Source organism: Pipistrellus kuhlii, unplaced genomic scaffold (genome assembly GCF_014108245.1).
Source record: "Pipistrellus kuhlii isolate mPipKuh1 unplaced genomic scaffold, mPipKuh1.p scaffold_m20_p_18, whole genome shotgun sequence".
NCBI classification, from domain to species: domain Eukaryota; kingdom Metazoa; phylum Chordata; class Mammalia; order Chiroptera; family Vespertilionidae; genus Pipistrellus; species Pipistrellus kuhlii.
In genome coordinates this window covers 11616176-11742178 of record NW_023425493.1, presented here as the reverse complement: position 1 = coordinate 11742178, position 126003 = coordinate 11616176, and the positions used below count along the sequence as shown (strand labels likewise).

At 42.3% G+C, this 126003-nt stretch overlaps 2 protein-coding genes and 1 pseudogene across 5 annotated transcripts; 2 read left to right on the top strand and 1 right to left on the bottom strand.

The window, feature by feature from the left end:
* Positions 1 to 8765: 8765 nt before the first annotated feature.
* On the top strand, positions 8766 to 98517 carry LPGAT1 (lysophosphatidylglycerol acyltransferase 1). 3 transcript variants are annotated; one of them, XM_036442651.2, is made up of 8 exons: positions 8766 to 8876; positions 40507 to 40771; positions 70796 to 70914; positions 72751 to 72846; positions 76323 to 76596; positions 80534 to 80660; positions 92487 to 92593; positions 96858 to 98517. In XM_036442651.2, the coding sequence occupies exons 2-8, from the start codon at positions 40534 to 40536 to the stop codon at positions 97007 to 97009; spliced, it is 1113 nt and encodes a 370-aa protein (XP_036298544.1). In that variant the 5' UTR covers positions 8766 to 8876; positions 40507 to 40533; the 3' UTR covers positions 97010 to 98517. The 3 variants fall into 3 exon arrangements, with proteins under 3 accessions (XP_036298544.1, XP_036298545.1, XP_045439068.1); XM_036442652.2 differs by lacking the exon at positions 8766 to 8876 and adding an exon at positions 39040 to 39158; XM_045583112.1 differs by lacking the exon at positions 8766 to 8876 and adding an exon at positions 39461 to 39568.
* Positions 27483 to 28456, top strand: LOC118721680 (annotated as a pseudogene). Its single transcript, XR_004988793.2, has one exon. The product of XR_004988793.2 is annotated as a proteasome subunit alpha type-4-like (transcript).
* A 22283-nt stretch (positions 98518 to 120800) lies between the features above and the next one.
* Positions 120801 to 121369, bottom strand: LOC118721534 (60S ribosomal protein L24). Its single transcript, XM_036442665.2, has one exon. The coding sequence runs from the start codon at positions 121338 to 121340 to the stop codon at positions 120867 to 120869; it is 474 nt and encodes a 157-aa protein (XP_036298558.1). The 5' UTR covers positions 121341 to 121369; the 3' UTR covers positions 120801 to 120866.
* Between the last annotated feature and the right edge of the window lie 4634 nt (positions 121370 to 126003).

Genomic DNA, 126003 nt, shown 5'->3' with positions numbered 1-126003 from the left:
GGGGTGGGTGGAGGAGGTGACTGATCTAGACATCCTACCCAGATCCTTCCAAACATCAGGGTGACTATAGGCTGATGTTAGAGTGGAAAACACGGTCATTTATTTATAGGAAGCTTAAACCTTATCATGTTAAAAGGCAGTAGCCCGAGATAAATGAGTTCTTGAGATTCCTTTTATGAATCTATAAAAGGACATTGCCCTTGCTGTGGAAACATGATGAGTCAACAAATATTATCAAGTGAACACTAGATAGATGGCAGTGTCCTGGATATTAAGATGCGGTCTTTCAGCCCACGGGTTTAAAGTTTAATAAAGAAGAAAAATGAATAATCACTGTATAAACTTCACACTCCTAATATAGTCATGATAGATGAGTACCTGGGGGTGGCAAAGGCCCAATGAGTAAATGATTGATTTTTTTAAAATATATATTTTATTGATTTTTTTAAAATATATTTTTTATTGATTTTGTACAGAGAGGAAGGGAGAGAGATAGAGAGCCAGAAACATCGATGAGAGAGAGAGTCATCGATCAGCTGCCTCTTGCACACCCCCTACTGGGGATATGCCCGCAACCAAGGTACATGCCTTTGACCGGAATCGAACCCAGTACCCTTCAGTCCCCAAGCCGACGCTCTATCCATTGAGCCAAACCGGTCCCGGCAATGATTGATTTTTAATAGGGAAGCAAGCCTGGGGCAGTGGGAGCTTTACATTGTAATTAAGAGACAGAGAGGTGAGAGGGAAGGAAAGCAATGACTATTGTCTTCAGGGATCAGGGTTCAGAGATGTGAAGAACCATGGTTGACCACCTTTGGGAGGCTTACCTGATTCACAAAAACTGTAGTAACTGCCTCTGGTCCACCCTACTCTCCTGTCTTCTGTTGATCCAGAGCCTCCCCAGGTATCTGGAACTGTGTCCAAAGAGAGATGGGCTGGGAGCTCTAAGATGGAAACAAGGACCCCACGGGAAGCCATATGCTGCTAGGCTGAGACAGAGAGGGACGGGGAGGCAGAGGAACAGAGGAAGCAGGTGGAGATAAGCAGAGACTGGGGGAGCTTCCAGGTGGTTCCTGGTAAGTAGCCACCCACTTCCCTAGCTCTGGTCCTTCTTGGGACCTGGATCACTTCCTGCCCTCTGGTCAAGAACAGCCCCTCTTGCTGAAACCGGTTTGGCTCAGTGGATAGAGTGTCGGCCTGTGGACTGAGAGGTCCCAGGTTCGATTCCGGTCAGGGGCATGTGCATTGGTTGCGGGCACATCCCCATTGGGGGGTGTGCAGGAGGCAGCTGGTCGATGTTCCTCTCTCATCGGTGTTTCTAGCTCTCTATCCCTCTTCCTTCCTCTCTGTAAAAAATTAATAAAATATATATTTTTAAAAAGAACAGCTTCTATATCTTTATGTTAAACGGACCCTTTTCACTTATACTAGCTTACGTGACTATTACTTGCAACCTAGGTTCCACTCAGGTTTGTCTACCTCCAGAGTCCATTCATGGGACCTCCTGGTTCCTTTCTGTCTGCTCCAGAGTGGCAAGTTAGGGTAACATTTCCTAAAAGAAGGGTTGGTGGGACCACTTGATCTTTGCTTCATCAGGGTGGTTCCTGTGCTGATTGGACATCACCAGTCTGATAACCAGCTGCCCGGATGGGGAACCACAGGCCAGTGGTTCCCATAATCACATTCTCCCTAGAATGTACACCTTTCCTTTAAAAGGTGCTGCTTCTCAGGTTTTAAAAGCATGCCACAGAAACAGTTGCTTTAGAGCTTGGGTTTCTAAGATTATACAACCCCTTAGACACTATGCTTGCTCTTTACACCCTGCTGCTCCCTCGCTCATCCGAGCTGTCATCCTTGCCCTCCTTGAAAACCTCCTCCTGGCCTCTCTGGCCACTCATTCTCACCTGGTTGGTATCTGCCTGACCCTTATACCAATGTCCCCAACAGCTCTGATGACATACTGGTGCTTTCATGCACCCAGCTGCCTGCCTCCCACTTCTAACTGTAATGGCCGCAGATGTGTCCTGTTTGTTTTTGTGTCTCTTGCCCTTTTCACAGTGGATGGCACATAGTTCTAGTGAGCGAATGAATGAACGATAATTAAACATATTTCTTTCCCGATTCATTTCGTTCACTGTCTCTTCACTCTGACAGATGATGCTACGTTTTACTTCATTAATCATGTTTCTTTTGTGATGATTTTCTCTTCTCGGTTTCCCCTTGTCTGCCTGAAGAACTGTAACCCAAAGCCCTTACTCCTGCTAACCTTCTCACACCTGGCACAAGTCTTTCCAAACAATATATGTCAATGTGTGGGATTGTGTGTGTGTGTGTGTGTGTGTGTGTGTGTAGTTGTTGTTTTACAGAGCTCAACATCATAATCCTATGCTTGTTCTTTCACAGATAATTTCTAAGATGGCAATTTCTTTACTGTCTTGCCCTTTTCTTTCCTCTCCGTGTGGCTGGCCATCTCTTGACAGTGGGCATAGAGCAACATAGGACTTTAGATTCAACACGAGTGGCCTCTGGCTTAGGCAATCCAGACAGGGATTTACTCAAACATCCAGAAATAGAGGCATCTGTTTGATTGATCTGGTTGAACTTGGGGAAATCTTTCTGAACAGATGCCTAAACAGAACAAACAAGAACCTGAGTGGCCACTGGGAGATCACCACTGTCCTTGCCAGTCAGGTGGCAGAAGCACAGGGAGCAATGGGTGAACTCCCACCAGCCTTGCCCCCACCCCCACCAACACCTGACCATGCACATCGTACCTTTGCCCCCAGCTGCTGCTGTTCTTACCCGCTGTGTTCCTTTCCACTACAGGGCAGGGCTAGTGGAATTGGACCAGACAGTCAACGGGGCTAGAGAGGAGAAGCCTTGTGAGCAGAGCGGCTCTCTGGGTGTTAAACTGGCCGTCACTGCCTCGTGGTGTTCAGGTGACCATTCCCCACTGGGCCACCTGGGATGTTACCTCGGTGCTGTTCTTTGAGTCTGGTCTCTCTGGGCAGCAGCAGCTCCCTCTGCTCTCCTGGACCACATCACGTTCTTTTAGGTGAGCCAGGAAAGCCCCCAGAGAGGAATAAATATGTTGAAAATGAGGAGAACATACTGAAGTGCCAACTTTATGCCAGGAACTATGCTAGATCTCCTCTTCCTTCCTTCCTTCCTTCCTTCCTTCCTTCCTTCCTTCCTTCCTTCCTTCCTTCCTCCTTCCCTTCTTTCCTTCTTTCCTTTTTTCTTACTTTCAATAAAAGAGCATATCTATGAAATTTTAGATATCTTAAATTAGAGCCCTGTATGATTGATTTCCTTTTACTAGGTCTAGCTCACTAGAAATTGTTTAAAATCTCAATGCCCCACTGTTTTAGCCAGATGCTTGTGAAATTGCTTGTTTGTTTTTTTTTCATATAATATACATGAGAAGAGGACTTGCTTTTGTATTTCTGGCCTCATATGTAGCTCTGACTTTTATGGCCAATACCCAGAGTCTCATTCTGTTCTCAGAGCTGCAAAGTATAATAACTTGAAGACTCCAGATTGAAAAAAATTTGGAGTCCTATTGTTGTGGCGAATGACCCAGGAGAACAGCAGCCAGCACCCAGAGGAATCAAGAAAGTAAACCTTTGTTATGCAGCGCTGCTAATCCAGGGGACTCTAATTCAAACCCTGAACTGCCAATGTGGGGAGGTTTTGATATATATATATATATATATATATATATATATATATATATATATATCAAACATTTTCTCAGTTTATGAGACAATTACATTGTCAAAGAAACAATAAGCCTGGCTTAAAAAAAAAAAAGATCTAAGACATAAGGCAATGCTTAGACACCAACATTTACACCAGCAAGAAGCCAGCTATGAAATTTGCACAGCTCTGAAGAGAGCTTAAACTTCAAATGTTGTGAGAGAGGGAAATAGATGAAGGAGAACCTTTCAGAAGGCAAAGCCGTTAGCCATGAAGGTCTATGGACATACCTCTTCCATACTCTTTCACTTCCTGCCAACTTGGACTAACCATGTTGTTGCATGTAGCCATAGGTCATTCATTTTCATCATCCAAGAGTATCCCAGTGTAAAAAGAACATACCAAAAGTATGTAGCCATTCTATTGGTATAGTCATTTAGGCTGTTTCTGTCTTTTTGATGTTATGTTATAAACATTCTTTCACATATTTGTTGGTGCCCATGTGGACAGATTTCTCTGAGGTGCAACTGGTGGGCTATCAGGTACTCAGAAATGCCAAACTCAAAATAATTTTATCAATGATACTCCCTCCTGTAATGTATTTCTATTCCCTTTGTTTTATTTTTATTTTTTATTATTATGGATTTATTGCAGTGACATTGCTTCGTAGCACCATACAGATTTCAAGTGTACAACTCAACAAAACATCATCTGCACACTGCATCAGGTGCCTACCGCCCCAAGAAAGTCTCTTTCCATCTTCATTCTCTCTTCCTCCACCTAACCCGTCTCTTGGCTATCAGAACACTGTTGTCTATGTTTATGTGATATATATATATATATATATATATATATATATATATATATATATATATATATATGTTTGTTGTTGTTTAACCCCTTTACCTTCTTTCATCTAGCCTCACAAATTCCCTCCCCTCTGATGTATCTGTTCCATGTATCCATGCTTCTGTTTCTATTTTTTTCCCCCCATTAGATTCCACATGTAAGTGAGATCATAATGGTATGTGTCTTTCTCTGACTGGCTTATTTCACTTAGCATAATAATCTCCAGGTCCATCCATGCTGTCACAAAAGGTAAGGTTTTTCTTCTTTTTTACAGCCTAGTAGGAGTCCATTGTGCAAATGTACCAGAGCTTTTTTTTTTAACCACTCATCTATTATAATCTTGTCTACATTACTTATTTTCAGATATTTTAATTTTGCCAATCTTGAGGATGTATAAATAGTGTCTTGTTGGAGTTTTAATTAATATTTCCCAATTATTAATGAGGCTGAATATCTTTTCATATGGTTCATTGGCCATTTGGATTTTCCCTTTTGTGCCTATTCAAAAGTTTTGGATAGAGCTAATGTGTCTCCATATTAATTTTTAGTAATTCTTTTATGTAACTATTAGTAATTTACATAATGATGCAAATATTTTCTCCCACATTGTGGGCTTATCTTTTTCCTTTCTAATTGGTCTTTGGATAAATAGAAATATCAAATTTTAATGTTTAGCTTAATTATTTTTTATTCTTCAATCTGTAATTCTCCCTTTCTATAATTCACATTCAAAATCTCTGAGAAATGATCCAGTTAGTAGGACCTTCACCATCAGTACCAACTCTGGCCTTATATGCTGTCCCTAAGATAGGTGAGTGCCATTTAAAACAAACGATGGAGACAAGAGGAAATTAGACAAAGGATAAGATATTCATTCAAGTCAAGAAATATTACTCAGTGACAATAAGCTCTTAATAATCCATATCCAGAAATGAAGAAAATAAACAGGAAACTTCTTAGAATATTTATCATTCTATAGTATGGACTTTGCACCTTAAGTACTTGGTGATTAAGTATTTAATAACAGTCACCCAAATGTGTTCTGTAGACAGATTTTTATTGATTAGATTATGGGGATTCCAAAGTTATCACCAGGAAATAATTCCTTTAAACTTCTTGCCTGGCTGGCACGGCTCAGTGGTTGAGCATCAACCTATGAACCAAAAGGTCAAGATTCTATTCCCCATCAAAGCACATACTCAGGTTTCCGGCTCCATGCCCCGCTGTGGGGCATGCAGGAGGCAGCTGATCAATGATTCTCACTCATCATTGATATTTCTATCTTTCTCTCCCTCTCCCTTCCTCTCTGAAATCAATAAAAATATAAATTCATGAAAGTGTGTTGGAACGTTAAGTACAATTGCGATCCAAAATGTGGCAGTCCAAAATCTAGAAAAAGGCAAGTCTATGAGTTCAGATTTGCCAGGCAGTGAGACTGGATAGACCGGAATGTTCCTGTCAATTCAGGAAGCTCTGTTTCCATTTTAAAAGTTAATCTATTCCTCTGAGAAGCTCAAATGAGGAGGGAAGCTGGTGGGGACTCATGAGGAGAAAATTGCTTCAGAGAACCAGGAGGGAACCATCCTAGAATCATGGGCTCACTCAACCCAACATGCAGTTATTGAACGCCTGCCATGTGGCTGATACCGTGGAGACAAAGTTGAAGATGGAGTCCCTGTAATCAGTTAGGACTCTTCATGTTGCTAGTTACAGAGAACAAGGCTCCCATTTAATAAGCAATGTGGTTTTTTTGTTTGTTTGTTTGTGTTTTCTTTTTTGGCTCATGTCACTGGAAGTTCAGAGGTAGGGCAGGCTTCAGGGTTGGAATAATTCAGTGGTTCCTGGGTCATCTCTTCTGTGTATTGGCCTCATCTTAGGGTTATCTTCTCAGACTGTGGCCAGTGGCATTTCTAGACACTAGGGTTTACAAAAGAGAGGAAAGCTTTTATGGAGATTCAATGAAAGACAAAGACAACTCTTTCCCAGAAGCACCTAGCAGAGTTCACCTCGTTTTTCATTGGTCCACCTCGGTCACACGCTCCTTTCAAAACCAATCTCCATGTGGAAAGAAATATCACACATTGACTATTCAGAAACCCAGGCCTAAGACAATTGCCTTGGAAAGCAGCATGGGAATACCATTAGGCAATAAAAACCCACCTCTTTACCTGGGGGGTGGGGTCATCTCTCCCCAAAGCTAACAGGCTGGAGAGTAAGTAAGTACCTGAGTGAAAATTAGGGTGCTGTAGGAAGTGGCAGACAGGATGCTGTGCTGTCTTCTCATTACAGTCTCAATCTGCAAGGGGCGTATAGTTTAGGTGGGAAAACAGGGTTGACAATTTAGGAGAGAAAACAGAGATACAAGTGCTGTGGGAGACTAGAGGAGGTGGCTGTGTTTATGGCACCTTCCTCTGGACATCATTCTGATTGCGATGTGCATCTGGTTTGCACGTAGTGAATTGTGCATGGAAGAGTTCATAGAAGAGAAGACAAAAAGCGGGAGGGGTGGGGGCAGGAGAGGGGCCTGACAGTCTATTGGCACCCTTCTGAACCCTGCCACTAATTGTAATGGGACTCGCTATGCCCCAGCTCATAATTTTTCAAGCACTAAGAAGATGATGGGCCTTATTAACGGCCTCTCATTGCTCGCTTCTTTTCTACTACAGCTTTCTTATTTCCCTGTCAACCTCCGTTCTGTTCCACGCCAGGTGCACACTTTCTCCCCTGCTCCTGGAGGGAGTCAAGCAGGACAGGGTCCTTTCAGCTCCCCTTGTCTGCAGTTCCCTGGGAAGTCTCAGAAGTGACTTTGGGTGTGGCTACGACAAGGATATTTAAGGAAGGAGGTACCAAAAACAGAGGGACTGGGAGCTGCCAAAAGCAAGAAACAGGTGCTCAGTTTAGTATCTGTTCTGGTACCAGCCACTGTCACCTTACAGACGGCATCTCATCGATTGAAGTGGACAGTTACTATTTTGTCTTCTCAAGTTCAGCTCTCCCCTACCCCACATTTTTATTCTTTGTAACAGCATTTTACAAATACCCACTCCTTACCTCTTCCCTACTCTACCAGAAGATTGAGGTGGGACTGTCAATCACGAAACCCTTCTCCCCTCCCAAGGGTGAGCATGCAACCCAGATATGACCAATCAGAGACTCCCTTGGGCTTGTATACGCAGACACGGAAAAAGAAAGGTCCTTTTTCCCTCTGGGTTACTAAGCAGAAATGAAATAAAACTATTTACAACCATTGCCACCACATCTATGGAGGGACCTCATTTATAATAGGAGGAAATAAGGATAATCACAGAAAAAAGCAGAATTGATTGTGAGTGAGTGTGTGTGTGTGTGTGTGTGTGTGTGTGTGTGTGTGGAGAGAGAGAGAGAGAGAGAGAGAGAGAGAGAGAGAGAGAGAGAGAGAGAGAAATTGAGATACATCTCTCTGTATCTCTATGTACCTATGTATCTACCTACCTACCAACCTTTCCATCCGTCCCTCTATAAGAGGAAGACAGAAGAACAAGATCTGAAATTATTTTAGTCATTATGTAAACAAATAATACTTCTATACACCAATCCTTTTTTTTTTTTTTTATAAGCTTGAGTTCTGTTTTCAATACTTAGAACAAAGAGAGTTCTAATAGACTCCTTTCGCGTTGTCATATCAATCTTCTGAAGTAGTCAGGGCTCAGAGAATTAACTTGTCCAGAAGTCATTTGTTTAGTCAATCATTGCTGAGCCAAAGTTCACTCCAGGGCTCTCTGATCCCCCAGCTCTGCTGCTGGCACTCTGTCAAGCTGCCTGCCTCCCAACAATGGGCAAAACCTGGTCCTGCCTCTGAGAAACAAAGTCTGCAAGGAAATGAGACCGGTATAAACTGCTATAAAGCAAAACAGAACACAATACTATGACATAGATGCAACTAACATTCAGTGGGATGCACAGAGGAGGGATTTGAGACTCCAATTGTGCCTCAAGTCAGACTCAGCTTTGGGGGATTCCTGAATAGTACTTGGGTACCCAAGAAAACCCCAAAGTGACCAGTCTTCCCAAGTTTGGGCTTTCCTGGGCACTGGCTATTTACTGTTGTGCAAACCAGCAGTTCTCAGAACCCTGAACGGGAACTGATTGCCAGGAGCTGTGGCCACTATTTGCAGAGCTTGGCATTGTTTGTGACTCTGTCACTCATCTTTACAGTTGCCTTGGAACCTTTGCTCCGAAGAGCCCCTCCCCACTCCCAGTCCTGATCACTGCTCGGCCTGATCCTTTCTACTCTGTTCCTTCCTGCTACAACCACAGTGAGCTTGCAGCTGAGTGGGGGCTGGAAAAAGGTAAGTGTGGATAATTATTTTCTAGCATCTACCAAGGGAAATGACTTTGCACATGCCATTTACAAGCTATTTGCCAATTTGGCAGCGTATTCAACTGTTTATTCAGCAGTCGTTTTCAACCTCTTCTTCTTTAAGCCAAGCAAAAGGGCCCACAGCCCATCAACACCATCCTTTCTCATGAGCCAATGGAAAAATAACTCAGGGATACTCTTAAGGAGCATTGTAAAGTATATTTTGGAGAATTAAGTGTACATGTGCTTTAGCAATTGCGGCATAAATGTTTCATATTCAAATTGCACTACATAACTGTCTTTACGTATAATTACTGGAAAATTCAAGGCCAAAACATACAGTCACTTTAAGGTTAATCAAACAAATCACTTGTTAATGATGAAAATAAGTTAACAGTCAATTATAATTAAAAACAAGCAATTGAAGACCTTGACCCACATATGGCCACACTGATGGTAGACTAATGAGTGTTTTAGTCCAGAAAATGTCAGTGTGTGGGCAAGGCTCCATCAGAACTTTCCAGGATGCTGGACTTCTTGGGGTGGAATATTAAACTAAAACTTCATAGCACACTGATTTTGATTTATGAATTGCAAATTATATTAACCTTTTAAAAAAAATACATACAATTTGAAAAAGGTTAATCTAGCTGAAACTGGTTTGGCTCAGTGGTAGAGCGTCGGTCTGCAGACTGAAAGGTCCCAGGTTCGATTCCGGTAAAGGGTATGTACCTTGGTTGCGGGCACATCCCCGGTAGGGGGTGTGCAAGAGGCAGCTGGTGGATGTTTCTCTCTCATCGATGTTTCTAGCTCTCTATCTCTCTCCCTTCCTCTCTGTAAAAAATCAATAAAATATATATTTTTTTAAAAGAAAAATAAAGAAAAAGGTTAATCTAATTTAAGGGACTATCTGGGGTTACTCAGAGGTGACTGATCCTGGGATCAAAGGTTAATCTCTCTCCCTTTTATATATATATATATATATATATATATATATATATATATATATATATATCTATGTAATTTTTAAAACAGAGAGAGATAGAAACATGAATGATGAGAATCATTGATCGGCTGCCTCTATATGCCCACACTAGGGATCAAGCCCACAACCTGGACATGTGACCTGACCAGGAATCGAAACATGACCTCCTGGTTCATAGTTCGGTGCTCAACCACTGAGCCACACGGGCTAGGCAGATTAAGCTTTAATAATTCACTTAGCAAGCTATTAGTAAGTCTTAGATGTACAGTAATGTGGGAATGTACAGAGTTGTAAGTAATTTGTCCAAAAAAACTGAAGGGAAGACTTGCTTTGAGGCCTGTCCAGTGAGCCTTGGGTAGCTTTTGAGAATAAGCTACCCAAGGTGTAAGCTTGAGTTCGATTCTCAAGCTTTGTGGGAAGGCTCTGGGACTCAGCTGCATCATTACCTGCAGGAGCCTTAGACCAAGGCAGGAGTGACAGATGAGAACTGAGAGCCAGGGACATGTGTTCCAACTCTCTTGCCTTCTATAATGAGCGTTTGCCTGGACCTCAGGAGAAAGTGCAGCATTCCAACCGGGCACTCCCAGTTAGGCTAGCATGGAGGTCAGCGTGACTGGGACATTTTTCACACTCGCTAATTTAAAAAATCAACCCCCTCAATGCTGCTGACTTCAGAGGAATTATGAAACTTTATTTGTAGCTACAAAACCCATCAGTACCAGTTTCCAAAAGGTACAAGGCCTTCTACCTTAGGAAACTACACTACAATTGTGTAACACTTTTAACCTTTCAAAACACATTTTCATATGTAATGTGTATCTAGCCAGAAGGTGCAATTGCTGAGGTGAACAGAGGTAGTTTGCAGTTCTCTGACTCCCTTTTTTTCCTCTTATTTCCTCAGTACTCTCCTTCCCTCTCCTTCAGCTCACATCCCTCCTAATGTATCCTTTCTCTCTTGTGCTTTCTACTCACTTCCTCAGTTACTGCTTTAATAGTTGGCCCAGGCCTTGATTATTCTTAAAATGAAACCACAGGACTATTCGGGGGGTTACTCAGAGGTGACTAATCCTGGGATCAAAGTCTAATTCAATCTAGATCTTCTGAGTTCTTTGTTAATTTTTTACTTTTAAATATATTTTTACTAGAGACCTGGTGCACAAAATTTGTGCACTCAGGGAGGTCTCTCAGCCCGGCCTGCGCCCTCTCACAGTCCAGGAGCCCTCAGAGGATGTCCGACTGCCACATGTCCTACTACATTGAGCGTCTGCCCCCTCGAGGTTAGTGCACATCATAGAGACCAGTCATTCTGCAGTTTGGTCAATTTGCATATTAGCCCTCTATTATATAGGATTGCTTTCAGAGAGGAAGGAAGAGGGAAAGAGGTAAAAATAGCAATGATGACAGAGAACTATTGATTGGCTGCCTCCTGCATGCCCCAGGTAGGTGCCCTGTTTGACAGTCAAACTGTGACTTCCAGGTCCATCGGTCGACACCTGACCATAGATACACCATGTCTGGGATGGGTTATTTAAAAAACACACCAAGATTTGACTTTTCAGTGAGTCAGGCCTTCATGTAAAGCTCGTTCATTCCTGGATACATTAACCTAGGTAGGTTGGGTCTATGAACTAAGAGCATTTCTAGCCCTACAGAGTCAGCCAGCACCAGCTACACCTGTGTTTTGGTTATGCAACCTAAAACTCAGTGACTCCGGGAGTGTTATGGGTTGAACTGTGGCCCCTACTTCCCCACTTGGCTCAATTCATAAGTGGGAGTCCTAACCCTCACTACCTCAACATGTGGCTTTATTTGGAGATAGGGGCTTTAAAGAGGAAGTCAAGTTAAAATGGGGGTCATTAGGATGGGCCCTAATCCATGTGACTGGTGTCATAAGAAGGGGAAATTTGGACACAGAGACAGACAAGTAGAGAAAAGACCCTGGGTGGAGATGGCCACCTACCAAGCGAAGGAGGGAGGTTTGAAACAGACGCTTCCCTCACTTTCCTCAGGAGGAGCCAACCAGCCTTCCAGCTTCCAGAACTGGGATACCATACAATTCTTTTCTTTAAACAACTAAGTAAGTGGTCTTTTTACTAGCAAACTAATAAATACAGAGAGCAAAGAGCCCAGGAGACTACTTTTCCCCACCTTCTCACGGGATAGTTTTAGGAATTGAACTGATAGATGTAAAGCACTTTGCTCACAGTTAAAGCTACAGCGAAGATTGGTATTAATATTGTAGCAGTTCCTGGCTACCATATTTGAAACTACTGTACTCTAAAAGCCATCCCCTCCCATACAAGCACACTGAACCACTTTCCTTGATTTGTTTTTCCCTACACAGCACTCACCACCTTCTGAAACACTATACACTTTACTTACTCGTTTTGCTTATTGTCTGCTTCTTCCCACTGGAAGTAAAACTTCATGAGGGGGAACTTGCGTTTTTTGTTCCCTGCTGTCTCCCTAGCACCCAGAACTTTCCCCGACATCTCACAAGCCCTCGATACACTTGTTGGATGAATCATAAATGCATATTTGTATCCTCTCATCTTCATCCTGCTATTGTCTACTAATCATTCAAGACCCACAAGAGTCTGTCTTCCTCACTGTGGGTTCTGTAAGGGAGGGACTTCCAAGATGTTTGTGTCCTGTATTCTGTTAACGAAAAAAACCATTGAAACATGTAAAGAATTTTTTAATGAGTTTATTTGAGCCAAAACTGTCGACAATTGCCGGGAAGCAAAACCTCAACGGATTGAGATAATGCTCCGAAGAATGGCGAGTTACATTTCTCTATTTATACACTGAAATCAAAGGAGGGGACATAGGTGGGTTACATGAAATCCATTGGTGATGGAGTAAGGAGGCGGGAGAAAGAAAAGTGGTGGGAAACTCCTGGGATTGGATAAAAAGTAAAATGATGGATGTGTACTCAGGTGAGCGCAGGAACAATTAACATGATAAAAAAGGAATTTGAGGCATCTGTCCTGGCGCCCACCACATTTGGTTGTTCCCCAAAGGCTCCGGAAAAAGGGAAGTTACAAGTTACCCAGACATCTCACAGATATGTTATCTTAGAGGCAAAAAGGCAAATGGGCTCAGTAAAAAAGATCAAAGTTGATCTTTGTCTGGGAAAATATCTGGGACATGACTACCTACTATAACCTGTTAGATATTTAATTTTCAAACCATCTTTTGTGGTTATCTTAGGTCTCTGGGTTTGCAAGACTGCCACGCAGGCCTTCCCTGAGCTTGTCAGGTTAGCTTGTGGCTCTTTTCTTTCACAATTCCAAGGAGGTGGCTCTGAGCCTCATCCTTGGTGGGCACTCCATTCTTGATTGCTGAGTGAGCCAGTAACTGGGGAGCATGGGAAGGGCACAGGGAGAAAGTGGATCAGAAGTGGCTCACAAAAATAAGAGTGCTAGTGAGGCTGGGAAGAATGCCTGCCTCCCCCTCTGGCATTTGTTGCCCATCGAAAACCTCCTAGGAACATCAGACATCTTCATCTCAGCCGGCTCAGCTGACTAAGGCCCCTCAGTTCTCTCTTTTCTAACTGAAATTTCTAGGTGGACAGCCCCCACTCCTTACCCAGCCCCAGGGGGACTCATTCTGTATTTGGTGATGTTAATATGTTCATTAGGGTGAGACTTCTGTTTTGTCTATCCAGGAGCCTTTCATTTTTATTTTTATTTTTCAAATCACTTTGAATACATCTGTTCTGGGCCCCCTTAGGAATGGGAGAGCCCTGTGTGACCAGGAAGTAGTGCCAAGGTGTAGCTCCAACATCTTAGAGTGATTTAGGAGAAGAATTCTCTGCCCTGGGGGAGCAAGGGGCTGCTGTTAGCATTCAAAGAGGAAAAGTACAATAAAGAATCTCCATAAAGGGCATTGTTCTCCGGTGAAAAGAATTAAGGATCTCAGGCTGATGCTTCTCATCTTCAAAGAATGAGGAAAGGCCTTGGCTTACCAGACTAACCCCCTTTGGGCTTTTACTTTCCCAGGAAGCAATAGTCATTGTCTGTTGATGTGCATGTGTTCACTCACAGGTTTTTGAACCAGACCCTGTGCTACAGCCTGAGGATACAAAAAATTAATATTAGTCCAATGAAGAACCTTAGCCTCCTGGGTCTGTATACAGGCATACCTCATTTTATTGTGCTATGCTTTATTGCAATTTGCAGATACTGCCTTTTTTCTTTCTTTTTCTTACAAATCGAAGGTAAGAGCCTCCACTCCACCAGCAAAAAGATTATGACATGCCAAAGGCTCAGATTATAGTTAGCATTTTTAGCAATAAAGTCTTTTTTTAATTAAGCTATGTACTTTTTTTTTTTTAAGATATGATGCTATTGCATACTTCATAGACTGCAGTATAGGGTAAATATAACTTTTACATGTACTGGAAAACCAAAAAATTCACGCAACTCCTTTTATTGTGGTGATCTGGAACCAAATCCAAAATATTGGCGAGGTATGCCTGTTCAAACAAGTGGATTCTGGCCTCTCCCAGGGTTAGGAAGAGCGTGGTGACAGGACTACAAAGCTGAGCAGAAAGCCTTTGGGGGAGTAAATGCCAGTCCACCCGGGGACCTGGGACCAACCTCCTGGCGACCTCTTGCTGGGAATGTTTCCTGGAAATCACTTAGCCAAAATTACCATTGAGCTAAACAAGGGAAGTTGCATAGATCTTTCTAGAATGCCTGCAGTCATTGGCATGAGTCATTGACTTGTCTTCAGCAGTGGACATTTTACCAGGTGCCTGAGACAAAACAGATGTATAGGATGCCCTCTTGACTCCCAAGAGACCTCCTCGCCTGAAGCAGAAAGATTAAAGTGATCAAAGTGTACTTGCCGTTTTAAAAATAAACATTCTCCAGGCCTTGAAAAATGAATTTCTCCAGGAAACAATTTACACAAGTAATTCCCTACACTGAGTATTTTGTATTCTCTGTGAATTCTGTGAATATTTTGCATATTAGAGACAAGTAGATATTCAGTGTTTACTTTGGAGGTAAAGGAAAAAGGAGAATAGAGAGTCTTTGTCATAGTCGTCTTTGTTTCCCAGCCATCAGAAATGTGTGGAGCCCTGGCTGGTTTGGCTCAGGGGATATAGCATCAGCCTGCGGACTGAGGGGTCCCAGGTTCAATTCCGGCCAAAGGCACATGCCCGGGTTGCGGGCTCCATCCCCAGTAGGGGGTGTGCAGGAGGCAGCCAATCAATTTTCTCTCATCATTGATGTTTCTCCCTCTCTCTTCCTCTCTAAAATTAATTAAATATATTTTAAAAAAGAAATTTGTGAAGGTTTTCCTCTGTTCAGCACTGTGCTGAGTATGAGGGGAGTGGAGCAGGACAAGAGGGGTAAATATTGTAGATACAACGAATACGACAGCTGGTCCTCAGTAAGCTTCCAGTCTCATGCAGGCATTGTAGGTCAGGTCCCTGGGTCTGAGGCAGAGATATGGGAGCAGCAGTTTCCTGGGGAGTGTCCTCAAGAGCACCTGGATGGGACTGAGGAAACCAGGACTGGCCAGAGGTGAGAGTTGAGTGTAATGCAATAAAAGACTCAGCCAATCCACAGGGAGCTCTGAGGCTGAGATGACCCTTCAGAGGTGTCCCGAATTGAGGCAAGGGAGATGTGCCATTGCATACGCTACTGAATGTCACTGGATGCAAGCTTCCTGCTAGGAGGAAAAGTAAACTTGAACAAATCAGCTACTTGCTGTGGAGGGAAATTCATGGGAGGGACTCAGCTATGAGCTTTCAGCAGGCAACTCACCCAAAAGTTGGGGAAATGTGTGTCTTGTCCCCGTAGGTGTGGTTGGCACACCACCGCCTCCACTACAAGGTAGTACAACACAACAGTACAACAATCATGATATGACATCATGGTTCTGTAAGGAAGGTGCAGAGGTAGCCTAAGGAGCCTTCAGAAGGTGGAGGGATCACATCTGCTGGGGAAAAAGGAAAACTTCCTGGGTGTGTGCAACCTACACCCCTGCCCCAGGAGAAGAGCTGAAGTGATGAAACCACACTCTCCCAGCTGAAAACAGGGCAGTGAGAGGATATATGTTCATGGGTTGCCCTGGCTTGCCTGGCATTTCATTATTGGAAACCGCCTCTGCGGTGAAAGCAAAAGCTATCCTCTCAGGGCAGCATTTAGAGGGCAGTTCCCTGGAGGACACTGTGGGGTGACTGCCCTGAGTACTCACAAGCATGGGGTGTCCTAGGGAGCTTGCATGCAGCAAAGGATCAAGAATAATGTCCAGCCGGCCAGCATGGCTCAGTGGTTGAGTGTCAGCCTACAAACCAGGAGGTCCCGGTTAGATTCCCGGTCAGAGCACATGCCCAGGTTGTAGGCTCGATCCCCAGTGTGGGTAGTGAAGGAGGCAGCCAATCCATGATTCTCTCATCATTGATGTTTCTCTCTCTCTCTCCCTCTCTCTTCCTCTTTCTCTAACACCAATAATATACATACATATATATATATATATATATATATATATATATATATATATATATATAGTTTTTTTTTTTTTTTTTTTTAAGAAGAATGTCCAATATGCTACACACCCCCAAGCCTCCTCGGTCGTCTTCCGCCTCTGAGATCAGATAAGCTTCAGGCCTGGTGATGGCTCCTTCAGGGAGGTCCTTCCTATCAGCTTCTGCTTCTGGTCCTGCATTGGGACTCCAAGCCCAAGAGAGATGCTTCAAGTCCTTACTGAACCAGCACAGTTCTGCTGCCTGAGCCCCCCACCCTGCCCCCTCTCCCATGTTTCTTCTACTGGTATCACGCCTTATCTGCAGGTTTGTTTTCTGCAGTTTCAGTAACCCATGGTCAGCCATGATCAGAAAGTGTGAATTGGGAAATTCCAGAAATAATCATAGGTTTTAAAGTGTGCTTCGTTCTGAGTAGTATAAAAATACAGAGATTGTGATGAAATCCTGTGCCATCCTGCTCCGTCCCTCCCGTGATGTGAATCACCCCTTTGTCTGGCATCTCCACATGGATGTGCCACACCCCTATTAGTCACTTAGTAGTTATCAGATTGATATATCGCAGTGCTTGTGTTCAAGTAACCCATATTTTACTTAATCATGCCTCATTTATATAACTTTTATTACAGAATATTACTATAATTGTTCTACTTTATTATTAGTTACTGTTGTTAACCTCTTACTGTGCCCAATTGATAAATTAAGCTTTATCATAGGTAGGTATGTATAGGAAAAACCTAGTATAGAGTTTAGTACTATCGCTTGGGAAGTCTTAGAACAATGACTGTATAAAGTTGAACCATCTCCCATTCTAGCGTGGACAGCAGACTTGAGAAAAAATTTGAAGGAGAAAGAAATGGAAGTAAGGTGAGAAAGGAAGACGTCACACCAGTTTCTCAGAGTCCTTCTGGATTGGGCCTCCAGGGTCACTGATAATAACTGTAATAACTGTGCTCTCTGGGGTTAACCAGCCAGGCCTGGATCCAGCAGGAACATAGGGAGCTGGACTTATAGCTGCTCAGCAGCTCTCAGACTTGCCTTCATTGGTTGGTTCCAATCACCAGATGATGGAATAAGCTCTGCTGGTTTAAGTGTTTAAAGAGGGAGCAGAGTCCATCTAACATCCAAACTGAATGCTCAGGGCTAGATCTCCTCTTCCATCTCTTGCTCTCTCTCCCTTACCATGGTCAGGTTCAGGCCCTAGTGACTTCTAACCAGACAACTGCGAGGGCCTCCCTGCTGTCCTCCTGGCTCTGTTTGGTGCACATCAAACTGCACAGTGCTTCTGGCTTGCTCATTGGCTATGCCTCTCATCAACTTTCAGTGAATTCATCTCCCAAGAGAAGGGTGCATTCTACTCGTTAGTTTCCAGCCACATTCCCCACCCCTTGACTTCCTATGTGTGGCTATTCAGCCAAATTAAACTCTGGGTTGTTTCCCAAACCTACTCTTTGACATTTTCCCACCTCCACTTTCGTTGTTCTCTTGACTGTAACGTCTTCCTTTCTCACCTTACTTCCATTTCTTTCTCCTTCAAATTTTTTCTCAAGTTCACTTCAAGCCATTGTCCCTCATGAACATATATAAACAATTCTGACCAAAATTTCAGCAAACCAAATCTAACGCTATGTCAAAGGATAATACAACATAACTAAACAGGGTTTATCCCAGGAAGGTAAGCTTGGTTTATTAGTAGCATTCCCAAACCAACCATGGTAATTCTTTGTATTCACTTTCTGTTGTTATGTAAAAAATTATCACAAACTTAGCAGATCAAAAGAACACAATTTTATTATCTCACAGTTTCTATAAATCAGAATTCCAAGTATGACACATCTGGGTTCCCTGCTCAGGGTCTTACCAGGCTGAAACCAGGTGTTGGCCATAGTTGTGGTTCTCATGTACTAGTAGGGCTTGAAGTTCTCTTCCAAGCTTGCAATAGCCCTTTACTGTGCCTCTTCCTGTGGCTTATTTTATTGTAGAATTCTCATGTCTTTGTCTTATTCCCGCTATGTTCCCTGCCCTAAAGGCAGAAACTGGCCTCTTCACCTAGGTTTTGTGAATTTGTACCAAGAAGTGCAAATGTACCACTACTTTCTTGAGTGTTTTGTCACAGCGAATAAAGAGTCACTTCAGGTTTTATATTTTTCTCGTTTTGCCACAGAACTTGTTTACATTCCACTCATTTGGCAGTACTTTCCCCCAGTCTGGTTAGTCAGCATTTTTGACAGCTGCTTGGCACGGCTTTCAATCTGCCCTGGCTGGTGTGACTCAATGGTTGGGTGTTGTCCCATGCACTGAAGGATTGTAAGTTCAATTCTCGGTCAGGGCACATGCCCAGGTTGCAGGCTCAATTCCCAGTTGGGAACCTGCAAGAGGCAGCCCACAGATTTCCTCTCTCACATCGATGTTTCTTCTCTCCCTTCCTCTATCCCTCAAAATAAATTTAAAAAAATTTTTTTTAAATGACAGCCATCTGTAAGGTACACTGACTGTCACATAACCCATTCTCTGGAGATGGTGGTGAGAGCCATAGTTACTATTACTTACTTATAGTCTAATGGGCCAAAACACTTTTATTTTAGAACTCATAACCAAACGTGGGTCCACCATTTCTGGATAAAACTTTCATTTTAAGAAAATCACACCTAGGAAATTGAACCAGACATAGAGATATTGGAGAAACTGGAACAAATACACATACCCCAAACTAGGGGGCTCTTTACAGGTACACAGTTCAAGATGGTTCTATACTTCTCCCACATCTCCGCTGTACCTGCTTGGAGTCCTTTTCTCACTTCCATTTCCATGTGATGGGAGCAGACAGAGTATTGTGACTCCGCCAAGGACTCTGCCTCCCTTCTCCTATAGAGATCTCTAGCTGGATGAAATAAGTGTGTCAGGGAGGTCCAGTGTGCAATACTCATTAACAGTTCAGGCTTTGGAGCCCAGCTGTCTAGGGTTGAATCCAGGATGTGTTTCTTAATATTTTTGTGCCTCAGTTTCCTCATCTGCAAAATGGGAACAATTAGAGTGCTTATCTCATAAGCTTATTCCAAAGACTAAATGAGCCAATTCATATAGAACAGACACAGGCACACAGTAAACATTCAGTCACAGAAGTTCGCCGCTGTTACCTTTAGAACTGTTGTTCTCAACCCTATGTGAATAGTCAAATTAATTGGGAAGATTTGGAAACATGCCGATGCTTGGAACTCCCATGCTAGATCAGGATTTCTCCTGATCTGCGACACTGTTGATGTTTTTGGCATACTTTTGTTGTTGTTGAAGGTTGTTCTATGCATTGTAAGATATGTAGCAACACCCCTGGCCTTTATCCATTAGAGGCCAATAACATATCTCTTTCTCAACTCTCAGTTATAACCAAAGTTGTTTCCAGACATTGCTAAATACCCAGTAGGGGCAGAAATTGACCTCAGCTGAGATATACCAGTATATCAACATATATGTAACTCCATCTATGGAAAGAAATCCGCATTATTAAACGGTACTCCTGGGACTGCCCCAGATCAATGAAATCATAGTTTCTGGAGTTGGGGCTTTGGGTATGGGTCTTCCCTGGGGCAGACCCAGGTTTTGTGGGGCATGAAGCTTATAAAATTTGAAAAGGGGGGGGGGGTGTCTTTCTTTAGTAAAGTAGTACATATTACAAAATTTGTTATGAAGTGACTATTCATTTATTATAGAATGAGTAAAGAAGACATAACGAACTATTGGCGACTTGGAGATTCATATTCCTTTCTTTGGAGATCACTATAGACAATTTCCCAGAAAAAAATTCTTTTTGATAACCACCTAGCTTTCTCTTCCCACCTATGATACCCTACGCCTCCCAGCGTTCACAGGGGCCCTGAGCAAGCTTTCTGAGAAGCCTGCCTCTGTGCCGATCGCTGCTGCACCACAGTGCTTTGGACGCAGGCCCAGCCGTGCAGAGCAGGCATAAAGCCCACGCAGCCTAGTTCTGTTAATCAAGATTTCAGAAAACTTGGCAGGTAGGATGCAGATAGGGAGCGCAGCAAGAGGAAATTGAAATTGAAGTCCAAACCTAAAGTCTGGAGAACCATGATTCTGATCATGACATAACTAGTTCAAACAGTGGTGCTGATCTTTGGTTTTCAGCCTCACCACTGAGATCCTGGGCGGGCTAACTGATCAAAATTCAGGATTGGGGGGGAGAGGGGAAGGGGCCAGGCAGAGGAGAGGTGTGCCTCACAGGTCAATACAATTACCCTCCATGAATTCCTCAGGAATACTGACTCCCAGGTCTGAGCAGAAACCAGGCAATGGGCAGGTCCCCTAGGCGCACAGCAGCCATCACTAGGGAGCCAGACTCCAGGTCTTAGAGAGTAAACTTACTTCTCAGTCCCATTAGAGGAGATTGTAAGGAGAGACTTAGCCTATAGATACTGAACTCTGCTTACAGCCTGAATATTTGTGTCCTCCTCAAATCCCTATGTTGAAATCCTAGCCTCCAATGTAATGGTATTAGGAGATAGGACCTTTGGGAAGTGATTAGGTTATGAGTGGTGTCCTCATGACTAGTCTTAGTGCCCTTATGAAAGAGACTCCATAGCGCTCCTTTGCCCCTTCCATCACACGAGGACACAATGAAGATGGTTGTCTACGAAGCAGGCAGTGGGCTCTCACCAGACACTGAATCTGCCAGCAACTTGATCTTGGTTTTCCCAGCCTCCAGAACTATAGGAATAAATTTCTGCTATTTATAAGCTACCTAGTCTATCCTATTTGTTATCACAGCCCGAATAAATGAAGACAAAATCCCTGCCTCCATTTGGATGGGCTCCAGAACTGGATGTGAGGAAGAGCGGCTAGGACTGGATTTAGGCAGAAGCTGTGAACCCATCTGGGAGGCACTGAAGCAGGAAATGACCGCTCAACAGCTCTCTTGATTCTGAGTATGGAACTCGGGCGAGGGGGACCTTACAGCTCTTTATGACATCATCAAGGTTGCCCATGGAAGCTTCATAAAACCTGCAAAGATGAGATGATGGACTTAGGGGTTTTCCTAGACCCCTGAAATCAAAAGGATTGAACCTTGAAGTCACCTCTGCAGTTTGGGATGGCTGTGTAGTCAGTTTATCAAAGCTGGGGATGAGGACTACTTGGCTATGACCTGTGCTCCTAAAGGTTAGTTGGCTATGCCAAGGATCACATAGACCATTTCCATGAATTGACACCTTTAGCACACTTAACAGAGAGTGTCTGTGTGCTCAATGTTATTACTGCTGTCATTTCAGTAACCAGGATTGCTGGCAAGTACTGTACCTTTAAGAGGCAGTGAAAAAGGACAGATTCCTTTTCATTCAGAATTGCCCCAGTGTAGAGTTTGGGTGAGGTTTTGGGGGAAGTTGATTACAGCATGTGTGATGGCATGAGGGGTAAAGTGGGGTTTTTCAGTCTGACTCCCTGGTAACTGGTCCTCTCCTTATCTTACCCGTGTTCCAGTTACCCGTGAGTATGGCCGCATGTGCTCTCATCTTTATATTATAAACCAGGTTGGTAAACTGTGGCTCTCAAGCCACATGCAGCTCTTTGGCCCCTTGAGTGTAACTCTTCCACAAAATATCACGGCCTGGGTGAGTCTATTTTGAAGAAGTGGCGTTAGAAGAAGTTTAAGTTTAAAAAATTTGGCTCTCAAAAGAAATTTCAATTGTTGTATTGTTGATAGCTGGCTCTGTTGACTAATGAATTTGCTGGCCACTGCTCTAGTCAAACTAATTTTCCTAATGAACCAAGGGAATCTCCATTCTGGCTCCAAATTTTCTTTGAACCATAGGTGTGTGAATCATCCAACTAACCTCGGAAACTAACTAGAACCAGTCATTTCATCCTTCTATTGGGACACAGTCCATCATCCTCTCCCTTTCCTTGCCTAGTCATTCGTAATCCTGCAAATGGATAATAGAGTAGTCCAAAGAAGGCAATGGTAAGAGAAAAAGCAACAAATTTGGATAATTTTGAAATTAGAACTTCAAACAATCTCTTGAGCAATGAGGACAAGTTGCTTAATATTAGAAGGATGTCTCTTCTCTCCACCCCCATCCCCATTGCCGCTGAAATAACCAAAGTCTTCCATGCCATATTCCATAATTCTAGGAACTCATATTTTCCAAAGGAAATTGCTCTTATTCTTCTGGGTTTTTAGGTTTGTTATTTGCAAAGAACAATGTGCAGGTCTTTTTCTTAGAATTACGTTAACTCTTTTGATGCTTTACCTTTTAACCTCTCTAATTCATGTTAGAGGCCTGAGATTTCACCACCCCCCTTACCCCCCTCCCCCCCCCATACACACACATAAGCTGCCACATCTATAGCACACTAAAAGGAAGTTTATAAAGGAGTTAGAGCATCAGCTGTGTCTCTGAGAATATATTTTTAGTCGCTATTTTCTCAACTGTGTTGGGATCTGATTCCAAGTCTGTTCGAGTCAGGCCTGTCTGGCTTCAACATCAATACTCTATCCACTCTCCCCGACTGCCCATTCTCCCAAGAGGATAAGGAGGAGGGAGAGAGGAAAGGAGGTGCAGGAGAGGGATGGGGAGGAGAAGAAATAAAGATGCTAAAGGTGGTTTGCTTTTGAGGGAATTCAATAGCAGCTTTTTATACTTTTGAATGTAACTCTCCATCAAGATATTGTTAATAATTAATAAGGTAATAGCCTATAAATATCTGTAATAGCTACTTCACAGGACTGTTGTAAGGCTACTATTAATATTTAATAAGGTGATGTTACCTTATTAATACCTAACTATTATTTAAATCTACCTCACAGGATTGTAGTAAGAAATACAGGTAAGTATATAAAGTGCCAGGCACATCAATGGTAGTTAGTAATTAGGAAATCTTACTGATCCTATAAATTTGGTAGAAACACATTCTCTAACTCCAGAGTCAGACAGACCCGAATTTGTATGACTTTGAACAAGTTATAATATTTAAAGTCACAAAGCCTTAGTTTTCTCATTTATAAATGGTAGAAAATAGCTCTTAAATCATAGTATTGTTGTGAAGATTAAATATGCTAATGCTATGATATTTAGCATTATGCTTGTCTTGTAGAAAATGCTGAATGAACATGGTTTTTATATAAATGTTATTTTGAGGGCTTTATTCTGTTTTTGTTTAGTTTGTTCTTGATGCTATAATATACACCATTTCCTTGCTATAGACCCCACATGCCTTTCCCTCCACCCTTCCTTTTTTGGAATATCTATGCTTTTAAAATTCTGAAATCAAGTAGGAAAGATTCCATCGGGTTTCCTTTTTTCTAATCCTCATTGAGTCTACTTTGATTATCTTTTTTCCCTTAAGTTTACTGGGTCCTTTCTTTTTGCCATTATTATTTTAATTCAGAGCACTCATGGTACACAATCCATTATTCAAACCTAGCACATTTTGTGACTTGGAAACACTTTTTGTTCAGTAACATTCACCAGGCCCACATGAGTTCAGTGGGGAATCTTACCAAACATTTACGTAAGAAATTATACCATACTCCAGCCAGTCTGGCTCAGTGGATAGAGCATTGGCCTGCAGAACAAAGGGTCCCGGGTTCAATTCCAATCAACAGAATGTACCTCAGTTGTAGGCTCCTCCCCACCCAGGTGGGGGCTCCTGCAGGAGACAACCCATCCATGTGTTTCTCTCACACTGATGTTTCTCTCTGTCTTTCCCTCTCTCTTCCACTCTCCCTAAAAATCAATGAAAAAATATCCTTGGGTGAGGATTAACAAAAAAGAAAAGAAAAAAATTATACCAATTCAACTGGAACAGTCATTCCTTGCTGGTGAGAATGTAAATGAATGGTACAGCCACTTTAGAAGACAGTTTGGCAGTTTCTTACAAAAAAAAATACACTCTTACCGTACAATTAAGCAATCATGCTCCTTGGCATTTACTCAAAGGAGTTGGGAGCTTATTTCCACAAAAATGCTACACACTATGTTTATTGCAACTTTATTCAGAATTACCAAAACTTGGAAGCAACGAAGATGTCCCTTAGTAGGCAAATCAATAAACTGTTGTGCATCCTGACAATGGGATATATTCAGCACTAAAAAGAAATAACTTGCCGAAGCCGGTTTGGCTCAGTGGTAGAGCGTTGGTCTGCGGACTGAAAGGTCCCAGGTTCGATTCTGGTCAAGGGCATGTACCTTGGTTGCGGGCACATCCCCAGGTGGAGGGTGTGCAAGAGGCAGCTGGACAATGTTTCTCATCGACATTTCTAGCTCTCTATCTCTCTCCCTTCCTCTCTGTAAAAAATCAATAAAATATGTTATAAAAAATAATAAAAAGAAGAAATAACTTATCAAGCCATGAAAAGACATGGAGAGAACTTAAATGCAGTTACTAAGTGGAAGCAGCCAATCTGAAAAGGCCACATACGATATGATTCCAACTGTGTGACATTCTGGAAAAGGCAGAACTATAGAAAGAGTAAAAAGATCGGTGGTTTCCAGGGTTGGAAGAGGGAAGGAATAAATAAGCAAAGGACAGGATTTTTTTTAGGGCAATGAAACTATTCTGTATAAAGCTACAATGGTGGATTTTCAACATTTTCTTTATACAGTTGTCAAAACCCATAGAATACACACCACCAAGCATGAACCCCAGTGTGAACTATGAGCATTGGGGGCTAATGATGTGTCAATTAGATTCGTCGATGATAACACATGTACCACTCTGATTCAGGATGTTGATAGTGCTGGAGGCTGTGCATGTGTGAGGGGGAGGGAAGTATAGGAACTTTCTGTACTTTTGCTCAGTTTTGGTGTGAACTTAAGACTGCTTTGAAAAATAAAGTTTGTTAAATAAATATACAGAACATTAGTCTTTAACATCAAACCTTCCACTTTGACATCTGTCTTTTTTTCCTAATACATAGTTATTATTGAAATAAATAATGTCTAATTTTGCAACTCGTTTTGAGGTCCTAAGTTTCAATACAAAGGGTATTTCTAACACCAAATGCCAGCTCCAGGCAACATTTAAAAATATATATATATTTTTTTTTTATTACTTTCAGAGAGGATGGAAGAGGAAGCGAGTGATAGAAACATCAAAGATGAGAATCATTGATCAGCTGCCTCCTGCACATTCCCCTGCTGGGAATTTTGGCGGTAACCAGGGCATGTGCCTTGACCAGAATAGAACCCTGGACCCTTCAGTCCACAGGTTGATGCTCTATTCACTGAGCCAAACTGGCTAGGGCAACTCCGGGCAACCTTTATACTCTTTGGCTTTTGTGGCCTTATTTATAATGTACATCTCAAAGCTAAAGGCATTTCCCAATCAATCCTAGCTTCCCTAAGAATCCATTATAAGCCTAAATGTTTTTCATTACAAGAATACATAAAAAATAAACTGTGGAAATGTACATCACTTGGTACATTCCTACTAAGTGGTCTTCAAAATAAATGTATTAGAAATGTATTTTAGACAGTGTGCATTAGAGTTTATTAGAAATGCTAGATCTAGAGTTTATTAGAAATGCTCAATACTAGTACCAAGTTGCACATTATTATTTATAACATACAATTTTTTACATTTATTTGTCTTTAATGACATTATTTCGGGAAAGTATAAAAACACAGTAATAGTAAACAATCGAAAAGGTAGCAGGAGGGTGGGTGGGATGGGGGAGAGAACACAGGGACTTCCACTTTATTTTCAATTTTTCAAGAGAACCTCTTGTGAAACTTCTGGTTTTTTCCTGAACGGCCCTACATGGTAGAGTTTTGTATTGCTTTTATTTGTTCCCATGTTTCACTTTCAGTTTTGAGAGGCATACCTAATTTCAGCATTCTGAAATCTGCCAACTTAATTCTGTCACTCTATCTTTACTTACAGTTTTACAGGCAGTATCCAAAAAAGAGACTATATAGAGGTAATTTGACCTAGAATTAAATCCCAGTGCTATCATTTGTTGGTAGTTTGGTGTCAAATAAGTTATTTCATTCTGTTTCTTTGTCTGTAAAATGGTGGTAACAAAAATATTCCTCTCGGGGTGTTGTGACGTACTGTCTGTAATAGTGGCTGACACTAATGGTTGCTGGTACACAGTAAATGCTAGCTCCTTTAAAACTCAGATCCTGTTCTTTCTTAGTCTTAGAGCTATTTGTAGTTTGAATGTATGAATGAATGAATGAATGAATACATGCCAGGAGATTTATATAGTCAACAATGAAGTAGCTATGCTGAGATAGCAGGTTAGAAATTTTATGTGGAAATATAAGAAGTAAGGTAAAGCACCAGGTAACAGTCCGTGAATAAGTATGTTTTAGAGGTCAAGGAAGAATAAATGAGTACTTTAAAGAGCACAGTTGAAGAGGAAGCTGATATACCATTGTAAAATGTGTGATGCAAGAAATTAAGTTGTTTCTACTAGCCTTAAGCTACCATCAAGAGCATATGTTGGTCTAATTATGTCATATGATATGTCATATAGATTACCTGTATTGACAACAAAATAAAAATCATGATCCAGAGTTACTAAGAATGAAATGGAGGGCAGGGTAGAGGTGGAAAAATTTTAAAATTAAACATGAAGGTGTGTTGTGGTTTTGAATGTAATAGCAGCTGTGATTAACACGTGATCTTCTAGACAATAGATAGGAATGCCCCTTAACAAACCAGCATTCAGAAAATTCAGAATAGTAGAAGCCCTGTTTCCTTTTTTGACCGCTTGAGGTTCTGAGACACTCTTAGGAGAGAAAGTGCCTACTATTCAAATATTTTTCAAAGTAGCCAAGTATTTCTCAAAGTGTGGTTGAGCACACCCATAAGAAGTAAATGGATAGCATGTGTGTCTCCAGAGCGAATATTGAAAAGGACACATTGATTATGTAGGATTTGAACCAAAAATGCACAACCCAAATGTAATCACTAGAAAACATTCACTACACTGACAATAAGGGATATTCTATAAAATATTGGATTTGTGTTCTTTAAAAAAAAAAAATGACATTTTAAACAGCTCTCTGGGAGATTCGTATATACATTAAAGTCTGAAATTAAAAAGAACCGGAGATGATTCCTATGAGGAGGCATGTTTAAGAAACATCGAGGGTGGTTTCCTCCTGCGGGGTGAAACCCTCCAGGTAGAACTCAACTCCATGTCTTTTCTCGGGGCCTCTGAAGTTCAGAAAATAAGTCTTGAAGATCTGACTCCAGGACTGCCATATTTTCTCAGAAGGTCTCTGTACCACGTTGAATATGCCATGGAGGCACCTGTTTGGTAATTTTAGCAAATGATAGTGTTTTGCTTGCAGCAAGGCATTGTAATATCCACAAGCTTTTTGATGAAGTCTCTTCCCCTCCCCATGCCAAACCCCCCCCCCCCAATAAATGTATAAACTCAATGAAGACATGGCTTGCAGTGTGACAAGCAGAACTCCTGATGCTAATGTTCTGAGTAATGAGCTGAGGCTCATTGCTCAAAGGAATGTATTACAGGATCAGGAGCCAGTTCCATGTGGGCGGTTGGTTACAGCACTTTGTGATACCAAACACGCTTATAAACAGTTTAGAGAAAAACATCCCTTCGGTGTTTCACTGCTGTACATTGGCTGGGATAAGCGTCATGGCTTTCAGCTCTATCAAAGCGACCCTAGCAGACATTACGGGGGATGGAAAGCCACATGCATTGGAAATAATAGCACCACAGCTGTGTCAGTGTTTAAACAAGACTACAAAGAAAGAGAAATGACTCTGAGGTCAGTACTTGCTTCAGCTATCAAAGTCCTCAAGAAGACCGTGGATGTTACCAAACCCGCTGCTGAAAAAAGTGGAAATTGGCCCACTCACAAGAGAGAATGGAAATTCACTCATCTGAGTCCTCAAACAGAGGGAAGTGGAACTGTTGGTCAAAAAACATGAGGAAGAAGAAGCTAAGGCCGAGCATGAGAAGAAAGAAAAAGAACAAAGAGAAAAGGATAAAAGAGAAGACAAAATTGGGGATTTTAGAAGTCTTTTTGGGCACCATTTCCGTGTGAAAGCTATCTTCTTCCACACTGAGAAAGCACTGGCCTTTTTAAAAACTTGATTGGTGGGAAAGTAAGATGGCACCATCTGATCGGGCACTCGATATTTCTGTCCATTTGAATGATGATTGCTCTTCATGGACCTTTTCATTCTCCCTCCCTCCCCCACCCCTTTTTGGGAATAAAACTAGGAAAGAATGGAAATGGTGAAGGGAAAGAAAAGAAACAAGAAACATTGAAATAGAGAAACCATGAAGTTTTTGGAAGAATGTCATTCAATTCAGCGTTAACAGAGGGTTACATAACTTTATCAAACTTTCATATAGGAACTTAAACTATATAATCAGTATAACTTGAATGGCTCTAGACTTTAAAAGTCCCATACTCGAAGAGGCAGTATTTTAGCATCACTCTTTTGCCCATAGCTTTGTGTGATTCATAGGACTTAAAACGGGAATTTGTATCTAGAAGACTATACAAGAGGAAACCAAGAGGTGAGGCTTTTTTAATGACAGTTCCCATTGTACAATCAAGTTATATTTTAAGAGAATGTTTGGAAGTTTGCATTTCCTTATAGAAATAATGCTCTGGGTGAGAAGGAGTGGAGAGGAGGGCTTGCCAGCCTCTGGAGTGACAAAGGATAGGACACTCACTCCAGGGCCTGCCTGTGCTGGGAAGGAGGAGCTGGTCCAGGACAATCTCTCCCCCCCCCCCCCCCCCCCCCCCCCCCCCCGCCTGCAAGCCCTACTCTGGGTTTTTCAAGACTGTGTGGTTGCCAGCAGCCGATTCCAAATAATTTAGACCTCCATTGCAGTTTATGCTTTGAAGCCAAAGTTTAAGAGAAACAAAGAATTTGGAAGCATATTTTATTAAATGTTTCTTGAAGACATTTCAAGAGAAAACCACTTGTAAAGAAATTTTTTCTTTGCTCTTCATACTTCTTTCGACTAATAAGTGCCTGTCCACCTTACGAGGTTACTGTTAGCATGCAGCATCCAATAATGTGTGTGTGTGTGTGTGTGTGTGTGTGTGTGTGTGAGAGAGAGAGAGAGAGAGAGAGAGAGAGAGAGAGAGAGGGGGGGGGGGGGGGTTTGTTGACTGCTGGTCCTTCCCTAACTACATCCTCTCCATTTCTCTGTCCTTCTAAGCTCAGCCTCCAGTTCAAAGTCAGCTCCACCTTCTTCAGCTGCTCTAGCCCTTTTTTTTCATTTCAGAGGAAATGAAAGGTGGCATGATTTTCATTGCAACAGAGTCAGTCCCCAATATGACAAATTAACCTTAAAGACACAGTTGGAACAGAAGCAGAGTGAAACATTTCTGCTCAAACCTCATGTGATTTAAGCCGATGAGAGTCACGGAAAGAGCCAAGCTGCTCAGAGAAGGCTTGGATAAGAGGGACAAATTTAACCCGGGTAAGCACAAGTAATATGCTTTAGAGTAGGGGTGTCGAACTCAATCAGAGAAGGGGCCAAAATCTAAAATCCAGCCTAAATTGCGGGCCGAATGGTTTACTGAACAGTCATAAACTGTCATTGTGATGGAAACGCAGCCGAGTGCAGTGATGACAGCGCGGTGCGGGCCACATTGCAAGGCCTGGCGGGACGGATTTGGCCCGCGGGCCTTGTGTTTGACACATGTGCTTAGAGGAAACATTAAACACACTATCAGCCCGGAATGGCTTGTTAACTCTGGTGTATCAAGTGATCAGGGAGCAGGTGCAGCACAGAAAAGGTGTGGTGGGTAGAGAGGCTGGACCACTGTAAGCTGGCTAAGGGACTGCATGGGGACCACATAGGGCCACTAACCATGGACAGGACTGAGGAGTTTTCTGGGAGGTGGAACTTTGAATACTAAAATGATAAAAGTCTTGGGCAAACCAGGAGGAGTTGTTCGCACTGTAAGACCACAAAGGCTCTATTTCTGACACAATCTGTGATGAACAAGGCTTATAACTTCTCTGCACCTATTTCTATTGTTCATGTGGATTATCCTGTGTTCCTTTCCTAAGGAGGGATTCTTCTCCCTCATCAAACATCACTAAATTGCATACCTCAACACCAGAGCAAAGATACACTGGTGGTGTTGTTTTAAAAATATTTTTATTGATTTTAGAGAAGAAGGGAGAGAGATATAGAAACCTCAATGATGAGAAAGAACCACACTGGGATTTAGCCCACAACCTGGGCATGTGCCCTCACTGGGAATAGAACTGTGTCCTTCTGGTTCATAGGTCGACATTCAACCACTGAGCCATGCCAACTGGGTACCTGGTGTTGTGTTGTTGGTTTTAAATATATATATATATATTTTATTGATTTTTTTACAGAGAGGAAGGGAGATGGATAGAGAGCTAGAAACGTCGATGAGAGAGAAACATTGATTAGCTGCTTCCTGCACACACCCCACTGGGGATGTGTCCTCAACCAGTGTACATGCCCTTGACTGGAATCAAACCTTTCAGTCCGCAGGCCGCCGCTCTATTCACTGAGCCAAACCAGTTTCGGCATGTTAATGTTTTTTAATTTGAGGGAAAACAGAAATATAGGACACTTATGAGCAATTCGGTTCCAAAATAAGGTAGAATCTTGTTGTCAGTCAATGGCAGGACTTGGAGGTGTGAAAGAAAGCAGAAGTCATGAGATTCAATGAGGTCTCCTGTGGGCGGAAGTGAAGGCAGAGGAAAGGGAGAAGAAGTTAGTTCAAAGCAGCTCATCTGGATACTATTTCCAGAAAGAAGTCCATGCTGGGGAAATCTGTGGACAGAATCCAAGAGAATTGCCAAGTTGGAATTCAAGTAACTGCGAGGAGAGCAGTTTTGTCCAGAAACTAAGGGAAACGCAGGACCTTAAAAGGACCCAGCTTTTCCAAGGGGCTAGAGCAGCTGAAGAAGGTGGAGCTGACTTTGAACTGGAGGCTGAGCTTGGAAGGACAGAGAAATGGAGAGGATGTAGCTAGGGAAGGACCAGCAGGTAAAGAGGTGAGATGGAGCAGATGGAACTTGTTTGCATTCTGAGGGGAGTGCCATGAAACTGTGCACCTGGAACTTCTCAAATCTTTTCGGTGTGTATGCTGAGATCTCCTTGAAGTGCAGTTTCTAATTGGGCAATTAATTATGGCTAACCACTGCAACAACATGCAGAAGGAACCTGTGAAAGAGAAGAATGAAGTCTCACCTTAATTTGAGGCAGTATGGTGCTCTCTATAAATGCAGTCATTACTCAGAGAAGGGACTCAGAGTCTCGGATAACCACACAGGCTTCCCCTGGCCGTTGAAATATGGTCCAAAAGAAGGAAGGATGGCATGCCAGGTAAGGGAGACAGCCAAAATGAAGCTATGGGATATGTTTATTTAAAAAAAGTAGAGGAAACTGGTTGAGAAGTCAATGATAATTGAAGTAGAATTTGACAATGTTTCCCAGACTTTAACTTCACGAAACTTATTAAAAATGGTAATTATGGTGTGGGGTGAATGGAGCCAACCTAAAAGCATCAGGCTCTGCCACGTGAACTTAATTGAGACACGTCAGTGTATATGGGCCCATTGGTTGATAAAGCTCTAAAATAACAAGTGAGGAATCCGGTATTAAAGGCCTTAACTGAAGTAAACCAAATAGACATTCAGACTTGATTTGTTAGGACACGGAAAACCAATGTCAAAACTTGAACAGAAAAAACTCAAAATGTTCAAAATGGTACTTTAAGAAAAATGCTATGATCACATCATCTGGGATGGATTAAAGAGTTAGGTGATAGCTTGAGAATGAAGGAAAATATTTTAATAATAAAAGATGAAATAGTACTTTGTGCAATTAGTGATTCTGTTGAGGTACTTCTGATCACTGAATATTACTGAAACAATCATTTTTAAAAGATCAAAATACATTTTCAGATTTTTAAAAAATGTGTTTTTATTGAGTTCAGAGAAGAAGGGAGAGGGAGAGAGATAGAAACATCAATGACGAGAGAGAATCATTGTTTGGCTGCCTCCTGCACACCCCACACTGGAGATAGAGCCCACAACCCGGGCATGTGCCCTGACTGGGAATTGAAATAAAATCCTGGTCAATGTTCAACCATTGAGCCACACTAGCCAAGCTGAAATACATTAAAAATAAAAAGTATAAGAAACATTTTCTTCTGGTTTTGGTTTAGATGATGATGATAATGATATTACCATTCAAAGTATTCTATTGTCAACTAAAAAAAAACAACCACCATTCATTTAGTCTGAGTAAGTGAAACATTGAATTTAAAACTGTTTCCTACCACATAGAAGGCACTAAGCTAGACACTAAGAAAACAATAATGAAAAAGATAGGTGATGTGGAACCCCTAATCTTAGCAGACAACCTGAACTATAAAACATCCAGGCTTGTTCCAATGTACAATAGTAAGCACTGTGACAGACGCATATATATGGAGGAAGACACAAAGAATTCTAAAGTGGGGTTAGGAGTGGGGGGTGTGGATTTTTTTTTTTTTTTTGATCTCTTACCTGGATGAGGGATGAATATGATCAAATAGACAGAGAAGGTAAAAGCATGAGCAAATAAAGCATGAGCTTATAGGTATGAAGTTGCACCACTGTATCCTTTCAAGGTGAGTACATTGGTGCTACTAGTGGAATAGCTGAGCAGGGAGGTACATGGGGCACTGGAGGGGCCAGGGGGAGTGATAGGAGATGAGAATGGAAAAGAGTAGCATCCTATCTCTCTGAATGGAGCATAGCTTTTCTTTTCTTTCTTTTTTAAAATTTTATTTTATTGTTTAAAGTATTACAAATAGTAGCACATATAAGAGCATAGCTTTTCTACCAGTCTCTCCTAGAGAGGCAGTGTGTGTGGTCAGCGTGGGCTCTGGAGCCTCAGAACTGGGAACCAAGTCCCCGTCCTGCCACTTGCTAGCTGAGTAACCTAAGGCAGATTATTTAATCTCCCCATCTGCAAAATATGGGCTACAGTATGGTCCCTGTACAGTCTTTGTGGTGATTGAATGAGTTGATGCATGTAAAGCACTGAGAAGAGGGCCTAGAAGTTGAAAGTCAGCTATTCTCATGAACATAATCCGGAACAACGTGATTATTTTAGTTCTTATGTTAGGAAAATGCAGTTTTAAGTGTGAATTTTTAAAAATATATATATATTTTATTGATTTTTCACAGAGAGGGACAGAGAGTCAGAACATCGATGAGAGAGAAACATCGATCAGCTGCCTCCTGCACACCCCCTTACTGGGGATGTGCCGCAACCAAGGTACATGCCCTTGACTGGAATCGAACCTGGGACCCTTCAGTCCACAGGCCGATGCTCTCTATCCACTGAGCCAAACCGGTTCCAGCGTTAAGTATGAATTTTTTTTACCCATAGGTGTATATCCTACATGCCTTCACAAGGTCTGTGTGTGGAGAAATTCGCAGAGTTTAGAGATAGCCTTCTCTAAAATATCTTACAAGGATACTTAGCCACGATAGTACCTGAGAATCTATCACTAGCAGGTTCTTTATAAAATGTGCATACTCTAGGAAGAGAGAACATTTTTTTTTTTTTTTTTTTAGCTATAAGCATCTCAGTGTGAATTAATTTACCTCAGTAGGCAGGAAGGACAGGGCTGAGCCAAAGAAATGCAATGTTGGACAGGTGAGAGAGAAGATTCTAGCTTAGAAGGTTGTCTATTGGGAGGGTGGAGTCTTCGCTTTGAGAACGAGGGATCATTTTGGTATTAAGAAGGGGAAAGGGGAAATGAGTTGAAGAGGAGAACGGCCCAGAGAAGAGAGAGTATTTAACATTTAATAAAATTAGAGTTGATTTAATATTGCTTAGGGTAAACCTTGTTAATGAAAAGTTGCTGAAATGGTTTAAATAAACCTGCAGTCTGCTCTGGCCATAGTGGCTCAGTGGTAGAGCGTCGGCCCGTGCACCCACAGTGTAGGGTTCGATTCCAGTCAAGAGCATGTGTCTGGGTTGTGGGTTCGATCTCAGGGCATGTGTTGGAGACAAACAATCAATGTGTCTCTCTCACATCGGTATTTATCTTTCTCTCCCTCCCTCCCTTCCAGTTTCTCTAAAAATAAATGGGAAAAATATCCCCTGGTGAGGGTTAACAACAACAACAAATTAAGTAAAACTGCAGTCAAGCCATAATTGTTTGGCCCAATTTGTCTAAAAAATATTAAGGTTATGAGCCCTAATACATTTTATATAAAATGTTTACTGATACTAACATACAAGAAAAAAACAGTTTAATATATATAATGTTTACGTATCTATTTCCCTTTTTGTTTGAAGTTAAAGCTGACAATGGAATTCATGATTCTCTTGGGATGCTAATTTTTAAAAAATATATATATTTTAGTGATTTTTTACAGAGAGAAAGGGAGGAGAATAGAGAGTTAGAAACATGGATGAGAAACAACAATCAGCTGCCTCCTGCACAGCCCCTGCTAGGGATATGCCTACAACCAAGGTATGAAACCTGCGACCCTTCAGTCGACAGGCCGACGTGTTATCCACTGAGCCAAACCGTTAGTGCTTGGGGTGCTCATTTCTAGGTGGTAACTGTTTCTATGATGTGGGGCGCCTGTGCCAAATCATTGCACATTTACAGCCCTGCTGATGGGGTTTCCCCCGAGAGGGGACATAGTTCACTGGAGCTTTACTGCAGACACCAGCCCAGGCAGGTAAATGTTTTTATAATTGCCACTAGGAGTAAGAGAGGGCCCAGGGGTTCTTTCTCTGCCCTGGAGAGCTCCTCCCTTGTTACAATTTAATTTGTTGTGTGCCTGTGGACCAGATGGGTGGAATTAACCCTGCTAAGGTGTGGTGGTTAGATTGTTTTAAAATGTCTGGAGAATCCAAGGAAATGTGAGAGGGCGCATTTCTTTTTCAAAGGACCGTCCTTTTGTGGTTCAAACGTGGGCTTTTGAAACTGAAACTATAACACCTGTCGCTATAGGGTGTGGAGGAGTCTGTTTTCCTTTTCCTCCTATTAGGGTGTTAAGTGAATTTCTTGACTTAATTAATGTTGGTGTTTTGGTAAACATGGCTCTAAGGTAGCAAGATTAGGGGACTCGAAGCTGCTTAGTCATTGAGGGGAAGTCCTTGCTTTCTACATATTGTGTACCCTGAAGAACCGGCCTGGCCAATCTTCCTGCTCCAGTCCATCAGAGCATTCACATGGCCTGCCTGAAGTGTTGTAGAAGTAAGCTGTAGGAAACAACCTCAGGAGGCGGCTTACGTGGGGCGAGGGCAAAAAAATATAAACCGAATACATATACTAAGCTGCTTGTGATGTTGTTCCCTGAAGAAGTTAGCCCCAGTGCCGTTTCTTTTTCATTGTAGGTACTGAATTATCTTGAAACTGAATGTGCCCCAGTGGTAAAAGGAAGTTAAAAAGATAATCCCCCTCATTCTCCCAGGGGAAAGAAAAAAACAAAACAAAAACAAAAACATATCTACATTTGGAACACAATGTCTTGCTCTTTTTTTGCTTCGCTTTCAGAAAAGTCTAATGAGGTTGGAGCCAGTCAAGAAAATAGCTGAAATAATCAAAATTAGGGCTTCTATGTCCCTTCTATCAGGACCTACTTAAATGGCAAAGACTGCAGCCTAAACAGTAGGATTATGTTATGGGTGAATTTGTCCCCCTAAAATTTATATATTGAAGTCCTCACCCTCAAGTAGCTCAGAATGTGACTACCTTTGGAAATAGGGCCTTGACAAAGGCACTCAACTAAATGCTATGGGGCCATTAGAGTGGGTCCTTGTCCAATGTGACTGGCGTTCTTATAAAGAGAGATTAGAACACAGAGAGAGAGACCAACACCGGGCACATGCACACACAGAGATGGAGAAGATGATCACCGACAAGCCAATGAGAGAGGTGTCAGGAGAAACTACCCTCCCAACACCTTGATCTCAGACTTCTAGCCTTCAGAACTGTGAGAAAACAAGTTTCTGTTGTTTAAGTCACCCAGCCCATGCTATTTTGTGATGGTAGCCCTAGAAAACTAAGATATGGACAGATGAGAACAGATAGGGACAAATGGTAAGGAATTATGAAGGGTCTAGAAAAGGATGTGATTATCTCAAGATACCCTCAGGTCAGGGTTTCTTAAAGTAGCATCTGTATACTACCTATATCAAAAACACCTATGATGCCGAAACCGGTTTGGCTCAGTGGATAGAGCGTCGGCCTGCGGACTGAAGGGTCCCGGGTTCAATTCCAGTCAAGGGCATGTACCTTGGTTGCGGGCACATCCCCAGTAGGAGGTGTGCAAGAGGCAGCTGATCCATGTTTCTCTCTCATCGATGTTTCTAACTCTCTATTCCTCTCTCTTCTTCTTTGTGAAAAATCAATAAAACATATATTTAAAAAACAAAAACAAACAAAAAAAACACCTATGATGCTTTTTTAAAAAGCAGGTCTCCAGGCCCCTCTGGACCTTGAGTTTTAAGATGAAGCCCAAGAATCTGTCTTTTCAATAAGACACCCCAAGTGATTTTTTTTTCTCCACACTAAAGTGTGCGTGAGACCTACTGTGCAAGGTCCTGCCCAACCTCTGGCTCTTTCCTGGGCCTACCTGGCTGGCACTAATTCCATCTCAGCAAGTGCTAGTGTGCCTGGCCCTCTGGCAGACGCTCTGTGGTCCAGGAACCAGGTATACATTCCACTGCAGATTATATCTCTGCAGGTGTCAGCCAGTGTTTATCAGCATGTGGAGAATGCTGGATAGGATGGACCAAATGGAATCTTTAGGGGAGTTTACTCTTGGTTCTTAGAAAAAATATGTGCCTCGCCTATCTTTTTAAATAATAATCTATAGTATATATAATATTCCTATCATGAACTTTATTTAAAAGATGATATTACCTCGGCACCTAAATTCTCAGAGGGAGTACAGGCAATAGAAACAGCATATCTAACGTTTGCTATCCATCAGTAGAACTTACATGGAAATTTCTCTGACAGGGCCTGGTGATTTTTTAAGCCCTGTACAGTAAATATAATATTAGTGAAATAGAGCAATAACATATACAAATAAATAATAATAAATGGAAAGGCATCTAGTAAATTACTGCAGCTAGGCTCTGTGCTTTCATGTATTTCTTCATTTCCAAAGGGAATGGAAATGGAAAGTGGTTTTTTTTCAGATAGCATAAGGTGAATTTTCTTTCCCTCGCCAAAGAGAACTGAAGCTACAGAGAGAAATAGTTGAGAACCCAAAGCAAACACAGTGACAAACGTTTTCAAAGTAGGCAGGATGGGTGACATTTGATTTAAATATGACAGTTCCCTAGGAAATTGTAAAACCTGCCCCCTTCCTCCTTTACAAATGTGGCTGCAGGCCCTAATTGGCTTGGCTCAGTGGATAGAGTGTTGGCCTGCAGACTGAAAAGCCCCAGGTTCGGTTCTGGTCAAGGGCATGTACCTTGGTTGTGGGCACATCCCCAGCAGGGGGTGTGCAGGAGGCAGCTGGTTGATGTTTCTCTCTCATTGATGTTTCCAACTCTCTTTCCCTCTCCCTTCCTCTCTGTGATCAATAAAACATATTAAAAAAAACACACACACAAATGTGACTGCAGGCTGCAACAAACTTTTATACGTTTATTTACTTATTTAAAAATACTTTTTTATTGATTTCAGAGAGGAAGAGAGGGGGTGAGATAAACATCAACGATAAGAATCATTGACTGCTGCCTCTCCCACGCCCCCTATTGGGGGACGAGCCCCCAACTTGGGCAGGTGTCCTGAGGGGAAATGAACCACGACTTTCTGGTTCATAGGTCAACGCTCCGCCACTGAGACACGCTGGTCAGGGCCACACGTTTATTTTTTGTTTATTTTTTAACTGAAAGATAGGCCATGGGCGAATGTCCCGGTGGGCAGGTCTGCGGGCTAGTTCTCTGAGTCCCTTCGGGCGGCCCAGCCTGGACACAGAAGGCGGCCGGGGCCACCTGTCCAGGGGGTACCTGTGGCCCAGCATGTTGATGGCTTAATGGCAGGCGCTGCCTGAGGGCTGCTCCCTCCCCGGCTAACGGCATGTTCGCATGTTCGTGTCTCTGTGGAGCCTCCTCATTCCCGTGAATTCCTTTTTTCTGGGCGGGCGGGCGGGGATGGGAGGATGAATGGCGAATGGCAGTTGTGTTTCGGGGTGCTTTCCAGAAACAAGGATTCTGGCACTGGGAACACATTGATTTTAAAACTCTAAACCTTCATCGTCTGGAGAGGATCAGCAGAAAAGCCCCGAGAGCCCTTGGGTTTCCCTTAGGCCCGAGGAGAGAGAGAGAGAGAGAGAGAGGGGAGGGGGGGCGCGTCCCCTCCCCAAGGAGACAGACAGCCTCCCTCCTCCAGGCTGGGCCGGGGCCGCGGTGCGAGGAGCCCTAACAATGGGCGGCGGCGGCGGGCCGGGCTGAGCGGGGCTCCTTCCTTCTCCTCCGTCCCGGCCTCGGCCTGAGGCCAGGCAGCCCCGCGGGCCTTGACCCTGGGGCCGGCGGGCTCGGGGGGCGGCGGCGGCGCCTTCATTAGGGGGCGCTCTGGGGGCGGCGGCGGCGGAGGAGGAGGAGGAGGAGGCGCCGCAGTCCGGCTCCCGCCGCTTCCTCCCGCCTCCTTCCCTCCCTCCCCGCCAGCCGGCGAGCGCGATCGGGCCGCGGGGACCGAGGCTCCGCGCCGCCGCCGCCGCCTCCTTCCGCCGGCCGCGCCGCCGGCCATGCATTCTTCCGGCTCCCGCGGCGCCCGCAGCCCGCGTGGGGGCTCGGCCGGCCCGAGGTAACCGGGCTCGGCGGGGCAGGCCCGGGGCTGCGGCGGCGGCGCCGGGCCAGGGGAGGGCGGCGAGAGAGAAGGGGTGTCGTGCGGCGGGGAGGCGGCGGCGGCGGCGGCGGCACGAGGGACTCAGGGCGCGGTAGGCCCCGAGGAGGAGGCGGGAGCGCGGGGCGTCCGCCCGCCCGCCCGCCGCCCCGGGACCCGCCCCGGTGACAGGTCCGGCCTCTGAGTCCCCGCCGTGTCCCTCTGTCCGCAGGCAGCCGCCAGGGCATTAGGGCGCCCGCTCGCGCCGCGCCGGGGCCGCCGCCGCCGTGTCCATGACCGCGACCCCTCGTCCGGGGACACACGCCGCCGCCGCCGCCAACGCCGGTGCCCGGCCCCGCGCGCCCCCGCGCCCGCCGGCCGCGCACGCCGAGGTGAGCCGGCCGCCCCCGCCGCCCCGACCGGGTCCCCGTCCCCCTCCCCGACCGCGTCCCTGTCCCCGTCCCCGACCCCGACCCCGACCCCGACCCCGTCCCCGTCCCCGTCCCCGCCCGCGGAAACCGCTGCGGCTCCACCCGCCGGCCGGCCGGGCGCAGCCGCCCCAGCTCCCGTTTCTCACATCCTCCCCGGCTCCCGGCCCGCTCCGCTCGCAGGCGGCTTCATCCCCTTCATCCCTGTCCCCTCGCCTTAGCCTCCTCCTGGCTGTGGCCCCCCATTCCCCTCCTCCTCCTCTTCCCGTCCTTCCTCCTTTCCGCTTTATGAGTAACCCCCTTTCTTCCTCTCACCTTTCTGTCCTTTTCTGGGTAATCCCCTTCTCCCCCTTTCTTAACCAGGAAAACAAAAGCCCCCTTTGCGCCAAGGAGCATTTTAAAAATATTTTTATTTTTTATTTATTTATTTTTTTTTTTTTTTAGCGGAACTGGTGTTGCTAACGCGAGGGACCTTGGGCAGGACTGAATCTGTGCATGAATGGGACTGGAGAGGAGGGGGTACCAGGTTCCCGGGGATCTGGGCGATCTGATTGAGGGGGTGTCAGCCTTCTGGCCCCTCGTGTCCTCGGTTTTGGAGACACCCAGGGGTGTCTGAAGCCAGTGGGGCTGTTCGGCGGCATTCCCCTTCGCTCAGTGTATTGTGACATACCCGGCGCCTCCGTGCACAGCTCCCTTGACCTTGTGCGGCTCCTCCTCCCTCTCTCTCCCTCTCTCTCTCTGTCCCCCCTCTGGAATTTCCCGGAGAGATCACCGGAGGTAACTTAGATCCCTGCTTCTCTTTTTTGTTATTTTTGTGCCGGAGACGATTTCTTATGTTGGTGGGACTTAGGTAGATGTGCCTTTTTTTTTTAATGCATTTTTTTTTTCCCCTTTCACCCCAGAAAGACAGGACGGACTCCCATGTGAGAATGGCTGTGACTTTGGAACAAGCTCCATGGCTGGGCTGGATCCTGGTGAAAGCCCTGATGAGGTTTGCCTTCATGGTTGCCAACAACCTGGTTGCAATTTCATCCTACGTCTTCTATGTGATCGTGCTCCAGCCCCTCCGCGTGCTGGACAGGAAGAGCTTCTGGTACATCGAAGGGATCATGTACAAATGGCTCCTGGGCATGGTGGCTTCCTGGGGATGGTATGCCGGGTATACAGGTAAGCGTGAGAACGTATGTCATGTTCTTGCTTCATTCAGGGGCCATGATTAAATATATACATGTTATACTTTGGGTGGACAAGGTTTTTATATGCTTTGACTATTGAAAAATAAGTAGAAAACATAATCATGAGGGTTTTTTTCTCTCTTTAGAATCACAATTAATAAGGATGTTTTCAGAAGTATAATTTCATAACTATAGGTTGATGAATTCCTTCAATGACATGTTATTTATGGGATTGACATTTAGTAAAACCGGTCTGCGAAAGCTTTCTCAGAGAAATAGGAGTGGGTTAATAGAGCATTGGAAGGCTTATCATATGAAGAGGGAAGATATTTAGCTCATAAACAGTGGGCATTTAGGAAAAGGACTGAGCTATATTTGCATGAAGATAATTTAATGTTTTTTTTTTCATTTAATGTAATATTGTACTGTTCATATTTTAAGCCAAACAGAAAAATGACTGTTATGTATGTTTCTTATGCTTCCTAGAATCTCTGTTTTAGCTCATACATCTGTATTAGAATATTAAATGTAAAGATTAAGGTTAACTTATGTTAAGCTCATTTATCTTCTGAATGAAAAAAAATAAGCACATTTTCATTTCTGCCTTTACATTTTGGGAAGCAGGGCCAGTGCTGTTATGAAGTAGACTTTTCGAGAACTAGATGGGAAGTAGGCTTGGTTTTCTGTTTTGAGGCCTTTCTTATGTGCTTTGAGAACTTGTGCCTCACTGATGAAAATTCTGGATTGTATAGTATGTTAATTGCAGTTTCTTCCCCCTAATGATGACAAAAAGCTTTGAGGTTTCTTAGCACTTGTCTCAGACTATTGAGGCTTTTAGATTTTTATAACTGATGGGCTCCTGTAGATGGTGTGGGTCAGTGGGATCTGGAAGAATCTTAGAAGAGTGAGGAAGGTGCTCTCAGGCTCCAACAGCACAGCTGTTCCCCATTTTAAATGCTCTGTCGTCTCCTTTCCTGCCCAGGCTGCACCTGCAGATTTTGTCTTAGACATGTGAGAAAAGGACTGAGCACCCAGCTTTTATGGAGTCTGGCAGACTCCTGCTAGGTCAGAGTGCTCTCAGTTGCCCCAGATGAGGCCTTTTCTCATCCTGGCAATGCCATTTATGGTCCTGGAAACCCCAAAGTCCCTGGGTATTTATTGCATGCATTGCTTCCTTGTCATGTGTTCTGTTGAGATCCTAATGCTTTTTGGATGTAGCAGGTAAGCTTTTATAGGACCTCGTGGTAGCAGTAGGGACGATAGACAAAAAATGAAGTTCTCATCTGTAGTGCTGAATATTTACCTGAGCCGCACTGCTGTTCTAGAATGGCTTTGCTGTATAGAGTTTGTGCTTCCCCAGATATCCTATGTGCTACTAGTGGCTTTGTTCTTTGTATGATATACTTCAGTTGCTTTTTTAAAATGAATTGATCGTGTTTTTAGATGTAAACTCTAGACGTTCATTCTACTTAAACACGATGAAATTATTGAAATGCTTGTGCTTGTGTGTGCGGTATATTTGTGTATAAGTGTTAGCATGATGAGAAACTGAAAAAAAAAATTGTCATTGACCTTGAGATTGTAAGGAGTGCAGTTGTAATGCTGCTCGAAGTTTGAGTCAGTTATCCCATGGCCACAGTTGGGCTGCAGTGTATTTTTAAGCATATTTGCTTGGGGTGTCTCTTCCTTGCTGTCTATGGAACTGCAGTTTCTTTGGCCACCTGCTTGGTCTTGACATGATCTGCATATTTTAGTCTCTCTGAAGCATTTGCTCTCTTCAGGCTACTGCATTTTGACCATTTGGTCATTTTGTCTCATATAAGAGTAAAATATTTTAGTGTGCTTATTATAAATGGTTTTTCTATAGATAGAATACTTTTAGAGGGTCTGGCCATGGTTTGATCATAACAGCACAGTTCAGAGGTCAAACAAATGTAGGAATGACATTCATTGAAAGCTGCATCTGGGGCTAAAGCACACACAAGCAGGGATTGATGGGCAGATGTATCCATAAAAGCAACTAGGACAGCAATTTTCAACCTTTGCCATCTCATGGCACACATAAACTAATTACTAAAATTCTGCAGCACACCAAAAAATGTTTTAGTGTGTGTGTTTTTGCCAATCTGATAAACAAAAAAAAGATATAATTTTTACTTATTCACATTGGACAGCTATTGTTGTCATTTCTTAAATTTGACAATATAAGGGAAAAAAAGTCATTGCCCCTAACTAAATAGTCGGCTATTGCATGTTGTAAAAATTCTTGTGGCACACCAATGTGCCTGCCCTCGCTTGCACACTGGTTGAAAATCACTAGTCTAGTGCACACTGGTTGAAAATCACTAGTCTAGGAGGTCATAATAACCTTTGTATGAATTTATGTTTCATTTCTTTCTTTTGTATCAAGAGGACGGACTTAAGTTTTGTTTCCCACACCTTTCTGAAACTCTGCTGAAATTTCACAGATGGAAAATTGAACCCTGTTAAAGGAATTCTCCTCAGCAGGTCTAGTCTGTTCATGTTGTAGAATAAAAATTGCCAAACTTTGTCGAAAAACCACTTCCGAGGAAACCTTAAATATGAATTAATTAAATATTAATTAGGAAACTGAAAAGTGAATATTGGTTTAGAGTATCATTTTTTTTTTCCCAAAGTGTGGCATTCTGTCTAAGACAAGTCGATTACACAGCTTATGTTGCTTGTCAATCCTACACTGCCCTATATGGTAGCTTCTAGTCTCTGTGGCTATCTAAATTCAATTAATTAAAATGAAATAAAGTTTAAAATTAAGTTTCTCAGTCACACCAACCACATTTCAAGTGCTGCATACTAGGTGTCTAATGGCTATTGTATCGGACACTGCAGGTGTATAACGTTTGCATCATCACAGAAAGCTTTGTTGGACAGAGCTAATGAATAGTCAGCATGGCTTTCTCCTTTTTCTTAGGAAAAAGGCATTTTATTTTTATAAAGAATACTTTCTAGACATAGTTCTCAATAGGTTTCTTTTAGGAAAGGCCCGAAGATTTATTCAAGTTTTATACAATTATCTTTTAATTTGAGGCAATTGTCACTGAACTGTGTCCTTTAAACTCAGACAGGCTTCTTGGCTGGGAAATGAAGTTGAAGGAACAATTTTGTATCTCATTTGAGTTCTCAGAGTTGAAGAAGACAAAGAAGATGGAAAGGGGTTTTCTGGCCTTTCTGCTGGTTTCTGACTTGTTAGGGGAACACAGTTTTATTTATTTGTTTATTTACATTTATTTTTTTATTATATTTTTAGAGAAGGGGAGGGGGGAGAGAGAGCGAGAGCGAGAGCGAGAGAGAGAGAGAGAGAGAGAGAGAGAGAGAGAGGGAGAGAGAGAGAGAGAAACACCAGGGATCGGCCATCCCCACCAGGGATGTAGCCTGCAACCCAGGCATGTGCCCCTACCAACTGGGCATCACTAACCACCTGTGCTTCCAGGCCAGGGCATGAGGGAACACTGTTCTTGAAAGATCTCTGAAGACACTGGGGTTTGTTTTGCTCATAAGCTAAGTCACTACTTAGCTTGAGACTAAGTAGTGACGCCCGTTGGTACTGCCTTTCCTTTAGTGGGAAGGGCTGTAGAAATACCTCACGTTGAGGAAAACACGGACACTGCTTTTGCTCTAATTTCAAGGGCACACCAAAAGAGGTCCTAGCTTAATGAAGGGTCCACTTCTTCCTGCTTTAAAATGCAGATCTGTGGCAAATCAGTACACGTCTCTCCCATTAACTTGAGTGAACATTGGCAAATTTCAGAGAGAATTTTTAAAAACAAAATGTATTTATTTAAAACAGCTTATTTTGATTCTCATTCACGTATTTTAATAAATTCATTGTTCCCCATCCAAACACATTTAATTAAAGTCTCTTACACAAAATTGTTTAAAAAATATTCATTGTAACTGGACACACCAGAGTTTCTATATGGGATGAGTCTTTTGGGCCATAGTCTAGCTTAGTGGTCATTAGTCAACAGAGGGAAACCAAAACCCGTGAGCCACATGCGGCTCAAGAGCCGCAGTTTGCCGACCACTGGTCTAGCTGAAAGGGAGCTGGGGTTGCTAGGGCACTTGCCACCGAACTATTTTTGCTTAGCAAATGCTGTTTCTCTTCAAGTGGGTATTTACTTGGATGGTTTTAGAGAAAGCTGATGGAGATTAGGTTTAGCTTCCTCCTACTCCCCAAGTGACAGCTGTCATGGCTCTATGTTAGTCTATGTGGGTTGATTATTTGATAGTGTTTTTTACTGGGATACAAATCCACCCTGTGAGGGGAAAAAAATGTTTGGAATTATATCTGACCTTGAAATTCTAGAGAAATGTAAAAAATATACTAGAGCAGTATTTTTCCACTTCGATTGAGTCATAAACCAATTTAGTGTGTCAAGATGAACATTTTTAAAAAGTAAAATTCAATAGAGTTAAGTAGAAAAGATCAGAAATGTGTGTATCTGTACCAGGTAGAGCTGCTGAATGTATTGTTTTGCTGTGAGCCCTGTCAGCATTTGAAAGGCATTGTTCAAGGGGAAGGAACACTGCAATTTTCAACTCTGGGAGTCAAATGTCTTGATCTGGCTTTGACTCCCTGGTGGGGGTGACAGCCTTACCTGCTCTGTGCACACCGGAGACGTGGATTCTTTATAACCCTGGAGCCCCGATTGCTGCCTGATGCTCACGGAGTGCTCCATAGTGCCTACATATTTGTTGAACATCCCTTTTTTCTTTCTTGGCCCCAGCCAAGGTGCTTACCTTCCTGAAAGGTCTGATATCCAGGTATTGCAATCCCCAAATATAAATCCAAACTGATCATGTTTTTCACACATATACATATAATAACACTTTTGCTAACTTAACATACCTTTATTGAGCTTCTCTTATGTCTGGGCTTCTGGAAGAAGTTAAAAACATGTTGCTTCAACGGAAGTATTTTTAGTGTGACAAAAATCCTACTTAAGTCTCTACTCTTACAGAGAACAGCGGTCCAACTGGAATTTTAATTTTTTTTATTTATTTATTTATTTATTTTATTTTATTGATTTTGTACAGAGAGGAAGGGAGAGAGATAGAGAGTTAGAAACATCGATGAGAGAGAGTCATCGATCAGTTGCCTCTTGCACACCCCCTACTGGGGATATGCCCGCAACCAAGGTACATGCCCTTGACCGGAATCGAACCCGGGTCCCTTCAGTCCCCAAGCCGACGCTCTATTCATTGAGCTAAACCGGTCCCAGCTGGAATTTTAATTTTTGAGTGCTTGATAGATTCATTAGAGTGAGGAGGTGTTGTATGATGTTAGGTTTGAAACTGATCTTGACATAAATTCAGCTGAGGCGTTTTCAGTAGTGTTTTGATTTTTATATAGAAAATACACCATTAAAGGTAAATATTACTAAACTGGAGGCCTGGTGCATGAATTCGTGCATGGTTGGGGTCTCTTGGCCTGGTCGGAAATTGAGGCCTATCTGGGGGCCAGCTGGCGTGGGGCAGGGGGGACCGTGGGAGGTTGGTTGGCCAGCCCTTCCCCCCCCCCCCCATTGGGGCCCATTGGGGGGTTGGTCAGGTGGGGGGAAGGGCCGTGGAGGTTGGCTGGCGGGGGGAGGGGCCGTGTGGGAGGCTGGCCAGCCAGCCAGGGGAAGGGGCCACAGCAGGTTGGCTGTGGAAGCACACTGACTATCAGAGGGCAGCTCCTGCACCGAGCATCTGCTCCCTACTGGTCAGTGCACGTTGTAGTGGCTGGTCAAGTGGTTCTGGTTGGGTTGTTCCGGTCATTTGGTTATAACAGTCGCTTAGGCTTTTATATATCTAGATGCTTTAAACTCAGCAGCCTGGTGGTACTTCAAATTTGCTAAGTGGCTTTATTTCAAAGATGAAATATAATTGAGTCATTTATTTTAGATAGCTTTTCTTTTGGGAATATATATTCATTCATGCACACATACCTATGTGCAGTATTCCAGAAGCTTATAAAGCAGTATTTGTAGTGTGTAGGACTTTGGATTCTGGGTTCAGAAAAAGAACTGGTGAAACAATTCCTACTTTCTTTTTGTTTACATTTGCTTGGTATATCTTTGCCCATCCTTTGTTTTTGAACTTTTTAGATGACTGATTTAGATATGTCTCTAATAAATCATTATGGAATTAGGTTTTGTGTTATGAATCAATTTGAAAATCTTTTAATGAGATGAATCCATTTACATTTCTTGATATGTCAGATATGTTTTGTCAGTGCTCTGTCATTCTATTTTATTTTTTCTGTTTTTATATATATAATTTTTTAGTCTTTCACTGTGTATTCTGTTTTTCTTTGCCTTTTTATTGTTCTGATATTTAGTAAGGCTTGTATATTTGTCTTCTTAGTTGCTTTATATTATAGCTTTAGTTCTCTATTGATAGTAACTATTAGCTGTCTTTCGATAAACAAAGGTAAAATTCTTTTTAAATCTTCCTTCTCCCTTCCTCTTTCTCATTTCCCAATTTTAGTCAATAGTCAGTAATATTTATTCATGTTATATTTGAATTTGCACTGTTATGTCTGCTTATACTTACACTACTTGCTTTGTGAGCTTTAAGGCTATCCATTTACTCTCAGCTGTTACATCAAGGTAATCAGTAAGCTTATTATACTTCCTGCTCCCTGCTCACTCTCTCCCTTCTTCCAGTTTTTGTTACTTGAATTTATATTTTGTATGGCTTATAATATTTGTTTTATTTTATTGCCCTTATCTCCTCTGGTCTAGTCTTAATTATTCAGTTAAATATATATAGTGCTGACCCAAGCACTTTTGATGAAGACTTTCTCAGTTAGCTAAGATTCATCCTCTAGAATAGGGGTGTTGAACTCAATCAGAGAAGGGGCCAAAATCTAAAATCCAGCCTAAATCTCGGGCCGAATGGTTTACTGAACAGTCATAAACTGTCATTGTGATGGAAACGCAGCGGAGTGCAGTGATGACAGCGCGGTGCGGGCCACATTGCAAGGCCTGGCGGGACGGATTTGGCCCGCGGGCCTTGTGTTTGACACATGTGCTCTAGAAGTTTCTCAATAAGGAATCATGGGAACAACATAGGAATATTGTTTTTACAACATTTTCAGAACTTGTTTTAATTGTTTTATACTCAAAGGACATCTTAGCAGGCAATAAAATTCTTGGCTTACCTTTTCTTTCTTACAGGTGTAAAAATGTCTCTTGGCATTAAAGGTTGTCATGGAGATGTGTGAAGCCAGCTTGAATTTTTCCTTATGATTTGATGTTTTTTGCCTATCTACCCAAAGGAGATACAATACACACACCTTAGAATTCACCATATTAAAATGTATAATTAAGTGGTCTTTATTATAATTGCAAGATTATACAACCATCCTCCTCACTCACTAATTCCAGAACATTTAATCACCCACCCCCCAAAAAAAATCCTTACCCATTAGCAGTGACTCCCCATTTCTTCCTCTTTTTAACCCCTGGCAACCACTTATCTGTGCTCTGTCTCTATGGATTTGCCTATTCTGGAGATTTTATAAATGGAATCATACAATATATATGGTCTTTTGAGTCTGGCTTCTTTCACTTAGTACAATGTTCTCAAGGTGTGTTTATATTGTAACATGTCAGGCTTTCATTCCTTTGTATGGCTGAATAATATTTCATTGTATACATAGACCACATTTTGTTTATATATTCATCAATTGATGAAAATTTGGTTTATTTCCACATTTTGGCTATTGTAAATAATGCTGCTGTGAATATTCATGTATAAGTCTCTGTGTAAATATGTTTTTCCTAGGTATCTTAGTTTTTTTGTTGCAATGGTAAATGGGATTTTTTTTTTTTTAAGATTTTCTTTCTGTGAGTTAATTATTGGTGTATTAAAAAAGACAGTAGATTTCTGGGTGTTAATTTTGTATCTGCTACATTGCCAGATTCATTTATTAAGTCTAGTAGTTTTTTTATGGAGTCTGGGGTTTTCTATGTACAATATCATATCATTGTGAATAATGACAATATTACTTCTTTTCCAATTTGGATGCCTTTTATTTCTTCTTCTTGTCTGATTGCTATGGCTAGCACTTTCAGAGCTATGTCAAATAGGAGTGGTGAAAGTGGGCATCCCTGTCTTGTTCCTGTTCTTAGGGGAAATGGTTTTAGTTTTTGCCCATTGGCTGTAGGTTTGTCATATATGGCCTTTATCATGTTGAGATATGCTCCCTCCATTCCCACTTTGCTGAGAGTTTTTATCAAAAATGGGTGTTGGATTTTGTTGAATGTGTTTTCTGTGTTTATTGATATGATCATGTGATTTTTGTCTTTCAACTTGTTTATGTGATGTGTCACGTTTATTGATTTGCGAATATTGTACCACCCTTGCATCCCTGGAATAAATCCCACTTGATCATTGTGTATGGTTTTGTTTTGTTTTTTAATATATTGCTGAGTGTGATTTGCTAACATTTTGTTGAGGATTTTGGCACCTATGTTTATCAGGGATATTGACCTGTAATTCTCTTTCTTTGTAGTGTCTTTATCTGGTTTAGGAATTAGGATAATGCTGGCCTCATAAAAAGAGTTTGGAAGTGTTCCTTCCTTTTGGATGTTCTGAAATAGTTTGAGGAGAATAGGTGTTAGTTCTTCTTTGAATGTTTGATAAAACGCCCCTGTTTAGCCATCTGGGCCTGGGCTTTTGTTTGCTGGGAGTTTTTTGATTACTGTTTCTATTTCATCAGTTGTTACTGGCCTATTCAGATTTTTTTTTATTCTTCCTGATTTTGTTTTGGGAGTTTGTGTTTTTCTAGGAATTTGTCTACTTCATTCATATTGTCCAGCTTGTTGGCATATAGTTGTTTGAGCATATGTTTTTAATTCTCTTGGACCTAGGAGTCAAATTTCTGGGTCATATGCTAATTCTATGTTTAACTTTTGAGGAGTTGCCAAACTGTTTTCCATAGCAGCTGTCCAATTATACATTCCCAATTTAGAAGAGTTCCAGTTTCTCTACATCCTCACTAATACTTATTTTCTGGGTTTTTGTAGTTTTAATTTGGCCATCCTATGGAAGTGAAGTGGTAGCTCATTGTGGTTTAGGTTTGTATTTCCCTAATGACTAATGATGTTGAGCATCTTTTCATGTACTTATTAGCCATTTGTACCTCTGGAGAAATGTCTATTAAATTGTGGATGGGTCACAAGAATTCTCGTGTTTTCATATTACCGTGTTTTACAAATTATCATACTTTAAAAAGATAGTAGCTTGTAAGAACATGTAATAACTTCAAAATGCAGTGGATATTTAATTTTAAGGTGTGCCTTTAACACATATGTAAAACATTTTTTGTACCCATTCAATAGAAACTTATTTGTTCACTGGGTAAAGCTAGCAATAAAACTACTGGTCTGCAATGTGTTAAAATCCTTTGCCCATTCTTAAATAAGGTTGCTTGTCATTAAAAAAAATGTGATTTGAGAGAGAAAAAAACATCCATGAAAGAGAAACATCTATGGGTTGCCTCTTGCACACCCCCTACTGGGGATTGAGCCTGCAAGCTGGGCATGTGCCCTGACTAGGAATCAAACTGGTGACCCCTAGGTGCATGGGACAATGTTCAGCCAACTGAGCATACCAGTCAGGGCTTTTTATATATATATAAAAGCCCAAGCTACTGAACAATTGGAACCACTGGTCGCTATGATACACAATGACCACTAGGGGGCAGATGCTCATCGCAGGAGCTGCCCCCCTGGTGGTCAGTGTGCTCCCACAACGGGAGTATTGCTCAGCTGACAGACCTGTCCCGGTGGCCCACCAACCCGGGTGGCAGCCACTCACTCCCTCAGTAGTCCTGCAGATCCAATCTCCAGAGAATGGGCTAGGTACCGATGGATCAGCACTGGGCATGATCCTGACAGTGCTGCTGGCCTCCTGATTTTGTTTTGGGAGTTTGTGTTTTTCTAGGAATTTGTCTACTTCATTCATATTGTCCAGCTTGTTGGCATATAGTTGTTTGAGCATATGTTTTTAATTCCCTGGAAGTTGGCCTTGGGCACCGCGGCCCCTTCCCCTTCCTAGACTCTCAGCAAGAAAGAAGCAGTATAAAAGCGGACGCCGAGTGGCTCCCGACAACCAGCATGAATGTCAGCAGGTTGGATCTAGATCCCTGGCTGGCAAGAGCGTCCCACTGCCCACCTGGAGGGCCAATTGCATTTTGGAGCTCCTCCTTCTTGAGACACCACCAGTGCACGAATTCGTGCACTGGACCTTGAATTATAAGATTCTTTCTATCTTCAGTATCTATTTTCCCATATTTATACCATATCTATTTTTCTTTGGGTTACTTGTGCTTTTGATGTCATATCTAGGAAACTGTTGCCTTATCCAACCAAGGTCATGAAGATTTACACTTATGTTTTCTTTGAAGAGTTTAGCTTTTATATTTAAGTCTCTGATCAATTTTGCATTAATTTTTCTCTCTGGCATATGGTAGAGGTCCAAACTCCCTTCTTTTGCATGAGAATATCCAATTGTCCTAGCATAGTTTGTTGAAAAAATGATTCTTTCCACATTGAGCGATCTTGGTACTCTAGTTAAAAATCAGTTGGCCTTATGGGTTTATTTCTGGATTCTCAATTCTATTTCTTTGATTATATATTTTTCTCTTTATGTCAGCACCACACTATTTTAAAATATATATATATTTTATTGATTTTTCAGAGAGGAAGAGAGAGAAATAGAGAGAGAGAAACATCAATGAGAGAGAAACATCAATTAGTTGCCTCTTGCACACCCCCTACTGGGAACGTGCCCACAACCAAGGTAAATGCCCTTGACCGGAATCAAACCTGGGACCTTTCAGTCTGCAGGCCAACACTCTATCCACTGAGCCAAACTGGTTTCGGCACCACACGTTTTATTTCTATAGTGTTGTAATAAGTTTTGAATGTTAAGTATACTTTATTGTATTTTAATTCTTTAAAAAGTCAAGATCCTTTTTGTTATATATTATAACTTCAATAGTAATTAGGTCATGAATCAGAAATCCTAATTTAACTTTATTTTGGATTTAAAAATGTTCACTGACAATAGTTTTTTAAAACAATATTTATAATGGGTTAAATGACCCCTTCCTACCTCTGTGTTGAAGAAATGCTTATTAGTTATGTGTTTCACTAGGAGTTATTGTTAATAATGATATTTACTTTCTCAAGAAAATAGAACATTAGTTATAGAAGTATCTTATGTGATTGATCAACCAAATATTTATTGACTATCTTCTGCCAGTTAGCAAAGTTATTAATTTGTAAAATACTGTGCTAGAGAATGTGATTTAGACTAATTTCTACCAAAAGGTTTTTTGGAATAGATTTTATTTTGATGGATGGCTTGGGGAATAGTTAAGTTTACTATGAAATATGTTTCCAAAAGAGACCTGCAAAAAGTTTTCTAGAAAGTGGAAATCAATATGCACATTTTCCCCTAATGTGATGGTTCCATTTTTTAAAGTTAATTGAGGTCCTTCCAGAGATGAAAATTAACTAGAAGCTACATTTATTTTGTAGAATAAAGTATAGATTACATGGATAAGGAACAAGGGTATTTTTAATGAGTGGCAGGCTGTTTTTTGTGGGTGGGATAGAATTGATTTTTGTACATGAGAGACTGAATTGGGCATTTATTTTAAAGCTGAAATGATCATTTAAAACCATTTTAAGCCCAAAATATTTATATAAAGATGCTGTATTTTTAATGAAGAATAGATACTGCTAAATTAAGTATGATATTAGAGTTAATATGATATATCTTTAAAAATTGACTATTGAGTTAATATGAGTTTGGGTCCTGCCACCACCACTTACTAGTTTTATAACTTTGAGCTAGTTAAATAACTTCTCTGAGCCTCAGTTTCATCACTATGAAATGCTTCAGAGCAATTTATGTTTAACTGTCTTCTAAATGATTCAGCCACCTATTCTAATAATATTTGAGTGCTTTCTCTGTCAAGCTCTGTGCTGGGGGTGGGAGAGCAGTGACAAAACAGCACAGCTCCTCTGTTCCAGTAGTTGACTGTTTTGTGTGGGAGACAACAGGAGTCACGTGATAACCACATAATCACAACTGTGAGAAGGGCTACGAAGAACAAGTATAGGGGTTCTGCAATTAAGTAACAGGGCTTAATCTGGAAATGAGTGGTGTCAGGGAGGAATGCCTCCTTGAGAAAGTGGTATTGAGATAACACTAAGGAATAAGTAGGAGTTGACCAGGTGATGCTGGGTAAGCGGCAGAGTATACAGAGGAAGAAAGATTTGTCATGTTTGAGGAACAAAGGGAAGGCTAGATTGACTGCAGTATGGAGTGAATGAGGAGAGGAGTAGGGTGGTTGTGAAGGGGGGTTGATAAGGTCAAGTCCATTGAGGCTTTTAAAGTGTATATTAAGGATTTTGAAATTTATACTAAGAGGAAACCATTCAATGATTTTAAGTAAGGGGATCGTGAGATCAGATTCATATTTGTAATTCTATACTCTGCGGACTTTGTGGAAATGGATCAGAGAGAACTGAGAATGTGTAAGGAATACCCTCTGGAAAATGGTGAGGTGATAGTTGCTTGGTCTAGGTGATGGCAGTAGAGATGGAAATAAGTGAACTAATTGGAGAGTTTTGTAGGAGGGAAATTGTAGGAACTAGCTGAGGGATTGGACATAGACCATGCAGTAGAAGTCTTACCAGACCCAAGTCAATGTACCCGACACTTCGAAAGACACTCAAAATGTCAGAGTTTGGCATATGGGAAAGTTTATTGACCAAGAAGGCACCAACTGAGAAGATGGGAGACTTAGTGGTGCTTCAAATCCATCTTAAGAAAGTATAGAGTTTAGGTTTCTTTTATGTCAAGGAAAAGGGAAAGGGGAAGGGGCAAGAGGTGCTTACCATCTGCACATAGTTGGGTGTCGGCAGGCGTCTGAGGAAGATTGTGAACCTTCTTAGTCTGTTGACTCAAGTTGATATGATCTGATCATGATTTCCTGCAAGTCTTTGATACATAATCATTATTTTTGTACATACTCCCTTCATCTCCCCGGGAGAGGCACCTTGTGGTCAGGGGCTATTGTTGTAACACTCAAGCTACAAGCAAAGTTGCTGTAATGATTAGCATGTCTGTATGCAAGAAGCTATTAACCTGAAGGCCATGGGAACAAATTAGGCTTGCATAAATGGAAACACAGAGGCCCAGCATTTCATTCTGTTGCAGAGGATGACCATGAGGTTTTTGGTATGAGCTGCTGGGTGGTTAGGGAAGCCCAGAGGAGTAGCATGGAGAGGAAAGATACAAATTTAGCATAGGATAGCTGAGAAGCATCTAAGTGGAGCTCTGAAGTAAACATATGGGTATGAAGTCTGGAACTCAGAAGAGAAACCTGAGTCAGAAAAGTAGACTGGGAAATTACCAATAGTGTTTAAAGCCACGGAGATGGATGAGATCACCTTTGGAGATTGTAAGTGCTGAGTGATTAGAGGCCCAGGATCAAACTCAGAGGATTCTGACATTTGGAGGACCGGGGAGTCTAAGAAGGATCAGTGGAGAAGCAGAAGGAGTGCCTGCCCTAAGAATGTGATGTCAGAAGTCAGTTGTGTGCCAGGGCGCGGTCTGATGAATGCTGCTGAGAGTGTTTTGTAGGCTGAGAGCTGACTTACCCTTTGTTGCATTTGGCAAGAGCAGCTTCATTGAGGTGATAGAAGTGGAAATTAGATTGGAGTGGGTTGGAGATAAATGATGAATGGGAGAAGATAAAATGCAGACATGAACGGATGACTTTCCAGAAATTTGGCTCTGAAGGAATAGAGGGTGATAGTTACAAGGAGAGAAATGAAGTCAAGAGAAGGCTTTTTACATTTTTTTAATTTCTAAGATGGAAACGTTGAGATGTCGAACCACTTGGAGTTGTACCTGATGAAACTGGGGACACTTACATGACTAAAGTATTTAGGGAACTGTTCTTAGTGAAGATTTAATGAGATAACACTTATCAGGGCTAGAGAGTAGTTAACTGTTGGCCCTGGTGGCGAGGCAGGCGGCGCCTGCGTAATTTGCTCCTATTCTGAACTCTTACTTAGGAAGGCTGCCCCCCCCTCAGCCCCTCTGCAGTTTTTCTCTGATATTCTTCCTCTCCCCAAGATCTTTTCTTCAGTGAAAATTTCTACCTACTTATCTAACTCTTGGATATCACTCACCACTCCTTCAGTTTCTTCTCTTTCCTTCTTTCTGAACCTCTTTGGCATCTACTCTGTAAGTGTGGTTCCTAACCTTTGGGCTGTGATTTCTTTTTTTTTTCCTTCTTTCTTTTTTAAAATATATTTTTATTGATTTCAGAGAGGAAGGGAGAGAGGTAGAAAGCTAGAAACATCAATGATGAGAGAGCATCATTAATCGGCTGCCTTCTGCATGCCCCCTACTGAGGATTGAGCCCGAAACCCAGTCATGTGCCCTTGGCTAGAATTGAACCTGGGACCCTCAGTCTGTAGGCCAATGCGTTACTCACTGAGCCAAACCGGCTAGGGCTGGGCTGTGATTTCTTGTAGTGCTTCATAGTTCTTCAGAGGGCCAGGAATCTATGTAATCTGAAATGTCATCTGTGGATGAATAAATTATGTGTTGTAAATATATGTTAATATTTTTCAAATATAAGTAGCTTCTTGTTTAATAAGAAATTTCTTAAAAGCATTATAGACTTTATAGTTGCTTTTAGTTGTATATATTTTCACTCAATGCTAAAAGAACTGCTATTGTAGATGTCTGATACAGATTTGGACATTAGAAAAACTGTTCATAATTGAAATGGGTAAGACTCATTGCTTTATGACATAAAACATTCATAAAAAAAATTGCTTCCTGTTTTTCACTCTTGTTTTACCTTTGCTATTCTGTCTCTTTAACTCGTCCATCACTTAAGGGCAAGAGTTGTTCTTCCTTTTTTTTTTTTTTTTTTTTTTTTTTTTTTAATACCTTTCCTTGGGCCAAATCCCGCCCACTGCCTATTTGTTTTGTAAATCCCCTCCAGTTCAGGAGATTTTTACAGATTACCATTTTTGAACCATTTGATGATAGGAAACACTAACTTTGAACCCCAGTTAAGAGAAATGTTATCCCTCCCCAAAAGAATTCCATCTTCTCCAGTAGACCCGCACTATAGAAAGCTGTACGTTGTCCACCTTCTCCATGGTTTTGCTTTCACGGTTTCACTCTCTTCAGTTTCAGTTACCTCCTGTCAACCACAGTCTAAAAATATTAAATGGAAATTTCAGAAATAAACAATTAATACATTTTAAATTGCACAACATTCTGAGTAGCTTGATGGAATCTTGCATCTTCCTGAAATAAATATCTCTGTCCAGCGTCTCCATGCTGTGTGTGTATAACCCACTGCCAGTTAGTCTCTTAGTAGCCGTCTCAGTTATCACATTGACGGTTGTCCTATCACAGTGCGAATTTTCACGTCCCCCTTGTTTTACTTAATAATGGCTACAGAGACATTCACATAACTTTGTTTGTGGTTGTTGTTAATCCTCACCAGAGGATATTTTTTCCTTTGATTTTTTTTAGAGAGAGTGGAATGGAGGGAAGAGGGAGAGAGAAACATGGATGTGAGAGAGATACACTGATTGGTTGCCTTCTGCACACACCCTGACTGAGGCCAGGGACTGAGCCTGCAACCCAGGTGTGTGCTCTTGAGCAGGAATCGAGCCTGAGAGACCCTTTGGTGCACGGGCTGATGTTCTCATCCAGTGTTTCCCAAGCTTCTCTCATGATGAGAATCACCTGGTGGAGTTGTTAAACTACAGACTCCTGAATCCCAACTAAGAAGTGCTAACCTAGAATTTTTGGGAACATATAGGTAAAATTGTATACTTCTAGTTAAGTATACAATTTTACCTATATGTTCCCAAAAATTCTAGTTTGGGAAACACTGTGTCTAATCTAACCCACACCAGCCAGGGCTCACATGACTTTTATAACAGTAAGTTGTTACAGTTGTTCTATTTTATTATTGTTGTTGTTAATCTCTTACTCTGCTTAATTTCTAAATCAGGCTTTATCATAACTATGTATGTATAGGTAACAACAGTACATATAGGGTTTGGTTCTATCTATGGTTTCAGGCATTCACCAGGGGTCTTGGAATGTATCCGCCATGGATTAGGGGGAGACTACTATATTTAATTATTTTTATATTTTTAATTTGGTCAATACGATTTCTGGAAATTAGTTGGAAAACACATTTGTTATGTAAATACCTATCTAACATCATCCATCTTGCCTCTTAACTGACGTGGCCTAAAATGTTTACAACCTGACCCTTTATAGAAAGTGTTTACTGACCTCTGCTTTATGGTCATAGTGTCCACTTTGTCTGCACATCTGAATTACCAGAGGATCTTTAAATCCTCTGCCCTAGCGATTCCAAATCAGTCCATCTGGATGGAATCTGGGAGCCCATGTTTAAAACAAGCTTTTTAGTTGTTTGGGAACCATTGCTTTTTATTTTTTTTATTTTTTATTTTTTTGTTGTTGTTGTTAAAAGTTTTCTTTTTTTTTTTTTTAAATCAATCTTTATTGTTCATATTGTTCCAAAGGTTCCTCATCTCTTCCCCCCTCTACCAGGTTCCCACCCCACCCTCCGCCCCCTCCCCATCCCCCACTGTCCTCATCCATAGGTGCAGTTTATGTTCAGTCTCTTCCTCCCTCCCTTTCCCCGATAGTAAATCCCTTTTCTGATAGTAAATCAGTTACTTAGCATTTTCTCATATCAATAATACCACCACATGCCCAATGATACATTTCACACAAAAGACATTTCCAAATAGGTCAACCAGCCTCATCCAGGCCCCACCCAAGGCACTCACAGATCAACACCCCAGCCCTATACTAACTCAACACATCCAGATCTAAGCCTTCATCACTTGATTCAGCAGACCCTCAGGTTCCCACAAAAGTTTCCAGCCATGTCTGAGAGGCAGCCGTGGGGCAGGGGCAGGCGAAGAGCGAGCTGTTCTGGGCCTGGCTGCTCCAGGTCTGGTCACCGCCGCTCCCGACCTAGTTGCCCTGGACCTGGCTGCTGCTGCTCCGGGCCTGGCTGCACCCGACCCAGCTGCTCCGGGCCTGGTGGCTCCCAGCCTGGCGGCCGCTGCTCCAGGCCTGGCTGCACCAGACCCGGCTGCTCCGGGCCCGGCCACTCCTAGTCTGGCCGCTCCCAGCCTGGATGCTCCGGGCTTGGCTACTGCTGTTCTGGACCTGGCTGCTCCCAACCCGGCTGCTCTGGGCCCGGCTTCTCCGGGCCCGGCCACTCCGGGTCTGGGTGTTCCTGGACTGGCCTCCCTGGGCTTGGCTGCCTCCGCCTCAGGCCTGGCTGCCACTGCCCCAGGTCTGGCTGCTCCAGTGCTGGCTGTTGTTGCTCTGGTTCTGGCTGCTGCTGCTCTGGGGCCTGGCCGTTGCTGCTCCGGGCCCGACTGCCACTGCCTTGTGCCTGGCCACTCTAGGCCTGGCCGCCGCTGTTCCAACATTCTGTCCTTTTTTTTTTTTTTTTTTAAACGCATTTATGTTGCAATGTTGGCTGGTGAGTTGAGTTCTGACTTAGTCTTTGAATTTTCAAGATCTTCTTTGTATTCTTTCTTAAGTAATTTTACTATCTTTTGCTCTCACTTGATGTCTTCACATTGAAAACTTTGGTTTCTTCCTCCTGTCTTGGGAGCTCAGCAGGTTGGCCTGTGGCACCCCTTTGTTCTCCGCGGACTCCCGTGCTGCTTCAGCCTGTTGCCGGGGTCGGCGCCGCCCAGGAAGCAGCCCCCCGGCCTTGGCTCTGTTGCCCGCGCTCAGAGGTCGATGGCTCAGGGGCACCCCCCCCTCCCCCCGGGGGGCCCCGTTGCCCGGCTCCCTGCCGGCGCCCGGCTGGCTGGTGTCCGGCAGGGGCTCCTGCTCCCTGTCGCATTCCTCTAGTCTGGAGCTTTTTTTTCTTCTCCTTCCCACTAGGGGAGTCCAGGATCAGAGTCAACAGACTGTCCTCTGCGCGCAGTGCGCGCGACTCTGGGGGCTCCGCTTTTCGCCACTCCCCTGGGATTCCGCCTCACAGCCCCGTCTCCCCCTGCCCGAGCCTGGGTCCCCAGGGTCTGGTCCAGGACTGGGGTTCAGAGCAGTCCGGACTGAGGCTCAGCGCCGCCGGAGGCTTTGTTTCTTCACGTTAGGGTAATCCAGCATCAAAGTCAACATTCAGTCCTCTGCGCACAATGTGTGCGTGACTCCGGGGTTCCTGCTTTTCGCTGCTCGCTTGGGATTCCGCCTCCCAGTCCTGTCTCCCCCTGCTGGAGCCTGGGTCCCCAGGGTCTGGCTCATAACTGGGGTCAGCACTGCCGGTTCAGGGGTTTAGCCCAGGCTGGGGGTTTTATTTCCTTCCTGCTAGGGAACGCCAGGCAGCACCCAGCCCTCTCTTCCTCTCCGGCTGCGACCTCTCCGCGCACGCGTGTATGTGAGTGCGCAGCATGTCTCCGTACCTTAGGCTTTTTTTCAGCTCCTCTGATTTTCCTTTTGGTTTTCTCTTTCCTTCTTGTTGTAGAATTTTCAGTCAGTCGACTACCTGTAGCTCTGGGCGATGTCCACTCTACATTTTAGTTGTATTCCATTGAAATTGTTGTGTGCTGCTGCGGTTAGGTGTCTAACCGAGCAGCCATCTTGGATCCTCCACCATTGCTTTTAGTGCACTCATGGAGTTGAACTCCAGGAAGTAATGCAGTGGATTTTGGATTAGATGTCAAAAGATAGCTTATTAGTTTTTTATTTCAACATTTATGAACTATGGGATCTTATCTAAGTAACAACTTGTTCTGCAGGTTTTGAAGAAGTTTTTTAGTTCCTTTGTTGATAGACAGTTTTTTTTTTATCCTTTACAATGATAGTTTTATTTTTTGGTATTCATAAGAATCCCTTTAGAATCAGATGAAAGTTATATCTCCCCTCCGTCCCCTCTCCACCCCCCACCCCCCCAAAAAAAGTGCACCTGTATTGATTTCCTATGACTTTCATAACACATTACTGCAGAAGTGATTAAACAACAGAAATTTATTCTCTCACATTTCTGGAGACCCAAAATTCAAGCCAAGGTGTCAGCCATCCTGCCAGAGGCTCTTGGGAGAGATTCCTTGCCTCTTCCAGCTTCTCGTGGCTACAGCTTTCCTGGGCTTGTGGCTGCACCACTCCAGTCTGTCTCTGGAGTCACATTACCCCTCCTCCATTTGGTGTGTCTCTTATAAGGACACTTGTCATTGATTTTTTAAAAAAATATAGTTTTATTGATTTTTTACAGAGAGGAGAGGAGAGAGATAGAGAGCTAGAAACGTCAATGAGAGAGAAACATTGACCAGCTGCCTCTTGCACACCCGCTACCGGGGATGTGCCCGCAACCAAGGTACATGCCCTCGACCGGAATCGAACCGGGACCTTTCAGTCTGCAGACCGACGCTCTACCACTGAGCCAAACCAGTTTCGGCTTGTCATTGATTTTGGATGCATCCACATAATCCATAATAAGCTCCTTCTCTCAAGATCCTTAATTTAGTCACATATATTACCATCTAAAGTAACATTCACAAGTTCTGGGGATTTGACATGGACATCTTGTGGATAGAGGTGCCACATAGTTTTTGGTTTCCCACAGCACCTTTGCACATGCTGACAACTCTACAAACAATTTCAAGGGCTTAAGACTCTGAAGTTCATACATGGACCTCATGGACTCTGGGTTTGAACTCTGTGATCAGTGAGAACCGGACACCCATAGTGTATTCTAAGTATCTGGTCTTTCTATTCTCTCCCCTGTCCATGTTCTTACATTTATCATCCTATTAATACCAATCTTGAAATGATGTTTTCATGTTGTGACCTTAGATAACTTCAGTTTATAGTTTGCTTTCTGAGTTAGTTTTTCTGATTCCTTTAGGAACTATTTATCTTCTGATAAGACTTAACTGTTAAAAGAAAAGAATAGCCTTTCCCACACCTTTCTGCTTCATTCTGTAGCAAGGAAACAAAGTTCTGTGCAAACCATAGATAACTGATAATCCTCCCGTGAGAAGAGTACCCTGACTTACTTTGATCGAGGACCTGATGCACCAGGCCTTTTAGCAAGTGCTTTCATGTGTCTTCTTATTAAATACTGAAAACAGCCCTCAGAGGAAGGGGCTATCCATCTACACTAATAAAAGAGAAAAATGCTAATTGACCATACCTTCGCTATGCCCATAGCCAATCAGAGCAAGTATGAAAATTAACCCAACAAAGATGGTGGTTAATTTGCATATGCTGAGGGAGGGAGGAGAGAAGACTGAAGACAGCATAGAAGGAAGAGGGAGGGAAAGCGGTAGCGGGAGGGAAAGCACCAAGGGGGGACGGCAGCTGCAGGAGGGAAAGCTTGGGGTGGGGAGCAGAGACGGTGGGAGGGAAGGGCAAGCACCAGGGCAGCGGTGGCAGGAGGAAAAGTGTGGGGTATAGGGTCGGGGGCAGAGTTGGCAGGGAAAGCACGGGGGTGGAGGGGCGGGAGAAGTGGTGGTGGTGGAAGGGAAGCCTATCGGAAGCCCTGTTCTTGCAGGAATCTTCCTGCAACGAGCCTCTAGTTATTATATATAATGAAGACTGGTGGAAGTTAAACAATTTGGGTGATAGAGCTTTGGTGGGTGATAAAGCTAGAGAGAGACAGCTACCTTTGAACGAAGGTCTGTGCGAAGCCCGTGCTGTTTTCGTTGTGCCATGAAAACTTAGCACACTTCCCTTTTAGCTGAATGGTTGGCATTCTCCTTAGACAGGATTTCAGTCAGATTTATAGTGCTTGCTTACAGTATTACCTTGTACAATATCGTCTCTATCCTCAGCTCTAAGACTGATAGCTGGCATGTATGCCTTATAGAGCTGCTATAGCAATTGAGAGACTATGAATGAAAGCTCTTCAGAATTGGAAAATGTACTGCTATGTGATACAGTTAATTAGTTTCTCATTTGGTTGTATTCTTATTCCTTTACTAGCCTAGATTTCAAAGTTTGGGAATATGGTCAAGCCTCAAAGCAGAGGCTATATTAGCTCCAACTATGAATTTGTTTGCCTAAGACCTCGTGGGCATTTGGCTGGTGTGAATGCTTATGTCTGCTTTCTGCTTTTTCATTTTAAGGGACACCCCCAACTTTGTCTAGCTGTGTTCCCCTTAGTATATCTATGTTCATGATCATTTCCTGAACTCTTCTCTTTCCTCGGTCAGTTTTTAACTCCTCTCATTGCCCACTTTGCCTTGGATTTGGTTGATGGCCTGGGACTGTGACCTGGAGACTCTCCCCCTTTTTTCTATTCCCTCCCCCAGTTTCTGTTCCCTCATCCATCTATAGATATAAAAAGTTAAGATCCCATTTCTCTTGCTTCACTTCACTAATTACTATCTCCTTTTACCTTTGCTCTTGACTTCCAGGATATAAAGATACTAAAGACATTCTTATCTTTTACAAAAATAACCCCCCTTTAATAAAAAACAACTCTCCCTCATCCCCACAGCCCAGCCCAATACTCCATACCACATAATGTCAGTTCCTTCACCTGCTGGCTTTCTGTGGTTTATAAGATAACTAGAGTCTTGGTGTACAAATACGTCGTGCATGGGTAGGGCCCAGCCAGCACACCCTAATGGGGGCCCATTGGGCCAGGCCAGCCAGAGGGAAGGGCCCAGATGGATGGATGTCCAGCCCTGCTCCCGATCGGGTGTTGGGGGCCGATCGGGGGCCAGGCTAGTAGGGGGCGGGGGGGCCAATCAGGGCCTGGATCAGGCTGGTTGGCTGCTGCAGTGCGTGCCATAGCCACTGGTCGTTCCGGTGGTTCTGCCGTTCAGGTAGCTGGGCTTTTATATATAGAGATATGCAGAAATCTGGTGCCTAGTTATAGGGTAATCTGATGGGAATATTTCATTGGAGAGCCCTAGATGTCAGCATTTTTAGATCTTTTCTCTAGAGCTGGTCAGATTTTCTAGAGAAGACTTTTCCAAACTCCTGGCTGCCATATCCTGGGGCTGAATGAGTGAGGGGTGGGCATTAGAGGGAAGGATCTGTTTCCAATAGGCACGTTTTTGCTTCGGCCTCATGTTGTCTGTACTATTCTCGTTTGTTATTTAACCTCCCTCTGATTTTACTACAGGCCTATATTGACCTAACTCATCTTGAGCTCTCTAACTTAGTGGTTCTTAAATGGGATGGAGATAGGGTGGGATGCTTGGAAATGTGTAGGGTTTGGGGGTTTGTAACATAAATTGTTGGCTGGGTGCTGAAGTTTTGTAGTTCTCATGCCTGTAGGAGCAATTGCTTTTCTCAAGATAGCAATAGCTCCCCTTTTGAAAACAGTGGAAGTTTATTTTATTTGTTTAACTACTTGTTTGTTTATTGCCGTATTTTTCGGACCATAAGACGCTCCAGACCATAAGACGCACCAGTTTTTAGAGAAGGGAAATAAAGAAAAAAAGATTCTGAAACAAATAGTGTCCTAAAATATTTTATGTGCATTAAAACCCAACATCACAGTCATAAGCACATGTAATCAACCCTGTAAAGTAAACAGCAGCATTTAGAACCATTTTAGAGCCGGGCAAGCACACAGAGACCACACAGAGCCGGGCAAGTAAAAAAACTTTTTTTTTAAAGTATATGTGTAGGCTATATTTGGACCATAAGACGCAGGGACTTTTCCCCCCACTTCTGGGGGGAAAAAAGTGCGTCTTATGGTCCGAAAAATACGGTATATAAGATGTTCAGGTTCACAACATTATTATTCAGTATCTGTATACAAACTGATCACCCCAAAAGTCTAGTTACTATCTATCACTGTATAATTGACCCTTTTACCCTTTTTTATCCAATACCCACCCACTTCCCCTTGGGTAACCACCAATCTGATCTCTGAGTTTGTTTTAATATGTTGGTTTCTTTAAAAAACACACACAAAAAAAAACAACAACAGTAAAATCAACAGTTACTTACTAATTAGTACTTTGCTGTTCTTCTTTAACTCATGCATGCCAGTGATGACTTTGATTTTATTAGTATTTTGAATAGGAAACTCTTTTCTGAAGCTTTCTTTTCAGCAGGTGGCTAGAGTGGAAGCAAGAAGACTAGTTAGGAGGTCACTGCAGAAGTACAACAAAGAGTCAGTGGTTGGTTGAGAGTAGAGGATAGAGGATGCAGGGGGGGGGTTGGAGACAGAGACCGCATGATTTAAAGATGGATCGAGTGTGGAGAACTGAGGACAAGGAGGAATCAAAGGTGGTCTTAGATTTTGTCTTCAGTTGACTGGGTGAGTGATGATACCCTTTGCTGAGATGGAGAAGACTAGGGTAAGGAGCTTATTCTGTATTGCCCATGTTAATTAAAGATCCCTGCATCCTGCGCCCAAAGAAAATTGATTTTCTCCCCATTGCCTCATTAGACTTGATTATTATTCAACTGTCGAGCAAAAAAAAAAACCACTTAATTATTGGACATATGCTTCTGTGTCCCTCTTTATTGCTGCTGTCCATCAACCTTATTTGTTGAGGACTGTGGGACTTGGCTTGTCTATATCGCTTCCTAGCATAATCAAGGGAGCTGCAGGGGCTCTTTGAGCAACTTATCCAAGTTACTGTCTTCAAGGTACTCTGACCTGTAGCAGGCCAGCAGTGACAGCATGATACAGTGGTTTTGAATCTTAGTTCCTCCACTTCCTATCTGCGTAATTGGAAACACTGCTTACTCTTTTGTGTCTCATTTTCTTCCATTGTAAATTGGTTATAATTGCATCTGTACACTTGGAATTTTGTGAAGATTAAATGAGAAAATAATATAAATTCTTTTGTTATTAATTATAAATGCCTGGCATGTAGTAAACATTCTATAAATGTTCTCTATTAAGATTACCAGTATTTAATTATATATCTAAATATATAATTCTTTTAGTTAAGCACCCCTTTCAAACACTACACCTCAAACCTTGCCTCCTCAAGTTAAACCTCTTAAATTTTAAGTGCCAAAAAAGAGCACTGACCATGATTTCTTAGTATGTTTCGTATACTTTTTTTTTTTTTTTTTTTTAAAGGAAAGCTCATCCAATTCCAGCATTTCTTATTTACAAGTATACATCATATTCACCCAGGGGGCTTTTTCAAAATGCCTGGTCCTTATTTCTGGGAGTTTGAATGGGATGGGTAAGGGTGGAAATAGAGGATAGCATCAACTACCTCTATTATAATAGGCCTCCCTTCGTTTTCTTTTAGTTAATAACCCTCTTGCTTGGCTCCTTTCCTCATCAGTCTCCTCTCCATTAATTAGTATCTTAAGCTATTTCTCCTGGCCACCTTTAATTATGTCCTCATTCTCTTTTTATCTTGCCCCATTTGCTCTACTAACCTCTAACTTCGGATGAATCCAGTCCAATCTGCCTTCATGTAAGCTGCTGAAAGCCACAGTTTTTGAGCTATGTGGGATTCTTACATGTGCCATTTTGTTCTTTAATCTTTACTATTCATATATATTAGAATACCTGATTGTATGTGACATGGTAGGCATATGATTCTTTTAATTAATAGTCATTTCAAAAGTGAATTCAACTCTCATGTAATCTAATTACCCAGGATCTCTTGATTCTATCAATTATGTCTAATTTATTTTTCACAATGTTTTGAGTAGCATTAATGATATTATTAATGTTTCATAAATGAGAAAACTGAGGTACAGGGTGGAAAAATAGTTTGTGGCATCCGCTTGCGGGCATAATTTTTTTTTTTTTAACTTTGAAAGATAAGTTATAATGGTCATGTATTAAACCTTTCTTCTCCACATTACTTCTGTCTTGTGAGTCAGTATAATGGCTTTAGCCTCACTGTTTTTAAGGAGTTTGTGGTGAATTGTTATTTTTTAAATTTTCTTTAAAAAAATATATATTTTTTATTGATTTTTTACAGAGAGGAAGAGAGAGGGATAGAGAGTTAGAAACATCGATAAGAGAGACTCATCGATCAGTTGCCTCTTGCACATCCCCTACTTGAGCTGTGCCGGCAACCAAGGTACATGCCCTTGACCGGAATCGAACCTGGGACCTTTCAGTCCACAGGCCAACGCTTTATCCACTGAGCCAAACCAGTTTCGGCTAAATTTTCTTTTTGAGATGTAAAATGTCCTGACCAATCCTAGTTTATAAATTTTTGGGAAGAATTAGTGTGTGTGTGTGTGTGTGTGTGTGTGTGTGTAGTAGTAGTAGTAGTAGTAGTAGTAGTAGGTGATCATCTTTGGCTGTGGTTTTTAACAAGAATTTTCAAAGTTTCGTTACAACTAGCAAACTTCTCTTCCAGTCTTTATTCAGTTTTCCTTTATTCCCTTTGGAACTAGTGGACATGACCCAATTATTTTTTGAGAATTCATTTTACAGAACAGTGTGTTAAAATATTTTTATTCTTCTAATCAAGTTCAATGCAAGAACTGGCAGGCATCCATAGCTTCAATTCTGTAACATGCAAATAATTTTATTCCTTGGTTAAGATATTGGCTTCATCATTATTCTTACTGGTTCTGGGATAGCAGATATGCTCTGAGGAACATAGTACTTTATACATAAAATAAATGTTTTTTCTCTTTAAGCATTTTATTTTGATCTTGTTAGTTATATAACTCTATAACAGTCATCTTTGCAGTATATAATATGGTAAAAGTATAGTAGAAGAAGAATACCACATATATTATATATTAAGTTTATTGTTGAATAATATTTAAATTATTACAAAATTAAACATGACTTTTTGCTACATCAGAATTTCTTAATAAAAAGTTGATCCAGTACCTTCACTTGTTTGATTTAGTATGCCATGTGAGTCTTAGTAAATTGACATTTACTTTGAAAATACATTTGGCTGAGAGATAAAATATGTGTAGTGGATTAGTAACTCGATTTTTACTTTGAAAGTATTATAAAGATGAACATTGAGAACCATTTATAATAATGTTAGATGTTTCTTGAAATGTCTAGATGTTTAAAAGTATAATACAGTTCTTTTCATATATTTAATTTAAAACACACACACACAGTAATTTGTGGGGGAATTGAATGGAAAAGAAAGAGAAAGGATGAGTGGGGTTAAGTGGGTTGGGCATGTTAGGTTCTGAGACCTGCCATAGCAGAGCACCACAGATTTAACCAACAGAAATGTATTCTCTCATAGCTCTGGAGATTAGAAGTGTGAAATGAAGGTGTCGGGAGGGCCATGCTCTTTGAAGGCTCTCGAGGAAGATCCTTCCTTGCCTCTTGCTTCCTTCTGTTGGTTATCCACAATCCTTGGCTTGTAGACATATCACTCTAACCTCTGCCTCCGTTGTTACATGTTACTCTTCTTCTGTATCTGTGTCCGAATTTCCCTCTTCTTTTAAGAACGACAGTCATATTGGATTTAGGGTTAGTAGGGCCCACCCTAATCCAGTAGGATCTCGTCTTAACTTGATTACATCTGCAAAGACCTGTTCCTAAATAAGGCCAAATTCACAGATTTAGGACAGATGTAAATTATGGGGAGACACTATTCAACCCAGTACAGAGGGTTCTAAATTTAATTTGTATTTTGAGATTTAAACCAACACACTTTATATAAAAGCAGACAGGTAAGATACAGTTTATGTAAAAAGCATTTTCATTTGCAGTTATATTTACATACATGCTTCCCCTAGGTAACTAGTATTTTCTTTCTTTCTTTTAAAAAAGCATTTTTTAAAATTTGATTTTAGAGAGAGAGGAAAGGGGAGAGAGAAAGAGAGAGAGAAAAGCATCCATGGGAGAGACAAGCATCAACTGATTGCCTCCTGCATGCATCCTGATCAGAGACCGAACCCGCAGCCTGGGTAAGTGCCCTGACAGAGTGGAACCTGAGACCTTTCCGTGCACGAGACCGCGCTCCGACCAACCAAGCCACTCCGGCCAGGGCTCCAGTGTGTTCCATTTGTGTAGCAGAGATTGCATTAAAGAAATATTTGGTTATGAAATATCTATTTATGTAGATGTGGGACCAGAAGACTTTCCACACAGCTCAGTATTTATAGAACCAGCTGGGCTTTTCTGGAGCTCCACTCTGTTAGGAGGAGGTTAGTTGTAGGGGAGTGACAGTGAAGCGTGAGTGAGGAGGGAGAGAGGCTGGAGGAGTGAAGCAGGTGGCTCCTGGTTTCCTCACCCCTCTTTCATCCAGACTTTTCTGGAGCATTTCAACTGCTGTTAGAATAATACTTTTGTTCTTATTTGTTTTAAACCCATGACACTTAACATTGCCTGATGCTGATTTACTGAATGAGGAATGAATTAATAAAAGAATGGTGTGCGTGTTTGTGTGCGTGTGCGTGTGTGTGTGTGTGTGTGTGTGTGTGTTTCCATTGAGGGGTTGTCAATAGAGACAGGATGTGGTGAGTTTTCATTTAGTCAATGAATTCTCCTCAGTCCTTTTTAAAAACCCAATTGATGGCGTTCTTCACACACTATTCTATATTTTGCTTTTCTTATAGTATGCTATTCTATATCAGTATACAAATGCTATGATTGCATAATATTCTATTGCACAGATATACTATAATTTACTTAACTAGTCTTTCTTTTTTCTTTTTAATTGTGATAAATACATATAACATAAAACGTACCATCTTAACCATTTTTAGGTGTATGATTCAGTATTAAATATATTCACATTATTATATAACTCCAGAAATTTTTAATGTTGCAGAATCAAAACTCTATACTAATTAAACAACTTCCCATTTCTTCCTCCTGGAAACCACCATTTTTTCAATTTTGATACATTTTAGTTAGTTTATCCTCCTAGTCTATCTTTGCTCTTAAAAACAATGCTGCTATAGCCTTAGGTACGTGTCATTTTGCACGAGTAAGTAACTCTGTAAGATGAATCCCTAGAATAAAATTGCTGGGTAAAAAAGATTTTCTCATTTCTTAATTTTGATATATTGCCAAAATTATTGCACCAATTCCTATTCCCCCAGCAATGAATGATGTAGCTGTTTAAATATGTTTCAGTAAAGTTAGCGCGTCAGCCAAACTGAATAGGGAGCTTGGGAAAGGATGGTCACTGTGGAGGGAAGTTAGTGCTACTCCATGGTGCAGGAGCCTGGGCTCTCCCACTGTCTACCTCTACTCCATCTCATTCCTTACGGATTACTGAACATCCTGAGATGCACTGTCCATACGCATTCATTTTAAAAATTGCCTAGCCAGTGTGCTCAGTGGTTAGAGCATCGGCCTGAGGACCAAAGGGTTGAGGGTTAAATTCCCATTGCAGGTTCTCTAGACCCAGTGTAAGGGCTCCTGAGAGAGGCAACCAATCAATGTGTGTGTCTCACATTGTGTTCTCTCTCTCTCTCTCTTTCTCTTTCTCTCTTTTTCTCTCTCTTCCCTCCCTCCCTTCCACTCTCTCTAGAAATCAATGGAAAAAATATCCTCAAATGAGGACTATAAATAAATAAATAAATAAATAAATAATAAAAAGAAAAAATTTTCCCACACAGTGTAAGCTATTTGAGTATTAGTACTATATCTAATAGAGTGATTGGAATACCTCACTTTGCAAGTGGGAATCACAACTTAATGTACACGGTGGGGGCAAAAGTAGGTTTACAGATGTGAGCATGTAAAACAGAGAGTTTATACTTGTATTGTTATTTATTAATTATTGTACTATTTTCTTTATAAACAACTGTACACCTACTTTTTCCCCATCCTGTATGTTCAACCCAGCCGAAAATTTCCTTAATTAAAAATTTTAAGAGATCTGAAATGAATGTTAAAATATTTAAGCAAGGCATCCATTAGAAAGAAAAAATTAGCAGAACCCCTTTCTAATAAGCTCTTCAGAAGAGCTCCACTCTATCATGAGGAGCTTAGTTGTAGTGGAGTGACAGTGAAGTGTGAGTGGGAAGGGAGGGAGGGAGGGAGGGAGGCTGGAGGAGGTCAAGCAAGTGGCTCCAGGTTTCCTCACCCCTATTTCATCCAGAATGATGACCTACAGGTGTCTTGACTTCTTTCCTTACAGCAGTGAGTGAGATGAGCGAATACTAACGTATAAACAGCCTCTGATCATTCATGTCGCAGGCTTCTTTGTAGGATACTAATGTTCAAAACTGGTGTTCAATTTTATTTTTTTCTGTGAGGCAAATTTACTATAAAATGAGACATAACCTCAAGGAGATACCACTGGTTTTCCTTAGAGTGTACACATAGGTTTTGGCTCAATGACTTTTTATCTGGAGATTTTTAATAAATGTAACATCTTTATTTTCTTATTTTAAAATGAAAATACTTAACATGTTTTTGTAATATTTGTATATATTGTTTCTAAAACAGAATTTGAAGGGCTCTGGGACTCATTTCTTAATAATGATCAGTATTAATAGTTTGGGATTCATTCCCTTAGGCTTTTTTCAATGTATTTATAACATATAAATGTTATTTCTTATTTAAAAATATATAATTGTACTGTAAACACTGTTTTATGATTTTTCTCTGTTTACTTGATAAGTCCTTTTTGGGTTAGGTTATAGAAATATCCTTCATTCTTTTAATGGATTTATACTCTTCCATTATATCATAATTTTCTTATCCATTCTTCTATTAATGAACATATAAGTTACCATAAACATCCTTTATGCATATCTCTTTGCCTAAGTGGACAAATATTTTTGTAGGATAAATTTTAAAAAGTAGAACTGCTAGATCAAAGAGTCTGACCATTTTATATTTTAATGGATGTTTAGGGGCTCTGCAAAATGTTATATCAATATCCTGATTTTTATAAGAAATAAAGTTCTGAAGTTGCAGAAGTTTTAGCTAAGTGTTGTATCATTATTAATAGATATGTTTTTCTAATATAAGGTTTTTAGTAATGTAAAAATCTTTAAAATGACAGCTTGTTTATTCTCACAGTGATGGAATGGGGGGACGATGTTAAAGCGGTTATGGACGATGAAGCAGTAATGCTGGTGAATCATCAGGCAACAGGAGACGTGTGCACTCTGATGATGTGCCTCCAGGACAAAGGGCTGGTAAGCCATCCTGATGGCAGAAGTGGACAGCAGAAAGGGGAAGTTAACCGAACCAATTCAAGTACCTTATGGTTTGGAACATAGACTTTAACATGTATATTTTTCCTGTAAATTTAGATAAATTTAGAAGAAAAAATATGTAATTCTGAGTTACTCCAGAAGAGGAATTTGGGGGGGGGGGGGGGGAATAACGGGGATAATGTGAATTATATCCCCATAAAGCTGTTTTGTTAACAAAGTTAGTATGGTTAAAATTGGGGGCTGTCTTGAGGTAAAGTGGTAAATTGCCAGTTAGAGAAATACACACAAAAAGCAATATTCCTTAAGATGGAAGAATAAAGTTGGTCAGTGAATTTGAGGATCTTTAGCCAAAGGAAAATCAGGCAAATACTATTTTGGTTTTCATTTGTAAAGCATATTGAAAAGAAAATATCAGACTCATTTAATGTTGCTAAGGCTCTGTGTGAACTCTTGATTTACATTGCTTCTATGATAACTAAAATAGATTTATATACTAGATGGGTATAAAATAAATTGTTTTTAGTATGAAAGGAATTATCACCTTAGGAGAAGCTAACGAGGTTCTATTCATAGAAAACGAAATAAATAGAAAGTATATAAAGTTAATAGAGCCAATATTTGGCCTAATAGTAAATAAACAAATTAGTAGGAATTTATTGACTACTTCATATTCATGGTCAGTGACTATAAATATAGAATACCATCCTATGAGACACTCCTCTACTCTTAAAGGAGTTAACAGGCCAGTGGTAGGTGGAGGGAGGGTATAGCAAGCAATACATAATTGCAGAGAGAAATATTCAGTGGCAGGTGAGCTCACAATGTACTGGATGAATATAGAAAACTCTGTGGAGGGAAGAGGACATAAACTTGACCTTGAAGGAGAATTTAATAAGGCAAAGAAATGAAACAAGGGTCTTGTTCTTTAGAGAAAGTTTTGGCCAAATACCAAGGCATGAATAAGACTGGGATGCTTAGATCCTAGAGATTTTTATTTAGTAGGTCAGGGGTCAGAAAATGAGGTGAGAGTCAAGGAAAATATGTTTGATTATTATGGAGTCTGTTTTTCTTATTTATCTGAAAAGCAGAGGTATTATCTTGCTGGAATATGGAATAAATTCAATCCCTTCTTCAATTCAGAATCTTGAATTGTTAAAAAATATATCAATGTATTTATATGCCTGTCTCCTAAATTCATAATGTTAAAATTTTGTAAAAATCAGTTTATTTGGCTTTGTATCAAAAAACCCCAATTACTATTTTTATTCTTACTGATATAATTATACTTATAGTGATTATTCAGTGTCCTTAATTAGTTTTGAGTCTCAAAGAATAATTCAAATGGTCCATATAAATATGCCTAACATTATTATTCTAACTCCAGTTTGACATAGATGATAACTTTATTAACCAAACATAGCTAATCTGAAATTCATCAATAATGTGGACAAAAGAAAGTTTTCATTGTAAAAAGATTTCAGTTAGTTTGTCTAAGGTTCCTTTTTCTGTTCAGAGTAATTTTGTTTTTGTTTTCTGAGTACTTACACTAAACATTTTTTATGATCTGATATTATTGGACAGTTTGAAATTTTAAAATCTTTCATAAAGGAGTAATTGAGAAATACAGAGCAGAAAGTATTATAATCTTTACTTATTGTCTAATAAGTTAGGGCAGTATTAATTTATATTTACAAGTAGGATTGTTTACTGGATTTATTTCATAGTCCATGGTACATTCAAAAGAAAGTATTCTCAACAGAGAATTGTCTAGACTATAGACAACATTTAATTATTTCTTGTTTTTAAATATTTTAGGTTGTTGCTCAAATGATGTGGTTGATGGATCATATTTTTAAGTACACAAACTTTGGAATTGTTTCTCTAATTCATGGAGACTTCTTTATAAGACAGGTGAGTAATGAGCTCCCCCCACAGTGATAGCCTGATCAAACTGGTTCTTTATTATACAGAAAGGCATAACAAAACCAATTAGAGCAGGTGAAGTCAGGGAGCGTTCCTCTGACTCTTTATTCCCTAAATCATTTATTTCAATCTGAGCTTGAGTCCGCATAAGCATTAAAGTGCTGATTCCGTAAACATTCTAATCTCTACCCTCCTCCTCCCATCTAAACAGTACAACGTTCAATAAATACCTATCAAGCACCTGCCATATTCTCAGCTCCTCTACTTTGTAGTTATGTGAATTGGGCAAGTTATTTAAACTCTCAAAGTTTCCTCATTTTTCAAATGAGAGTAATAGGTGCTCTCCTCATAGGGTTGTTGTGGGAATTAAATGAAGTACCTGTGAGGCACTCAGCACAGTGCCTGCTACCTTTGTCGTCATATTTGTCATGATCACCAGTACCATCACCTATATTATCACTATTATTATTTACAAGTCACTGTTATATGAGGTATGTAAATTAGCAGTAGAGAAATTATTAAATAAATAAGAGGAAATATTTTGAGAATTCATAGTAGGAAAAGTGAGTACATCAAATTTCTGTGAATCCAGAAAAATTTTAGAGGAAAAAATATTTGGTATACATATAGAGAACGAGGATGGGTTTGATAAAAGAAGGTGGGTGGGGATTGAGACCCAAGCATTAGGAATAATTTAGTGTGTGGGAAAAAGTATCAGAGCTTATTATCAAGTCAGCACTACATTATAGTATTTCCCTCCTGTATGCTACTGGTTTCACACACTTTATTTTCTCAGAAATGGGCAGCTGAAATATGCAAGCGTTTTTATGTATGGTAATGCCATACTTGAACTGGTGTTTATATATTTGGCAAATTAAACCAGGATTGTGCAGTATCTTACACATAATAAGTACTTACTGAATAACTAGTGGATCTAAATAAATCTTTCCTAAGAACCACAAATTAAGAAATAAGCTGGAAGTATGTAAGAAAATTCTAAGCTCTGTGAAAATAGGTGTCATAAAACACATATTCTTTACTTCAGATGTTTTTATGTACAGAACACATTTTTGTTTTTCACATGCTATGCAGTTATCTGGTTTCTTCTGGAAACACCCTTGGTTCTTCTGAGCAGAGATGAACAGATTATGCTCTGGAACCTCAGGGAGAATTGGAAGTGGGGATTGGCCACAAAGTTGAGACAAAATAAATAGTGACCAGAACAACAAAGAAACTAGCCTAATATTTCAGAGTATCTCAATAATTGAAGCATAGCAGTTTAGGGGAATCCAGATAAAAACTAGCTGCGTCTTTTGCATCATGGGAGTCTAAGGAAATTATTGAATTTATAGTGTAGTATGGTATAATAAGTGATCCTAATATGATTCTCAGTTAACAAAAAGAGGCTAAGTTATACTAAATTATTGGTGTTACTTGAGAGGATAAAAGTAGAAAATGCACTCTAAAGCATTTTTTTATTACAATATATAGTCTTGCATACTTAAATATCAGAGAGATTTGTAAATTCTTTGCTAGATAGTAGCAAAACCTATAATATGGAAGGAGGGGAGAGGAAAATATATTAATGGTAAAGAAAATCTCTTGGGACTTTGCTACTAGATGATTTTGACAAGTTATTTCCAAGAGTATTAAAAATATTTTACAAGTAGACTTGGGAACTTACATACATGAAGCTTAATCATAATTCACTTCAGTAAATTAGCTAAGAAAATGTCTTACTTGTTTTGCATTTGGAATAATTTCAAGACTGAAAGCTTACAGATAATTTTAGGGAGCTTCTGTAATTGCATTGGCTGGAAAATTATTAGTGAATTGATCATACTGGAAGGAAGAACCTTTGTAATATTTAGTTGTGGGTTTTGGGACTTCATGAAATTTTTCCTGGATTCCTCTTTTCATTCTCTAAGACCCTCTTTCGTTCCCTAAAATCCAGTGCATCTTGTCTTGTTAGCTTGACTTTCAATTTTTTTTTTCTTCCTGAATGTAATTCACCTCTCATCAATGTACCATAGTCAAATGTCAATGTACCATATTCAAATATCTTTGTCTGGACAACTGCAAAAGTTTTCTAATTTATCTCCTTAATCTTTTTGTCACTAGAGCCAGTAGATTTTTTTTTTTTTAATTTATCTTTATGGCCCTACCTGCTTTGGCTCAGTGGATAGAGCATCAGCCTGTGGGCTGAAGGGTCCCAGGTTCAATTCCAGTCAAGGACACAAACCCAGGTTGTAGGCTCCATCTACAGTAGGGGGCATGCAGGAGGCAGCTAATCAATGATTCTCTTTCATCATTAATGTTTCTCTCTCTCTCTCTCTCCCTCCCTTTCCCTCTGAAATAAATAAAAATTAAAAAAATAATTTAAAAATTTATCTTTATTTTGAAAGTATTACAGATGTCCCCTTTGTTTGTTTACTTTCTCCCCATTGACCTTTGGTGCATTGGATGACACTCAACAACTGAGCCATCCTGGCCCGGGCTCTCTGAACATCTTGACCCTCTCTGTAATCTTTTTCTTTCTTCCTAAAACTTATCGCCAGTTGAATTTTCACTCATTTTCTGTCTTCCCCACTTGAGTAACCTATATGAGGGTCGCTTACTTCTCTGTCTCTGGTATTTAGTGTTTCTGGGTAACCCACAGGTGGGCTTGGGCTGCCTGTGGCAATGTCCAATAATGCAGGCAGGGTTGAATCATATCGGGTGTTTATTGAGAAGGCCAGCCAGCCAAGAAGACAGGGAGCTTGTCTTGCAGCAAGGTGCAGGGGACAGGATTATCGAGGGGAATGGCTAGGGTGAGGCCGAAATGCAGCTACATGGAGTCCCGGAGGTCTGCAGAGTTCAGCTATTGTTCTTGGGCATCAGGTGATGAGATGATGTCTTGACTATGGGGTTGGCCTGACCATGCTTAATGGTCTGCTTGCTTGCTGGGTACATTGTCCATCGTCCACAGTTGAGTCACTTTATCAATCACTTTGTTCGTGATCAAAGAGGTGCAACGGCCTAAGAAATAAAACGTAACCCTCTGTTCCCATATAAGAAATTTAACCCTCTGTTCCCATATAAGTATATGTATTCTAGGATTTAAAAGTAATATGGTTATTTTTCAGATTAATGCAGGTGCTCTATCAGATTGTAAGATTCCCCACACCCTCATCAGTAGGACATTGCCCAGCAAGGTGGAGCCACTCAGTAAACAGTCACGGAATTGATGAATGAATGAACTTTCAGGGGCAATTAAAGCATTTTTTTTCTTTAGAAAGAAGGATTTATTTATATAATACTAGTAACTTCTTTTTACCACTTTGGTCAAGATAGGCGGTAAGTTGAGGGAAATCACCATTCTAGTCTATGATTGGATTTTACTCTAGAAGCTGTTACTACTATTTAATTTTACAGTAGTTTAATGTCACATGTACCTATACTTATTATGTGTGTCTACCTTCTAGGGAAAATCTCATCGTGACAAACAGCTGCTGCTTCTCAGGAAGCACCTAGAAAATAATTACAGGAACAGAGATCGAAAATGGATTGTTTTATTTCCAGAAGGGGGCTTCCTCAGGAAGAGGCGGGAAACAAGTCAGGCATTTGCCAAGAAAAAAAACTTGCCATTTCTTACACATGTCACTCTGCCAAGGATTGGAGCAACACAAATTATTTTGAATGTACTTGTGGCACGACAGCAAAATGGAAGTCCAGCAGGTGGAGATGTTAAAGAATTAGGTATGATGGTTGTTAGCATTTTTTACCTTTGTTGAATTAAGGATTTTCTGTAGTTCCAGATAACGTCGTTCTTTTCTATATTTATAATTTTTGTCAAATAGAAATGATACTCGGAGAGAAGATGAAATACAATTTTTTAAAATATATTTTATTGATTTTTTAATATAGGAAGAGAGAGGGATAGGTAGTTAGAAACATCAATGAGAGAGAAACATCAACCAGCTGCCTCCTGCACTCCCCCTACTGAGGATGTGCTCCCAACCAAGGTACATGCCCTTGACCGGAATTGAACGTCGGACCTTTTAGTCCACAGGTCGACGCTCTATCCACTGAGCCAAACCGGTTTCAGCTGAAATACAATTTTATTTTTATTTATTTATTTATTTATTTATTTATTTTAAATATATTTTATTGATTTTCACAGAGAGGAAGAGAGAGGGATAGAGAGTTAGAAACGTCAATGAGAGAGAATCATCGACCAGCTGCCTCTTGCACACCCCCTACTGGGGATGTGCCCGCAACCAAGGTACATGCCCTTGACCGGAATCGAACCCGGGACCTTTTAGTCCGCAGACCGACGCTCTACCACTGAGCCAAACCGGTGCCAGCTGAAATACAATTTTAAAGGTTGTTTCTATATACAAAGGTAGTTCATGCTTACAATAATTCATTCAAATAATACAGAAATGCATGAAGTCAAAGTTATCTTTTCCTTATGTTCCCTATTTTTACTCCTTGTGATTCTCATTGCTATGGTAAAAGCTCCTGTAAATATATTTACATTTTTGTGGAAGTATTTCTGAGGTGTAGATTCCTAGAAGTGGAATAGCTAGAGTAAAAGACATAGGGAGAGAGAAGTGACTAATTTGTGAAACTAAAAATAGACATGCAAATAAAAGTAGTAATGAAAATTTTTTCACTTATAAAATTTTGTTTGTTTTTAATGCAGAGAATGAATTTAATACAGTTTGGCATTATTTAATAACCTTAAAATGTTGATAAATGACTCAGTTACCCCACTGCAAAAAATTTTTATTAAAAGGAAATAATCTTTACTTTCAACAATTAAGATCAGTTAAAAAAAAAATAGTCTGAATGTTTGTCACAGCATTATTTATAACAGCAAAGAAGTTAGAAATAGCCAGAAATGAGATGGGATGGTAATTATAAAGTATCCATACAGCAGAATACAACACAGCCTTTATAAATGATATTTGTGTTTTTTTTGCTTGGAAAGATACTTATACACTCTAATGTTAGTGGAGTGGGAGAAACATACAACGCTGGTGCAGGCAATCTGAGCCCAAAGATAGAAACAATAAGGCAGTAGAAAATGAGTGAAAGATACCAAAATATTAACTGTGAATTGTAACATTATGATTTTTTTTTTCATTTCTTATTTGTTTCTGTATTTTTAAAAATAATGAGTATACCAGTATATTACTTGTATGGCCAGGAGAAAGTAAGTCACACTCAAAGATGCAACTGCAAATCTTGGAGATAGCCTGGTGAATTGTGAAGATTTGCAGACAAGTTTGTGCCAACAACGTGAAGATTGTTATGAGCAAGTTTGACACTATGACAGTTTGGTGATAGAAGCTGAAAGAAACTCAGGAGGCCTATTTCCTTAGTAGCATTTTGCTATTTTTAAAAAAAATACTCTTTAGAAAAAGTAAAAATAGAAATGATAGGTCCTCAAAAATATGTATTTTTAAATGACAATACGGACCAGACATAGAAATAATGCCTGTGAGATTACACTGAGTTTTCCTTTTATTATTATTTTTTTTCTCTAAGCGAATACTTGGCAGACAGCTCTCTTCATCTTTCATCATCTATTAAGAAGACAAATTGGAAAGTCTTTTAATAGAAAAGGAAAGTTCAGAATAGCTTTGCTGCTAGAGAGACACGGTGGCAATGTCAGCCAAGCCAAAACTTGAAGGCAAAGGACTTCCAAATAGGATTTGTTGCACTCACTAAGACTGCTGTTTTTAAATCGTTTTACCCAGTCAGTCCCCTGTGATGTTGTGGATCTCAGATGTAGGGACAATTTTCATACAGATGACCAATGATGAAGAAAAATCTTTGTTTCCTTGGGAATGAGACAACTTCTGCTTATAACCAAAGCAAAGTAGATAATTACTTATCTTACCTTAATTAAAATTTTTATTCTGTTTAGGAAAAATAATTAGATTCTAGAAAATTGTGTACTCAAAATCTAGTTTACTTGTATTTTACAATTTTTTTCTCTATGTTTTGGTATTAAGTATTTTATTTTGTTGACTGTTCATATCAGTTATTTAATGGTTTATTCTATACAAACACACGTCTTTGTGTCTGTTTAAATATGTTATCCATATATATTTCAAAGTTAAGCTATGTCTGATTAACTTTAAATGATTAGGTTTTCTTTGTTTATTGTATCATTTAATAGATATTAAAAAGCAACTCTTGTGATTCCTCCCCCATGATTTTATTATAAAATTTTTCAAACATATGTAAAAGTTAAAACATTTTTACAGTTAATATCTATGAGTTGACCAACTAGATTCTGTAATTAACATCTACCTAATAAAAGAGTAACATGCTAATTGACAGTACCTTCGTGACACCCACCAGCCAATCAGGAATGAATATGCAAATTAACCCAACAAAAATGGCTGGTTAATTTGAATACTCAGGCACTGAGCGGTGGAGGGTAGGGCGGGATGCTTGTGTTGTTGCCATGGCAACGACAGGCATTCTGCACCACCCCAGACCCTCTGGGCCTCTGGTCAGCACGGAAGGCGGAAAGGCAGCTCTGGCCAGGTGCTGGCAGCCCGGGAAAGGAAGGCCCATTCTGGCTTCTAGTTTTAATATAATTTGCTTTATCATATCTCTGTCCATCCTTGTATCTATTCATTAGTCTATCTTATTTGTTTTTAGTACATCTCAAAATAAGTTGCAGATATTATCGATAATATACCCCTCAACATTTCAGTATGCATGTCATGGGTAGCTTGTCAAAATGTGTTTTGTTACATAAACTCTGTTTCTTTAGCACTATGTTATTAAAAACATTTTTTTATTTTTTATAAGCATCCTCTCTCCCCCTTTCAGGATTGCCTAAAAAACTTTAAGCATTTAAGGCCAGTTTATAATTATTTGACATAAACAAGTAAAATATCGTTTATTCCTGATGTACATTTGGACTTATGTTTGAAAATAAGTTTTCTTTTTTAGGGATCTCAAATATTACCTCAGATAAAAGATAGGCCATAAGACGTTAGCATCTGGCTATCAGCATTCTCTGTGAAGATTCCCCTCTAATTCTTGCTCACATTGTATTCCATACTGGCAATAAAAACAGCACTTCCATTCCCTCTCACAACGGTAGTTATCTGTTATTTCATTGTATGTACAGTAGCTCTTGCTACAATGGAAGGAGTTTTTCGGTTTTGTTTCAGACAAGACCGGCAACTAGCGATCATGTGTGTCAATGAAATGTTTACTTGTATTGCCTTATTACAATATTTATTAATGTCTCCCAGGTGTCACAAACCTTGGTGTTCATACTATATTGTGTTGTATTTAGTGAAAGGTTTTGAGACCATTATAGCTTCTGACCTTTTCGTAGGCCAGTTTTTTATGAGTGATAAAATATAAAAAACTAGACCTTGGTAGCACATAATAGTATTGAATACTTGAATGATACATGTCCAATACATAATAGTGCTGTGAATTGTTCATTTGTTTGAAATCTGTTTTATAAAATAATAGGAAATACTTCATTCTAAGTGCATCATATAGAACAGTAATACCAAAATTCATCCTGATTTATTAAAGCAAAAGGTATATCAATATGCTTTATACTCCTCCTCAAGTAACCTATGCAGTTGTTTGTTGTAAATAATATAAAAATTGATCCAATTTTAAGTTGCTTTTTCTTTGTTCTCAGATAGCAAATCAAAAGGTCTCCAGTGGATAATAGATACAACTATAGCTTATCCCAAAGCTCAACCCATAGATATTCAAACCTGGATCCTTGGATACAGGAAACCGACCGTCACACATGTACATTACAGGTAAGGATTCTATATTAGAACTGAACATATATCCAACATAAAGCATGATCCGAGAGCATGCGGATGTTTCAATATTAAATTTTTAATTGATTTTTTTTTTCTGTTCTTGGAAATGTTTTTTGTGTGCAGTTTCTAGTTGTTTGGTTATATTTTTAAAATTTTAAACAAGGATGAGATGTTTTCAATTACAATAAGATTTTAAAATGCAACATTAGAAATCATATATACACAAATGTGAATAATATAAATAACTGGGGTTAGATCTCTTTCTCTTTAAATCAGGGGAGATTGGTAGGAAAAACAAAACAGCATTGTTTGTCTAAAGTGAGAAATGGGTGCCCAGAGAGAGCAAAAGGTGATCTGGAAACTATAAATTTCACTGAAAAATAGTAGTTTTGCTTCGTGTGGGCTAACTAATCTTCACCTATAGACAGATTTTAAAAACTATTCATAAGTGTGTTTTTTTCTGCAGTTAAGCATAATTTATCTTGAATATTACTATTAAGCCATATGGTGCAAAAGCCAATTTTTCTTCACATGGTGTAGAACAAGTATGTTTTCTTAAACACAGCTGACTTTTTAAATATATATATGTTTTATTGATTTTAGAGGGAAGAAGGGATGATAGAGAGATAGAAACATCGATTGGCTGCCTGTCACCCCCTCCCCCACCCCCAACTGGGGATTGAGCTTGCAACCCTGGCACATGCCCCGACCAGGAATCAATCATGACCTCTTAGTTCATGGGTGGACACTCAACCACTAAGCCACACCAGCCAGACTAACTTTTTTTTTTAATTGTTAAATAAAGCAGGCAGCCCATCCTAGGACCTTGATGGCTAGAGATTGCCTGAGTTTCAGTGAGTGCATTGTTTGAGCACCAAATGATATACTGATTAAAAAAATATTGTAGAACTACAAAGCACCTTACAAATATAATGTACTATTATTAAGATATATGAAGTTACGTGTATGGTTTATTGCTAAATCCACTATTAGTAAATGAACCTTCCCCATAGATTGGATGTAAACCACTTACTACGTCAAGAGAAAAAAATGTCTTTTCTTATTCCTGACTTTCCCCCCCCCCCACCCCCAACATTATGTATTGTTTAACTAGGGAAGTATTTGTGATTAGTTTGCTTACAATTACATTATTGATCTTTTTCAAGAATAAAGCTTGTTTTAAAAGAAGAGAAATTAAGGGTTTAACTCGGGAACATTTGAAGGGAAAACTTTTCCTCCCCCTCTTTCCTTTGTATTCCTGTCACACTGGAAAACAGCTTCTCCCTGTTAAAGAAGAAATGGATGCCGTATGCGGTGTGCTGCTGTTAAGGAGTTAGTAGGAAAATTAAACATGATTAGATTTTAATCACAGGAACACGGTGTTTATAGGGATAAAAGCAAAAGCAACCTCTGTCCTTCAAATAAATGTCTGCTTCATTCCAAATCAGGATAGTGAGTTAGATAAGCTGATTGCCTTGTGCAGAACGAACTTATCATTTCATTGTCAAAATCCTGAAAAAAGATGTAACCGTGAGAGTAGTGGCATAGCAAGGTTACCAGAAGCGGTCGTGTGGCTTTCATGTCTAATCTGATTGGGACTTTGGTTACTTTGGAGAAGGCATTCAATTAGAGACTTTGGGCAATCATTTGTTTTCGGTTTTGAGGGGAAATTAATTCAGAAAAGGAAGATTTAATGTTTTTTAAGAAACTATGTTCACTAGCAAGATGGGCAGATGTTAACATTTTGATATATTTGCCTCAGGACTTCTTTTTATTAATAAAAGAAATAAAGCATTTCTAGTAAAGTTCCCATTGTTTCCCTTCCCAGTTCCATACCCCTTTCCTCCTATCCTTGAAGCCACTACCATCATAAATTTGGTGGGTATTCTTTCTCTTATACTTTTATTATACAGATATGTTTATAATGTATAATATTGTTCTGTATGTTTTTAAAATGTCTATAACCATACATGGGTATGTCATCTTACAACATGTAGTTTCCCATTCTATTGTTTACTATATCTTTTTACTTTTACCTTTATGGCTCCCTTTCATTCATTTGAACTATAAACACTATTTATTCTATTCCCATTATATGATTGTCATACCTTACCTATTCATTCTGTTATTGTTGAATACATATTTTCTCAGTCTTTTTGCTATTATAATAAGTAATGTTGCAATGAGCATTCTTATGGCTGGTGTTGTTCAGTGGTTGAGCATTGACCCATGTACCAAGAGGTCACCAGTTCAATTCCCTGTCAGGCTACATGCCTGGTTGCAGGCTCAATCCCCAGTAGGGTGTGTACAGGAGGCAGCTGATCAGTATTTCTCTGACATCAATGTTCTATCTCTCTATCCCTCTCCCTTCCTCTTTCTCTTTTTTTTTTAAAAGCACTGCTATGAAATATAAGATTGGGGTTAAGGTACCATCGTCTTTGGAAAGTTCAATTGATCACTACTGAGAATCTAAAAGGTTTACTGATTGATGTCTGTCTTCCCTGTTTAGAATATAACCTCCATGAGAGCAGATACTTTGCCTGTCTTGCTAACAATTATATATCAGACTAATGCTGGGATGTAATACAAGCACAGCACTTATTGAATATATGAATGCTGAAGGTCATGCTATGTAGACATGCACTGTGCAGTGGCAACAGCCACTAGCCACATGTGACTGTTGAGCACGTAAAATGTAGCTAGTCTGACATGATGTCCTGGAAGTATAAAATACACATTGGATTTCAGAAACTAGTAAGAAATAGGATTGCAAAATATTTCATTAATAATTTTTGTTGATGACATGTTGAAATGATATTTTAGATTTGGGGAGGTGATTGAAAGATTAAAATTTTTAAATGTTACTAGAGAAATAACAGGAGGCTGAGAAATGCTATGATCTGCTGCCTGCAAGCTGGACAACCAGGAGAGCCAGTGGTATAATTTAGCCTGAGTTCCAAGGTCTAAAAAGGGGCTGGGGGAAGGAGGGGGGTTGGGAAGAGGTGATGGTGTAAGTCTTTCTGAGTCTAAAAGCCCAAGAACCAGGAACACCAATGTCCTTGGGGCATAAGGTGGATGTTGTAGCTTAAACAGAGAGAGTGGGCTCACCCTTCTTCCACCTTTTTGTTCTCCAGACCCTCAATAGATGGGATGATGACGGCAATCAATTTTACTCAGTCTAGTACTTCAAATGCTTATCTTCCAGATACACCGTCACAGACACACCCAGAAATAATGTTTCCCCAGCTATTTGGGCATTCCTTAGCCTAGTCAAGTTGACATATAAAGTTAACTACCACATTAATTTACATAAAAACCCCAAGAAACAGTTCAACATTTATTTATCGAGTTCAGCAATCTTGACATAAAACCATTACAGAACAATCAATGGTATCCCTTTGTCCAGACAATAAATAGAAAATGTAAGTTAAAAAAAATACCACTCTCAGAAACAAGGAGACTATAAAGTACCTACCAATGAAATGTAACAAGAAATGTCTAAGACTTTTGTGAACAAAAATTAAAAAAATTTATTGAAGAATATAAAAGGTCTTGAATATAAGTGGGAAGATACTGTGTTTGTTCATAGAGAGAAAGATTCAAAATTATAAAGATGTCAGTTATCCAAAATTAATCTATAAATTTAACATATTTCCAATTACATTATATCCAAGAGGATGTAGACTCAGAGTCCAGGAAGATTTTTCTGGAAACTTGACAAAATGGTTTTAAAATTTATTTGAGGGAATAATGGTAAATAAATAGCTACAATAATTTTGAAGATGAATGAAACAGAGGCCTTCTTCCTACCAGATATCAAGACTTAATGTAATTAGAACAGTGTAGTATGAGTGCAGGACCAGATCAATAGGAAGATTAGAAAATCAAGATTTATTTGGGAACATGTGTATGATTGAGTAGGCATCACATATCAATGGAGAAAGAATGAAGTACTAGTCAATAAATGAAATGGTTTGGGACCATTGATTTTACAAATGAGGGAGCATAAAATTGAAATTTCACCCTTTACTGTATCCCAAGGTAAATTCCAGATAGATTTTTACCTCAACATCAATGATGAGACTCTAGTGTTCTCACAGTAGGGTATACCTTTCTTATAAGACACAAAAGACCTAATAAATCATGAAGGAAAAATACAAATTTGCTGAATCAGAATTAAAATTAAAGAAAAATTTGACTGCATCAAAATCAAGGTAGCACAAAAATTTAAGGTGTTTGAAAATGCACACAGCAGAGACTCACATTGAGTGTACATGTAAAGAGTATAGATCAATAATTATATTAAGTTTTGGTGCAGTAGAGGCAATTTGGTGCAGCCAATGTGAAGAACAGTTTGGCAGTATTTTAAGTTCTAACTCTATAACATAACAGTTCTACTTGGAACTATATACACATTCTAGAGAAAGACAAGGATATTAGAACAATATTTTTCGTAAGAGTAAAAAATTGGAAACAACTTGAATATCCACTAGTAGAGGAATGGCTGAATAAAATGTACATTCTTCAAAGGAATATACTAAATGGAATTTTATATCTGATTGCTGGACATCTTAAGTGGGGTGTCTATACTCATCTCTCAAGTGAAACTGTCCTAAAAATATATACTCCACATAGCTTTCCCAGTCTAATTATTGATAGCAACTTCCATCCTTCCAGTGTTCCTCAGTTAAAAAAACCTTGGCGTTATACTTGGCTCCTCTCATTCTCTCACATCTCACTCAGTCAGGAAGTCTTTTTGGTTCTATATGCAAATATGTATCCAGGATCTGACTACTTTCTTTACACCCTGGTCCTGGTCACCATCCCCTCTAGCCAGCTCTTGGATCACTATATGACTTCCTAATTGGTCACCCTGATTGTACCCTGGGCCCTCTCAGTGTCTATTTCCAGAGTGTTCTTTGAAAACATAATATCATGTTTAGAATTCCATATGTCTTTACCCATCTAAAAAGCCAGGAGCCTTAAAATGGTGTCTAAGGCCCTGCTTAAACTGCTCCATCCCTCTGACCTTATCTCTGACTACTATTGTACTTACTCACTCCCCTTTGGCTATTCTGGCCACCTTGCTGTCCTTGAACATGCAGTTATGTTCTTGCTTCAGGGTCCTTGTGGGAGCTTTTCCTCCTCCTCAGAGATTCTTCTCGGAAAACTGCAATGCATGACAGTGAATTCAGGATGATTTCCTAATTATATTTCTTACTAGAGGCCCAGTACATGAATTTATGCATGGGTGGGGTCCCTCGGCCTGGCCAGCCATTGAAGCCTATTTGGGGGGTTGGGGGGTTGGGGGAAGGGAGGCCGCAAGAGGTTGGCTGTGAGAGTGCACTGACCACCAGGGGGCAGCTCCTGCATTGAGTGTCTGCCCCTGGTGGTCAGTGTGCGTCATAGTGATTGGTTGACCAATTGTTCAGGTTGTTTGGTCTTAACAGTTGCTTAAGCTTTTATACACACATACACACACACACACTCACACACATATCCCGTATTTTCTGGCGTATAGGACGACCCCCCCTAATTTTACAGTTAAAACATAGGTTTATGCCTATATTCGCTGTATAAGACTACCCCCCACTTTTGAGGCAACACCAGTTCTTTTTTTAATAGACCACCTCTCTGACTCTGGCCAATCTGAGCAGGCTTTTTTTCGTTTCAAAAGTCGTCTTATACGCCGGAAAATACGGTGTTTTTGTGTGTGTATGTATTTTTTATATATATTTTATTGATTTTTCACAGAGAGGAAGAGAGAATCATCAATCAGCTGCCTCTTGCACACCTCCTACTGGGGATGTGCCCGCAACCAAGGTACATGCCCTTGCCGGGAATCGAACCTGGGACCTTTCAGTCCGCAGGCTGATGCTCTATCCACTGAGCCAAACCGGTCCCGGCTAGGCTTTTATATAGATATAAAGATAGATAGATAGATAGATAGTTGGTAGTTATAATGGTGATATTCAAAATATATCCCATAGAAGTAGTGTCATTTCTTAGATACCAGAATTAAGTTCTGAAAAACACAGTAAATGAGTATTAAGATACATATTTTTTACATATGAACACTTTTGAAATAAGGGTCTTCTTCAGTTTTAGAAATTAACTGAAAAAAGAAATTGCCCACAGAATTTAGAATTTTGCTTGAATAATCATTTGAATCATTACAACAAAAGCATTTTCATCAGATATTTATAAAAATTTAATAGGTTCATATTTAAAATGCATATCCCTTAATAGATACTACATAGACCTTATTCCTTTAAATCAAGAATATTGAAATACTCAAATGATATAGTCTAAGAGATGTTCATATGAAGTATACATACAATATTACATTAGTTTCAGGTATACAATATAGTGATTTGACATTTATATACCTTACAATATGATCACCACAATAAGTCTAGTAACTCCTTATCACATACAATGTTATAATATTGACTATTTTTCCTATGCTGCACTTATATCCCCTTGACTTGTTTATTTTGTAACTGGAAGTTATAACTCTTATTCTCCTTTATCTCTTTCATTCATCCCCCAACTCTCTTTCTCTCAGGGAAAGATAAATTTGTTCTCTACATCAATGAGTCTGTTTCTGTTTTGTTTTGTTTATTTGTATCTCTAGTTTTCTTTATGCTGGGGCTTTTTCTGTCAGTGCTTTTAATTATTGCTCATTTCACCCCTACTCCTGTTATTTAAAATGTGCTTTTTCCTGTCTGCTTTTCTTTTGTTAAATGTTTTTATTGATTTTGTAGAGAAATAAAGGGAGAGGGGAAGAAACACCAATGTGAGAAACATCTATCGGCTGCCTCCTGTACGACCCTGCTAGGGATTGAGCCTGCAACCAGGTCACATGCTCTGACTGGTAATGATGGAGCTGGTGAACTTTCAGTTCATGGGGCAATGCTCAACAAACTGAACCACTCCGGTTGGACCTGTCTGCTTTTCTCAACACCTTTTGTTTTCTATTTCTTTGCCTCTGGGTTCTAGTTTTTGTGTATGTTTGTGTGTTTATCTGGAAAAGGCTGGACATTTTAGTCATTTGTCACTGTTTACACCTTCCATTTGGAAAATGCAGTTACACATTAAATGTAATCATCAAATTTTTAGTTCTGCTTGGCTGGTTTTAATGTTCAGCACCCACAAGTTCTTTCTGCTTTTCCGCACCAGCAGGTTTTTTTTATTTATTTTTATTGTTGACACTATTACAGAAGTCCCCATTTTTTCTTCTTTGTCTCCTCCACACAGCCCCACTCCCCGTTCCCTCTGGCTATCACCACACTGTAGACTGTGTCCAGGTTTATGCATATATGTTCTTTTGCTAATCTCTTCACATTTCTTTCGTCGGTGGTAGCCATTCTGGCAGGTATGAGGTAGTATCTCATTGTGGTTTTAATTTGCATCTCTTTAATGATTAGTGACATTGAACATTTTTTCATATGTCTATTGGCCATCTGTATGTCCTCTGTGGAGACGTGTCTATTCAGGTTCTTTTCCTGGTGTTGAGTTGTGTAAATTCTTTATTTATTTTGGAGATTAACCTCTTATCAAATGTATCATTGGCGAGAATATGTTCTCCCATACAGTGGGTTCCCTTTTCTTTTTGTTGATGGTTTCATCTGCTGTGCAGAAGTTTTTTAGTTAGAGGTAGTCCCATTGTTTATTTTTTCCTTTGTTTCCCTTTCCCTGGGAGACATATTGGCAGAAATATTGCTCTGAAAGATGTCCGAGATTTTATTGCCTATATTTTCTTCTAGGATTTTTGTGGATTTTTTTTTAACTTATATTTAAATCTTTTACCCATTTTGAGTTTATTCTTATATATGGTGTAAGTTGGTGGTCTAGTCCAGTTTTTCCATATGCATGGTCTATCCTAGAAAATGTTCCAGTTGTTTTGTGTCCTACCATCAGTCTATCTGCAGGCTGATGCTCTATCCACTGAGCCAAACTGGCTGGGATGAGTTTGGACTACAGATTCAGGCTTACAACTATAGCTGTAAGCTGTCACTGTCTCTCCATCAGATGGAGGTGATAGCAAAAAAAAAAAAAAAAAAAAAAAAGTTTTCTGGAAAACAGGTGTCTGAGGAGGGAAAACTTAGGGCTACTATTTTTCATTATGAACCTTGTGAAAACTATATGCATATTGTTTCTGGGTTAAAAAAATTTTTTTAGTGTTAAATTCTATTAACTCTTAGGCCATTTCAAGTGATGTGTTTTTCACGTGTCCCCATTACACATCAGGAATGCAAAGATGAGTACAGTGGGGCCTGATAGAAGAAACAGACCCATGCACACCCCCTTCATTTGAACTTACACAGAAATTCTTCCAACTTCTTACACGACACTTACCGTATTCCAGTTGTATATTATTTGTTTACTCTTCATATCCTGCTGCTAGACTATTATGTTTTTGAAAGTAGGAACACTTTGCCTTAAAACCTTCAGTGCTTTTTAGCTCCTTACATGCAGTTGGTAGAATTGAATTGAGGGGTTTAAGCCAAGTTGTTTGTTATCTCACATTTTGGAGCCTTGGGGCAAGAAATATTCTTACTCAAATTTATAGAGGTGCCAGCTGCTAAGCATTATTTCCTATCTTTTTGTGAAAGTGTAATTTACCTAGTGTTCTGAAATCTGATTCCATGGATATTGGTAAAATACTATGTATTTAAGAGTTCATTCTGGATTACAGATAATGAGAATTTTTATTTCTTGAAATTTAGGAGCTAGTTTCTCATTTGAATAGCTATAGTAAAAGTTCATTTCTGTTTTTACTTATTTGTTTGTTTATATCCCCTAAGAACCCCTTTTCTTTAATTCTAAGAGGACTGTTATTCAGTGCATTGGATACTTTGTCATATTAGGGGATGATTACTGGTAATCATTTTAATATTTTAATCCTATGGTGCCCAAACAATCAGTAGATTGCTTTGGAGAGAGCATTTGGTCTACCCTCCTGGCTATTTCCTAAGGTAAGAGGATGTCCAAGCTGTTCTAGGCAGATGGTAGGGTAGGATTTCTTTTAAAACATAGCCCTACTCCCACACTCCCCCCATTTAAAGCGATAGATACTTCACCAACCTCACCGTGTTCTTTTAAGAGAGTTTACTTGGTAAACCCAGACTTCCTCTGTTTAATTCAGCCTTACTTTTCATGTTATTTTTCTACTTATAAAGATATTTCAAGATATTCTTTAGCCCTGTGGCTCTTTGTAAATTATCCTTAGGTTGATAAGGCCTGATTTTATATTTACAGAAATAGAATATATTTTATAGGTCAAAAAAGTAATGCAAATAATTCTCCAAATGCTGGTACTCAGTGTGATAGAAGTGAATAGTTTAAAAAGCGCTACTTATATTGCAAAACTTAAAAATAAAAAGTAACTCGTAATTCCATTTACAAATTAAATTTATTTATTAAAAAATAAATCTGATTATTAAATTTTAAAACATTTCTCAGATTTTTCTAAAAATCTAAATATTAAAGGACATTTAGTCTGGAGAAAACAAAACAAAACAAATGACTACATTTCCTGAGTAGTTAAGTTTTTGTGTTTAACTCTGGGTACCTCCCCTGTGCTGGAACTAAAGTTTGTGAGATTTTATTCTGCTTGGACTTTACCTCACATGTACGTATTTCAGGGGTCATCCAGAGATTTGGGTGGGGTTTAGACTCAGGGAAAGAGCAGCTTCCAAAAATCCTAATAGTACGAGAGTTCATTAACCTTTTTCTCTACTTTTGCGCATGTTTATACCATAGTACAAGTTACCATAGTAATTCTCATAGAGTTAAGATTCTCATAAAAATATGATATTGCAACAATAAAACAATAATAGTATACTATAAAGAGGAACACTCAGAGAACTCTTAGAAATTAAATATATGATAAAATTCAATAAAACTAAATAAAAAATTTAGACATTAAATATGAAATCTCCCAAGAAGACAAAAGACAGAGATGGGGAAAAAATTAATTCCAACCTTGAATCCTATATCTAGTTCAATTATCAACCAAGGTGTGTGGATGGAAAGAAGGCATTGCAGAAATGCAAGGTTTTAAAGAACCCTTTTCCAAGAAACTGCTGGAGAATGTCCTTCCTAAAAATGTGAAGGAAATCCGGGGAGAGGAAGACATGGGTGTCAGAAACGTTAACTCCATTTTGGGCGTCAAAGGACCACCACATCCACCAGAACGATAGTGAAGGGCCTTGGCAGCCCGTCCAGAACCTGGGTGAAACCCCTCAGGGAGCTGGCATTGAAAGGATGTCTGATGCAGGTGTGTGCCTTGGGATAACCTCTAGATCACAGGCCAATCTGGCACTGCCTTTTTTTAAAATAAAATTTTATTTGAACACAGCTGCACCCTTTTATCTACACATTGTCAAAGGCTGCTTCCGCACTGCAAGCAGAGTTGAGTGTAAATATAGGGTGTCCCCCCAAAATGTATGCACACACTTTGAATAATTATAAAGGCAGTATTTATTAAAATAATTTCATTTTCAAAATTGAGCTGTTAAAGTGTGAGTACATTTTTTTGAGACACCCTGTGTTTTTTTTATCTGACCCTTTAAGAAAAAGTGTGCAGACTTGATCTAGGGAATTGATTCTAGACAGTTGGCCAAGAGCTTGTGGCTGAATCAGTTAGGTGTACATACAGAACTGTAACTGCTCAACTCAGGGAGAACAAAAACTGATCAGGAAAGAAAAAATAGCCATGATTTACTATATGGCTTAACTTTGTATATATTTACATGATGATAAAAATGCCAATGTCTAATATTGTGCTAATTAAAATTACCATACTAACTGCATTAGGAAAATGAGAAGGATGTGCATGTGTAATGGGAGTAGGAAGGAGCTTAATCCTCATTTTCCATAGGGAGTCAGTAGAAAAGCCTCAAAACTAAAGAACTGAGGTGATACATATTAAGATAATTGACTACTAGTAAAAGAAATAAGAAATAAGATTCTTCTCAGAAGGGAGAAACTAAGGGCAGAGGGACAGGGTCTACTGTTTTTTCATACAAACATTCATTTTGTAGACTTTTTAACTGTGTATCTTAGTAGCTTTAATAAAGGGGAAAAAATTAAAACCTCCCCCCCCCTCCCAAATTTGGAAAACAAAGAAGAAAAGAAACCTTTCCCAAGGTCAGCAAATACATAGCACCTCCTCATCCTGTGGTGCTCGGTCCTTGCCTCCAGGGGACATTTATCAGAAATCATTCCTGTCTACTCGCTGTGGAGTCAGGACAGGGTTGCAGCATCTCCAGAATCATGCTCTAGCCAAGAGTGGGCTTTGCTCATGAAACCACTACCTCTGATATAATTAGCAAAATGGCACCAATTTAGGGGTATCCTGTCAAGTTCAGACATTCCCAGTAAAAGAACGTGGCAAAGCTGCATTATTTGGCCTAGCATTCGACTACTCTGGTGTCCGAAAGGAGTTGCCTTTTAAAATTTCATCTTTTCTAAACACCGTACCCACTTAACACACAAGCATGGGAGGACAGTTATTTCTCAGTAATTATTTGTAGACATAGGATAATCTAATAATATGTTTCTACTATTGAGCACTAGGGCTAACATATAATAGGCTAGTGGATGTTTGAATGAATGAATAAATGAACTCGGTTATATAATCAACGTTAAAAAAAAAAATCATGATAACTTGAGAAGCTGAAAAAACCAACCCTTGCAAAAAGAGAATTCCATAACTTTCTTCAGCTTTTCAGTCACCAAAGCTAAATTGCAGTTCTGAATGAATTTGACTTCTACATTAAAGTAGTTTTTGCTCTTTTTTTTCTTAACTAGGATCTTTCCAATTAAGGATGTACCCCTGGAGACTGAAGAACTTTCTGATTGGCTCTATCAGCGATTTATTGAAAAAGAGGACCTCTTAACACATTTTTATGAAACAGGTACACAGTATCCTATTACATACCTTCCTGAAGTTACTGATAGTTCAAGAGAAGCATTTTTTTTTTCTAATTCTTCAGATATCCTAAAGGAATCAGAGTATTCTCTACTTAAGGATTTCATCTTAGAATTTTCATAAAGACAAGCTTACATGAAATGTGTCCAGGCACTTGTTCATTAGCCATGTACAAATGGATCTAGTTCAAGAGAGGACACAGTCTGTAGAAGACTTGTGATCATACATTTGCAGCCAGCTATATGGCCTGTTTTATAAAATAGCAAATGACCTTCATTTTTGGCATTGTAATTTGATTGTTTAAATGATACCATCATCATTTGTAAATATTTTTTAATATGCTTTATTTTTTTTTAACATATAGGGATAAAGTTCACTATTTGGTTTTCATGGATACAACCTTATACTTCTCTCCTTGGGAGAAAAAAGTCTATATTTACCCCAAGTTTCTTTTCTATATTTAATATTTCTTATGTTCTGTGAGACCTATAGTGCAGTGAAAAAGATGTAACGGGGAGGAGGAGAGAGGAAGGAAGAAAGGAAGTTTTGAAAGGAGGAAATTGACGTTGTTGGAACTCCAGGCACTATGGAAGTGCTTTCACAAATAGCTGTTTGTAGGCCTATGTTCTCGAGCAGGGGTAGGTAGAGACCCTTTTTTCTGCCAAGGGCCATTTGGATATTTATAACATCATTCAGAGCCCATACAAAATTATCGACTTAAAAATTAGGCTGCTATATTTGGTCAAACATTTAATTACCTCACCCAAGGGCCAAGCGAGATGATTTCCCAAGCCCCTCTATATGGTAGTCTCTAGCACAGGTGGGATATTCCCACCTCTGTTCTAGAGGCTACCTCCTTTTTTTTTTTTGCAAGTAAAAAAATTTTTTTTTAAAAGTATATGTGTAGGCTATATTTGGACCATAAGACGCAGGGACTTTTTCCCCCCACTTCTGGGGGGAAAAAAGTGCGTCTTATGGTCCGAAAAATACGGTATGTTCAGTCTCTTCCCACATCCCCCTCTCCCCTTTTCCCCAAGAATAAACAGTTCACTCCCCTTCCATACCTCTGATTCTATTATATTCAACAGTTAATATTGTTTCTCAGATTTTTTTTTTTTTTTAGTTTCCTTGGTTTTTAGATTCACTTGTTGATAGTTACGTATTTGTTGTTCATAATTTTTATCTTTATTTACTTTCTCTTCTGAAAGAACCCCCTTCAGCAATTCATACAATTCTGGTTTGGTGGTGATGAACTGCTTTAGCTTTTTTTTGTTAGTGAAGCTCTTTATCTGACCTTCGAATCCGAGTGATAGCTTTGCTGGATAGATTATCTTTGGCTGTAGGTTCTTGCTATTCATCACCTTGAATATTTCTTGCCATTCCCGTCTGGCCTGCATGGTTTCTGTTGAGAAATCAGCTGACAATCGTATAGGTGCTCCTTTATAGGTAACTAGCTTCTTTGCTCTTGCTTCTTTTAATATTCTCTCTTTGTCTTTTGCTCTTGGAATCTTAATTATGATTTGTCTTGGTGTGGTCCTCTTTGGATTCCTTTTATTTGGAGTTCTGTGTGCTTCCTGGACTTGTAAGTCTAATTCTTTCACCAGGTGGGGGAAGTTTTCTGTCACTATTTCTTTCAGTATGTTTTTGATATCTTGCTCTCTCTCATCTTCTGGGACCCCCACAATTCTGATGTTGGATCGTTTGAAGTTGTCCCAGAGGTTTCTTACATCATCTTCAATTTTCTGGATTCTCTTGCCTTCTAGCTTCTGCAGAGGAGTGTCTTCTGGCTCTTTATGTTCCAAATCTTTGACTTGATTCTTGCGATCTTCCATTCTGTTTTTAGGACTCTGTATAATATTTTTTATTTCAGACAATGTATTCTTTATTTCTTGTTGATCCCTTTTCATATGCTCATAGGTCTCATTTACTTTATCGGCCTTTTCTAGGAAACTCTTGAAAAACATTATAAGTGTGGTTTTGAACTCTATATCCAGTCGCTTTTTGTCCTCCATTTCTTTCGTTTGTGATCTATTTGGTTTAGGCATTTTCGCAGGCAGCTTTCCTGATGGGGCAGGGTTTCAGGGTGGAGCCTACAGCCTTGGCCTCCGTCAGCCCCGCCCTATGCGACTCCTGAGACTCAGGGTCCTTCAGTACTTGTTGCAAGCGCCTCTAAGAGAAAGGTGCCCTCGATTTTCGCCTGCTGCCAAACTGTCTATGCTCTCCCCCAATGAGTCCGGTATTGGGGTTCAGTTCAGTTGGTAGTGGGATTGGAGGTGGCGTTCAGAGCAGTCTGGAGCCCCTGTCTCCTTCCCGTCAGGGCAATCCCGCGGCACAGCCGGCCGGCCCTTCTCTGTGCGCAGTGTGCGCGCCTCCGGGACCTCCTTTCGCCGCTTCCCCGGAGTCCCGCCTTACAGCCCGGCTCCCTATGGATGAGCCTGGGTCCCCGGGGTCTGGCCTAGAATTGGGGTTCAGAGCAGTTGGAGCTGGGCCCAGCACAGTCGGAGCTTTTCTCTCCTTCCCGCTTGGGACCGCCAGCCAGGCACTCGGCCTCCCTCCTCTCTGGCTCTGTCCTCTCCACGCGTGCCGCGTGTCTCCGTACCTTGGGCTTTTACAGCTCCTCCGTGCTTCCTTCTGGTTTTCTTCTTGCTTCTTGTTGTAGAATTTCCAGTCAGTCAACTTTCCTGTAGTTCTGGGTAATGTCCATTTTATATTTTAGTTGTATTTTATTGAAATTGTTGTGTGCGGCTGCGGCTAGTTGCCTACCCGAGCAGCCATCTTGGATTTTCCTCGTTTGTCGAGGCTACCTCTTGAGGGAAGGAAAAGTGAAAGTTGTTCCAGGTTTGAGGATGGCCATGGGGTTTTCCATGAACAGAAGGCACTATTTTTCCCCCCATTTAGATATTTTTTGGTACAGAATTAAAGTTCATGCTGAATCAGACTGTAAAGGCCTGATGTTGAACAAAGGCTGATTGATACAGTGATTACCTTTAGTGCTTTAGATTTGGGGTTTAGGACTGCTGCACTTTGCCCTCCAGAGGATTCCTTCCTGATCTTAACTTTCTGATCCTGGGGCTGTGGAGTAGTGCCTATTAGTGTGACAGGAGTTGGGCACTGTGTATGTCTTTAAAATTCCTAGTTAGATGCCCCTCTCCATGTGTGCAATCCTTGGTCTCACTCTCAAACTTTTCTTAAAGATGAGACAGGATGGATGTATAATAAGGATGAGGCAATTAAGAGGCTAATAAGCTCTCTTTCTTTCTTTTTTTCAATCTGTCTCTTGCTTTATGATATTTGCCCTAAATTGTACAACAATAATGGAAGCCTCTTTTGAATAAAGTTATTTGCATAATAGACCTTAAAACTTGAAAGTGTTCTCTGTACATTGCTTGTGAGAAGCAAATCCCTTCATGAATCAGCTTAGCCAGGGGATTATCCACAAGGGCAAAGACTATTTGAAATGCTGAAGAGTGTTACCAAGATGACCTTAGATAATATTGCCCCGAAATGGTCTAGCTTTCCTTCCCAGAAATCTGTTTACTTTGTGTATTAATTATATGATAATTAATAGAATTAATTAATGCAAAACAAATGATCCTTTTTATTATTAGGATATATTTCATAAACCATATTGCCTTTTAAAAAGAACAGTGATTTATAATCACTTTTTTTTCCCCCCCCTATTGGATACTTGAAAGAACAACCACTTTTTTGTGGCAGAGACATTTAACTTGTAAATAGAAGAATGAATGTAGGTTCATGCTATTTGGGAAAGTGTTCTTTATCGACTTCACACATCTTGTGTCCTGGCCACTGCGGAGATCTCTAGAGACATGGTGGGAAAAAGGCCACAGAGTGCTGCTCTCTCGCAGCTGATACTGCCACAGGAGACAGTCTGTAGGAAAAAGAAGATATAGGCGGGGATATTATAGATTGTGCAAAGTGCCAAGACGGAAATAAATATGGAGGTGACAATGCCTGAAGGGGAGAACGGGTAGGCGCGGTGGACAGGGAGAGGCGGTATTTTTTTCTGATACTGGAACAACGCAGATGCCCCAGGCAGAGAGAATAGAGGCAGAGGCAGAGGCTCAGGCAGGTTGAAAATTATATTTCATATGAGATTTCTCAAGAGCAATGGGGAGTCACAGAAGATGCATTAAAAAAAAATTCTAGTTAAAACTAATATTCAACTTTTACTCCAGGAGACCCTCTGCAGCAGTAAAACAAAGTAATGTTTCCATCTTGTTTTTCAGGGGCTTTCCCGCCTTCCCAAGGCCACAGGGAAGCTGTTTCCAGGGAGATGACCCTCAGCAACAAGTGGATCTTCCTCATCCAGTCTTTTGCATTTTTGTCAGGCTACATGTGGTACAACATCTTTCAGTATTTTTACCATTGCCTGTTTTAGGAACTGACACAGACTTGTCAAGGTCACCATAGGAATTCCAACTTTTCATGAGTGCATTATTTCATATGTGCAAATCAGGATATAAAACAAGCAAAGGAAATTCCATGGATGGATTAATATTTATCCCCTTTGGGATATTTTAAAACTCTGCTAAAATGAGGATCAGTAATCTAATGACCTGCTAATATGTTTTAAGGACTTTTCATGTTTTAAAAAGATACACTCTGCAACACATGTAAAAGAACATCACATTTGGAGAAGAGGAAATCATAAAATCATCCTAGAAGACAGAGAAATTCTGTTGCCAGCAGATACTTGATCACCTAGTTCAAGCTCAGAGAGCTGAGCTCGCCCTCCCAGCTAATAGTCCCCTTAGGGCAGTGCTGTGAGCGCTCTCACTGCCCGCTCCCGCTGTGTCACTAGGAACCTCCAGGGGGGCTGGTTGGCACCTTCTGAAGAACTGGCGCCCTGTCCTTTGCAGTGACGCTCCAGGCCTCACCAGCTTAGTGGGGTCCGGAGTCAGGCGTGCTGTGGCGGGGAGCAGCGTCCACTGGACACGTTCAGTCCTGGAATGGGCTCTTTCGAAAGGCAGGCTCAGCCCAACACCGTGTTTACATGCGCTAGTGCTTTCCGTGTGTGTGTGTGTGTGTGTACATGCGTGTGCGTATGTGTTGCAGGGGAGGGCACTTGATTTCTCCTTTTATATAGAAGGCATATCGTAGAGTGATCATTTTCTCTTACAAAATGCACTTTCATCAGCTGCATCTGTAGCAGAGGGTTGGTAGTATAGCCTGGAAACCAGTCTGCACAGAATCAGTGAGGGGGACTCGAGCTGTCCTGTCTGCGTGTTTTAACCTGCGCTCCTGCTCCCCAGCGCCCCCCTGAGCTGGGCTCCACACCTGGGGGTGGGAGGCCCTTCAGCTGTTCTCTTGTTTGTTTTCATTTTGGTATATTAGCACCAATTGCGTTTGGGTATGGTTTAAACAAATTAATGCAAAAACACTTAAATGATCAGTATACGGTGAGATAGGCTAATTTATTAGAAAAATAAAAGCTAGAGCCAGACACTGGCTTAAAATGGTGACAGGCCATCACATGGCACCCAGCACCTGTCAGGGCGGTGTGACCAGGAGAGACCAGCATGCGAGGCTTCCCAGGCTCTGCCCGTTGCTTTTGAAGAGGATACAGTCGTGTCTGTTTCTAGAAGACTTTTTTTTTCTTCTTTTGTCACTGTGTTCATGCAGTTTACCTCACAGTAAAACCAAACGTCTCACAAAGTGCTGGCCCTGCGCCGGTCACTGCGGTCACCGCCTGCACCCAGCATCGTGGCGGCAACGCCCTGTGGCCTGGGGTTGTGAGATAGATTCTGGTGAGTCAGCGGTGGTTTTCTGTGACATGACATCGTAGATCCCCCTGTTGTCGCTAATCATGCAATCTTGACGGTTCTGAGAAGGAGGCCGGAAGGTAACAGCGAAGGTTGATGTTTTTTGCTTTTCAATAAACCAAAACCAAACATCCACAAAACCAAAACACTGAGAAGATAAGGATTTTCTCCCATTTGTGTGGGAAAGATAAAGCAGCACCAAATACAAGCCCACAGCGGCTTCATGTGAGAAGAGAACGATGCCTGAGCTGAAATACCTCATTGATCATACTACTGCCGGGGAGACGCAGAAGGCAGGGTTTCCGTGCGCGGTTTGGGAATGGTTGTCATACGGTGCCACTTTTTCAACATGTTAGCATTTCATTATGTGCTTTACAGGGACGGTGAGTAGGTGGAACCAATCTCAATTTAGAGGTACAGACACAGACAGGAAGCCAAATGGAAGCTTAGGGACACTTCTGTTTGAGGCCCAGCAAATGCTATCAGATGACAAGGTGAATTGGAACTACTCATTCGAGCGGTTGGGCAGCCATCTGGGGGACAAGTTGTTCATTGTCAAGGATGGCAGGCAGTCCCAGCTGGTAGACCTTTTCCTGGTTGCTAAAGCAAGCCCCAGGCAGAGTGGCCAGTCTCCCTTGAGGGAAGAGAGAAATGCATGCGTGCACACACAGATGTGGTTTCTTTCGCCATCACTGAGACCAAAGGAGGAAGCTGCTGTTTAATGTACTGTACACATTAAACAGGCTGTTCTCTAAGATGCTTTACTTTCCAAGCACAGTCATTTCAACAGCCTCTAGATGTGTGGGTTAATTTTGAACATAGATCTGTGAGCTGTAAATAGCTGTGTGTTTGATATGCCCCATCCCTCACCCCTTGTTTCTTTCTCAACACGTGCCCTCTCTTCTGTTAGCAAACACGCTGTGTGAGAGCATTGCTAGTGCTTTCCTTATCAGTAATGGGGGTTCTCTTGTTTGTACGGGGGAATGTAAAGAGCGAATCGGTGTTCTTCTATGGCAATCAGGGAAGCAGCAATATGCCACTGTACAGAACCGAGTAAAAATCCCTAATCTGTACTTCCTTTGTACAGCGAGTGAAAGGAGGTTTAGCAAATAGCCACTTTGTCCAGGGGAAAGAAGTAACACTGGCCAGTTTTATACCCGGAGCTCACGGAATCTCAGCGCTGCTCGGTCTCAGCTGACCCGCCTGGATTCCCAAAGCAGACAGGGCTGCAAACTCACTGCCGAATCCCAGAGTCACAGTGATGGGCCACCTGCTTGGCCTCAGGGAGGGGCAGCGACCACAGAAGTGACCACCCCAGAAGTTCACGTGTGACTTCAGAAACCACTGCTGGTCTTTAAATACGCAGTTATTGTAGAGAAGCCTGTAGGCCAGTGGGAGGTAAGGAAAAATTGCAGAATGGAAATGAAGTCTTGGGTAGTCACACAAGTTAATTGAGGTTCTAAATAGTAGATTAAAAAAAAATAGCTGTGAAATCCGTCATATTTTAATATTACACACAGTCCTTAATTTTTCATAGTAAATGAACTGGAGATTATGCATAATTATTCCAGTAATAAGTCATGGTAAGCCAAAAATCTGATTGCATTTAGGAGTTTGAATTTTCATTCTCATAAAACTTTTTTTTTCCCCCTTCCTGGATGCTAATTTTAAAAAATGATACGAGTTGTTTATTAGCTTCCCTTGCCTATATATTTGACTGTGTTGATGTGTAGTGGAAAGATTTGGAAAGACAGCCTTAGGAAGAGGAAACATAGAAGCCTGAATAACCCATGGTCTAGAAAAGGAATTCCTAATAATCAAGAGTTGGCAGTATTGTGGTTGTTCTTAAGTGTTTTTATGAAAATTAAATGTTAAATCGCCAAATGCAAACCTCAGACCGTCATTCTAGTGTTCGTATCATTTGGATCAATGTTAAGAATGCCTCTTCAGTCTTTGCTCATGATACTCACTTTGTGTGGATTTGTCTTAGTGACATTTTGACAATCACTTCCCTGAAGACTCTTCTGACCTAGTGGGACCTTGTTATAATCATAGGATGTAGTCTGTAATCATGGATAGTCCGATTGGATTCTTTTTGTATTCAAATTGTGTTTGCACTGCTGCATAGGAAGAGGTAGTTATTTTCTTCACTACACAGAACTTCACTCCAGCGTTACCATGACGAGCGTGCCAGCGCTGGCCCACAGAATGGATACGAATGGTCTTATTTTTTGCCAGGTAGTGCTGTGAACCTTGCTTCTGGTAACATGAAAGGCAAAGTCAAAAGCCGCACTGGGCAGCAGGTGTACTGGTTCATTGTCTGAAGGGTCGAGACTAATCTATTGGGACCAAAACCACCTACATTGGGCATTTCTAGATCACGAGGGGGGCGGGTGTTCTCTGGATGATGCTTTATTGCAACCAATTTGCATTGATCCCCAACAAGGAGGAGCTAGACCTGGGAATGAGCTGAGGGTGCTGAGCTGTTGGGGGAGGCTAACTTTGGCCGTCTGGAAGGTAAAATACATGTTTTTCTGTAAATTTTCCATTTGAGGGTTTTTACATTTAATATTTTTTAAACAGTTTAAAGAGCAAAAAAATAGTGTATTCTAGTTGCAAAATATGCACACATGTTTTGAATGGCTTTATTTTTGTTGTGTGAAACTGTTGAACACATGGCTGCGGTGCACAAATTCTTTACACTAAGGAGTCTAGATGCATTTCACAGTAACTTTTGATCGGTAATGAAACAGTGAGACATCGAGCTGCCGTTGTTAAGTGCTTTCATTTTCTGTCAGTTCTCACAAAGTTGTATTTATTTTATACAGATGGATTTTTGTTTTCTTGATGCCATAATGTTTACTTCAGCTTGGTGACCTGTCTTTCTTTGTGTATCTGCATGTTGTAATGTATGATAAGAATGAATGTAAAGGCTGTGGCAACTGTAATTTTTGTAAAGGGCTGGTCACACGTGGATCTGGTTTATGAATGCATTGGGATTACTTTAGCAACCAGATTACCTTTTCAGAAATTGAGATGTGAACACCAAAAGAAGCATTTTCTCAACAAAAATTAATAGCTGGTTCTATTTTTTTTAACCTAGAAAAAAATAAAGTTGATTTTTTTTTCAAGTGAAGTGCTTTTAATTCTTAGTAGGGGTATGGGGTGTTTGTGTTTTCCTGGCGCTGTTTTGGCATTAACATCTATAGACGTGTACTCAGAACACACCACGGCAGTTGGGTCCTGAGGGCAAACTGAAAAACACTGTTCTCTCGTTTTAAACTATGTCCCTCTCCCCTTTCCGATTCTCCCCATCCAGTGGTATACTGGTCAATGGTTAGCAGTCACTCTCCTGGGGGGGGGAAAAATGTATACACGTTTACATAAGTTATAAATTTTGCTGATAGCAAGAATTTTATAACATGATTAATAGATAATAATAAAATATACTTTACTGTAAATTCCATATAGCCAATTGATTCTCCCAGGATGCTCTAGTTGATTTTTCCTGATCTCTTTGACCAACCTATGACTGTGATCCAACCATGATTTGAAAAATGGAATTACATCCTAATCCATTTCTCAAATTTGTCATTCAATCTGATAGGTGATCTGTTAGACTGTTTCTTAGCCTTGTACAAGCTATACTCATTAAAGTGAACCACTTCTCGCTTCAGCACCAATGGGAAACTTATGTGATTTTATTTTAATAGCAGTCATTTAACAACTACTGGCAAAATTCTAAAACAGTTGGCTCTCTTGAGCAAGTGGGAGGTGTCTCCAGCACACCACTGCCCAAAAAAACATTCTGGTTTATGTGTTTTTGTTCAAAAAACCGTTAGTGTTGAATGAAGGTCTCACAGTTAATCTACTCACTGCTCTCAGGAAATTCCTCTCTGACCCTGGCAGGGGCTTCTAAGCGTAGGAAAGCATTAACATCAGTCCTTCAGAGCGGGCTTTGGATGTTTGGAGAATTTGCCAAAAGCCAACTTTTCCTGAAGTGCATGGAAAGCTTGCATATTTCTAAAGTTATATGCTTTTATTTCTCAAAGTAAACTGATAATAGACATCTCCTAAGATTTTGTTTTAAGCATTTAAAACATTTTTTTTTTGGTTTGATATTTGTAGAGTATGTTTGAGCCCATGGACATTTTTAAATGTATTAAAATATCTTACATAATCTGTAAAATAGGTTAAATAGTCACAGTTCTGTCTACCTCTTCTGTTTCCTGTCTGGGTTTAGGCTGCTGATTTGGTGAGGCTGTAATTCCCTCCTCTCCCATGCCCCCAAAATGTGGGTTCTGTGGAAGAGGAAGAATTAATGGGGCAGAGGCCTGAAAACCAATTCGAAGCACTCGGAGATCTAATTGCTGACCAGCCCTATTCCTCATGAGTTGGGGGGGAAAAAACAAAACAAAAAGCCATTGTTTTTAATTTCCACTTAATATGAAAATGTTTGTTTTAAAAATGTTTCTGCTGGGGGGGAAAATGTGTTTTTAAAAGGAAAAAAAATTCCTCTTTTGGCTATAAGAAAAAGTCAGCTGTAATGAGCAGATGTGACCATATCATAACATGCTGATATGATATACATCAATAAATTTTTACCTCTTAGGACTTGGACAACCTTGTTCTTAACTCTTAGAGGCTTGAGAAACTTAAGTATCTATAATCCAGATAACAAGTTGAACTTGGGAGTAGGGTGGCTAAACCGCTGGCAATGAGATGGGCTTCTTTCAAAATCAGAAAACACTGTATTAGCTAAAGCAGTGGTCGGCAAACTCATTAGTCAACAGAGCCAAATATTAACAGTACCACAATTGAAATTTCTTTTGAGAGCCAAAGTTTTTAAACAACTTCTAATGCCACTTCAAAATAGACTCGCCCAGGCCGTGGTATTTTGTGGGAGAGCCACACTCAAGGGGCCAAAGAGCCGCATGTGGCTCGCGAGCCGTGGTTTGCCGAACACTGACCCCAATGCCTTCCAGGTCCACCCATGCTGTCACAAAGGGTAAGATTTCTTTCTTTCTTTCTTTTTTTAATGCTGAGTAGCATTCCATTGTGTAAATGTACCTCAGCTTTTTCAAAGAGTTCACTATTAAATGAAATTGCACATATGAAGCACATTATACTATGTACTAACTGCTCAGGGAGGGAGGCAGGTTTATCCCACCCAACTAGGTTTCACAGAGGATGTACATTATTCCCACACCTAGTTGTGCCTAAGGTCCAAATGACTCCTTTGGTTCATGATAATTGTCTACAATGCCCACCATCTCCTTTTCTAGACCTTTTGGGCTCCTTAAGGTAAACTGAAAAGCAATCAGCATAGCCCTGCCCCTAACTTCACCTAGTCAGACTATACCTAATTACCTAAGGCTCCAGATGGCAGCAAGAAAAAGCTCTGAGGTCAGAGAGCCAATGAAGAAGGTGAGGAGACCAGGCCAATGCGAGGAAATAGGATTCATTGGACAGAAGACATTACCTAGCCTGAAGAGGGACCTATTTTTGCTCCTGAGACATGATGTCACTTGTGGCAAAGACCTTGGACTAATTATCAAAAGGGAGGGAAATAGCCGAAGCTGGTTTGGCTCAGTGGTAGAGCGTCGGTCTGCGGACTGAAAGGTCCCAGGTTCGATTCTGGTCAGGGGCATGTACGTTGGTTGTGGGCACATCTCCGGTGGGGGGTGTGCAGGAGGCGGCTGGTCGATGTTTCTCTCATCGACGTTTCTGGCTTTCTATCTCTCTCCCTTCCTCTCTGTAAAAAAATCAATAATATATATATATATATATTTTTTAATAAATAAATATATTTTATTGATTTTGTACAGAGAGGAAGGGAGAGAGACAGAGAGCTAGAAACATCGATGAGAGAGAATCATCGATCAGCTGCCTCTTGCACACCCCCCACTGGGGATATGCCCGCAACCAAGGTACATGCCCCCGACCGGAATCGAACCCGGGACCTCTCAGTCCCCAACCCGACGCTCTATCCATTGAGCCAAACCGGTCTCTGCGTAAAATATATTTTTTTTAAAAAGGGAGGGAAATATAATTTCTGGCACTTGGAAGCTACCCACCAGCCCATAGTTCTCTATGTATAATTCATATGATCCTAAATATAAAAGCCTCGATGACAGTGGAGGCCTCCTGAAGATTCAGAAAGCCACAGTTGTTTTTAAAACCTTTTCCTTTCTATTATAGCTGCAGAAGACTCTGAGGTCTATCTGTATGGAGAATTGACATTTCATCTTTCAGATGTAAGTGCAGTGTACTCAATTCTTAGAAATTCAGGTACCAGAGAGAAATGGGCAGATGAGAATCAAATAATTGCTTACGGTTATTGAGGTTACATGGTATGTACAGAAGAACTTCAGGTGAAGCTGGGACAGCAGGCATGGACCAGAGGCTTGGCTCTGCTAGGGGTGGGAGTGGGGAGGTGATAAGAGGGAGATACCCTGGTCAATCTGGCTCAATTGGTTAAGTGTCATCCCATGCACCAAGGTGTCATTGGTTCAATTCCCGGTCAGGGCACTTGCCTGGGTTGTGGGCTTGATCCCAGGGGGGGTGGGGGGGATATGCAGGAGGCAGCTGATCAATGTTTCTCTCTCTTCTCATTGATGTTTCTCTCTCCCTCTCCCTCTCCCTTTCTTTATCTCTAAACTCAATTAAAAAAAAAAAATTTTTTTTTAAAAAAGGAAATGCTTCAAAGTCTGATCTGGCCTGAGGGGCCTTTGATTCTCCAGCCTGACACCCAGCAGGCTGGGCAGCCTACCTAGCATTCATAGAACTGGCTCAGAAGGTGGCAATTCCACCAGAGAAGATGAAGGGCAGAGAGCGTGTGGAACAGGTCTCCTGGAGAAGCTCTGGCAGCGCTTAGTCGGAAGCCATCACCTGGCGGGAAGCGTGGCAGAACGACGACTCGCGGAGATGCACCTGTAGCTGGCCAGGCACAGCGGACTTCAGAGCAGTCCCGGCTGGCTCAGAGTGGGGAGCGCTGGGCTTTGTTCTCCAAAAGGATCATTAAAACAGGGGAGGGGCTGAACGAATGAATGAATATGGAGTTTATAAAGCCGTTTCTGCTCGGAGACAGAGAAATGGGATCGTCGACGACTCAATCTTCAGAGTCGGTTTCCTTTAAGATCGGGTATAGGAATAAACCGTCTGAGTGATGGGGAGACCCAGTGTGCCAGACTCAGACGACTTCCAGGAAAGGAGTACCAGGAAGGCTACCTCACCCGGAAAGTGGTCTGTCTAACCCACATGTGTCAAACACAAGGCCCGCGGGCCAAATCCGTCCCGCCAGGCCTTGCAATGTGGCCCGCACCGCGCTGTCATCACTGCACTCCGCTGCGTTTCCATCACAATGACAGTTTATGACTGTTCAGTAAACCATTCGGCCCGCGATTTAGGCTGGATTTTAGATTTTGGCCCCTTCTCTGATTGAGTTCGACACCCCTAGACCACAGCGGAGGATTCTGGCGCAGGAGACCAGCCCAGGTAAGGGTGTCCGTGGGTCTCTCATCTGGAAGGCATTTACTGTTGGGATTCGGGTGGGGAGCAGGGATGGTGCTGGGCACAGAATATTGGTCCAGAGACTATGACCACTGTCCCAGACAAGAAGGGAGTGAAAGGAAAGGCTGGTGCCGCCGAGGCTTTGCCATAAGCCGTGGAAGCAGGAGAGCATTGGGCTAAGGAGCAAGTGGGAAGCAACTTGCCTCCCATCGGCACAGAAATGTAAAAACAACTCTGCATGTCACTCGAGGAGCACCGCCGCATGCTCAGCCCCAGACGTCTTGGGGGTGCAGGCATGTGAGTACCAGCATGTGCAGGGGATGAGCACCTGGCTGCCCCCCCCCCCCCCCCCCCGTGGGCTCCAGCTCTTCCTGTCAGCCCTGCACCCCGCCATGAAGACAGCAAGCCAAGGTCAGCCCTTCCTGCCCGCTCAGGTCCCAGGTCTCAGGGACCTCCACTCAGTTCCTCCCCCCACCCACTCCCTCCGGCCTCTGCCCTCCACATGGGAGAGCATTGGTGAAGTGCTCAGGATTTTGTCAGCGTATTTCCCTAACCCGGGGTAGGACAAATGAAGGTTCTAGAAACTCCATTTCCTTCCTTGACTGGCACTTTTAAAAGTGAGTGTTCTATATGATCATCTCGACAATGCCATCCCAATAAATTTAATTTTTTTTTAAAAAAGTGTGATTGTCCCTTGGGCTGTTTGCGGCTGTCGTGTTTTTGTTGTTTTTACATTTCTGTGCCAATGGGGAGGCAAGTTCTGAGATCCTGCTTTATCCCTCCATCTTTAACAGAAATCTAATACATTGCACACAGAGCCAGTTGGTTAAAGGGCAGCTCAGCTCATGCTGTTTTCATGACTGCTGTTCCGTTGCCGCAGCTCCTGGGGAAAAGGCTCAGCACAAAGAGTTCTGAAGGTGTTTCTTCTCTCTCGATAGGCTGGGAGGCTTCCAGGCGAGGGGAGATTCCCGCTACTGAAAGAAGGGAGGGGACTGGGGAGCGGGGCAGGAAGGACAGCTAACCTGGGAGGTACAGGTCCCTCAATCTCTACTCCTTAGAGAGCATACCTGCCACGGGGAGGGTGGTGAGAATCCAGTGAGATAGTCCTTGTGAGAGGGCTTGGAGAACACTGCACAAGGGCGAGAGGCCTTACAGTGAGAGTCACCGATGACACAGGTCGCTTCTTGTCATTAGAAGAATCCACAGCGCGGCCAGGCAAGCTGGACCCGCTGATCCCAGCGTCAGTGCCAGTCCCTGGGGCTCTGGTGAAAGCTCCCGCTGTGCCTGTGTTGCTCAGAGTTGGGAAGAAACAATGAGCTCAGAGGACAGGGCTCCTTTGCTCTGGTCCCTTGAAAGAGGCGTCTCTGGGAACATCAAGCCACCAGTAGGACCAGCGAGTACGTTGTGGGAAATAAAAACGCAAAGCTCCTGCCTGGTTAAAAAAATTTTTTTAAAGAATTTCACGATGGCGCCGAAATCAGTTTGGTTCAGTGGATAGAGTGTCGGCCTGTGCACTGAAAGGTCCCAGGTTCGATTCTGGTCAAGGGCATATGCCTTGGTTGCGGGCACATCCCCAGTAGGGGGTGTGCAGGCGGCAGCTGGTCGATATTTCTCTCTCATCGTTGTTTCTAGCTCTCTATCCCTCTCCCTTCCTTTCTGTAAAAAAATCAATTATATATATATATATATATATATATATATATATATATATATATATATATATATATCACACTATTAAAATAAAAAAAAAGAATTTCACGATGGCAACAGCAGAGCATCCAAACAAGTGCGAGTGGCACGTGTATACAGCCAGCCCTGCCACCAGGACGGCCACGGAGGAAATGAGGACTGGGAGGGCCCCTGGGGCTCCTCAGTGTCCCTACTTGTCCCTCCTCCCAGGCACTGCACTGGGAGCTCCAGTGGAGGAGGGGCTGACAGGAGCCAACCCCAAGCATGTCCCGTGTGCCAGGCCATGCTCTCAGTACTCACACCCCAACCCTGTGAGGTAGGCACCATCAGTGTCACTATTTCACAGCTGTATGCAAGGACACACCGAGTTTAAGAGACTTGCCCACGATCACCCAACCAGCGGTGGCAGAGCCAGGATTCAGATGCAGTCCATCGGGCCTCAGAGTCTGGACTCTCAGCCGCTGTGATTTCCAGGCTGTTCTGTATCATTGCTGAGAGAGGGGAACGGCTGCAGGAATGTAAGTGGGTCACCAGGCTGCAGCCTCTTTTCCTTGATTGCCTTTAGTAAAACCACACCAAGCCTACCCGGGAGGCGGGCAAGGTGGCCGGGAGCCACACTTTCCGGACAGGCAGAGAGGGCCATGTGCTCCTCCTGGAGGGGTGTCTTCCCTGGGTTCCCTCTAAAGCAAAGCCTGAGGTGAGGCTGTGGGTGCAGGGAGTTTATTTGGGAGGTGATCCCTAAATGAGTCAGGGAGAAGAGAAAGAGTAGAAGAGGGAAGGGAAGGGATGAGAAGAGGGGAGCAGAAAACACTGGGCCCCCTGCTCCTCAGTCCCCTCCTCCTGCACATGGGCTCTCTGAGGCCTCCAGCTGGCGGCTGGCCTGAGACTGGCGTGGGCTCAGCCAGGGCTTCTGGCTCAGCAGGCCTGCTCAGAGCCTCTCAGCTACATCCTTCCCTCCCTGACACCTCTTCCCTTGGCCTCATTCCCTTGAAATCCCTTTTAGGCCCTAATTACCCCCTTGTTGTTCTGAGAAACTGGTGGACAAGCTGACCAGCCCAGAACCCCTGCAGCTCATGGCTGTTATGAGTCGCTGAGGGGCAGATATCCAGGCCTGGGGACTAGGAGTGTCTGGATGTGGTCCCAGCTCAGCTTTCAGTTTCCTTCTAGCCAGCGAGGTCACACTTCCTCAGTTTCCACTTCTGCGGACGATAATCAGGCCTGCCACGTCCAGCTCACAGCGTTGGCGTGAGATCAAGTGAAACAACCTCTGTGAGCAGCATTTTCAAACCAACGGAGGTTTATGCAAATGGGACACAATAGCCATTGTTTGCTGCCCTAGTGCCTGGCATCGCACTAGTTCCTACGCTGTCTTCCTGGCACACGCAGTGGGGCTCTGTCAGCTTAGCAGACTCCTGCTTGTCTGAAATCTAAACGACGTTCAGACAGGCCACTGATGAGTTGTCTCAGGTTGTGGGCCAATGGAAGAGGCATTCAATCTGGGGCCAGAGTCAAGAATCCTCCCTCCAGATCCCACTGCTAGGGGCTCCGTGGCCTTGGGCGAACTCCGTGATGTCCTAGAGCCTCGTGGGATTCATCTGACAAAAGGGGTTATCGTGCCTGCCCCGTCTGCTGCTTAGGTTCTCCTGAGGGTCAAGCTAGATCACGTGGCTGAGTGAGGTGCTCAAGGGCTAAGCCAGTGGTCGGAAAACTCATTAGTCAACAGAGCCAAATACCAACGGTACAATGATTAAAATTTCTTTTGAGAACCAAATTTTTTAAACTTAAACTTCTTTTTAAAAATATATATATTTTATTGATTTTTTTAAAGAAAGAGGGATAGTTAGAAACATCGATAAGAGAGAATCATCGATCAGCTGCCTCTTGCACACCCCCTACTGGGGATGTGCCTGCCACCAAGGTACATGCCCTTGACTAGAATCGAACCTGGGACCTTTCAGTCCGCAGGCCGACATTCTATCCACTGAGCCAAACAGGTTTCCGCCTAAACTTAAACTTCTTCTAACTCCACTTCTTCAAAATAGACTCGCCCAGGCCATGGTATTTTATGGAAGAGCCACACTCAAGGGGCCAAAGTGCCGCACGTGGCTCGAGAGCCGCAGTTTGCCAACCATGGGACTAAGCGAATGAAAGGATTGTTACTGAAAAAGGCTTCTGACTTGATCCCACAGCACGGATCTGCCCATCAGGACTTGGAGGCACAGACAAGACCCTGAAATGTTTTCTGGATCTTCTGAGAAAGTCAGCGAATGAAGAGGAAGGCTCATCCTCTTATGAGACAGGGGTACAGGGAGTCATCATCGTTTCGGTGGTGGTGGTGGTGGTGGTAGTTTCATGAAGGTGTTGGTGTGTCAGAAAAAAGGAAATGAGAGGGAAAGGAGTGGCGTTTGAGTCCCAGAAAAGGAAGAGAACGATAAGATGTCCTAAGGCACATGTGTCAAACACAAGGCCGGGCCAAATCCGTCCCGCCAGGCCTTGCAATGTGGCCCGCACAGCGCTGTCATCACTGCACTCCGATGCGTTTCCATCACAATGACAGTTTATGACTGTTCAGTAAACCATTCGGCCCGCGATTTAGGCTGGATTTTAGATTTTGGCCCCTTCTCTGATTGAGTTCGACACCCCTATCCTAAAGGATAAAGAACCAGGAGGAAGGAGAGAGGCAGGGCCTGTGCAGAGCTTGGAATGAGGCCACGTGGCAGGTGATGTTGGCTCCTCCTGACAGAACCCCGATTTTTCTCACGTGTCTCCCCTTACCCATGAACCCTGGATGAGCCGTGATTGCCTTAGCGTCTCCTTCTACACCAGTGATCCGCTTATCCGTGTGAACCAGTCCTGGCCAATAGCATCTGAGGGGTCGTCTGCTGGAGGCTTCTGGGAAAGATTTTTCTCCTTCTCGGTACAAAAATGAGAGATGAAGGAACCTCCTTTTCATCAACATTCCTCCAGCACCTCATCCCCTCCCACTGAACATTAAGTAGCTGAGCTGGATAATTGCTGGTTCTCGATTCTCACCCCCACTGCCCACACCTTCCTGTTTTGACTGCCTGCGGGAGAGGCTGAGGCTCGGAGCTGCGAGGGCGGTCCGGGGAGAAGAAACCCAGGAGTGCTGCAGAGAAGTGAACCAGGAACCTGGATGCCATGAAGTTGCTGAATCTCGCAATTCCCTCCAGGCTTCTTGGTGTGTGAGAGAAGGAATGTTCTGGCTTAAGTCACTCTAATCCAGTATTCCATTGACAAGGGAACCTGGCGTCCAGTAACATGATAATAGGTGCCTTTGCAATAGCGCTGTTATATATACTTATTTTGTCACCAGACCAGAGGATACGTGATGATCTTATCTCCTTTTTTTAAATAAACGAGGAACCCGAGGCCAGGGCGGGCCACACATTCATTGGTGGGAGGTCTAATACCAAAGCGAGGCTTTCTGACTCTTGGCCCAGCACACTTCCTGCTCCGCCCGTCAGAGGCCGAAATGGAAGCTGAAAACAGGTGCTGCCAATGCCCCAAACAGCTCCCACCTCTCAGCTCCCAGAAGATTCTCAGGGAGAGAATCTGATCATCAGCTGTTGGGCAGCCATTGTGTGGGGGACCCGGGAACCAGGCAGAGCGGGACCGGGGAGGGGGGCAGATGAGGAAGATGGCATGTTCCCCCACCACTCCCAGGAAGCTCCTAGCTGGCAGAGGAAGAGGTGAGAAAGTATAAACAAGGACTGGCAGGCTTTGCAAAGCGCGAGGCCAGCTGACTTCCTGAATGGCAGGCGCTGTGGATCCGGCAGGGGAGAGACAGGCCATGTGGGTGGGCTAGAGACGTGAGTGTCAGGAGCAGACTCTGTCTGGGAAGCTTTCCAGAAGGGTTTGTGGGTGTTTAAATTACGGTGGGGGGTAGGGGTAGGGAGAGGAGGGTTCTGTTTCAGTGGCCCTGGTGAAGGAGGAAGTGGGCAGTGGGAGGTGGTGAGGAAGGGCAGCAGGCCTCGGTCTCTTTCCTGTGGCTTATTCAAGAGGGAAGGAGGGAAGGAGGACGATGACTACAGGGGCAAAGGTGGGGTTTAAGGTCCCAAGACCCAAATAAGTTTATACTCTGAGGGAATGGATAAGTGGAGAGCGACGGGTGAGAGTCAGGAGAACCAGGGAATGAGACACAGGGAGGGGAGGGGCCTGGAGCACAGGTGGAAGGTCAAAGAACAAGGACGATCAGCAGACACAGTTTATTTATTTTTTAAAAATATATATATATTATTGATTTTTTACAGAGAGGAAGAGAGAGGGGTAGAGAGTTAGAAACATCGATGAGAGAGAAGCATCGATCAGCTGCCTCTTGCACAACCCCCACTGGGGATGTGCCCGCAACCAAGGTACATGCTCTTGACTGGAATCGAACCTGGGACTTTTCAGTCCACAGGCTGACGTTCTATCTACTGAGTCAAACGGGTTTCGGCAGCAGACACAGTTTAGAGACGGGGCAGGGAATGGAGCATTCAAAGTATCAGCTGCCCACAGGCTAGTGAGGCTGGACCAAAAAGAACCTCCATCTTCTTTCTAAGTCAGATCCCAAAGCATTCCTTTTTCTCCGTTATCCTCTCACTCCCTAGTGTGTGGGAGGAAGGCCGTTGCTGAACTTCAGCGGCCCTGGCAGGCCCCTGGCCTCCCGCAGGGTCCAGATCGCCTCAGAGCTGGCCAGAGTTCAGGGTAATCCTCGCGTTGTTCCCCGGGCTGTTACCAGACCTCGGAGATCGGATTGCCCCAGGATAGTGTTCACTGCTTTGTCCTGGGCCATGTGATCCTGCCTGGGGAGGAGCGCGGATGTAAATTATTAAGGAAACCTCAGGTTCTCAACAACTCCCTCGTGATTCAGAGACGCCAGGAAACCCGAGCGAAGGTGGCCCTCGGGTACAGCAGCTGGGATTGAGCGGCGGATCGCGTCCCAGGCCTCTGAGCCTGCCAGCAATGGAAACCTGAGGTCTGGGGCTCACGAGGGCCACGTGTTAAAGGCCCTTTGCACCCAGAGATCTGCAGGGGAGAGGTTAGGCCCCTGACAGAAACCCAGCTCAGCCCGGCCAGGGTGGCTCAGTGGCTGAGCATTTGCCTATGAGCAAGGAGGTCACAGTTCAATTCTAGGTCAAGGCACATGACCGAGTTCCGAGCTCAATCCCCAGTGTGGGGCATGCAGGAGGTTGCCGTTCAAGGATTCTCTCTCGTCATTTATGTTTCTATCTCTCTCCCCCTCCCCTTCCTCTCTGAAATCTATAAAAACATATCAAAAAATAAAGGAAGGAAGGAAGGAAGGAAGGAAGGAAGGAAAGAAGGAAGAGAGAGAGAGAGAGAGAGCGCGCGAGCGCGTGCTTCTTATTTGGGGAGTGGTATGTGTGAAGATGATGAGGCAAAATCAATGCCTGTTGCCTTCGGAGGAGTCCAGGTGAGGCACAGTCTCCCCTAAAGAGAGGCTCAGCCTCATTATGGAGGCAACATCCCTGTCCTTGGGGAGCTCCTGGTCAGACAGAGGCCACACACACAGTGTGTGACTGCAATTGGTAGCCACTAGAACCAGAGAGAGACAAGGCGTAAGCACTAGGCAGAACTAGCCAGCCCACTGTAAGGGCAGTGGGTTAGCAGGAAGTCGCTCCCTTCCCAGAGGCTATGCCAAGAAGGGTCCTGGCTGGTTGGATGCTTGCTGATTCCAGCTGCAGTGTCCAGACCCTGTGGTTCCATACAGGCAGAATGCTGCAAGGATCGTACTTGCCTATTGCACTAAGCCCCAGCCTATGCTCTGGAAAAGAGGGGGTGGGGGGGAGGGAGGGGACAGGGAGGAATTCAGTGTCCAGCCTCTCCAGGCTCCCTTTGGCTTGGGTTACCAAGCGGCAGGCCCTTGGTGATCTGTGTGTGTTAATTCCCGTGTTGGCCTAGGTGTCCCTGTGCACATGAGCACGTGTGCACTGGAGGTCCTCTTATGCAAACGCACGGAGTGTCCACCCACCAAGTCTTAAATGTTCCCCACCATGATGACATCAACACCGCAGGCTGAGTGTTGAGCTGTACATAATATATGTCCCACTTATATAAAAGGTTATAAACAGAAATGAATATAGTGACAAAAGCAGGTCAGTGGTTGCCTGGGGTGGGGTGGGCTAGGAGGGGTAGAGGGGAGGGAGCAAACTTTGGGGGAGGATGGGTATGTTCACCCCCTCCTGGTGAGAGTTTCATGGGTGTATGCATGCCAAAGCTTATCAAAGTGTGACAGCCAAGATGAAGAGTGGAGGGAGGGGGCGAGGCACAGGAGGTCCCATAGCCCTCACTCCCAGGCAGCCATGAAAGCCCACTGCATACACGCGCACACACCCTGAGGCCTGGATGCAATGACAGCAGGCCACAGCCCCCACTCCTCAGCCCCTCCATCAGGAGGCACCCCCTGCTTGCCTGCCCATTAGCCGGAGGGAAGTTAGGGGGAAAACGAGGTCATTGGTGCCCTTGGAGCAAGATCCCAAAAGAGTTAGTACACACGTCAGAAATCATTTGGTCCAGCAGATGCTGTGACCCGCTTGGAGGAATCACTCTCTTTGCTTCATTAGTCTTTGCTGCCTCTGCAGATGGCTCTCTCCACAGAACCGGGCCCAGTTGCCTCCCTGGAGTCATGGACGGCTTACTGGGCGGAGGGGAGAGCTTGGGGCCCAGCCTTCACTGTGGTAAGACCCCAAGAAACTGGGAATATACTTCCGAGATGGTCAAGGGTGTGATTTCCCCCCCTTTTAAAACAATTCCCCCCCTTTTTAAAACAATTCCTTATTAAATGTAATTACATCTTGTAGTTCCATAGGCTTTTTTATGAAGACTTTTTTTTTTTTTTTCTTTTTTTTTTAATTTCTCTGAGGATTTCCTCGACTGGAAGACGAGAGGATTTAAACCACATTCCCGGAACTCCCTGCTGAAGGACGGGAGGTAGCTAATTCTGTAAAGAAACCCAGTAGTGTCTCCTGCACTCCACCTCACTGGTTTGTGCTAAAACGGAGTTTGGTTCACCCTTTTGCTGGTGAAAGACCCAGAAATCCAGCCTACCTGTGTATAAAGAATCACAACTCCGAAATAATTAGAGTCTACATAACTGGGAGGCGTTGGCAGTTCTTCTGAAACCCAGGGTTAGGGCAAGAGCCTGAAGGAACCCTTCTATAGTGTGGGGTAGAGCCCGAAAGTCCTAAAAGAGATTCCCCTGCCACCTCCATCATGTTATCCTGCATCCCTGACCCCCTTTCTCTAAAAGTGGATCTACCAACCCACCTCCTTCCAGCCCTGCCAACCATGAAATGGTAATAATAGCTCACCTGAGGGCACTTGGGTGGCCAAGCTGTGATTAGGTATGTATTATGTTATGCTTATCACCCAGCAAATCCTCACAACAAGCATGCTTCGAGTTTGACATGCATGCCTGGAAGGAGCTGAGGAAAAGCTCCCTTCTGTCTCTGTCCCCCTGCCTGGCCTGTGGGAGAGGCAGCTGGCCTGAGCAGCCATGGCGGGGCCCCCTCCTGGTCGCCCAATGACAACTTCCTGGCAGAGGAGTGGGGTGGGGCAGAAATGCACATCCTGGGAGTCAGCTCAGAGTGTGTGCAAGGCTGGCTCCCGGCAGTGGAAGAGCTGGTTCAAGCATGGAGCCTTATTACAGCTTTCAGCAACTTCCTACTCCCCAGATGGACAGGTAGCGTTCAAGGATTCATGAACGCTATGACTGTACTTCCCTCTCCCTGGGACCTGGGGCCCTACCGTGTCAGCTTCTCAGAAATCTATATGGCTTCTGGCTTTCTCCCTTCCATACACACCTATTTATCACCTCGCCCTCCCGCACCCTCTCCTCCCTCCGGTGCCACCACCTAGTTCAGATCCTGCAGGAGACACCGATTTTGCTCTGCCTGGTGGTGCGATGACATGTGCACCTGCAGCCTTATCTTAGACCTTACTTCCTGGAGCGATTTGAGGCCCAGACTGAGACAACTCCTGGCCTATAAGTCCCTCAGGGCCAGTTCTGCCTGGTAGCTTGTTGGAGAGAGGGCTCCAATCACACTAAGGTTTGCTGACAACCTTCTAACGCTCCAGTGCTTAATAAAAGAATAACTAGCTAATGTTTACTGTGCTTGTACTAGGCCTCAGGCATTTACATGCATTACTTAATAACTCTTCACAACTTTAGAAGTTGGAACTAGAAGTTAGGTGATGCTTTAACCCTTACTGAAACAAGTAAATCTCAGTAAATAGAAAGCCAGTTGTCAAATTGGACTTCGTGTATCTCTAAAGCCATGTTTGTACCAAATACCAGTGTTTCTCAACTTCCAGGAGCATCAGCAACTCCTGGGGACAACTCCTGAGGGGGCCTACCCCAGAGTTCCTGATTCAGTAGGTCTGGGGTAGAGCCTCAATTTGCAACTCTCAAATGCTCACAGGTGGCACTGGTGGTCCCAGGAATTTCCCCTTTAGTTGCACTGCGCGTGTGGCTCCCAAACTCCTGCAAGGACCACCTAAATCTCTCCTAACCCTCTGCTGTTGTCACCTCAAGGTCTTCTCTAACTTGGCAATGGAAAAAGATACACAAGTCCAGGAAGCACAAAAAGTCCCAAACATGATGATTTTAGAGAGACCCACACCAAGACACATCATAATGAAAATGGCAAAGGTTAAAGACAAAGAGATAATCTTAAAAGCAGCAAGATAAAAGCTGTTCAGTTTTACCTACAAGGAAGCTCCCATAAGATTGTCAGCTGATTTCTCAACAAAAATTATACAGGCCAGAGCAAGAAATACTAAAAGTGATCAAAAGCAAGGACATACAAACAAAATTACTGTATTTTTCGGACCATAAGACGCTCCGGACCATAAGACACACCAGTTTTTAGAGAAGGGAAATGAAGAAAAAAAGATTCTGAAACAAATAGTGTCCTAAAATATTTGATGTGCATTAAAACCCAACATCACAGTCATAAACACATGTAATCAACCCTGTAAAGTAAACAGCAGCATTTAGAACCATTTTAGAGCTGGGCAAGCACACAGAGACCACACAGAGCCGGGCAAGTAAAAAAACTTTTTTTTAAAAGTATATGTGTAGGCTATATTTGGACCATAAGACGCAGGGACTTTTTCCCCCCACTTCTGGGGGGGGGAAAAAGTGTGTCTTATGGTCCGAAAAATACGGTATTCTACCCAAGCAAAGCTATCATATACAGTAGAAGGATAAAGAGCTTTCATGATAAGAAACTGAAGGAGTTCATCAAAAACAACCCAGTATTGTAAGAAACATTAAAGGGACTTCTAGTAAGAAGAAGAAAAAGAGGAGGAGAAGAAGAAATAAAAATATGAATAATAAAATTGCAATAACTATATATCTATCAACAATTACTTTAATTGTAAATGAATTACATGTTCCAATCAAAAGACATAGAGTAGCTGAATGGATAAGAATATAAGGCCCATATATATATATGCGCTGTCTACAAGAGACTCAATTCAGATGCAAAGACCTAACAGACTGAAAGTAAAGGGATTAAAAAGAAGTATTTCATGCAAATGGAAATAAAAAAGAAAAAAATATCTGGGGTAGCAAGACTTATACCAGACAAAATAGACTTTAAAACAAAGGCTCTCACAAGAGACCAAGAAGGACCCAGCAATTCCACTTCTGGGTATCTATCTGAAGAAACCCAACACACTAATTCAAAAAGACATGTGCACCCCTATATTCATTGCAGCATTATTTACAATAGCCAAGATATGGAAGCAACTTAAGTACCCATCAATAGGTGAATGTATAAAGAAGAAGTGGTGCATGTATAATGTAATATGTCTCAGCTATTAAGAAAATGAAATCTTGCCATCCTCAGTCAGAGAAAGACAAATGTCAGATGATTTTACTTATATGTGGAATATATATATATATATGTGTGTGTGTGTGTGTGTGTGTGTGTGTGTGTGAATAACAACAACAACAACAACAAAAAACAGAATAGAAACAATCTCATAAATACAGAGAATATTTTGATGGTAGGAGGTTTAGGAAATGGGTGTAAAGGGGGAAGGAATTAAGAAGTACAAAAAGTCAAAATAGTCATGGGGGTGTAGAGTATAGCTTAGGGCAGGGGTCTGCAACCTTTAAGACATAAAGAGCCACTTGGACCCATTTCCGAAGGAAAAAAAAAACCTGGGAGCCGCAAAACCATAGCGACATTTAAAACAAATATTACACTGCATATATTGTTTCTTACCTTAATGCTGTATACCGGATCGTGCAGTTAGCTGTCAATCTGAAGAAGAAAAAGGACTTTTTCACTTAACAATGTAAAATACATTTTTGCAAATTAATAGCTCATTAAAATATTTAATTTACCTGGTTAATGGGATTTTTGCTCCTGAACCTCAGTGCACAGTGTCAGCACATCAGGGCTGTAAGACGTTACCTTCATTTCCACACAGGCTTGCCAGTTGTTGGAGCCGCGGTAAAGCTTCAAAAGAGCTGCATGCGGCTCTGGAGCTGTAGGTTGCAGACACCTGGCTTAGGGACTGTAGTCAATAATTTGTAATAACTATGTTGTCAGGTTGGGTACTAGAGATTTATCAGGGTGGTCACTTGGTAAGTTATATAAATGTCTAATCACTATGTTGTACACCGGAAGCTAATATAATATTGTATGTCAACTGTTGTTGCAAAATGAAAAATTCTTAAAAAGAGAAGTCGCACATGTTTTCATCACTAGCAAAACACCACAGCACAGCAAGGGTGTTCTGTTAGTAAAGGAGCTGACCTTGCCCTTTCTTAGAAGTATGCAGGGGTCAGGGTCAGGGTTAACTGGGAGGTTAAGGTCCCCAGCTATTTGTTCTCGGACACCCCATGTCTGTCACTGGCAGCACTGGCTACCGTTGTGATTCACACTGATCTCTCTGTTGTTTGGTCAATGCCCTGTCCTCCTGCTGTAATGACAGTGCTGTTGGGACAGGCCTCTTGTCTGTCTCCTTCCCCACTGTTTGCCCAGCGTCTAGAACAGCCGCTGGCACACAGGATGTGGGCCAGGAAAGTGAGTTGAATGAACAAATAAACAAATGGACAGCGGACGAACACAATAAAAAGGTGAATAAGCAAATGCAGGAAGAGTCATGGAAACAGCCGTGAGGAGCTGGAATATTAGCTTGGCAGGACAGAGACACCAGACGGGAGACTCTGCTCTGGGACCCTTGGTGTCCTCTTCTCCTCTCTCAAAAGGGTGCATCTTTCCACAGGGGTGGCCTGGTGTGTCTCACCTGCACAGTAATCTGGACAGAGATGGATTCATTTACAAATGGCCACAAACTGGGTGGCTTCAACCAGCGGTCGGCAAACTCATTAGTCAACAGAGCCAAATATCAACAGTACAGCGACTGAAATTTCTTTTGAGAGCCAAATTTTTTAAACTAAAATTATATAGGTAGGTACATGGTTATTAACTTAATTAAGTTACTCCTAAGCTGGCCTTTGCTAAAAATGTGGTATTTTGTGGAAGAGCCACACTCAAGGGGCCAAAGAGCCACATGTGGCTCGTGAGCTGCAGTTTGCCAACCATTGACTTAAACCATAGAAAAATACTGTCCCACAGTTTGGAGGCCAGAAGTCTGAGATCCGGGTGTCTCTCTGCTTCATCTCCCCAAGGCCTTCTCCTTGTGTGTATCTCTATGTCCAAATTTCCCCTTTTTGTGAGGACATTGGATTAGGGCCCACCAATTTCATCTGCAATGGTCCTGTTTCCAAGTAAGGTCACACTCCGAAGTTCTGGGGGGTTAGGACTCCAACATGTCTTTTCTGGGGGACACCTTTCAAATTCATCTCAGACGAGTAGCTGGCGGGGTGTTCCCAGGCACAGTTTCCAAAAGTAGGTCCTTTTCACGGTTTCCAGAGGTGATCTGTTGACAGGACTTTTAAACCTGTGAGGAAAACACGTTTGAAGTAGTGTGAAGGGAAGACCATGAGCTGCTGAGAAGGTGGTCAAAGGTGTGTGTCCCCAGGAAGTGGACTGAGGACCACACCCAGGGGTTCCTGTGCAGCTGGGAGATAAGAATGGGGGGGGGGGGTAGGGCTGAGGGCTCTGGGTGCTGTGGGTCCCACACAGACCTCTGCTCTCCAGGAGGCTGCCTCAGGGAGCCTGCCTCGGGAGTAGGACCAGAGACAAACATGGTTCAGGCTTCCATTGCAAACTTCCCTTTCTGGTGCTTTCTGTTGTGGGTGCACATTGCAACACGGCAGCCTCTTTTGTGTGGCACAGTCTAGCCTCCCCACCCCGACCTCTTGCTTCACTTCCTTCCAGTGCTCACCGCTGCGCCGTGTGTGATGTTTCTACCGGGGGAAGAGGGTCACCTCTAACTCGCTTCTATGCTCTAACTTTTTTTTCTTCTTCATTCAATTGGGCTCAACAAACTCAGGTTTAACACTTTTATCAACAGCCCCTCGTGAAGGCAGCCACCAATAATTACATAAAACAATGAATTTATTGGAGAGCTACTTTTGATCCCGGGCACCCATTGCTCCTGATTTAGTGAGCATAGGCAGAATTTCCCTAGTTTTGGATTTGTCGGAGCAGGAGCTTGGCAAAGCCATGAAGACAGAGAGCCCTCTCCCCACACACCCTGTGTAGCTGGTGTCTATCTCTGCTCACCTCACTCTACCTCTGAACACCTCATGCACACCCACACCTATGGCTTCCACTGCTATTTACCTGCTGAGGACCCCAGGTCTCTCTGTATCTCCTCAGATCACCTGTTCACTGCATAGAGGAATCCAGGGGGAGGGCCCCAAGTACTTCAAAGGCTCTGTGCCTGGAACAGACCTGACCTCCCCCCCAGACCTGTTCCTCCTTCCTCCTTATCTCTGTGGATGGCGCCATCATTCTCCAGATTCTCCAGATTGCATATCTGGAAACCTGGCCGTCTGCCTCAGATCCTCCCTCCTGTGTGTTGCCGAGTTCATTCACCTCTTCCCAGCCAGTCTGTCTACCTTTTAAGCATCACTAGAGGGTGTCCTCTCCCCTTTATGCCCATTAATGCCTTGGCTCAGGGATCTCACAGTCACCTCTTATCTGGATGCCCTGCCTCCAAGCATAACATCTATCTATCTCCCTGATGGGTATGTAAATATATGTCTGATATGCCGATATGCCGCTGCGGAGATCCTCAGTGAAGATTCAATGACTTTTTTTTTTTTTTTTTTTTTTTTTTTTAGTTATAGTCAGGTCTTTATTAAGAATTTCATCTGCCAACTTAGCGTTTTCCACCAACGCGGGGAGCAGAAACCTTCACCGGCTTCACAATCTTTTGCTTAGGCGCTGCCTTTGTGGGAGCCTTAGCAGCAGCCATTGCTGTCTTTTTAGATGCCTGCTTAGCCTTTTTTGCTTCCTTGGCAGCCCTGATAGCTTGCTCTCTCTGAGCTTTCCTAACTTCAGGCTTCTGGTTCCTTTTGGCCATTATATCAGCAAGAGATGCACCAGTGATGGCCCTCTGGAATTTGACTGCACGGCGGGTTCTTTTCTTCTGAATTTCTTCCGACTGCCCCTTTTTGTGCTTCCTTCTGTAGAGCACAGTCCAGTTTATCTGCCGAGGATTCCTCTTGGAAAGGAATGCCGACTCGCATTTTGCGTTAAGAAACTGGAAAACCTTCCCGTCGGTCCTGGCATAGCGCCTCCCGTGTCCGGGGTAGATCTTGTAGCCACTGAAGCTGCACAGCTCCACCTTCATGGCTGCGGCCGCCGGGGAGCAGGAAGGATGGTGAACTCAATGACTTTTGAGGCCTAGTTCAACCCCTTGCTCTAGTAGCATCTTCACACACATCCAGGGCTGCTCCCCTGTTCTCTCTGCCTGTAACACTATCCCCCACCCAGCCCCCATCTCCCTGGCTAATTCCTCCTTGACCTTCAAAACCCAAATCAAAGGTCACCCCCTGGGGAGTCTTCCCTGATCCCCAAAGTGGGAGGTAGAGGATGCCCTTAACATGCTCTCTGAGCATGTGCATTTAACTCTCGTCAAGTTCCTAACACACCATATGGCCATGATCCTTTTCTCAGCCCAACTGGACTCTCAGTCTAGACTCTAGAGAGCAGGACTGTGTCTTGGGCATCATGGGATCCATCCTCAGCACCTAGAACACAGCCTGGCATGTCATAAACAGGTGACTTTGGTCAATTAGTCAGACTCTATGGCATGTCATAAACAGGTGACATGGCCCTCAGTGAGGTGAGAAGAGGTTTTCACCTACTAATATCACTAAGATGGCACACAATGTGGTGGTACTAGTATGGGCTTTGAAATCAACCAGACTTGGGTCCAAACATTGGCTTGACAACTCACCAGCTGTGTGACCCTGGGCACGAGTCTTAACTCCTCTGAGCTTTCGCTGTCTAATATATAAAATGAGGTTAAGCAGGTAGGTGAGTAGGGACGGCGTTTGGGATATAGGTTAGTGGTGCTCCAGCAGCCTTGGGTCCTCCCCACGTCTCCTCTTTCCTTGTCCATGCCCCCTCCCTTGTCCAGGCCAGCTCCTCCAGTGCCGCTTCCTTTGTCAGGATCTGACGTACAAGGAAGAAGTGTATGGCTCATGGCAGGCCTGGACGCTCACCTCCAAAGCCCTGAGGGTACACAGGGAGGCCTCACAGCCATGGACTGGGTTCTTCTCAAAGTCAGGGCATGGTAGGTGGGAGGAAACATGGAAGTGAAAAGAGTGAAGGCTCAGAGCAAACCACCCCCAGACTTGGGCAACCAGCCCCAGGGTACGTACCTTCGGGCACATGTCTGTTCCTGAAGAACCATGTCGGCTGTTACTGTTTCAGTAACAGGGTTAACATTTCTATAATCGGACCCTGTGCAATGTGTAAGCACCTCAAGAGTTCTGAGTCCTCTAGGGTGCTCTCTCTCACAATCCACTCACCCCCAACCCCCAGAAAAAGATTGTCCTGGCTCTTCTAGTGGTTCTGCTCCCTGGGTGTCCCTCACAACCACCTGGGGGACTTCCTGAATCACAGAAGCCCGGTCCCTCACGGCAGACCCTGGTTCAGGAGGTTCAAGGGGTGGCCTTGGCATTTTGTTTTTTGAAAAACAAACCCCATAGAGAGCATCTGATGGCCACCCAAGTTGAGAGCTATAGGGTATTGAGAGCAGATACCAGGTGTTACAAACAACTTCCCGCTAATCATAGTTAAATTGCCAACATTTGTGACTCTTTCATCTTTGTAAATACATGTCGGAGCAGAGTTGAGGCAGGTCCTCTCTCTGTATTCTCAAAAGCAGGTGCAGGGATTCTGCGGGGAACCTTCCCTGAGGCTGTGCTGCTCGCTGTTGGGATGGTTTCAAACTGGCCTCCTCACACCTGCGGGCTCGGTTCCAATCTGGGACTTGCCTGCAGAGCAACACCCACATTGTGTTCCTCGCCTTTCTCTGGTCACCCCCCAATCCAGCACAGCTACTCCCCACTAACCTGCACCCAATCTCTTAAAACAATTTTTAAGTCACTGAGGGGCCCTGCTCGTGTGGTTCAGTGGTTGAGCATCCACCTATGAACCAGGAGATCGCCAGTCAGGGCACATTCCCACACAAGCTGGCTTGGGGTTGGCATTGATTTCAGCATGGATGTCAGAAGCTGCAAGACCATTAAAAGCATGTTCAAGGGTGAGCTGGTGTATTTGTATTAAATGTCTGTATCCAATTCTTCTTGGCCACTTTCTTCCCACGTTCATGCCTGTGGCACTTGGCCTGGCCCCGTGTGCAAGAGCAGGTGCTGACTCAGCAGGTCAGGGGGTTTGCATTTGGAGCTAGCTCCCAAGGGGTAGCATTGCCACTGCCCAAGGACCACAGTCAAGAGTCTGCACCTCTTAGAAACAACACTGTGCTGGCTAAGAACAGGATGGCGTGTGTGCCAAGAGGAGGCCCGCAGGCAAGGTGAACCATCTGGTTCACCAGGTTTCTCAGGATGGGAAACGTTCCATGCTCCCCGCTGGGGCAGTTCCAGGTAAACTAGCATGCTTGGCCACCTTACTCATAGCCCATGTCCCAATGCAACTAGTTTAGGGCAATGGTTGGCAAACTCATTAGTCCACAGAGCCAAGTATCAACAGGACAATTGAAATTTCTTTAGAGAGCCGAATTTTTTAAACCTAAACTTCTTCTAATGCCACTTCTTCAAAATAGACTTGCCCAGGCTGTGGTATTCTGTGGAAGAGCCACACTCAAGGTGCCAAAGAGCCACGTGTGGCTTGCAAGTTGCAGTTTGCCGACCACGGGTTTAGGCAGAGCCTTGAAATAGACACCTGGGAAAAGGATTGAGGATGCTTACAAAGCAACCAATAAGATGTTCTACGTTTATTGAAGAAAAAGAACTTTTAAGTCACTGAGGGGCCCTGCTCATGTGGCTCAGTGGTTGAGCAGCCACCTATGAACCAGGAGATTGCAGGTCAGGGCACATTCCCACACAAGCAGGCTTGGGTTGGCATTGATTTCAGCTTGGCTGTCAGAAGCTACAAGACCGTTAAAAGCATGTTCAAGGGTTTGAGCTGGTGTATTTGTATGAAATATCTGTATCCAGTTCTTCTCGGGTCACTTTCTTCATGTCCGTGGCAATTGACCTGGCCGTAGCATGCCCAAAACGAATTGCATTGGCTGTGGGGGTGAGGTGGCCAAGCATGCTAGTTTACCTGGAACTGCCCCAGGGGGGAGCACAGAACGTTTCCCATCCTGGGGAACCTGGTGACCCAGATGGTTGGACACCTTGCCTACGGAGCCATCTCTTTGCACCTAAGTTACCTCCCGGCCCTGGCAGCTTTCAGACTGCGTCATACAGCGCGGTGGTTCGACGGCCTGGCCTTGGGGGCTGCGGCGCGCGTCTGGATTTGGTCCTGTCTCATCTCTGCCATGTGCCCTGTGACTGGGGTAGGACGGGGTCAGCATCTGCCTGTCCATGCTTTTCTTTTCCCCTCATGGGGATGACTGAGGCAGGAGTGTCCCGAAAGCCCCCCTGGAGACCCAGGGCCTTGCCCATCTTGAACCCTACCAGGCCCGAGGCCCTGAACCCAGCCTGGGAGGGCCCGCGGATGCTGCCCGGAGGCTCCTTGTCCCTGCAGACGGAGTGCAGAATCCGTGGGAACGCAGCCAGCCGCAGTCTGCCCGCGGGTTTTTGATTCCTAGAACGCCGCGTGTGTGGGATCGGAATGCAAGAGCCTCTGGGCTGGAATACAGAGAGACTTCTGAATTACAAAACACACCAAAACAGCGCCGTTTGAGTTCTTCAGCAGCGATGAGGATGTGAACTTGGGAGTCGGGGGGGAAGGCACATTCCAGCGGTGTGACCTTGGCACATTGCTTTAACCTTTGGAGCCCTGGCTTCCTCGGGTGTGAGGCAGATCTAATAATAGTTCCCGGGCTCGGGGGCTGCGGCTGGCACCAGGCCAGCGCCCCGGAAGAGCAGCTACGGGCCAGGTCCCTGTCCCTGTCCCAGTTTCACAGGCTGCAGGACCCCTCCGGGCTGCACCGCCTTTAAGGAAACTGCTCGGGAGCTGAGCCTGAGCCATGGAAAGCGCCAAGGTGCTGCCACACTGCCTGAAAAGGTGTGAGAAACCCGCGTTCGGCGGAGGAGGACGAAATCCATGGTTCACAAAACTCAGAGAACAGGCTAGCTCTTTTTCGAAGCATAACTGTCTCCATTTCTGAAGAGTTCTTGACATATAGAAAAGTTGTGAAGCGTATGCAAGAGTTCCCACATCCTCACACCTGGTTTCCCCTGGTGTGAACATCGTAGGGCAGTGTGGTATGTCAGTCACAACAGACCAAAAAAAAATTATTAATCATTATGATCTGTGATCCTCTTCCCCAAATGACTCTGCACAATGAATTCTGATTTTATGTGTTGGGTTCTCTAAAAGCAGGGATTTCGCTAAGAACATTGTGCTTTGGATTCAAGTTATGTATTTTTTTTTTAAAGAGAGAACTTCGGGAGGCAGTCAGGGGCATTCGGGGCCCTGTGGGTTAGTGAACCAAAGGGTGCATCTCACCTGTGAAACAGGCGGCTAGACAAGTGGGCAGGACAACCCGAAGGTAACCTGAGGCAATCTTCTGACGGTGCTGGAGTCGGGGAACTTTGAGCAGACAAACATTACCATTCTGGGCTCTAGAAAGATCACCCTTGGAGCAGCGTAGAGAAGGAATGTGGGACAGGAACAAGGTGGAGGAGGTTATGGAGGCAACTCGGCGGGAAATCAGGCCGACTGAACTAAGAGGATGGCTGTGGCCATGAGAAGAGGGAGGGAGTCCAGAACTGTTTGGGAGGTTGATTAGATGAGAAGCAGGGATCATCAGTGAGCAGGGTGTGGGGAAGAAATGCTAGGGAAGAGGGGGGGGGGGGCACTGACCTCATGTT

Coding starts and splice junctions, on each gene's coding strand:
- LPGAT1 (XM_045583112.1), top strand. CDS start 39,470: ATGACCGCGACCCCTCGTCCGGGGACACACGCCGCCGCCGCCGCCAAC. Junction 80,661..92,486: donor GTCACACATGTACATTACAG/GTAAGGATTCTA, acceptor TTTCTTAACTAG/GATCTTTCCAATTAAGGATG. Junction 92,594..96,857: donor AACACATTTTTATGAAACAG/GTACACAGTATC, acceptor CTTGTTTTTCAG/GGGCTTTCCCGCCTTCCCAA.
- LOC118721534 (XM_036442665.2), bottom strand. CDS start 121,340: ATGAAGGTGGAGCTGTGCAGCTTCAGTGGCTACAAGATCTACCCCGGA.